The following is a 144,179-nucleotide window of genomic DNA, read 5'->3' as shown; positions in this document are numbered from 1 at the left end:
TGCAGGCTCCCTTTTGTCTTCTAAGAAACCACCTATCTCACCCTGTGATATCATTACCTTATCTATTTTTCTTTAGGTCTTCTTTCCTACATCCTGCTAATTATGAACCCTGGGCACCCAAATTCTTCACATCCAGATTATTTCCTTCCTTCTCATGGCAGACCTCTACCAGTATGAATCAGCTTTATTCATTTCCCCACTTTACTTGCAACCCCTATGATCATTTGGGAACTCAGATAATCTCTTGAAAACAAGTGGCTGGCAAGGTGTAGGAGGCACATGGAATGGTGCTGTAGGGGCACATCTTTCTGCCTACTCAAGGATGGGAGGAATGCATATTAGTGCAGTTGTCTGGAGGGGCCCTAAAAGAAGGATCTGGGGTGGCTCTCTCTTTCTTCATGCAGATTTGTTTTACTTTATTTCTAAAAATGTATTAGTCACTCTATAGCTTATGGTTTTCAGGGTGATAAACAACTAAAACAAATGAAATCCATATAAGAATGCAATGTGATAACATAAATAGTAAAACGGAACAGTGGTGGAAAGCAGCAGAAATAGTTCCTGGATTTAGTAGCTCAAATCTACATACTTGCCATATGTGGGAGAGCACAAGACTGTTGCAGGCTATCAATTTTTGACTGCAGCATAATTTATTTTATTTTATTTATTCAACTTTGTTACAGCCACCCAACTCCAATGAACTCTGGACAGCATACACAACCAAAAAATTCCATAAAAACAGATAAAACATAAAAACGTACAGACAGCCTGGACTACAATGATCTTAAAAGCAGCACAACTCAAACAAAACAGCCCCCCCTCCCCAATATAGTAATAAATTAACCCCAGGCGTGGGACCAAAGCAAGGTTTTAAGAGCTTTCTGGAACCCCAGGAGAGAGGGCACCATCCTCATCTCTGGGGGATGCTGTTCCAGAGGGTGGAAGCCATGACAGAATAGGCACACTTCCTCAGTCCCATTACTGCTTGCACTGCTCCATTTTGAACCAGCTATAGCTTCCGGGTGGTCTTCAAGGGCAGACCCATGTAGAGCGCATTGCAATAATCCAGTCATGAGGTGACCAGGGGATGGGTGACTGTCTGAAGGGCCTCCCAATTGAGGAAAGGGCACAACTGGCACACCAGATGAACCTGTGAAAAGGCCCTCCTGGCCACAGCTGTCACCTGCTCTTTGAGCAATAGCTGCGAGGCCCGAAGGACCACCAAGTTGCGCATCAGTCCTGAGTGGGGAAGTGCAGCCCCATCCAAGACCAACGGTGGTAACATCCACAACTCCAGGGGGCCAAACAGCCACAGCCACGCCGTCTTGTCAGAACTGAACTGAAGTCTGTTTCACCCCATCAGACCTGAACAGCCTCTAGATGCTGGGTCAATACATTGACAGCTTCACCTGTGCAGCTTCAGGTTGAGATGTAAAGCTGGATATCATCAGCATACTGATGATACCAAACCCCAAACTTGTGGATGACCTCACCCAAATGTTTCATATGGATGTTAAGCAGGAGAGAGGGGAGCATTGTGTTCTGAGGCACCCCACATGTGAGGGGCCACAGGCACGATCTCTCCACTCCCTGTCAACATCAACTAGAACTGATTGCTGAGGAAGGAGGTAAACCTCTGGAGCAGAGTGCCTCCCACTCCTGACGTAACTCCCTGCAGCCAGTCCAGAAAGATAGTGGTCAACAGTGTCGAAAGCCACTGAGAGATCAGGGAGCACTAGGATGGAGGCACCACCCCCATCCCAGCTCTGCCAAAGGTCATCAGCAAGTGCAACCAGCACTGTATCTGTATAGTATCCTGATCTGAAACCAGACTAAAATGTAGTCTGGGCACCTGTTCCCCAACCTTTCCCAAAAAAGCAAGATTGGAAGCTGGCTGATAATTATCTAATAGGGAGGGGGGTCCAGTGATGACTTTTTGAGCGGGAGGCATACTAACAACTCCTTCAAGGCTAGTAGGACCACCCCCTCTCTCAGAGAGCCTGAAACCATCACATGGACCCACCCTGTAGTCACCTCTTGGGCTACCTTAATAACCCAGGAGGGGGCAATATCTAATAAACAAGTGGACAAACTAACAGACAGAAGGAACCTACCCACTTCTTCAGGTGTAACAGAATCAAATTCAGTCCAGATAACATCACAAGACTGTGCCCCGGGCAACTCACTTGGACTTGCCCAGTCAGAATCCAACATCCCAATGAATCTGAGCGACTGTCTGCCAGATAGCATGAATATTCTTCATCACGGTCCTGCAGTGATCTTGAGCGCCCCCCTCCACAGTAGGGAGCAAGTTATTCTAAACAGGGCTGCTGAGCAGCTATCAGCAGATGCAATAAGGGCAGGGAAATAGCAATGTTTTGCCCCCTTTATCACCATGACGTAAGGCCAAATAAGGTCTCTTCCCCATGTTTGGTTGGATTTACTCAATGGCACTCTAGGTGTCACTTCTGACACTTCATCTCTCAGAGCTCTTCAGAAAACCAAGAGCATCCCAGGATTGGCACACAGAAAGAAGCCACATAAGAGCAATGTGGTCCAAGACTTAAATCAATCACATGCCTATTACAGGCTATAGCCCAGGCTTCAGCCAACTGCCTGACAGGTTCCATCCCAAGCTCCCTCTGAAACCCAACAGAGTCCATCAGTTGCCTAGGGCAGACTAACCTAACAGGCCCTTTCTCCCTGCAGAGGTGGATGGTCCCAGTGAGTACTTTATCATGGGATAAAGTATCCTTGTTGTAATTTGAGTCTGGTTGTATTGGAGAAGGTGTGGGGTTTGGGAATCTTATCTGTACTATATCTGTCTTTTCATCCCCAGATTCTGAAGTGGATAAAACAATTTGGTGGCATATGGTGACAATTGCTGTGCCCAAAGTGTATAAGAATGCACAGATGAAGAAATCATGTTTCCTTTGGCTTGAAGGTGGAGAAAATGACCATTCCAAAAGTTCTGCTGAATTCTCTGCTGATCAGATTAGAACTATAGCAGTCACAACTGGATCGTATGTAAACTTTTTTCTTAAAGAGGGGCTAATGACAGAAGTTCAACAACTTCTTAGGGAAAGTTTGCAATGGTTTCTACAGGTATCACCAATCCTACAGGAATTAAGAACCTGAAGGCAGTGAGATGTGTTGTAGAAAGCAACAACTGGATGTGTAGCTGTGCATCTATCTTCAGTAATTTTTACATTTTTTGTCACATATGCAATTAGAATTTAAAACCTAATAATATACAGTAGAAGGGGGAAAGTGGAATAGAAGTAGGATTAAAGAGGGATGTACCTCCATCTTCTTAGATTTAGAACTAATAAGGTAGGACATTGATCATTATCAGTATTTACTTGGACTTCTTCAAATATGCTCTTCCAGAAGCTTTGATCACAGTATTTTCTCCAACAAGACCCTCTTTCCTTTATTTCATCTGATTCACATACTGGTCCATCATACTTCTTTTTGCAGATTCTCCTGCAACTCTCCCAAAGGCCAGATGATAAACCATATAAAGGAAATAAGATAGATGGCTCAGCACAGAGGCCCCAGAGGGTAGTTTGAGATATTAAGGCAGCAAAGGAGAAAGAACGTTAATCTTTTGAGAGAGGTGGAAATCTTTGGAAGGCTGGCAGAAGTGGACCAGCAATAATTATAAACTTTATCAGAGCAGAAAGCAAAGCAATCAGATGGGGGAAGACTGAAGGAGGATTTCAGCCATTTCCATACTTGTGATTTATAGCATCATCATATATAGCTATGGAAATATAAAACGTCTTCATTGCTGTTATATCAGCATAGTGGTGTCTGGAGGATGCTTGAACGTACTATAAATCACCACTGTGGAAATAATTTTTTTTTGTGGGGGGAGCGGGGGAAGGAGAACAGAGTAGGTACCTCAAAGCACGCTTACCTTTGATAATATCCATAAGGATATTGCTTCAAATAAACTGTCTTTTCTGATATCTCCTGTAATCTTGCGACTTCCAGAGGGATAGTGGCATTTTATCCTGCACTTCTATGCTCCTGCTATTGCTCTTTTTCACACAGAAAGACATATTCTATGTTATCCTTGTAACTATTCTGTGAGGTAAATTGGCTAGTGACCTTCATGACTGAGTGAGATTTGAACTTTGGCATTTCAAGTCATTCTTTAAGCCCAAATCACAGTGACTCACAGTATCACAGAAGACATTTTCTCACTGGTTGCATTAAATACTTTGTTGTTCTTTGTGGGGCCAGGTCGTGTGTGTGTGGCTTAGTGTCTTGGTAATCTAGCAAATAGTAGGTTATTCAACAAACTATAGCTTAGGCTAACGTGTGAATGAGCTTTCTCTCTCAGGCACACATCAACTCATGCAGTCTTTCTACATAAGACGTTCCTCCTCATGCTAACTTCAGTATTATGTCATCTATAACTGTAGTTATTTGAAAACCAGACACAAAGTCCAACAAGGATACCTTGTCCCACAATGCTGCAGCCACATTCAGCCAATTAGTCAATGTATTTATTTTCTAAATATAGTTTAATACTTAATTATTCGAATATCCTCTCCAAGGCTACACAACCTATGTGCCATGAAGATCTTTTAAATGGAGTTTTTTTTTTTTTTTTAATCCAAGCGCAAGTCAAATCCACACTAATCTGTTATTTTCTTATATTGCAATACAGGTAGTCCCCAGTTCAAGGACAAGTTCCATTCCCAAGGTCTGCTCTTAAATCGAATTTGTATGTAAGCCGGAACAGTATTATTGTATAATACTGTATAATGCTGTATAATAATAACAGTATTATTGTATAATACTGTATAACTAGTATTGTGTAATGAACTCGAATCATTGTGTATTTAACTCAAACTTTGTTACAATAGGCTCTGTTCTTAACTGTGAGTCACCTGTAAGCCGGGCGTTCTTAACCTGGGACTACCTGTACTATATTAGAATTGGAACTAATGGAACAAGCCTGACATTATTCTTCTGAAAAGCAGAATTATTCTCAATGTCACAGAGCTAAAATTGGCCCCAGAGCAGATGAGCAAGGACCATAAATTTTAGGGCAAGCTCACTGCATTACAGAACAGCTAGCTAGCTATCAAACAGCGAACATACCCACTGTTCTCCGCCTCTCAGCCACATCTAAAAATTAGAGTTTCACTACAGTTGGTAAATATAAACTGGCTACTAAAGGAGTTGTTCATTCAACGCAACATAATCAATTCCCATTTATTTCAATTGTAGGTTGGGTCTCTGCTTGACATATATGGATTTGGGGGAGTGGGGGGTGGAGAGGGGGTGGTGGAATAATGCTCCCGCAGTTGCAGAGCTCAGATTTATTGTTTTTCTGATGAGTGGGTGGGATGATGAATGGATTTCTATGTACCTGTGGTTTGGCTTTCATTTTGCTGAAATGAAAAGCTTAGACCCCTTCGATTGTTACTTTCTGTTTGGAATAGGGGAAAATGTCGTCATGACGACTAGCCACAGATACTGACAGCCCTGTGACAGCTGGGGGTTCATGGGGCCATAAAAAGGAATTGACAGCTGAGTCCAGCCCACAAGCTGACTCACTCTAAAATGGCAGCTGCCTGGTGTTAAACTATTTTGTTTGAGTTTGCCTGTTATGGAGCGGGCTCTGCCAGAGTGGGGTGATGTTTTTCTTGTTGTTGTTGTTTCTTTTCTCCAAAACTGGGTTGGACTGACTGGTTTGTCTTGGCAGGGTTGCAGTTCTCCTGGATCAAATCCCCTTCCAGCCTCTCACTTTCTATGTAAGTACTTTGCCTGTTTTGAAGTTCCCCTCTAGCCTCTGAAAGAGAGGTGGCGAGGCAGGGCAATAATTTTGGATCCCAAAGAAGCTCCTGATGGAAGCCTTCTGTGCCTTGGCAACAGACCATAGGGCCCTGCAACACTCCAGTGGAGCAGGTTGTAACATTCAAAGGAAAACAAAATCAGCAGCCAGCATTTGTACTGGGTTGCACTGCAAGCAGTCCCGGGGCAAGAGGCATGAACTGAGTGGATTAGGAAATATAGCCACTTAGACATAACTTTTTTAAAAAATGAAGTCACTCATTTGCACACCATGTACATATACTCAAATACTTAATAGATGTAAATTTGGAAATAATGTGTGTGATTTAAATTACAAAATACAGTGGTACCTCGGTTCACGAACTTAATTCGTTCCGCGACTCTGTCGCGACCCGAATTGGTCACGACCCGAATCAAATTTTCCCATAAGGTTCAATGTAAATACGGTTAATCCGTTCTGACCCCTCCGAATTTGGTCGCCAGCCGATTTTGGTCACCAACCGAATCAAATTTTCCATAAGGTTCAATGTAAATACAGTTAATCCGTTCTGAACCATATGTATTTTTTTTAAAACCACAAAAATATGAAACAAAGTACAGTAGGAAGAGAGAGAAAGCTAACCTTGCTTGAGGCGACTTCTGGTGTGGAGGACAGGAAGGCGGGTGGGGAGGCGGTTATTGTTTGGAGGGAGAGTCCCCCTCCAAAAGGACATCGGGGAGATCTCCTTCAGGGGTTTCCTCTCTTCTTTGCCTCTTAGCTGCAGGCTCAGTTCTGGGGAAGAATCTGTCTAATGTCAGTTGTTTTTTCCTGCGCTGCATAACCCTCTGGAAATGAGAGACCACATTATCGTTCATCAGATTCAACACTCTGTTCATTACAGTTATGTTGGGGTGGTGCTTCTCAAAGAAATCCTGGCACTCATTCCATTTTTCCATAATGGATTTTATCACATCACTGCTAACCTCCTCCCTGTCTTCCTCTTCCTCAGTGGAATGCTCCTCACCAAGTGCTTTCTGCTGCTCACTCTGGAGTTCAGCAAGTTCTTCCATGGTCAGCTCCTCCTTATGGTCCTCAACAAGCTCCTCTATGTCTGCACCATCGACATCCAGACCCATACTCTTGCACATGGACACAATCTCCTTCACTACCTCTGCATCAGACCCTTCAAAGTCACGTTCAGTGACACATTCTGGCCACAGTTTCATCCAGGCTGAGTTTAAGGCCCGGTACGTGACATCTTCCCAGGCTTTGTCAATGAGGCTGATGCAGTGGAGGACATTGAAATGTTTCTTCCAGAATTCTTTCAGAGTCAAGGATGTCTCTTCAGTGACATTAAAACACCTGGTGAAGAGCGCCTTTGTGTACAGCTTCTTGAAGTTGCAGATAACTTGCTGGTCCATGGGCTGCAGAAGAGGTGTCGTGTTGGGGGGGGAGGAACTTGACCTTTATGAAGTCATACCTGGCGTCCATATCATCCACCAAGGCTGGAGGGTGTGCCGGGGCATTGTCCATCAGAAGAAGGTACCTTTCAGGCAGTTGGTTGTCAAAAAGATATTTTTTAACAGTGGGTGCGAACACCTCATGCAGCCATTCCATGAACAATTGCCTTGTGACCCAAGCTCTCGCATTGGCCCTCCACATGACAGGCAGTCTGGCCTTGTTCACATTGTGTTCCTTGAATGCATGAGGGGTCTGGGAATGGTATACCAGTAGTGGCTTAATCTTTAGCTCACCGCTTGTGTTCGCACACAGCAAAAAGGTCAATCTGTCCTTCATGGGCTTGTGCCCTAGCAGTGCCTTTTCCTCCTGCGTGATATAGGTTCTGTTTGGCATCTTCTTCCAGAAGAGCCCTGTTTCATTGCAGTTGAACACTTGTTGAGCGATGTATCCTTCCGCCTTCATGAATTCCACAAATTCTTTCTTGTAGGCTTCTGCAGCAGCCTTGTCAGAACTGGAAGCCTCACCATGTCTTGTCACACTGTGGATGCCACTTCTCTTGCGGAATTTATCAAACCAGCCTCTGCTGGCTTTAAATTCCTCACTTGCTGCGCTTGTAGAGGGTTTTTTTTGCAGTAAATCACTGTGCAATTTCCTGGCTTTTTCACAGATCATAGCTTCACTAACGCTATCACCTGCCAGCTGTTTCTCATTCAACCACACTAACAAAAGTTTTTCCACCTCTTCCAGCACTTGTGTCCTCTGCTTGGTTAACATCGTTACTCCTTTTGCCACATCAGCTCCTTTGATGGCATCTTTATTCTTCAAAATAGTCGAGATTGTCGACTTCGCCATCTTGTACTCCGAGGCCAGATCAGTCACACGAATACCACGCTCATGCTTTTCTACAATTTCCTTCTTCAATTCAATGGTTATTTTCTTCAAAACCTTATTCTTACCATGCTTGCTCTGCACTTTCTTTGGAGCCATGCTAAAAAGCACACCAAAAAGCTTCACAGGACGTCTGTCTGCTATCGCGATCTCGCCTACAGGAAGCCACGACCACATGTGTCAGCAGGGAAAATGGCCGCGGATCCTGTTCGTCACCCGATGCAGAGTTCGTGAACGGAAGCAAAATTTTGCGAACGGTGCTGTTCGTGAACCGAATTGTTCGTGAACAGAAGCGTTCATGAACCGAGGTACCACTGTACAATGGTAGCTTAGATGGATGAATGCACACACACACACGCACATGCACACGCACACATATGGCTGTTGGGTAGATGCTAAACGTTGGTCTGCAACTTCAGAGCTCTACCAATTCTCTCTTTTTCTGGTACTTTACTTTATATGGACTGAGCAGCCTTTCAAAACATGAGAAATAATACTGTAGTTCTATCATATTCTCCAACTCAAATATTGCATGGAGTTTTCACGGCAGCAGGAACAGATGCAGGAACAAAGGCATCAAGGGGATTGAAAATGCATTTCAGGAGAAGAGACTAAGGAAACAGGATCTCTTTAGCCTCAAAAGAGTTCAACAATGTATCTTCCTTCTTAATCTCATCTTACAGGTAGACCTTGCTTAACAAGTGCCCTGTTTAGTGACCGTTCAAAGTTATGATGGCACTGAAAAACTAACTTTACAACTAGTCCTCACACTTATGACTGTCGCAGTGTACCTGTGATCACATGATTGACATTTGGGCACTTGCAACCGGTGGGTATTTACAACCATTGCAGCGTCCTGCAGTCACATGATCACCATTTGCTCATTTCACAACCAGCTTCTGACAAGCAGAATCAACAGAGAAGCCAGCAGTAAAATTGCAAGTTGTGGTCATGTGATGGCTTGCTTAATGACTCACGGTGACTAGCTTAATGACTGAATGGGAAGTGAGTCTGTCGTGGTTATGTGATGTTTTGCTTAGCGACCATGTTGCTTAGTGATGGAGTTGTTGGTCCCAGTTGTGGCTGCTAAGCAAGGACTACCTGTACTTGCATCACTTTTATAAGAGCAATACACTCTAGTTACAGACATGCAATTATATCTCACATACTTTTCCTCTTTTTCTAGACTGCAGTTGAAGAGAAAAATACAAGTACGACTGTAAATTATTGGTTAAAATTCTTTTGCTGATCAAAGAGGCTGGGTTGGGTGCTAAGAAGTTTACAGGAGATGCTGGGAGGTAGACCAAAAGACAGTCCTTCCTTCATAGGAGCAAGTAGTAGTAACTGCCATTATTTTGTACAACAGAAAATGACCATTCTCTTCCTCCTCCTCCTCCTTCTCATTATTATTATTATTATTTCCAGAAACACCCTCTTGGGATAAAGGATATTACAGAAAATAGCTTATTTGCATATGTTTCATGGAGATTTATTAATGACCCAACCACTTCATTGGACTGGCTCATGCAATTCCCAATGGTCAAGGTAATTCTGAAATTTACATTCTTTACTATAGGGTTGTAGAGCTTGGGACCCTCCAGAAATTATTACATTCTAATACCCATCAACCTCAGCCAGCATGAACAGGAAAGACAGACTGGTAATCCAACAACATATAGAGGACCACAGATTTCCCATATTTACTGTACAGTGTGACTGTTGAACCCAGTGACAATTTTCTAGAGGACAGATGACTTTTGCAGCTATACATTCTCCTAATGCCTTTGTTTGTAGAGCAAATGTAATTATCCTGTGAGCTGTAGAAAACTCCTTTCTATTTAATGTCAGCAGTGCTTAATGCCAGTGAGAAGAAAGAAGAAAGAAAGCATTCTCAGACAAAGTGTTCACAAATGTGAACAATAAAAAGATCTCCAAAATAATGTTGTTCTCTTCCTAGGAAGACATAATCAAAAGTCATTAGCAAACAAATTGTACTTATCACACTTAGAAAAGAAGGACAGGACTTTTGAATACATGCACCTAAATAAACCTTTGTGGTCCATTTAAAATTAGCTTGGCATTGCCACCAAACACTTAGTTAACATAGAAGATGATGAGAAACCTTTCACGTTATGGGAAGTGAATAAAACTTACAATATTAGGAGCAGTGCTGCTTTGCTGTCTGACATGTTGAGCACTGCTTGTTCCGTTTTCCTCATTTCAGCAGAAAGATGTTGGTTTTAACCAGGAGCCTATTAAACATATATATTTAAACATGTTTATGCTGATGCTTTGAATGTACCGTGCCAGATCTGCATTGAAGCCAATATCTTTGCAGAAACTATAATCCTGCTGTCTTTCTATGCAGGCCACTGTGCGAGCCATAGACACGGTCACAGATTTCTTGCTGAAACAGACTGGTGAAGATGTTCAAATCACTGAATTTATGCTTGTGGGCTCATCTAAGGTATCTCAGAGGGCCAAGGCCTAAGTAAGATGGCTGGACAGTCTGGATTTTTTAAAAGTGTGCCCTCCATCCACCCTCTGGTGGATCCCCCTTTTATCCCCCCACCCTTTGTCTCCTCTGCTTCTATTTCCTCTTTTGTAGAGCTAGCATAACTTGGCTGCAAAACTTCAGATGAACTCTAGATGACAACAAAGAGTTTTCTGTGTCTCTTTGTTACCATCTAGTGGTCATCTGGACCTTTGCAGCCCAAGTATGATAATTGGTGCATGCTTGACTTGTCTGGCATCCAAGAGTCTACATGGTGGTGAAGTGGAAGGTGGGAAGGTGGGAAGAAAGCAAAGGAGGCAAAACAATCAGCTGAGCCCTGCGTTACATTTCCAAATCTTTCTTCATTCTCTGGTGGCTGCCAGCACAAATTTTAAAGTTTACTACCAGGACAGCTGATGCCACTTTGACCAGTATAAAAGCCAAAAATCCCACAGGCGTGTGTATGCATGTTATGAGAGAAATGTGTATAGATCTACAAATAGTGTTTAATGTGATAGGGTAGTGGTGTGGGTTTTTTTGTTGGAGGTCATGCAGTTGTAAAAAAAAAAAGTACTCCTCATCACTGTCTTTCTTCATTAAGGTATTTAAAAGGCCACCCATGCCTAAGCTGTAATAGTTCAGAAAGATTCTTGAGTTTATTTCCAGCAGCTCTTCTTCATCTTTCCATTTCTCCCCTTAGCGTGGATGGATCGCTTGGCTGACTGCAGCCATTGACAAGCGTGTGGTGTCATTTGTCTCAGTCGTTATGGACTTCCTGAATTTTGTTGAGGTGAGAGTTTTCAGCTGCACTCCTTAAGCACCTGTACTTTGTGCATACTGGATTGGCTCTCCTTGATGACTTGGACAAGGCTTGTGACAGAAGAAATCTTCTGTTTCTCCAGATTTTGCATATAGAGCTTTTTATCTTTCTGAAGGAGTTCCATAATTATAAAGCTGAGCAGCTTAGAATATATAATCAAAGCCTGCTGGTCCCAGACATTAAATGGATGATTTCAGCTGCTGGAATAAATAAATCTGGGTTATGGTGGAAGAGGGGTAAGCAACCTGTTTTAGGTGTTCTGGATTTGACCTCACAATGGTCCTTACCAGCACAGCCAGTGGGAAAGTACTGGGGAAGTTGTAGTCCAAAACAATGGAAGGCACCAAGCTGCCTACTGCTAATCCTTTTAAAAAATGTTGCTGGCTCTCATTTTAGTGGGGAAAATGTTATTTTGAAAGCTGGGTCCTGTCAAAGCTACTCTCAGATCAATGCCAATGCTTCCCTGTCTATGTGTCACATCTCCATTCAGTTCAAACTGAGTTGAGATATTAATCTAAATCTCTGCACTTGAACATATAGGCTTACAAATTATTGCAGAAACTAGAGGGGACGTTTTGTTTCAAGGTTTGATATTATTAAATGCAAGTTCACAAAGTTCTCAGGTCTCTTCCCCAAAAGAAGGCCACTTTGCAGATTTTTTCAACAATTTCTGTGGCAACTATCACCGACCACCTCCCAATATCCTAGAATAATAGTAAGGTGACGGCCTTATAGAAAATACAAAATGGCAGCCAGATAACGATAAATAAAACAAATTTTTCCGTTTGGTTTTTTTTTAAGGAGGACACCTAGACTGTCCTAAAAATCATTGGAAATTTCTCCTTTGTCCATGGAAAAGTTCGGTGAAATTATCATCTCAGTTTCTTCACTCAAAAATAGAATAAAAATTTTTGAAAATGGGCATTTGCTCCAAAGCAGAGAAAAGTTATCTGATGTGTCACTAAAAAGATAGATGCAGTTTCCAAAAATCCTAACTAAAACATCCCTTGAAGAAGATATCTCTTACTAGAGCTTTATGCTACCAGACTTCTCCTTTTGTGTAGCCTATCTAGCTCATAGCAAGGCCAAATGTCATGCTCTCTGAGAATTTCAGGGGGTTGCAGTTCTCACAGAGGGAGGGCACCAGGTTGGGAAAAGCTGACATTTATGCTACAATATGGGTTGAACCAGGATTGTTGACAGGACCCCAAGAGCTCAACAATGTCCAGTGCTTGCAGAATTGGCTTGCCCACCTGACTGAGGAGTCAGCTACTTAAAAAACTAGCGCCACTAATCTAGCTCTTTGTCAAGCTTCCCTTCACTGCATCAAAAGCTCATGGCTGTAACCTTTTGTAGAATTTCCATCACCAGTACAGATCATACTGTGGCTGGAGTTTTGCACTGGCACCTTTCTACCTGTTCAATGTGACTCGACAGATTGATGATCCCCGTTTTGAACTCATGGCTTCAAATGTGGACCCTTTGAGTAAGTAAGCACCACTAAAGATACAATTAATGGGAGGAGTTAATGAAGGTCTAGATTATAGGACTGTGGCATTCAGGAGGATACAAATGGATTTAGGAGGATGCAGAGTATGTAAAAGAAACTGAGACATACTGTGATGGGCCGTGAGAATGAATAACCTTGAGGAAGAGGAGGAAGAGCCACAACCAAGGCAACAGCCAGATAAGAGAAATCTGAGCCCAAATCAGGAATGGAATTTGAGAAAGCGTCTCCGGCCCTAGTTTCTCTCTAAGATAAAGGCAAGGAAGGGGGAGGCACCCTCAGAGATGCAAGATTCTGTTACTGTGATCCTCTAATAAAAGTAGCTTTAGCATTCATGACTTTGGTGTCCTGGTCTACCTTGAAGGGCTGACATACATAAGGCATGGATGGGTGGCCAAATGAAATAGATAAAACAGTTTTATTCTTTTTGCTTTGAACAACTAACCCTATCCCATTTTGCTCTCTGCTCATCTTAAGGCAAGGCTGAGACATACACCTTCCTTTATTTTCTTTTCCTGTTCCCAGAATACAATGAGCAGTATGCAAACAAAACAAAGTACCTACTTGTGGCATCAGGAGATGAAATCTGCCAGCCTGACAATTCCAATTATTATTTTAATCAGCTAAAAGGAAAGAAATATCTTCGGTGAGTTGAACCACAGAAACAAGTTCTCTCTTGTAGAGGAACTCGTGTTGTGTTTTTAGAAGAGTGGAGTGGAGGTGAGGAATACCCAGTGTTCAGCAAGGGTTTGAATTAATGACTTGCAAATAAATTGTACAAAAACAGTACATCTGAGGGATTTTATTTAACTCTTACAACAGCTATAACCATATTGGTAGCATAGGTTAGATAGTCACTTTTAATTTAAATGAGAAAGAAAATTTGTGCTTGGCAGAGTTCATACCCTCCTTCAGACATGGATCTCAATGAATGAGTTTGATTAGTAACTCTCAGGCTAATGCAACTCCCAGGATTGGTATGATGAGAGGCAGTGGAGAACAATCAGACTTACTATTCCTAAGTTCCTTGTAATAAGGACAGGATTGCCTTATTTGTAAATTGCCTCAAAATGCTTCTTGAATTCCATTTCTCTGTTTTTGGACTTAACGGAACATAATCACTGATATATGAGAAGCAGCAATCTTATATAACGTCCAAGGATTACTAAATACCACCCTTGGTCAAGGTAAAAGAGAAATCACATTTTGTTAGGGACAGAAAAATAATCCAGAACTGCAGCTTATTTCTACACCCTAGTAGACTTAAGGATCTCTTGCCTTGCCTTTCCCTTGCAGACGTGGTGGGGCCAATACAACATTAAATAGGCTACTGTACAAAGTTGCTTCAAAGCTAACTCTTACTATTCAAGCAACTCATACATTTCTCACCATTCCTTACAGAATCATCCCAAATGTAAACCATGCCTTTGCTTACGATAAAGACAGTATTGGAATTTCAACCACAACTTTTTACCTTATCGCCATACAGAATCAACAGTGTCCCCAGGTCCATTGGAACAGGACTTTGGTGAGAGACATATTATTGTACTACAGCCAAAAACAGTTGATCTGCTATGCTAAAATGAGAGCTCAACTTCCCCCAAAGGGCATTTTCAACAAACAATTTAGAATATTCCTTATTACCCTAGCATATCTAATATTATTGTGAATGAGAACACCATGGGATGTCCAACCTGGAACCCTCCAGATGCAATGGTTAGGAATTCTGAGAGTTTCAGTTGTATTACATCTGGTGGACACTTGTTGGGAAATGTTTGTTACATTAGTCAAAATTTTAAATACAGTGCTTAAATTAGCTATTTTTATATTTTGAGGAAACAGTAGTCACAGCTCCCCGATATAGAACATACTTCCAATAGAAGAGAATATGTGTAGCTTAGAGGTTAACCGTGGTGTTCTCTGAGCTTGGTTGTTTGCTAGCAGATCTTTCATTACCAGTTGACAGACTTAACTATAGTTTCAACTGGGAAACTGTGAGCATCCTAGACCAAGCTAAATCCAAAAACACTAGGGAATTCCTGGAAGCTTGGCACTCAGACAAATCAGCCATCAATAGACACATTGAGATAAACCACATTTACACACCATTCAAAAGAGAGAATAAAAAAGCTAAGAAGGAAATAAAAAGACCAGAACACATCCTCTCCAGCAGTCAACACCCAGATAAGCAGGGATTAACACCAGACAAACAATCAAGCAGAAAACAATACTCTAATCAAGGAACTACCAAGGAGAAAACCACTCCCCCACCAAAACTGACAGGACAAGCTACTGTATATAAACACCAGCACTGATGATGTTACCTAGTTGGGTAATGAAACGTTTGCTAGCAAACAACCAAGCTCAGAGAGCACCAAGGACTCTATAGAATGTACTCCCAATCCAATTCTTTGAAAAAACCTATCTCCCATTCTTTGTCCCCAGCAGTGCTACAGGGAACCAGGGTGATGGGGGTGGGTGGGAGAAGGAGGGGAGGGAGGGAGGACAGGGCAGGAGCAGGAGGACCACAGCCCTGAGGACCACATGCAATACCAGCTGTTGGGGTAGAGACCAGGGACCATACATTCACTTGCAATCCTGTCCACACAGATGCCACCCTCCCAATGACCTCACTGCAGCTGAGATAACTAAGGCAAAAAAGATCCACTTGCCTGTCTCCTTCCTGATGCCCCGGTGTTGCTTTTACTGCTGATTTTGTACAGAGGTCTCTATGGTTTGGCAACTATAGAATTCTCTCAGAACAGAGGCATCAGGCGAATAGGAGTGTAAGCCCTTAAACAAGCTTAACAGAAGGACCCCACCCCCTGAAAGAATTCCAGCCCCACCCATGTCCATGATGTGACCTGAATTTGCCTGTCTCTTACTGCATGTTTCCCACTACAGCCATCATCCCTCCAAATGTTAAATGCAGCCCCAAGCTACCAAAGTTTGCTCATTCCTGCCATAGACCAGGTGTATATAAAGCAACGTAACTGATGGCCCACCATATCTTGTCTTCATCAGGTAGTAATAGGGCAAGCATTAATGACATGGCCATCCAAGATTTGGCTTTCATACCAACAATGCTTTTTGTTTCCACATATGGAAAAGGAAAACGACACTCAGAAGAACACCTGCCTTCATTTCTTTCTCATTGATCCTTCCTCTTTTTCTAGACAAATACTGGAGGAACTATCTACTTTTTCACAGATTTGGAGCCTTCATCAATCTATGCTTACTATGCTACCACTAATGATGGAACAAGGTATTGGGGCCCCAACACATTTTTTTTCCACCCTCCATCCCTTTTTGAAAATTAATTTTGCAAAACAAAGTGAGATAAATTAAAATAAATGACATAAACTAAAAGAAATACAGAATTAAAAAGAAAAATAAACCAATTACAAAAAAGACAGAGAAAAAAGAATCTGAGGGTGTACAGCTTTCTTCTCTACTTTTAACATCCTTAGGATAGATTTCCGGATGCACGTGTTATCTGGACAAGAAGCTAAAAGGAATCCTATTAAATGGAATCGTGTTAAGGTGAACAAAGTGGTGAGTAGACATTCATTCATTCATTCATTCATTCATTCATTCATTCATTCATTCAGCTTTGAAGGAGAGAGGTAAAGCTGCCTAATTCATCGTAAGCACCCAGATGTATAGGACAGGGATGAGAAACCCATGGATATTTAGATATTGCTACTATACTACAGTTCCCGAAATATCTCATCGAGTGTCTAGCTGAGCTTCAGGAAGCTGTAGTTCAACAATAGTTGAAGGACTACAAATTCTGTATAATTAAGATATTGCAAAACAAAAGTAGTAGTTAAAAATATTTACCATTTTACACTTCTTTGTCTTCTCTTGAAAACAATTCTATAGCATACCATGTTAAAGCAGGAATAGGGATAGGGTTGCCATCAATGTTAGAGTTTGCCTTTGTTTAAGTAGTTAGTTTTAGGGAGACAAAATCTCATTGTTTTAATCTCATGTTTTAAGAATGTTGGTATTTCTTGTCTTTCTCCTCTTTGAGCAGTCATACACTCTGAATTGAAATTATTCTTTTCACCCCTAAAGAATGCCTTCTTCTTCTCCGGCAGATACTTTTGCAGAATTTTATTAGGGATTTCAGGCAAATCCAAACTACAGTTTCCCAAATAGGGAACTGTCTAACATAAGCCCATTGATGTTCTTTATTCTCAAATGTGAGAAAACACTAGCCTCTTTTATTTTTCCAGGCTAAAAACAAACCTAGTTAGACAACTTCTAATTAAATGACTTGTATCATTTCAATAAGGCTTTCTTCAGATGGGTGTTAATTCTATAAAGATTTGCTTTCTATAAAGATCTTCCTTTCCATGAATGGCTTACCTTTGTGTTGTGGATCTTGCTGAAAAATGAAGAAATGGAAAAAAACTAATTAAAGGTTTTTTTTGGTCTAGTTACCTTATAATATAGGAAAAACGTGCAATAGTTTCTCCCTTAGAAACAGCAACAAACAGCACTGCGGAGTTCCCCACCTCTTTGGATCAATTTTAGCTCCATTGATCTGTTGGATGCCAGCTTCTTGTTTATTTAATTTTCCTTCTATTGATGCCTCACTTGTACTGTTTTTCTTCCTTCTTCATCTGTCATATACCTTCCACACAATTGTTCCATTTGTGCCATCCACTGGCACACTTGATTGACCTTTCCTCAAGCCTACAGAACTTCCTTCCCTCATTCCCATCTGCTCCTTCCTTTTGCCAACCTCTTCTCCCTTGGCCAATTGCTAAAGTCCTATGGCCACATATTCTCTCCCTGCACCTACTCCCTTTGTACCTCTCACTCTTCTGTGGCAAACTCTTTTCTTTGTTCCCAACTTGAGATCCATCAATAATTCTCACTGAGCAGGCCCTTCATCTGTCATCTCTGCAGAAGCATTAGCATACAATAACTCATCCAACAGAATGGCTATCAAGATCTCACTGTGGGGCAGCTGCTGGTTGTCCTATCTGGCCATTTTCTATGTACCAAAGCATCCATTTTTATCTGCCTTGCCCTCATTTCTCAGTACATATGTCAGCCCCCTGGGCTGCATGTTCAGTCTCAATCTGGCACAAACTAACAAAAACTCAGAAAAGCCGTTATCAGTCTGTAAACAATACTTACTCAGATACATCAGTGGCTTGATGTCTTGTTTCCTCATGGATTTTTTAAACTTCCTAAACAGTAACGAGATATTTCTTGTCTTTTTCTTCTTTGGAAAGAGCACAAGTGTTTATAAGAAAGAAATGAAAAATCCAAACAAAGGATGGAAAGGATTCTTCATTGAGGTAAATCATGAGTTTTGCAGGCAACCTTTCCATGTGGATGCAGTCAAGGGATAAGGTTGGGTTTCCTCCACTTCTGAATACTCAAGACTTCTTACCTGAATAATCAGCTTTTATAAAGCCAGTTTGGGGTTGGGGGAAACCAAGGCTTTAAACTGGGCCACATCCCTGCTGCTGCATGCAAGAATTGTTTCACACTTGCAAAAGAGGCATGCCTTAATTAAGATCAGGTGTTGTATCATAATGTTTGAAAGGGGAGGGGCAAATGCACTTGAGGTCTGCAGGACCAAAGGGGGCAAATGATGAAATGGACATTGTGATGCAAGCTACGCCCCCTTTGTAGTTGCATCATGATGTGGCATGCCTATACATAGGGGGCAGAGCATCTACTGCAGAACTTGTTTCATCATTCTGATGAAGCTGTTAGATTCTGGAGATGCCTCTGGGTCTGCCTCTGTCTTTGTTGTTTCAAAGGAGGAATAAACAAGGGGAAATGAAGGACAGAACCAATGTGAGGAGAAGGCAAGAGCCACATTTTCAGGAAAAAAAAACCCTAGCAGAATTAGATGATAGCCCCATGCAGTGACACAGGGTCTATCCTCTGTCCGCACTTGATGTTTTGCCCTGAAAAAGCAGCTGTGTGCTCAGCTGTCTGTAGATGTTTCAACTTTAAATTAGCGCTTTCCCACTTCTGACACAATTTTTGCCACTGACATGATCTAGGATGTTTCACTGATGGTGTGGTTGATGGCAGGGTTAGAGGCTGGGAGTTACCTAGCTCCTATTGGCAACTTGGTTCTTTCAAACTGGGCTGTCCCCAAGGACCTTCCTGATGCAGATGGTGCAGTGATGTGGTAAGGGAGAGATGCACAGTGAAGCTGGAGAGAGAGAACTAGTACTTTTCATCTCTGCTGTTTCAGGGTGCAATCCCCCTCCATGCTTGTCAGCCATTCATTTTAATACAAATTATTATGTACTTGCCAGGGTTCAGATCACAGGAGACTCTGGGAGAGAGATTGCTCTTTACTGCCAAGTCTGATCACGTGGACCTGTTTTGGAGATCTGGCAGTAAAGATTTAGCTTCCTCCCCCTCTCTGCTTCTTCTGAGTTTGGAGACCTAGTTGGTAAAGATCTGCCTATTTTGAACCACCGGTATTTGTCAATCAGATACCCCCCCCCTCCCCCCACACACAAATCTCCCATTTAACCAAGCAATCCCTCTGTTCTTAAAGCTACTCTTTGGCTACTTCAGGCTCTTTCAGTAGTGTTAAACCTGTGTTTAAAAATAACTTGAAATACAGCTGACAGGCAGGGGGGGCGGGGGGAAGCAGAGATTATGAAGTGGGAGCAACCGGACCCTGCAGTCAGCTGTTAGTTGGGCTACTTTACTATGCACGCTTGATCTTAGCCAAAAGGCCAACAAGCAATTGGGGCTTCTTTAAAATCTTCTTCTGCAAGGATGCTAAATCCATATTCAAAAGCAGCCAGAACATGGGTGTAGCACTTGTTTAAAATAATGCTAAACTTGTATTTCACAGTAGACAGAAATCCAGCTGGCAGGCATTAGCAAGTTGACTCCTCACTTCTCCTGCCACACCTTGTAACCTTGGCTGACAGGGCTGGGAGGTGGCAGGAGAATCTGGAGTCTTGTCCTACCTCCCAGGAGTTTGACCTGTGGCTGACCCATGGAATCAGGAAGAGCTTCTCCTGCTTCACCAGGCGGCCCCTGCCCAGCCCATACATCAGCATTCTCAGTACCAGAATGTAGACACCTAGGTCTAGCCATCTATCACTTCCTGTCTTAGAGGCAACCCTCATTAGAGAGAACAATTGATTCCACTGAGCATTACCTGGAAGGTAATGCTCAATGGAAGAGGAAGCAAAGCCAATTTGCTTAACTTGTCCTGTGTTAAAACTATATGGGCAGCACTAGTTGCCAGCCAGAAGAACATATTTTATTGCAGCATCCTTCTCTGCTGGCTCAAAAACGGGCAAACTGCATGTTAATATGGCTAACCAGCTGTGCCCTTTCATACATCCCACCATCTTCATGAGCAATGTGAACTGAAGGAACCGTTCAGCACAGCATTCTTTCAGATCCTTTTCTGAGGCAGGGCTTTGAAGAATTTGATTCCATTACAGGCTACATATTCCAGCTTTGCGGATTCAGATGAAACATTTATGATAACATCTGAGCTTCACATAATCCCAGAAACATTTCCATGTGAGGACTGCGCTGGAGAAGCGTGCTATGGCAAACTGGTCTGAGAACTTTCAACTAAACTGGAAGATGCCTTTAATGATCAATAAGGAGCACTCAGAAAAGGGGCAGTAGAACCATTGCTGGAATAACCTAGTACAGAGAGTGGGCAGTGTAGCTTTTCAGATGTTGCTGGGGCTGCTGGAAGTTGTAGTTTAGCAATCTCTAGAAGACCACAGCCTCCCCATTCTTCGCTTAGGTGGTCTGATTCACATATTTTGCAATAAAATAAAGCAGGCTATTTTCTAGGAATATTCTGTGAATCATAGTAGTAACAAAAATGAATGGATATAGTTGCCTTCAAATGATTTGTCTTGTTATGATTTCTCCCCAATTTTCCACTCTTTTACTTAATAAAATCTTACTCTGCATCACATTTGGCTAATTGGAATTAATATGTGTTTAATATATAGTAGGGACTATAAGGGAGCTGTGGCTCAGCAAAATGTTTGGCAATATGGAAGTAAAGAGGTCGTGTTGATCTGATCTGCTGTATGTGTGAAGAATCTTTAAAGACAGGGCAGAATTGAGACATTTGTTACCCTTTGTTATATAACACAGAGGAACTGCAAAAAACTTACATTGCCGAAAACACTGACACACACACACACCCCAGCTACTCATTTGATGGTTTGTTAAAGATTCAGGTGACTCTTATCACACTTTATATACAGAGGGAGTGTGTAGCATTAATTTGTAAATCACAGTTAAGTGCAATTGGAGAAAAACAGACTCAGGAATATTCCCAACAGTCTTCAGAATGCATTTGCATTTATCAACAGCTTCTCCTAAAAATGTGGTCCAATATGTTGGTGCCACTACTAGCAATATGTCGTCTATTTATTAATTAGTAGTGGCACCAACATATTGGACCTGCAAACAATTCAAGGAGGTAGCAGATGTTTCTAGTTCCCAAATGCCAAAAATCTATCACCGTTCTTGCTGTTCTCTATAGACTCTTTAGAGGGCAGCTGGCACAGATCAAATGCAAGAATCTTCAAATAAAAATATAAAGGCAGGTTATAGCACTTTTATATTTACAAGGTGTTATAATATATCCCCAAACTTATTGGGGGAGAAGGAAGAATGCCTGCACGTTTTACAGAGACACAGTAGGGGAAAGTGACAGCATAAAGTCTCAGAAGCTTCCTGGATACCATCCTGTCAACCTTACCAGGTAGACCAGACAGGAAACACAACCAGATGAGCTAATTTTACTTTACTGTAAGGCTACATTAACAGAATCTTGCAAGTCTGAAAGTACAATTCTCTCTCTGTCTCCTTTACATCCTAATAAATTAGGGAGAGTCTCTTCTGAGCCTTTTGCCCCGGCCACTATCCAGCTGTGGGCTATGCTCTCTTATCTGATTATTCCCTAGGCAGCATCTCTGGGCCCATCTCCCAAGGTCATTCCCACATACCATTACACATCCCAACTTTAATTCTTCCCTTGCAAACTACTTATAAGCTGTCAGGTCTTTCTCTGCTCCATCCTCTGAGTTTCCATTGTGCCAGTTTATAAGCTTTGCAGCTTCGATTATACATTCACGCAATCTGCTCAGTGTTGGTTTACTTAGAAGTTTATTCTTGCAGATTAAACTTCAGCTCTGGATCTGTGGCAAGGAGAGCCCTCTTGTGATCAAACATCATCACTGAAGGATTTGCCATGATGGAAAGTTCCAATGAATCCTTTTGGGTTTTGGTGAAAAGTGAAAAATCACTTCCGAAACCACACAACGCTGTAGATTTATTTTTTTGCTTTGGTGAGTAATCTGTGCTCCCATTGAAAGGGATTCACATCATCCCCTCTCACTTCCTGTATTCTCAGTATGTTAGGTTATTAGATAAACAGAACTGTTGCCATGCCAGCATCAACAGTTTGGAAAGCAGTGGATTGCCATCATGGTGAGCACAGAAACAGAGAGCAAATCATTAATTTTTTTTATGGAGATGATGTGTTTTTCTGTTCATGGATAAGACTGGTTGGCAAGCAAGTGCAGACACCTCACTTTCTGTGCTCAGCTAACTGGCCATAAAGGTTGGTTTGCTGGCAGTTTTCTGTGAGTCTTTGGACTCACTAACATGTAAATATGCCCATCCTTGGAGCATTCTTGTGCCCAAATAGACTTGAAACGGTCAGAACAGCCAAAATTAATTTTGGGCAAGCTTTAAAAGAAATCCAGAAGGGTTAGAAAACCGAAATTCTTGTCATCTAAAGACAACCGTGGAGAATCAAAATACACCGATTTGCTTCTTAACTCTTTTTAACAAGGGAGTTTTCAATGGAAGCTGACATTGGCTGGATTTTGGAAACTTGAACCATGCAAAATTTCATTTACGAGCATATCTCTAGATACCCACCCTTCCCCTGTAATAGTTCAGTAAGCACTCTAAGCTTTACTTTTTAAAAATCTTCTAATTTAAAATTATGTAAGTTTTGACTGGGAAATATAGTCCCAACACATCGTGAGGGAATCAGGCTGGTGAAAGGCTGATGTGAGCCATTATTCTTTCTCTGCCCTGGACCCTTTTTCAAGTGATTGTCCTAAACAGCATCCAAATGAGGCTTTTAAAAATATTATTGGAATATTGGAATGCTATTAATGGAATTGTATGCGAGGGTCTAGATCAGCGTTTCTCAACCTTGCTGACTTTAAGATGTGTGGACTTCAACTCCCAGAATTCCCCAGCCAGCCAGGCTGGCTGGGGAATTCTGGGAGTTGAAGTCCACACATCTTAAAGTCAGCAAGGTTGAGAAACACTGGTCTAGATGTATAGTTATAGCCCCCTGAGCTTCTCCACTGCTTCTTCTATCACATATATACTCCTACCTCACACACACACTTCAATTAAGGAGAAAAAGACAAATGAAGTACACATCTTTTGATTGGAAGTGCTGGAAGTACCTTTAATTGAAGGGCCTGCATAATTTTTGGTAATGTTCAGGATGAATCTGTAAGAAACAGAGCTTTGGATGTAGAAGCATCTCCTCAATGTCATTCTTGGTCTGGGCCTTGACAAAAGCCCATATCCAGTGAGTACAGTATGTATCAAAACAACACTCCCCCTACCCCAGGTGTCCAACTGGCTCTTAACTGCACTTCCTAGACATGGTTTCCTTGTGAACATTAAAGGCCATTCAGTACAAAAATACTGAATTCCAGGTAGGCAACTTTGAAATACACAATTCTCATTCTAAACAGGGTCTGGAATAGTAGAGTGACAATTCAAAAATCATACTTTGCTGCCATCTTCAGGCAGCATGAGTTTCAAAAAGTAAATTTGAGGAAAACATAAATATATATACTCATTTCCTGAGTATCTTTAAGTAGAAATAAACAACTTGAATCAGGCTGCCTCAAAACTAAGCAAGTTCAAGTTCTGACTGGCAGAAACAGTAATGGTGAGCTAATCACCAACAGACATGCCTTTCCCATTTTGCCAGTGGAAATAATAAAGTGAATGTAATTTACCTATGTACTTACACACACCCTTGTATATATAGGCAATGAATGAGAGGTAAGAGCTTCTTCATTACTAAGCACAGGATTTGCACAGAGGGTGTCTGAGAATCCATCCTTGTCCACCTCCTGCACTGAAACCATGGACAGTGGCTGCCAGAACATGTTGATAGTTTTGGACTAGATGGACCAATGATATGTCCTTCCTTCCTTCCTTCCTTCCTTCCTTCCTTCCTTCCTTCCTTCCTTCCTTCCTTCCTTCCTTCCTTCCTCCCTCCCTCCCTCCCTCCCTCCCTCCCTCCCTCCCTGGTTTCCAGCCTTTGCACATTGTACACAAACTAGGAAACAATTTTGGTTCATCTTTTTTCCCCTTTTTAAATGATCTGGGAAGCTTGAGGGGGTGGAAGATATAATTTTAACCCTGAAGAGTCACCCCTACTCAGCACCCCCTGAAGCAAATTAATACTTGTATTTATTTCACTTGGTATGCCACTAACCACTCAACTTTCTAGCCAGTTTACAATAATCCTTCACAATTTATTCTTTAGAGCCCAACCATGTGTTCACCAGACATGCTGGACTGCAACTCCCAGCATTCCCAGACAGTATTTTTGACTCCCTGTCCTGACTCCCTATAGCACTTCAGCTGTTCTAAATGCTCATCTCATTTCACCATCCATTTTGAAAGGCATCCAGCGTGGACTAGACATGACATTGCTATGTCTACAGGCAGAAGCATCATCTACAGCCACTCAGCTGCATTTTTCTGGAAAGCAAGTCTTCTCTTTTGGTAGTCTGCTGTACATGGTGCCCCAGCTGAAAGTCCATGCCTTCTGCCTTTGGCTTGTGAAATCTACTTTTTTCCTCTTTATAACCTCAAGAGGTCAGCGAGAAGAATGTTGAACGTGGAAATAGGTTGTATCTGCCAGAGTTGAATGCAACTCAGAGCTTTTCCATACAAACATCCAGTCTTAGCTACCTGCCATCTACCCACCCATCTCGTTTCTTAATTTCAGCATCATAATTTAGTGGGCCACTGTGAAATGCTTGGGAGTCAGAAGCCCTTGCTGATTTACTTCCAATCACCCAAAGATGGTCTAGCAAATTAGAGTTTACTATCTGCCTGCTTCAGGGATAATAAACACTGCAATTGTTACCTCTAAATGGAGCTGGTTATTATATTTTATTGACTGAGTGGGAAAGATCTGCCCCCACCTTGCAACTGTGTATCTTATTTTGCTAAACTACATAGCACTGAAATGTTGTAAGACATTAAAAAATTATGTCAGTATTTATACACAAGATGGCAAGTGATGCATAAACCCCATCAGTGGACATGTCTGCACACAGCAATGTTGAAAAGCTCACCATTTAGCTCATCCATTAATGGGTACACCCATCCATATGGATACACCATATTATTAATTTCACATAATTACTTAAAGAAAGTAGACATCTATCACCATAGGGGTGCAAACTAGGAAGACTTACATCCAACTATGGACTCCAATTCATCCTGCCAACTTCCTCCAAAGCCACTAAGATCTGCTTAGACCCTCCTCAATGTACAATTTTCTTTCAACAACCGGCAACCCTAGAATTGGCTGGCAATAGCCTTGTGCAGAAGCATCTCTGCTGGGACTCCAGATTAATTCAATCTCATCATCACTGTTTACCCGGCTACAAGAATACCTCCCCCACTATGCTACTTCATATCATGATTTTGCGGATTCAAAGAGGCTGCCCAGGTTATCTGGCCCCCAACCAGCCAGAGCCTGGTTCTTTTTTGGTGCAAAACTATCTTCAGAACATGAAATTTGCTTAATTGTAGGCAGAAGAACAGAAGCAGCCAAAGATGAAAATAAGCCAGATGTGAGTTCAATGTTTATTTGCTGCAGGTGCTCTGTGCTAGATCACAAAGTTGTGGGGAAAAAAAAAAATCCCAAACCAGCCCTGATAAACAGATTCAAAACAAAATTGTAACCCAACTGTTTGACCTGGAGTATCTTCTACTCTCTCCCCATTTTCCCCTTGTGCTACAGCAATATGCAGGAATCCTGGCGTGTTTCACAAAAACAATCTTTTTTTAAAACAAATACAAAATAATCTCAAGGGGAGAGAAATCTGTACAGAGAGTATCTACATCTCAGATAAATAGACTGATACTGAGGTGGGGTTGGAGCTTGGAGAAGTGTGTGAGGAATCAAGAGCACCACAAAAGTTTGCAAGGCAAGGCAGCCTTCTTTGTGGCTCTCCTCCCGCCCAAACCTTGTTGCAAACATTAGCCAGCAAAGCCACCCCCTCCAAATCCCTAATCTCCAACCCCTTGCTTGTGCTTCACTCAGGGCCAAGGACGACTACTTCCAATGGTCCAGGGCAACCTCATTTGAACTCACCCAACCCCATCCCTGCCGAAAAGAACAACTGCAACAGGACTGGTCAGAAACACAACGCTCAGGGTGTGTGCCTTACCCTCCCTTACTACTGGAAGTCTTTTTGTCCCCCCTTAAATTCTGCTATTCTGGGCCATGATTCCAATGCTAAATAAAACAGAGGGTGGAGGTTTCATGGTCAGCAGCTGAGTGAGGTAGTCCCCACAAACTGTTGGCAAAATCTTCCTACAAAGCATCGATACAAATCATACAATCCACCTACCCATATCTACAAGCCTATTAACTGGCTCGCAGCAGCAACAAGAACAACCTAAGTAGGTGCCCTCTAGAACGAGGACAATGGAAATCTTGGGGATGGCAGCCTTGCCCTAGGCAACTAATCCAGGTGTTGGGCTGACATCTTGGTTGCTCATTACCCCTAATGGCTAATTTAAAAAAAATGTGAAAGAGGATCCCAGCTAATCATGCCTAACAGACCATATGGCTGAATCGCTCTGGGGACAGAAGCTATCAACCTTGCTTGACTAACAATAAGGAGTAAAGGCAATACGGGGTGCCTCTGGAATCTCTAGGCTTCACAGCTAGCATGTCCGCTCTACAGGTTGATGTATCCCTTTGAAAGTCCATGGTCCATTCCTGGTGCTGGGCCTTAGAGAGTAGCAACTGCAGCTTAAATAGAGTTATATCCCCTTAGGGGTGCATACTGCACAATGCTCTCTACCTCTCCATTAGCTCAGGCAATGAACAAATCAACTACGGTAGCCCAAAAGACTCCAACCGCTTTCTCTTCCTGTCACATGGACTGCAAAAGATGCAGTGGGTTTCAAGTTGCCAAGGTAAGGAGCTGGCATTCTTCCCAATAAAGAAGTTAGTGAGTTGGTGGCTGCCATCAACTTAGCACCCCCTTCCCTTCTTCCTGCTCCCCAACTGGAAAAGAATAGCAAAAGCTGAAGCTGGCCCCCTGAGGGTAGCAATAGAGAGCAGACAATCTGGTGCAGCCTCTCGTCCCCCACCCTCAGGAGATGGAGAGACATCGCTTGCCAATGTCACCACTGCAGAGTTAGACGAGGTGACTAATGCCGCTTGGTGGAGGAAACTTTCTTCTTGCGTGCAGCAAGCATCTCGTAGAAAGGGTCCCGGCTGATCGCAGCTCTGAAGGGAGAAAAACAGGGCAGGGGGAGAAGAGACAATTAAGCACTCTTAGGAAGAATCCTATACAGAGGCTTCCCTCTGTTAAGTCCAGCAGGACTTAAACCACAGGGGGTCAGAATAGTTCCAACTCCTTTCATAACTGTTTGAGGAAAGTCTTCCTTCACGGGGCATTCTCCCAGGTTTCCCACCTAACAAGGAGAGCACCAGATAACTTTTTTAGCTTACAAAAAGGCAAGCATTTTGTTATGATTTCATGAAAGTTTGCCCTACCTCTTTTCCTCCTAACTGGAACGTTATCCCCACAAGCCTCCTGACAAAGATGAGCAAAAAACTAACAATTCTTGCTGCTCCCCTCCCCCCAGTTTCAGGTTCTTCTTTGGCTAGAGATTTATGGGAGAGACAGAATACCTCCTCTTCCCGCTTCCCTATCCCAATGTGTATTACAGCAAAAGCTCTAGCAAATTCCCCATATGGCTTCAAATATACTGGCCATTCCCTTCTTCCATCTCACTTGATGCATTTGATCCATTCTTCCTTCTCCTCCGTAGTAGGTGCTGAGATGCGGTACACAGTGTGGTTTCCTTCTACCACACGTCCGTCTGCCTCCGTCTTGCATGCTTTGATGACCTGGTCCTTGTTGTCAGGGATATACAGCTCAAAGCAGTTCTGCAACATGTCAAAAAGTATTGCTGTCACTTCATTACTGTAAAAATGACGCCAGAGGTGTCAACACACAGAATTCAGTTGCCAGAAAAGTCACAAGTTTTCTGCAGCAAGTACTCAGTTCCATAAATCACTTTCTTTAACATTCAAAATAGGAAACTACTAATTCAACATCGTTTCCAATGTAATCCAAAAGGAGAAACTATGACCAATTAAACCATCAATATTAAACTTGAATTAATCATCATCATCAAGTGGCTTGCTCCAAAGCTGATAATATTAATTTCCAAATTTAGCTGAAACAGGACACTATAGTTAAGAAGCTTCTCAATTTAATTGTTCCTCCATTGGAGGCCTGAACAAAAAAAAACAAAACTGTAGGTGTGGACAAAAAGTGTACTCATCTCTCCTTTTATTAAGTCAAAGAAAGATTACAGCATTTTATAGAAATGCTAATGTGGCATCTATACTAGCTCAGATACTACAAAGTTCATCTTCACTGTGCAACCTCTTCAGGATAGTGCATATTAGAGTTATCCATGCTTCAGAAACGACTTGGAATGTTTGGGAATATGAGCAGAGCACCTCCTTAAAGCAACTGAATCTTTTTTTCAAGCCACTGTGCACACCTGAAAAAGATACAGCTACCTTAAAGAAGTGCTGCTCCCACATGGTCCAAAACACCTCTTCCAAATCACTTCTGAAACATGCACAGCTTTAGTCAATGTTTTGTACTTATGCACTAAAGTAAAATATTCTGAAAAACTCAACATTGCCTTGAGAAACTCAAGATCTAGTGTAAAATAAGTCAAGTTCTTAGGCAGCAAAGGTAGGCTTGAAAATGTTGTGGCTAAAACCTGGCCAATTCTCAGAAGTCTATTTTTTCCTCAGTAGGACTTTCCTGTGCTCAGTGCTTTGGGGTATCATGCATAGTTTTCTTTCTCTTTTTGAGTAATAGAACCAGTTCTACAATGTGAATAAACCTGCTTAATTACTCATATTTCAGCTTTTCTACCACTACTTTTAAATTCCTCTCATTTTCTTTTAAAGCATGAAGAAGGGCAGCAAATGATTGTTTGGGGACAGCTTCCTGGAGGATTATTTTTGGGTTTGAATAATGATATCCTACCTTTGTGCATATACTACAACATTTATTTGTTTCCTACCAGAAACGGTGCTTTCAACTTTTAGTAACTATAGTAAAAAAAAAAAAAAAAAAAAAAGGACCTAAAGGCTGTAAAAAGATGACCTCACCCTATCTCCGAATAGTCTTCAGACTTAGTATTACTCACCGGCTTCTTAGAATCTTCTACCTCACGGATACTTAGATTCTCCAATGGAATAATGCCTCGTGGTTCCTTGTCCTGCAAGATGGTCATATTTGAATCCAGAAATGAATTCTCAGTTGTAACAGATGTTAAAAATGTTCATTCATCCCAAAGCTAAGTGGGAAAACCTCCTCTCTCAGACAAATATATCCCCAAGGATAATTTCAGACAATAGTTTCAGTGATGATGCCAAAGGCATATACAGTGCCGTAGTAAAACAAGGAGGAAATGGGATTTAAAAGGCCGGCAGACTTATTGTGGCACAAACTTTTATGGTTTTCATGGCAGAATTTGTGCAGTCTCCCATTCCAATAATAAAGCGTTCAGCACATCAACTTATTCCAAAAACTCCAACTTTATGTTAACATAAGACTTCGCACTGAGGTCCACATTTTAGAATAGCACCATTAGGGACTCTGGGTTGTGATTGGGTGCACCTGCCCCAATGACACTCACCGTGGTGTATTCAAAGTAGTAAAGGCAGTTGTCTGTCAAGATGAACCAGCGCCGCTTCCACGTCTTCACTCGGCCACCTGCACAAGGAAGAAGCAAGCTTGACAATGCTTGCCCGGGGCAAAAAGCCAGCTCTGGGCGTGAGAGCAGCTAAGGCAGAGGCACAGCTACAGCCTACGGGCACAACAGACAGCAGCCGAGCACATGGCGTCAAGAGCGCAAGCAGAGCCAGCCCCACACCAGAACAGCAGGTGGCTTCCAGCTGAGCACCACAGCTTGGGGAAATGGAAAAGGTTGCATTGGTCAAAGGTGTTGCCCTACTATATGCTACTGAACAGACCTGCATCTGCTCTGCACAACAAGGATGGAGAAGAGGCATGATTTCCACTAGGATAGATGCATGCCTAGACTTACTATGAGAAAAGCCTACACTTTAGCCAGAGCCTCAGATGAATGTGCTCTCTAGAGGACTCCACCTGACTCTAGGAAGCCCACACCACACCACACCACACCCTCACACTGTACTTCATAAACAACCCTTTTCATTATAAGTGAAAGAAGAGGGAATTATTTACCCTAACAAGAGCCTCCATAATAATTTGGTAGCCAGGAAACAGCCTTTTTGATCTTCATGCTCTCAGCCCTACCTGTCCCACAGCACACAATTTTAAGCTAGGCTAAGAAAAAAGTCCTTGATTAAAATGGATGACAGGAATACCCCGCCCCCTTTGCCTTCAAGGTGCAATAGGGCCTTTAGACAAACTAGCTTCTCCAGTTGCTAAACACCCTCTTTTATTCCCAGTGTTTCAGATATTTGTCCTTTGCCAAGGAACACTCCAAAACAGAAACTCAGTGGAAAAGAAATAAGTCCTCTCAGCTTTTTTCATAGCAATGCACTGGTCCTTTCTGGGTTTTTTGTTTTTTCCTTTTCCCCAGCTAAACTGTGCCCACAATTAGCCAATGGCTTTATCCTGAAAGTCAAGATAATGTCAATAGGAAGATTCAAATTCAGGGAAGCATATTAATTTTGGCAAAAAGTGGCAAACATTAAAAAAAAACTGATCTCAGGTTTCAGCAGATAAGAGATTTAGAGGCTGTGAAGAAATCAGTGTAACAGGTACTATTCTGAACAGTTACTTCCCGGAGAGACCACCAAGGTAACTTCCATCCAAAGCTGTCTGACTTCATTCATTAAAACCCAGAAGACAGAATTTTGCAGTCCCCTTGGGCTGGTCTATCCAACTCAAGGAAGGATGCAAAAAGGCTCCTGTGGTTCCAAGAGGCAGAGCAAAGTTGAGAAGGGGGGAGGCAAAACAGTTTTAAGTAACCTCAGTCAGCACTGGCTACTCTGCCAAGCCCAGAGTAGCAGAGTTGAGCCAACCAGAGATGACCAGGAGCAGAAGTATAAAGACCCACTCAGGGAGGTCCTGACCGCCACATATAGGCACAGACAACAATAAGGCCTCATTCAAGCAACATAAGAACAAAAACAGAAAGAGAAGGACAATGGGGGGTAGGGGAAGCCAATTGCTCCAGATAATGCCTGCTACAGTCCCCACGGAACCTGGAAACCCTCAGCTGTTGCGAGTCCCTCTTATCATGGAATGACCTAGTTCATCACAAGTCAATACATTAAATAAAGACAAAGAAAACAAGACCTCCTCAGGAGACCCAACTGGTAACCTCAGCAGTAGAACACAAGTTCTCCAGCGGAATCCTTGCAATCGCCAATTAGAAGGCCAATTAGGCAATAGCATTTTGCCCATTTCCTGTCACTGTAGACAAAACTCAGCTAGGTGGACAAACAACCTGTGCCAGCAGAAGACAACTTCCAGAAGAGCCTACCAGAAGACAGTATGGTGAGATAATTTCCAAGGAACAATAGGTCAGCCATCTTAAACTAAGGATTTCATCAAACAAGAAGAGTAGTGAATTGTCCAAAATGATGGTAAATCCAAGACCAACAACTGAGGAAAGGGGCCTTTGATTATTATTATTGTTAAGGGCTTTTTATGTATTTGAACTGTGAACTGAGAAGCAAAATGTGAAAAGATCTGCCATTTCACTATCCCCCATTTTTTTCTTAAAGTCCACCGAAGTGAAGTTCTTGTTTGGGGATAATAGACCTACATTGATCGATTTCAAAACACCCTTGGACTTGGGTGAACTTGTAAATAAGCTCTAGAGATCCAGCGTGTAATTAGAGGGATGCAAATCACCAGCAGGTTCCAGTCATCTTTTTCCAAAGGCACTGTTATCCCTTGAACAATTGAGCAACTGTAAGTATAAAACATTCAAGTCAAGAAACACTCTCACTTGATAGAATTCCAATTTGCTGCCATGTTTACAGCTGAGAAACGTCGAGGGGGGCAGCATTAGATATGAATGTTACAAGCCAAGAACATAAGGATAATAACTGGTAGGGCTACAAAAATCCCAAAGAGCTCTTTGCTGCCAACTAGTGGTCATCCTGATCTTCAGTTCAGACATGGCAACTCTAATAGTTGGGGTATATTTTTAGTGCCCTAGGGAGACTCCTACAGTAAAAGAGCCACCTGAATTTCTTTTAGTTACATGTTGTTTTAAGCCTTTCAGGTTATGAAGAAGCTCTTTAATACTACAGTTATGGTTAATGCTAATATTACATGATTAATAAATGATGGATTCCATAGAATCACATAGATCCTTTCAGCTACAAATTCATTGGGTGGCATTAGTCAAGCCTCTGCCTTCATCAGCCAGGCATCTCCAGGTATGCTGACACTCCAACAACTGAAAATTACAGAAAATTACTCCAATAGCTGAAAATTACAGGAGCTACAGTCTTGACTCATTTGGCAGACTCCTGTTTGGGGAAGACTGGTCAAGACCCTGTTCCATAAAATGGAAAGGATAACCTATTTACAGGTTTATTGTAAAGATCAAAAGAATAAGGATTGTAAAAGAAATTGCACCTATAAATTAATTAGTAAGTCAGTTAATTGAAAAGAAGAGCCTTAATTATGCATGAAGTGAATTCTAGTCAATTGGGGTGGCACTGAATCAAAAAGTCCAAGAGATAGGATCATGGTCTTCCCTCCTCTTATCCAGTTGGACGTTTTGATTCAGTGCCACCCCAACTAACCAGAAACTACTTCATGAATAATTAAGGGTCTTCTCTGTTCCAAACAGGACCAGAGCATGGCAAAATCATTGCCACAATCAATTAAACAACTAATACTTTATTATTCTGTTTCACACCAGCAGCATTTTTGTTTTGCTTAGTACCCTTGGGAGAAAGTTGTATATTACTAATAGGGATTCTGCATTTTAAACTTGCTTTCTTTGATTAATCGTTTCAATCCTTTGCTTCTTTTTTTTTTTTAACAACAAGCGGGACGTATGTATTGATTCCTCTTAGTGACACTTTTCCTTTCTAAAAGTAATGGGGGGATAGTCAATTGGAGATACTTTAGATTTAAAAAAGATGCACTAAACTGTGGGGGGGGGGTGTGGGGGAGAAGTGGAGAACACCACTTCTGAAGGAAAAAACACACACATGCAGATTGGTAGGAAGTTATGTGGTAAACGGGAAAGGGATTTGTGAAGCATCTTGCCGTGATTTGAGTTCACCAGCTGCACGATGCAGGGCTGATAAACAGCTGTTGGCTCTTGAAAGAAACAGGCAATGTCACCTAGAAGGTGCAGTGATGGCAGTGCAATTATGAAGGCTGAACTACAGTATCTGGCAAAAGCCACTTGAAGCCCATAGCCTGTGACTGGGGTGGCATAAAAGTTTTGGGAAAAACATGATTAATCTGTGGTACACCAAGCGTAGCTGAACCACAATGCCTAGCATCCTTCATACTGAATGAGAATTGCTTTTCAGCAATATCTATCCCAGAACAGGTCACACATTTTTGGGTTGGAAGTCATACTTTATTTTTAATTATTTTTTCAGCCTGTGAGCACCATAGGGAAAGTTTTCAATAATACGGAGGGGGGGGGAGCAGAGAAGCTGACCATTTTGAGCTCTCCCCACTCTTTTTTGGGGTGGGTGGGGTGGGGTGGGGTTGAAGATATTTAAAATACACAATGCGTCCGAATTGCACTGAGCTCTGTAAGACTTAACTTACTGATTTTGAATCCTTTTGTGGGCAAAGCAAAGCAAAGCAGAAAATGGCTGTATTCTGTCAAAAATCAGCATGTTCTGAGGCACAATCTGGAGTCACTGTTCCAGAATAGCAAAGAATGCTTACTTTGTATTTCTTGACTGCAGCTAAAAAACCCCCCACACATAATTGTGCACCTTCTCTATCGTCCAGCTGTAACCCTGAATACTCCAAGGGGATGTGGGCTTTCTCAAGCAAGGGCACCCTACCTGATTGCAAGCTGCCACAAGAGGGTCAGATTCTTTCTAGCTCTTCATGGCCTTCCTAGTTCCTGCTCCCCTGGAAGCCCAAACCGAGATCCAGACCTAGTTCTTGGAACAGGAAGTCCCTCAGGACTGTACCTCTTGCCATACCTCATGGAAGACATCCAGCCAGGTCAGGTCAGTGTGGATTTTAGAAAAGCAGGGTGATGAGGACAACTACCTGATTTGTGGTTTGGGAAAGTCACTGCTCTCTCTTCTCTCTCCTTCTGGTGCCCAGCAGAACACAAGCTCTTCCTCTCCCCACCTCTGCCCTCCACCATCCCGCTTCTCTCCCCCCTCCCAAGTTCCCCAGGGACTGTGCAGCCAATTAGCAATGGTGGCAACAGCAGCAATACGAGTAACATCACCAGCAAGTAAAAATAAAGAGAACAGAAAAACAAACAAGCACTGCAGCACGGCCTCGGCCCCAGCAAAGCTAGCAAGGAGATATGGGGGTACGTACCTCCTGAAGTTTGGGGGCAGGGAAAGGCAGAGCCAAAATCATGGAAACATACAAATGAGGGAAAAAGAAAATTAAAAAACAAAGGACTAAAGTTTGCCCTTCGTGCACAATTCAATTGCAGTCAGCAGTGGGCACCGCCCAAGCTAAACCTTTTTGAGCCAACGGGAAAAGGGGGGAGGAAGAGCTCTCCTCAAAGGGAGGCCGACAAATCTCCTACCTTAACACAAAAAACGGGCTGTGACATTTCTGGGGTTATCAGCATGCCAAGGCCAGGAATGCAGCAGCCACTGAATACTTGCTAGAAAGGTTCCCCTCTCCTGATTAAGGGATTCTTGGCATTGGCCATATCGTGAATGTGTTTGCCACACAAACAGCTGACTGAGGAGTTAGTGATTTTAGTGCCAAGGCAGGTGGTGGGTGTTAAAATGGCCTGGAGCCAAGAGACCTCTGTGGGTGGACAGGGAGGGCAGCATGCATCATCAAGGGCCAAAAGGTTCAGCCAAAGAACAGCCATATGTGGAGAAACCCAGGGTTATGTCCCACATATTCAATGCCAGTGGTCCTACCTGCTGCACCTTTGTTCTAACGTTACCACCACCTCCTTCAACCCTCCCCTCCCCCTGCTCTCCATCTCTGCAGAGCAAGCCTCAGTTAGGTTTCCCCTTCTTTGCTGTGCTCTTAGCCACATTTTCTTGAATTGCCTCCCACATTAGTGGGAGCAGATTCCAGAACACAATGATGTAGTTCTTTTTTAAATGATGTCACTGAGAATACTGAAAAGATTTGGCATATAACTGGTGTTGGGGATCTTCCCCAGTGTGGTTGTCTCTTGGAACCTGTGACCTCGCTATCTGGGTAAGACTTCAGGCTTGGAAGTTTACTCCACCCAGACAATAATTCATATCTTCTAGAGAAATAAATTAGACCCATTTGCTCCACTCCCTTTTGTTGCCCCTGAGAAAAGTTAACAGAGGAAATGCCCAAACCAGGAGGTCTTGCAGAATTGGGTTATAAGTGCAATGTCGGGGCTCTTGGCATTAGTACCATGATAATTTTGAAACAGTTGCCACAGAAGTTGAAATGCAAAGAACAAAACATTCTGTCTTTGAACTGAAGTAAAATTTGGAGGTTGTTTCCTGAAATGGGACATGAGATGTTGGAGCTTGCATCTCACTTCTAGATCCTCATTTCTTTTGTTTCAATCAAGGTCTCTTTTGCCAGACAACAAGGATCTATCCTAAACCAAGGTGACTTCCACATCTAAAGAGAGGCCAACGAACAACAACAGTAATAATGGACATTACCCTATTTTGATAGACAATTTGGCTATAGAATGTTTGTCCTCTCTCAGTTACCTCTACCTGCTTAATCTCTTCAATGTGAAGAATCTCTTCAGAACTGGGTCCAGCACGTAGGCCAACCAAGAAGCCTTCTTTGGTCTTTCAATTTTCACCCTAAGCCATATCAAAAAGTCCAGCTTCTACTGTATGCACAGCTTAATAATTCTGCCCAAATACCGCAGAATTGCCTAACAAGCTAAATCTCTGCTTGCTCAGAAGGCATTTAAATTCCTTTTATGTAGCTACTCAAGACCTGGCAAACTGCTTTTCAATAAATTTTTAGGAATTGCAAAATTGAAAATGGAAGGCATTTCAATGTTTGTTGTATAATTGAAATCAGCCATCAGATTTTCAACCATGTAATTTTTTAAACTGAGTGCCTTTCTACTACTCATTGAGAAGGCATGGTATTGATAGACTACAGCTCTATCATCTCATGGTTGGCCAGGCTAGCTAGGGATAAAGAAATTTGGAATCTAACTCCTAAAGCACCACAGCTTTCCTATTCCCGTCACAGAGAACGGAAAGTTTGGACAGTTTTCCACCAAGCTAAAAGAAACTTTGCTACTGGTAACTGTAATAATATGTATTAATGTTGTATTATGATTACATAGCCAAATGTGATTATTATACGCACTTGCTGTAGTACATAGCTGTATTACTATTGTACAACGATGCATTTACTGATGTACTGTATCAGCCTGCCCTCAAGTCTATGTGTGGGCAAAAGGAGGTCCAGGTTCCACTGTAGCATTAGAAAACCTACATTATTTCTCTCATAAGACAAGGTATAGTGATCCTTGGTCATTTTTTTGCATGCCTTGGTTGAAAGAAACAGAAGAGGAGGGATAGAAAAGATGAGGATTTAGGATTGAGTCTTATCTTGGATTTTAAAGCTAGATGAGTCTATGTCTTCCCTCTGGCTCAAAGCAAAGTATGAAAAGTTACGTACATGGAATAATTTCACTAGTTGAATTTAATTAAGATTCAGCAACTTCAACTCTGAATATTTAGGAGGTTTCTGTTTTCAAATTTGAGTTTCAGATTTCAGGTGATTTAAGACCCCTATAAGAAGAAAAACTAAACCACCACCCATTCCCTGAACAAACTAGGAAGACTTTTCAAGCCAAATTCTGGCAACTGAATAAGCAGCTTTGAGTGAACATGAAGAGGGAGCCATGAGCTGCACAAGGAGCGCTGGTGAATGCATCAGAGATGCCTTGTCTGTGTGCGCAGAGCTGATATGCATGAGGTGATGCCAGAGACTAGTCTGGAAAATGCAAGTGAAAAGCAGGGGACCATAGACAAGTCTTCAGCTTCTCTGCAGGCAGCTGCAGGTGAGTATTTTGGAACCTGCCATTCCTGGGACCCAACCAAGTAACCTGCCTTTCCTTCCTAAGTATTTCCTTTGCCCAATTTCAGTAAGAATTGGCTGGCCAAATCCAGGTTAAGAGAGCCATAGGAAGTTACTGAGCATTGCAACCAAGACCCTCCTCACTGGATACGCTGTTCAAGCAAAGATAATGAGAAGCTTTCAAGTTGTTTAGCTGGTTCTTTGTGCTGGACTGTGGCCACCGGGCCCCATGCAAAGAGACTCCTGCTGAGCTCCATGCTCCCTGCAGCCCATGCCACAGCATCAGCAGCCCTGTTCCTTGTTGGTCAGGCTTTGCCTCGTGCAGACACACACACTCACCAAGCTTCAGAAGCCAGCCTTCACGGTCCGGATTAAAGAAGGTATGCGTCAAGTCATTGCCATCATCCTCAGGTATTTTGAAGGGCTCATTTTTTATGCTCTCATAGAGATTCTGGTGTGGGGGAGGAGAAACATGTGTGGATCACTTCCACAGAAAGGTTCTGCACAACCTTTTCAATATGTACTAGTGCAGTTCCTACTTCCCAAAAAATATGACTGAGTTTGGAAGCTCAGTATTAGAGCGTGAGATACTGGGAAGACCAGGAGAGGTTTAACCCCTGACCTAATGCCTGGGACCTTGGTGAGCCTACCAGGCAGGCAGACAGACAGTAAGCTCTCTGTTCCAGTGATTCACCGCTCCCACCTAGTTCTCCATTATGGCCCTATTCACAGAATTCCAGTCTGTTCTCTTCCCACAAAACTTACCCTGAGTAATTCCTCAGGCAGATCCCCACCATCATTGATGCCACGGTTCATAGCAATGAAGCGCTCCACAGTTGGCTTGTCCTTCACATTGGGATTATGCAAACTGGTGTTCAGCATGATGATGGCAAAGGAGAGCACGTAACAGGTATCTGGGACAGGTAAGGATAAGGAAAAGGGAACAGAAGATTCAAGCACAACGTGGGAGCACAGTTTGGATTATACAATATCAAGGCATAAGGCCAAAACCACACTATTAGCCTACTTTGGAGCCCAATTTGACCTTTGAAGCTCTAAGTCAATTGGGGTCACTTTACCTGAAATACCGCCTTGTAGCATATATGCCTACTCATTCAGAGGCTGGGCATGCCCACAGAACAAGTAAGTAGCTAGTAAGGGAGAGGGTTGTTTAGTAATGGTACTCTTAAGGAATAGCTTTCCCAGAAATATGCATCAGTACCATCTTTATGGTCCTTCTAATAGTAGTGAAGACTGGGGTGGTAGTGATGGTGTCCACCTAGGTCTTTTAAATAACCCAGCATTAAGATCTGTTTTTATTTAACGTTAAGAGTTTTGTCTTCTTTTGTCTACATCATATATAATGTTTTTAATTTTTATGATTTCATGCTTTATTTTTGTATTTAAGTTAGTTGTTATAAATTGCTCTGAGATCCTATGTTACAGGATAGCATGCAAACAAAAACATCAATAGCAAATTAAGAAGCATAACAGAGCCCTACGTTTTAAATTCTGGATTTCCTGGATCATTCACAAGTATTACCACTACTTTTTTTTTTTAAAGGGGGCATTACTACCCCATTTCAGTTAGAACAGAAACAAAGATAAAATATTTTTAGGTCTTTGGTTCAATCTTCATGCAGCTCAGTGTTAAGCCTTCTCCACTTTCATCACTGAACCTGAAGATTCAGCACTGTAAACTAGAAGGCAGTTTTTCTAGAAATCTCAGTAATTTCACCTTGCACATACTGCACAACTTAGGGTGACAATACACTTACCTGTTGATTGGAACACACCAGGGTTGCATTGACAGTAGCGTTGTGCAAATGCTTCCATCATCCGGTCAATTTTCTGTGCTTCACCTGGCAACCGAAAGCTCCAAAGGAACTGCCTGCGAGGGCAACAAAAATTAAGCCTATCTCCATTTGTGCGCTGTACGGTTGTGAGCAAAGATATGGCAGAAATAAGATGCCATATAAAGATGCCATAAGGTGCATCTTTCCCCAATTTGGGGCCCTGCCAATGTGTTGGAAATACAACTCTTAGAATTCCTTGCCTACATGAGCAACCAGCTGGGAATTCCACAAGTTGCAAACCCAGCATATCTGGATGATGCTAGATTGACAAAGGGAGTGTTGTGCAAAATAAGGCCATTTCAAGGCAGGAATGCTTCCAGAATTGTCAACAAAGCATTGGAGCACTTCTGGTAAGATCAGAAAAACCTGTTTTGAAGCTGAAATAGAATTCAAAACTTTTTCCACACCTCTACCTATAGGCCACATCAGGAACAGAGCAGATCTGGACTTTCAAATGCTATTGGACCCCCAGTAACTCCCATAGTCCCAGCCAGCATGTTCTATAGTCATGGATTGTGATTTGTGTGTGTATGCCTTTGAGTCAGTTTTTTACTCCTGCTGACTGCCTGGACTAGTCCCTTCAGTTTTCTTGGCAAGGTTTTTTGGAAGTGGTTTGCCCTTGCCTCCTTCCTAGGGCTGGAGAGGGTGACAGGCCCAAAGTCACCCAGCTGGCTTTGTGCCTAAGGCAGGACAAGAACTCATGGTCTCCCAGTCTCTAGCCTGGTGCCTTTAACCACTACACCAAACTGGCTCTCTATAACCATGGAAGACGCTACTTAATCCAAAACCATGGGAAACAAAACATCATCTACAGACAACATCTACAGAAAGACATCCATCTGTCTAATATTATAATCAAATCCTGCTGTCACTCACCGCAACGCCTGTACGAGGTTGAGATCTGTAAACTCATGCAGCTCCACAAATGAATGTAATACTTGGATATTGAACTCATCTCTGAGGGAAGGAAACAGCACACACTGAGATTCCGGGCTGAGCAATTTATTACTCGTATACAGATTACCTATCATATACAGGTGCCAGAGCTTGACTACTGTTAAGGATTGTGCTCCTCCCTCTTGCTTGGTCATAGGAACCCATCCATATAGCTCAGAGTTGCTACTCCGATGGACACTGAACCTCCAGAATCTGATTCAGGGATCTTCCTATCTCCTCCTCTCTGAGTGCAGACTATATACTCTACTGCTGAGCTATGGTCCCTTCTCTAATGCTAACAACAGGAACAATGTGTGAAGATTAACATCCGTTCCACTCTCAAATATGGCCTGATTAATTACCTTTCACCCAGGTAGTCACCAATGGCAGTCTTGTTGAGTCCTTCCCCCTTGTAGAGGAACTGGGCAATGTCTTCACAGGTATTCTTCAAGAGGTCATTCTCTATAAGGAACTGAATTCCCTGCAAGCACAGGAAAGAAAAAAGGAGGATTCTTCAAATTTTTGCTATGCAAGGGCACAGAAAAAAGAACTTGAAACATCTGCCATACTATTCAACATGGATTTCAAATTATCCTAATTGATCACATCCATTTCAAGCACAAGGGACTGCGGGGAGTTGGAGGGGTCTGCAATCAATATAACAGTTACTTGCTTAAACTCACTTAATGAATTCTCCAGCTGAACTTAGGCTGAAATGATTTCCTGATTCACGATACATGATTTAGCCCAAATGCTACACTTTCTCCATGAACATGATGAGCCATCAGAAGACCTAAGAAACTGAAACCCCAGAGCCCTCAAGCCATGTTAAAGTGAGTCCTGCTTTTAAGAAACAGCCTCACCCTGGATGGAGAAGGGAAATTACAGATCTTATTGTTTATTTCCAAAGAATCCTTGGGGGAGGAATTGTTCAAAGGGGTTTAGCAGATAATTTGGGGAAAGAAGAAAAAAATAGACAGACACGAATATAAGTAAGGCCCAAATTGATAGCAACCAGTTTGGGATCACACCCTTCAGCCCTGTTGATAATACAGGATTTTGCCTGGTGCATGGTTGCTTTTAACATCACAGCAAGGAAGCAGCATCATTTACCTTCTTAGGATCCATGTTGAATTTCTTTCTGCCCATTGCCACCTGCTTGTTTCTTTGCATGTTTTTCCTAGGAAACACAAAAAGGTTGCTCAGACTCCTTTGCTACAAACCGGTCTGTGGATGCTACTTCTGTAATTATCTCTGCCTGTAATACAGTTAGCCTTTTCCCCATCATTTCCATCATGCCACTTCTATCTGCAAGCTTAAGAGTTGAAACACAGAGGGCTATTTTCCCCATTTCAGGCAGTAACGACATGTCACCCCAGCTGAGGATGGTGGTTCTTAAATGCTCCCAGCATGAAAACAGAGTTGAGACAGGGAAATGGTATTCCCAGTAGACTGATCTTCCAGAATTTGGCTAGACCACGGAATAGGAGGGCAAGCTTCATATGGCAAGCTGCTGGCCTCTGTGAGGATGGGCAAAGTACCCCATGCAGACCAAAGAGATGGAAGTGATGTCATATTATCAGTTCCCACTGACATTTCAGGTCCCCTAATCTACTGGTGACTCCATCAGCTGCAGTTCAGAATAGTGGCCTCAGACACAGAACCTGGCGCCACAGGAGGAAACAAGACTAACCCTAAAATGTTTGTGTGTGTGAATGAAATGACATTTGGAGAAGAGAGCAGACCACGGATGCTTTGATGATATTAAGGACGGGAAGAAGTCTGAGCATCTTTGTAATGTTGTTACACAAAAAACTGAGCATTGGGGCTGGCCACCTGGGGGCACACAAACACATTCTCCCCCCATACTTTTCAACAACAGTTGATACTGTGACCCTAAAGCTCCTGAAAGGCCTAAGACCCAACCTAGAATCTCTAAACACAAGCAAACTTCTGATTTCTATAACAAGATGAACATTTCACTCTCAAACACACATAAGGGAATCTAGGTGACAAGGGACTCATTTCTCAGACAACTGAAGTCAGCAGAACTCTCAAAAATATGTCACTGAATATTTGCATGAGAAAGTCTCCAACAAGATATTGGTTTTTTAAATAATATCAACACTAATGTGCTGCATATACAGAATGGCATATATGTTATTTGGACTAAAAATCAGATGCTTAGTTCCTAGAAAAAGGTATGTTTTTATTTAGTAGGCAAAACACTTTTGGTTTGATTTATGAAGGCTTTATTATGTTGTTCTAGTTGATTGTTTTAGCCACCCAAGTTCTTATGTAAGATGGGCAGCCATATAAATTTTCTAAATCAATCAATCAATGGTCCTGAATACCCACTAACATCAGGATTTATTTTCAACTCAGATTAGGGATTTTGGTAGAGTGATTACTTCATTCTTTCCAATATTCATTCCAAAAAAAGTGAAATGCCCCCAAATTTCATCTTCCCACCTCTCCAATAGAAGAAACACTCACCTCTCTTCTGTGGAGCCCAGATTCTCAATTTCATTAGTGACTTCTGCTATCTCATCTTTCAGACGCTGTAAAGAAAAACAAGGGGGGAAAGTCATGGAAGAAGTGATGAAGTGAGGCTTTAGGTCAACCTGAAGCAGGGAGGAAGCTGTGTTTATTTTAACCTCAGAATGGAGAACAATCTTTACTTTACCGGCCTTGGGTGAATGCTTTATTTTATACCAGCTTCACCTTTTTCAAACCTCATTAATTCAGATCTGAGAATGTTCAGTGGAGGGTGCAGGAGGAGAGAAGAAAAGGCACACTTACAGAATATAGAAAAGAGCAACCAAATTCACACCACCACCAAAACTCAAGCATACAATATTCCAGTTGCAACTACAGATCGAACAATCCGACCTCTGTGGCTCCTCTGAAGCCAAGAAACGCTGTTCCTCTTTTCAGAGGTTCACTATCCATCTTTTGCAGCCAAAGCTTAGGCTAGGGCAGCCGAAATGAAGCAAGACTCTCTGTCTTGGCTCTGAGACCAACTGAGCCACCAGCACACTGACCTCCTCTCAACGGAAGGAAGAAAAGGAACCCCCAGGGCTAACACAATTACTGGACTAATCCCATTAGGACGTGTCCAGCACATGGCAGTGATTAGCCCCTGCTGTTCTTTTATTCATTGCTGATGGGCTTGATGAACTTCCCTGCCAAGCGCAGCACCAGGGAGCGAGTTGCTGCAGGGAGCAGGCAGCCTCTGCCAGAGCCAAAAGCGGATCTAGCTGGCTAATAGATAATGCAATGAGTGGGAAGGGATGTAATAAAGCCACATTTTAAAATGTACAATCTCTTCTTGAAAGAAAAATGCAAATCAGAAATGGCTCTATCTTGCCTGTTAGGGAAAGAAGAGAGGGCTGAAGGACAGGAGAGAAGGGAGATCATAAAATCAGATAACTCAACATCCTCTCCACTTCTTTGATCCATCTCACAGGCCAGAATGGAGATTGGCGGGGGGCGAGGGGGAGAGAAATAGGTTTTCCCACCAGCTTAAAGCTTGGACTTGGGAGCTGAGTTGTGCAACTGGATCTCCTTGCCATTTCTCATCTCCCTATCCTGACCACAGTGCTCAGAACCATGCTCCTCATTCATCTGTAGTAATGTAGCTCAAGGCCCCACTATACAAACTCTCAAGACCACCTAGAGAAAATTCTTTGGGAAACTGAAGACTCTAATTTTTAATTTTTTAAAAAGAGAACATACACATGGATATACTCACTGGCTGCTAACCTACGATGTCTGAGAGACTGGCTATGGTTACTCAGGGGCAAGGTAAAGAAAGAGGCATGGGACAGGAAGCCTGCACATCTTCAAATTTAGTTCACCTTAGGACTGAGTCATAACACAGCAAACAGTTAAGTCCCAAAAAGAGCAGGGAGGAACAGCCAGAACAAATAAGTGCCAGGTATTCAAAGTGAGAGAGCTGTATCCCAAAGCAGCTATTAACTCATCTTGGAAGAGGAATGTGAACATAGTAAAAAAAAAAGTTACCTTATGTCAGAAATGGGACACACTAAAACCTATTAATTTGACAACTGCTTGGTCTCTTCTGTAGGAAGCTATTTATACAGCCAAACCACTGCCACCGTCCATACCATTTTCATTGGCAGCAACTCTTCAAGATTTCAGGCAGTGCCCTTCTGTATGCTTCCAAGACATGAACTATATAACCTGAGCGACGGCCTGTCTGAATTGCACCTCTATTCCCCTGCCCTTCCCACACGCACCTGTATGTCTGCCAGCAGCTCCTGCTTGCGCCGACGGATATTCTCAAGTTCTTGACACTCCTCAGGGGTCAGGTCGTTTGGCACTGCCACGAAAAACAGAAAGAGTTATGCTCTAGGTTTGGGTTTGGTCTGGATACTCCTATAGGGTCCCTCACAACTGTAATACCTGGGGCGAAGACTTCTGTGAATTCAGCTTTAGCTTGGGTACCATAAAGATGTAGAAAAGAGAGGACTGAAAGGTACAAAGACAATCAAGAAGGCGTTAAGTGAAGGGTGGAGATTGCTCAGTTTTTTCTCTCACTAGATCAAGGACAGGTGTGTGTGGTATATACACACACTTTCTGTCCCAGAAATGTTCTCCCATGGCCTCTTTCTAGGGTTACTAAATTCTCAGTTAAACCTTGGCTCCCCTAAAACTTCTCATTTGAAAGACATACCCTTAACATTGTCAGAGGTTCAGTGAGAGAGCACACATGTCACAGTTAGAGGATCTATATTAGAGGTCAGCAAACTGACATCCCAGGGCTGGTGACAGCCTCCCAAAACCTTGGATGCAATCACGCAACCCCAGAGAGCCCCTCCAAAGCGTCCCACCAAATGGAAAAATTCTTAAATACTGTACATGGAGATTTCTTACGTGAATTATATTTAATAAATGTAATTTAAAGTAAAAGAAAAGTATATTTATTTTTTATACTGGCCCCATTCCTAGGTTGAGTGGGACCTTCTGCATGTCCCTTAAAGGTCTAAGGTAGAACTCTGTCCATAAAGGATTTCAGTGCATGAAATGTCTTCCCTTAAGACAGGGCAATGGCAGAAGAAACAACACTCCCTGAAATTATGCTACACTTTTTTACAAACTGCATGAGCCTCTCTTAGTTCTAATGCCTTGATGAAGCATGTCAGCCTAATTAGCTTCTGCATCAAACGCTCTCCTTTCACAAATCTAGATTTACACCATTCTTGATCTAAGTAATGACCCAATCTGTTCTTTGAGAAATGACAAGTCTCTGATACAACAACTGCCATTATAGGCAGCACAGCTTTCTATAACCAGATTGTGCAATAAAATTTTGCGGTATACAGCATATGCTCTATTGCACACATTCAAATCATTTAACTTATCTTTCAGCCTTGAGCTTGCAAGTTTCCCAGACACATCTGGCTGGTCCTACTAAATGCAAAAACGTGGACTAGAGAGACTCTTTATCTGATCAAGCAAAATAATACTTTTGGAAATTGAGAAGTGGGTCCTGGACTTATATCACAAAATGCCAAGAAGATTTATTGTGTATCTGATTTCTTCCTGCTCAACATGCTTCCTTACTGTATTACCTTCTGAGTGTAATTTGTTCCTAACATTAAAATAAAGATTCTTAAGACTTCTACTCAGCACTACAGCATATATTTGCCCTTTGGGAGAAATGTTTCAATGTGTGTGTTTTTTCTTTTGGGGGAGGGGGAACAATCTTACTCAATGGCAATTTATCATGTAAGGAAAATGTTATTTAGTTTTACCAGCAAGCAGCATCAAACTCTCTTTAGGCCATAATTTTTCTTCTCCTTGCAAACATAACATGGCTACACAACATTTTGCAGATTAGGTTAGAGAAGCCTGTATTAGATCACAAATTCTAAATGCACACCTTGAACACAGCACAAATGCTACAAATCTGATCTTCCTTGGGACAAGAATTAGAAGGCATTACTGTATTTTCTAAGAAGGGAAAACCATATAAAAACCATGTCACATTCACTGAAATTGTGGAATTCTCAAGATACATTCAACACCCCTAAGAGAACAAGACCTGCTCAAGATTCTGAATGAGAACAATTTTTTTATATAGCATTGTACAGAAAGGATGATTTCACCACTTCACAAACTGGAGAATTTCAGTGCATGAAACTTCTTCCTTTAAGACAGGGCAGTGGCAGAAGAAACGGCACTCCCTGAAATTATGCTGTTCTTTTTCACAAAGTGCACAAGCCTCTCTCAGTTCTAATTCCTTGATGAAGCATGTCAGCCTAACATTAGCTTCTGCATCAAACTCTCCTTTCACAAATCTAGATTTACATCAACAGGTTTAGAAAGCTAATCCCAGGAAGGATGGCTGATGGATCTATCTAACTCAAATCAAGTTGTAGGCAATGGATTGGTATTGCAAATGACCCAAGGTCTGCTCCTATTATAAGCCATAAATATTATACAATCCCATTCTTCAGAAGAATCCTAGAACAGCTTCAATTTTCCAGAGTGAATTAGGACAACAGATGTGCATCAGGTGGTGATGGTGAACTGCAATCATATGCACACAGCAGTGTCCTATCTTCAGAATTAGTTTGATGAGCCCCACTGCAATCCTTTGACAGTTAATCTGGTTGTAGCCTCCCACAAAATGTACCCCAGAGGCAGTACTAGAGTACACCCAATGACTCTGCGTAGAAATGCTTTGCATCTATTGGCTTTATGCCTACTGCAAGTCCCAGAAGAAAGGACTTGTAAAAGGGATAATTTTCCTTTCTTATATGCACGAGTCCAGCAAATGGAGGAGTTATGGTGCCTCAGGATTTTTTAGCAAAAATCAGAACTTTGTTGAGCATCCTATCTATCAAAGATACCCCATGGAAGAGGCAGGACGTGTTAGCTGGAAGAGCCAGTTCATTCCAGAACTCTGACCTACATCTGTGCAGTGGCATACACAGACTTTCATATATGCAGCCAGCATCAGAAGACAGCCTGCAAATGCCACTGGAGAAGTTCAAGCACATTCTCATCATTGCAGGTGTGAGACTGCCTTGATTTGACCCTGCCAGGATTTTTGCTGATTAAGGTGGCTTGACAGGAGAGTCAAGATGGAACCCCAAGGTCAATATTGGAACCGGAATATCGGATGGGAAGGATCAACATCAGTGGGTACAGCCAATCAGGAGAGATACTGTTGGTTTACTGCTCTACATGGCAAAATGCTCTGGTCTTATTGGGGGGAGTATGGAGAGCAATGGGGTCCATGTCCTAATGGGAGTACAGATTTCCAATTAGAGTGGGAAGTCAAATCTCTGTAGTCAAAGCCAATTTCAGAGAGAGCAGAGTTCCTGACACAACAAGGCTCCATTGTGTGACTGCTGGAACAGAAAGGCCAAACGAGGAAAGCGCCTCTTCTCTGCTTTGCAGTTGGACACGAGGACAGGAGCCTAAAGCCAAGCTCCCCGCAGCCGCAAAATACAAAGGAGGATGGTCTTAAAGAGGCAGTGCCTCCCCCTTCCATCACACAGGGCAGGTGGACAATGCAGGAGTTCATACTGCCTCAAGCTAGAGCCCTGGCGTTTGATTTAAGTAACGTCATATACTTAAGATATGATTATAAAACTGACAATTTTCGTTTTCAGAATTGTTTGGGAGTTTTATAAAATTAAATGAGAAATTATGTGAAGGCCCCTCTTCCCTCTAACTTTGATTGATCTCATTCCTGGACATTACATCCACCCTTTTACAATAGTTTCTAAACGAGTTTCTAAACCCCCAGAAGAAAGGCAATGTGTCCCCAAGAACATGGAAAACACTTTTCTTTTGTGAAAAGAATATTTCCTTTGCAATCTGGAGAGTGTGAAACTGAGTTCTACACCTTGCTTCATCTTGTCCTTCTAGGATGTCAGTGTTTTCTACTGCCAAGCTGTACTGCCAAAGAGAGGTGATCATCAGGTCAACCGAGAGGGAAAAGTTCAGGGTCTGCTCTGAACTTAATAACTGGTTTGCATGACATTTAGACCAACACACAAGCATGATGAATGTGCCCTATAAAAGTAAAGCCAGATGTTTCCATGGTCCTCTTATTAGAGGGCATAACAGGATAATTGTGCACACATCTGATTCATAGTATTATAAATGCAGCTGTCTCCTCCAGGTCAAATGGGCAATCCTAGACCAATAATAGTACAATGACTCCAATGCCTCAAAACAGGTTCCTTATAAAGACAAGGTAGAACTATGAAGGGATATTATAATCTTGGAGGGCGCTTTGGAGTTTATCTTGTCCAACCTGCTGCCCAATGCAAGAATCCTCTACTGTAGCATCCCTGAGAGAAGACCATCTGGCCTCTGTTTAACTGCCTCCAGCAAAGGGAGACCACTGTGTCCTGAGGCAGTCAATATCATTGTTGGACAGCCCTTAATTTTTCCTGATTCCAACCAAAATCTGCTTCCTATAATTCCTCTCTCCAAGTATTTTGGGAGTGAGAGGGCAAACCAAGCAAATTTGAAATCTCTGATTTCCATATTCTATTCTATACTGACACATATACTCACATGTATGTATACAGCTCCACTAGTCTAGAAACAGCAAATGAGTCAAGACATTCTGTATAGAGCAAGCTCAGCAAAGTATATATACAGAAACTTTCCAATCAGCTGAAGCTTGGAGAGTGGATTATATTATTTCTCAAGAAGTAGCAGCTTTTCCAAAATTCTTTAGCAGCACAAACTCTCAGCATCTCATTCTCTTCTCTTTCAGTACCTCGCTAGTACAGTAAAATCACACATTTCTAGAAGTATTCATTTTGTCCTTCCAAACAATTTGCCTCTCACCCAATATAGAATAATGCATCTGTGTCCAGTTCAAATGGAGGTGTCCTATGGGTACCCTTTTCTGCTTTATTTCATGCCAGTATTAAACAAGTCCCTTTTACAGAAGTGCAATCTGGGATGCAAGAATGGAGCAATCAACTTCCCATAGATCACAGCAGCTATATTGGGACTCCTACTCCAATCAGTTTGTCCTTTACACTAAGTCACATAAGGGTTTGTGTGGAATGCTCCATTTCAAGTTTGAAGTAGTTCCTTGATAATCTAAACAGTCCACAAGGGGGTGGGGGCAATCATTTTGGACTTATAGCAGCAACTTTGTGTTCAAAACAGAGGGGTTGAATTCAAAATGGTATAAATTTCCAACATCTTGCACACCTCTAGTTGGTTCCAACCTTTGACTCAAAAAAGGAAATTCCTTTGCTCTTGGTGACATAATGTCCCTCACCCCAGAAATTTAAACTCTTGTCAAGCAGTAACACTCCTATAAACTATTCATTAACCATTGCGTCTTTAAAAAATCTTCCCCAAGTTTCTATCTGTTCTTCAGACAGAATAGCAGTTGTAGCCTGTAACTCAGGTATCTCCCCCTGTAATTCCAAACCAGTACTATTTACCCAGAGTACATCCTGGACATAAACTCTACCATTTTCACTTTGGGGACAGCCCCACAGAAAAAATCAATGGCCTGAGGCTCATCTAGGGACACTCTCTTCTATTCACATCAGGGAAAATCCAGTTCCTGAGCGTACATTTGACAGAATGATGAACTGCTGAGATCAGAAGACAAGAGAGATCCCCATAAATAAGCCTGCAGATTCCTAGAACTACATCTATACTTCCCCTCCTGGCCCACTCCATCCACTCCTTCGAAGGAGCTGTTTCTTCCGCCCCCAACACTACGAAAAACAACATCAGGACAATGCCTCCATGCCAAAAATAAGCTACTGGGAAACTACAGTTATCGACAGCAGGCTGATTTGGAAAGCAAAGCTTGTGGACGGCAGGACAGAAAGATGTGCCACACCAAGCATGGCTATGACAGAAAGGACAAGCACATGGGGCTCACATGAATAAGACACAGACACAGCATACTAAATCCAACTGTGACAGAAGGACCAGCACACAGAAGGGGTGCCAAGCAAGAGCAGCTTTTCCCGAAAGCAGAGACCATTTCCCGTTTGCACACACATGCACAAGCTTACCCCAGTCGGCTGCCTTGCTTTTTCTGCCTGCTATCGATGCAAGTCCTGTGACGCAGCATCAGTGCGCTGGTAGTCCATGTGCTGGGGAGCCCAGCCTTGTCAAGGCGAAGGGGCTGTGCCTCATTGGACCCCTCATTCTACTCCGCTGAGCCTCCCAGCCCGCCTTCCAGAGAGGCTGTCAGCTCTGGGACTGCCCACCTGCCGCTACACAGAGCCCAGGCGTTAACTCCTGCCTGCCTGAACGGCAGCTAGGGCTACAGCAGTGTTTCTCAACCTCGGCCGCTTGAAGATGTGTGGACTCCCAGAATTCCCCAGCCGCACACCTTCGAGTGGCCGAGGTTGAGCTACAGCATGCAAAATGTAGAGAACAGAGCAGCAAAGAAAAGAAAAGAAGAGGCTCTTTGCAGGCAATCTCGCTCTTTCAGAAACAGCCCCGGCCGCATCTAAGCCTCAGATCAGGAATACAGTACAGGCCCCCTCTGCAAAAAAAGATTCCTCTTCTCTGCTGCTTGCTATCTCCACATCAGTAAAATCTTTCCAGAATGCTGAAAAAGCTGAGCTACATTATTTTATCGAATTGTACGCTATTCAGCAAACACTATCTTGTTAAATCTGTTTAAGGCAAACACCGCAGATTTCTGTTTTTACCCACATGGACTGGTGACATTTCCACATAGCTATAAAACCACACATGAACTTTTGTTCTTGTTAAGCAAACTCACACTTGCGATTCTTGTTCTTTTTATTCCTAACTCACATCAATTTGGCCAGTGCTGGTTTCTCCTCTATTTTCTGACAGCTCATGGAGATGCCCCAGCATTATCCATCATACAGCTAACAGAACTATCTTTTTCCCCCTTTACCTTTGAGTTAAGCTGTATGCTCTCATACAACATAAAGATTTTCTTCCTCTGTATGTTTCCTCTTCAGCGGAAGACTTTTTAAAATATTTTGGAAAGCTTTCTCTTTTCTTTTTTGGCTTCATGGGCCTAAAAGCAGTCACACTGAGTGATCAATATTCACTATTGTGATTTGCTATAAATGCTGGTACTTAAAAAGACATGCCTTTTTTTGTTTTTGGCACTCCTGAAAGGCTTACTGACCAGTAATTCACTAATAGTACCATGGTTATTTTTCTTTTCAAGGCCAAACCTGCACAATATCAGGAAAGAATTGTGTACCATCATCATCCCTTGCAGCAAAGAAAGGCATTTTCCACAACAGGCTTAAGACCTATGTGCCCAATAATACTACATGTCCCATGCATCTACCTTGCTTCTTAGGGAAACTTCATGGACAAGAGTCAAAAGGAACATCTGTGGCATGCAGGGCCAGGGGGTGGGGGAATATAAAATCTAAGAGGGAAGATCCTTCTGCTTTGGCAAATGCAGGATAAAGCAAAACAGTACTCCGGGTAAAACGTTTTATAACATTTTTTTATGAATAGGACAATTCCATTAGATTTTAATCTAACATTACATTTAAATCCTACTTATTTTAACCCGTAGCCTGCTAACTAGCTATTAAAATGCAATACTGTACAATTCTTCTGTGTCTGACAGTTCTGGGCCTTCTATCAATATACTTATTGGCTCCTTCACATGAAGAAAGTAAAAGTCTGAAATCCTGTTTAATGCTAAGAAAGATGCTATGGAATTCCTTTGTTTGGAAGTACATTCCACTAGAGATGAATTTTTGCACTCATTCAAGAAACAGGGTTTTTGATCTGATCAAAATTAATTTAAAACAGGGACTTGATAACATTGCAGTTCTGACAAATCAGGTGTAAAAAACTTCACACTCCAAGAAGGTTTTTATTCTATGCTGTAGGTTTTTTATGTGATATTTGCTCATATGTTTTTAGCTTCAGTATTCTTATGCTTCACGGATTAAAAATCCTAGAGACTCCCATGTCCTTCTCACATGATTTCTATTATGGGAAAATCCCACTATAATAAGTATCCTCCAGTCCAAATCATATTAATTGTATTTCATGTTTCCATTTCCTTAACAATTTTGAACCATGCTCTCTACACCAGCCTTTCTAAATAAGTTTTGTAAATTTCAGGCCCTTTTTACATCAGATTTTTATATATATTTTTCTTTGGCCTTGTTTGAAACCAGATCTAAAAGTCCATTATATTCAAATCCACTGTAACAGCACAAACCTATACAGGATTACTCAGAAATAATATCCACTGATATTACAGAGGACTACTGTCAGGTAATTAGATATAGAGGATGGAAACCTAAAAACATCTCAGTAAAGTTACATCAGAAGTGATCTCTCCTCCCATGTGCTTTAAGCAAACTCCACATTGCAGGGCATCCAGGAGATACTGTCTTCCACCAAGGTTGACATCAGGTTTGTTTGTACACAGACTGGCTGTTTCTGCCTTAGATCTCACTGAATTTCCTTCTAATCCTAATTGCAGATTCAGGTTCAACACTATCATACATTTTTACTTTTTTACTCTTACCCAAGCAACACAACAAATACAGCTTAACCCAGGGTATTTTAAATAGAGAGCTACCACCATCATCTCTTCATAATGAGTGTTTTACAGCATGCCTAATAAACAAATGCCTCACTTCATTTTCTCACAGTAAAAGATGATAACAAATAATTGGATGCCACCTACTCTTAAATCAGGGCTACCTTAACACATCTTGACTAACACAGCCCAGCTGTATCTTCAAAAGCCAGAATCCTTGTCAGGGTTACTTCTGTCATGGTAACAGCCACAAGGCAGAAGATAACAGTAGTTGTTGCAAGCAAGCAACAGGAACCAACTATCAACATGAATGATCAGTGAACTTTGGGACATCCTGTGTTTTGGCTGCCGTGCAGAGCTTCCTTTAAACAGCTCCCTCCAACATGATAACCACCTGATCTGTTGAAAGACAATTCATCAGAAGGGCCCCAGTCAGGAGAAGCTGATTTAAACACACTCCATATGATGGCCTTCTACCTAAAAACACCTGTTCTTGCCTGCAAGCTGTACGGCTCAAGATTCATCTTATCCCTGTGTTGACCTGCTGAACTCAGACAATCCAGTAGAAGGAGCAACCATCATAGCAAACCTAGTTAAAGCGTCCTCCAGCAAAGCATTTCTGCCAGCCTTTCAAGATCATCTGGAATCACTTCCTCTTTGCCAAGAGTCCCCTATGGCAGTTAACATCTAAGACCAGATTCTTTTCAAGTTCATTTCTGATTTGTTACTTGCCATCAGGTGGCATCTATCATTTCTGCATGGCATGTATTACTCCTTTGTGAATCCTTATATGATTCACCAGGGGTACCATAATTCTGTATTGCACTGATTTTCAGGATATGAACAATTTTAGACATAGCCATGTAGGGAAGCACTTAGAAGGAACATTCACCTGATAAAGTGCTTCATGGGGAGGTTAAGAGAACAAAAATATGAAATATGAAGAAATATGAAAAATATGAAGAGCTGCCTTTGGTATATTAACAGGTTGCAAAAGAAAGACTACGTACTCACAGGACTTGTTGAAGGTTTTGTTGCCGCCAGCACACACAATGGTTCTTAAATGGTTAGAGCAAGGGAGGAGAATTTCACAAGGGAAAGGGAAAGGCAAAATAAAAGAAGAATACACCTATACGCCTATGGTCAAGGCTGCTTAGGGAGTGCCATTATGCTTAGCGATGGTGGCACATGAGATATAGCCATTACATTCCTTCAAATATTTCCTCTATTTGAGACTTTGAGAGCCAGTTTGGTGTAGTGGTTAAAGGCACCAGGCTAGAGACTGGGAGACCGTGAGTTCTAGTCCTGCTTTAGGCACAAAGCCAGCTGGGCGACCTTGGGCCAGTCACTCACTCTCAGCCCTAGGAAGGAGGCAAGGGCAAACCACTTCTGAAAATGCTGCCAAGACAACTGCAGGGACTTGTCCAGGCAGTCGCCGGGAGTCAACACTGATTCGAAGGCATAAATAAATGAATGAATAAATAAAATTGGAGACTTCAGGTTCAACCATGTCTGATCACGCCAAAGAATGTAATAAAGTCTTAAACATAATTAGCCTTTCCCTATTATTTCTGCCTCCCTTTCCACTGTTTCCTCTAAATCAAATTATAGGTTGAAAATTTCATCTGGGTAGGCACTGCTTTTCTTGCCCTCTGTAAAGCAGCATGCATGTTCATAGCGCTCTTACCAACAATAGATAATATACTGTGTACATGCACTATCAACTCTCCTGACTGACCTAGGCAAGATGAGAGGAGGTGTTGCCATACAGATGAGAGGGGAAAACAGTTCTACCACAAGACTTCTACATATTAAGTATTCGAACCCAAGCAGTAGCAGTGATTGAAGTTAAGAAAGCAACGGGGAAGATAAATTTCAGATATACTCAGCTTCCTGTGTACGTGCACAAGGAATATAAGCGCGGTAGACGGCCTAATTATGAAATCACAGGGCTGCTGATCACCTTCTTTCTCTTCCCTTCCCTTTACTCTGGTTCCCTCAAAAGAATGAATTGCCTTTAACATGATAGGATTCCACAGAGTTAAGGTAATTATTCTCATATCACAATTGCAGACAATGGCAGGGTGGCAGGAAAAGAAACTTTTTTGCACATTACCTCACCCCACACCCAATATTCATTGCAAGGATGAAGGCCTGTAACTTCCTTAAATCTGAATTCTCTTTTTTGCAAAATTTTGAGATGGTATAAGAACTGCACGCCATGAGCCTTGGAGACAAACTCTTCTGACAGTCCCAAGGGATATACTTGCTATGTCAATAGTTTGACTTCAAAGCACATTCTTGGTGCACGTTCTACATCCAGATATTATATTATCAAGATCATTAATTATAGTGGGATTTCCATACTTACAATGCTTGAGGAGCAGAGCACATAACACATTTTTATTTCTACAGAGTGGGACAGTCTCTAACTTCTGCCAGTACATTTGTTCACAAGCCAACTACTTATTCATTAACAATTCTCACACAATTTTCCTGATGCAACTGGCATCAGAAAGAGGAAAGAGGAGGAAGGATAATTTATTAGAAAATGAAGGAGGGTGTTATGTACACTTAACACCACCATACATACCAAAATCTAGGGCACCGTAAGTAAACAGTATGCTTCATTTTCCTTCTGGCTTTCAATATTGATAAATGGCTGACAGATTCCACCCAAAGAAACCCCATCACTGGAGAGGGAAATTTAGATTGTTTCAGTTACCATTCAGCCCCAGGTCTTCAGTTTTATAATACATTGCTCCCATACCATCCAAGACCTCAGCTATCCATTTTATCTCTTAGTGACAGAGATAAAAGGAAAGCTCTGAAGAGGAAGAAAGAGGAGCAGGCCTTGCCCATCATCACTTTGATGCAACAGAATATTCCAGCTACTAAGGAGTCAGTCCTATACCCGGAGGCAAGAAGATTGTCCTCTATATCATATGGGGTCTTCAGATGGCTTCAGTGCAATGCAGTGCTCATTCCCAAATTCTCCTAAAATCACACTGCCACAAGCTTATGGCTCAGTTGCCTGTTGGGCTAGGGGAAGCATGAGTTTGTAGAAGCAACTATTCGGGGGGGGGGCAGGCGGGGGTAGGGATAGAACTATTGAAACAGAAGGGAAATGTCCTTCCTTTTACGGGTGTTACCCACCAGCGCCCGTAACATTCACTGTAGCCCTAAAGAACAAAGAGTCCTGTCTACCCCACTCCTTGTGACTGATAGTTGGCAAAATCAGATGCGTCCACTATGGAATGATCAAGTATTGTCAATGAACGTTGTAAATAAGAGGTTTTTTTGTACCAGCTGAGGATCCCTACGGACACGTGAATCTACTCAGCCAAGCAAAGGCCATTCCCAAGATACAGATGTCAGTGTGAGTGCTAATTAGAAGTCTTTTCACCTCTACCCTTGAATAAGAATCTTCCATCATATTGTTGCCTGCCCATATTTGCATAATAAAATAAGAGAACACGTAGCTGCCTTCCCTCACTTATTCTAGATTGAACTAAATCAACCTTCCCTCCTCTGGTGGCCTTCAGAAGTATTGTGAATATAACTCCTGGAATAGTCCAATACATCTGGATGGCATTAAATTAAAGAAAAAGCTGCAGTACATATCAGAAATTCCAAAGGCAGATGTGGGGTTTCTCCTTCACAAAAAAGTCTAAGCAAGCCAATTCACATTACACTGTGTTTATTAAAGACAACTGATGCAAGTTGTTCTCTTAAATAATAGCTGTCACTAGCTCACACTTCGTGATAGCAAAACGTTGGCATTAAGATGTGCCAGATAAGTAACTTTTTTTGCTCCAGGCTTTCAACACACTTTGTGGCCAGAGCAGAGGCCCTTTCAATGATCTTTGTTTGCTAGACTATGATTTCTACTGTGCCTGTTGTTTCAAGGCAAATGCCTTGAACAAAAAGTAGAGCCTTGATTCCACAGAACCATAAATCCCAATATATCTTTGGGAAATCCTTAAGCATCTAGCTATTAAATGCAGTCTTCAATACAAAGGAATCAAAATCAGTGCTGATGGTAACTCAAGAGCCTATACAGTCTTAGACCACAGATTGCTCCTGATTATGTCTAATTCTAGAGTGTCTGGGCAGGGCACTCGCAGGATGGAACATAAATTCCAAGAGGAGACAGCAGCTAAGATGGGCCATGCTCTGTGAGTGCAAACAGTAAAGAGAGAGTCTAAGCTTTAGTGAGAAAAACCCAGCACTGTGTACAGAGGCAGGAAGAAAAACCTTGCCATCACTAAGTAAACAGCAAGGTGAAAAATGTATGCAAATACTGAGGACTGACGTTAGGAAACAAAACTTCCAGAACACGGCCACACAGCCCGGAAGACCCACACCAGCCACTGAGGACTGACTTGGTAAAATAAGTCAATGTCCTGGTTATTTCATCTGTATGCTTAGACTGTGATACAGCTGGCACAGTGCAGTGGAGAAGCAGCTCTTCAGGTAGACCAGTGTTGTCCAAACTTGGCCACTTTAAGATGAGTGGATTTCAACTCCCAGAATTCCCCAGCCAGCATCGGGGAAGCATGGGAGTTGAAGTCCACTCATCTTAAAGTGGCCAAGTTTGGACAACACTGAGGTAGACTAAGAAATGGAGCCATACAGCGCTAAATTGCCTTCTGGATCCCACTCCTCTACCAATTAATGGCCTAACTTTATAGCAAAATGATAAAAAAAAAAGGTCTCATTGTTTAAAATGACACGATTTTCCAGAAATGGCTGCTAATTTATCTATAGGCTGTTGAATCTGGGGGCCCCAATGGCCCACAAAAGATAAATGCTTTTAAAAGCCCAATACTGTTAAAATCAGATAATCAAACCAATTAATTAGATACAAAAACAGAAGAAAAGGAATACCATATAATAACCACAGGCGCCCGCCACATGTGCATTAAAATTCAAAAAGAGCTGCAGAAAAGCTCTGTTTTAATAGCTTTGCAGAAAGATGCCAAGGTCAGTGCTAATCGGGGGGGGGGGGGGAGGGAATTGTTTAGAGTGAATTGCTCAGAAGATATGTTCAGGATGGGAAGGAAACCACAAGGCTGTGAAACACAGATAGTTTTGCAGTAAGGGCGAAGGGGGTGGCCCAGGGCTAGAAAGCAGTTGCTTCTTTGAACTTGCCTTGTGTTGGAGCTCACTGTTATGAAGGGCTCCAAACTGGGAAGGGAGGTACAGTATCTCTTCCCGGGCTCACAGTATCAAGTTTAGCATGCCAGTCAATTACCCAACCAAAAACCAATGATGAGTCCACTGGCAGCCTATTGAAGCCACAAGCAACAGAACAGTAAGTCAAGGCATTGGCCTACCCATCTCAATTATGTTTACACTGAGGGAAAACAGAAGAGAAATTGGCATAGGCTGCTAGGTCTGGGAAGACCTGTAATAGCTCTCCAAGAGTTTCTAAGTCCCCAAACCAGAAAGAAATGAAACATGTTTTTCCTGTACTTTCCTGAAAATTTTAAAGAAATACAACAACAAAAAAGGAAAATTTTCGGGAACATTTAGTCCTATGGAGTTTTTTCTGGAATGAGTGAAATGCTTTTAAGATAAGGTTTTACTCTCTCAAAATTAGTGGATAATTCTCTAGCCACCTGAGCAGTACTTCTGCCCTAAAATGCAGCCTAGGGATAAATAAATTAGAGGGTATCATGTACATTTCCACTGTTACAGGTATATACAATTTAATGTCAGAACTGGTCCTTAATACTACAGCTAAATGAGGTTTTCCTTAAATACCTGCATTAGATTGTTCCAATAAAGAGAGACTGGAGGAAACGAAGAGTCAATTGTTATAAACGAACTAAAGCTGTGATCTTAATGCAGCTATTGAAAACACCTTTATGGGCTCAGCATGGTGCTTAGGTAAGACACCTGGCTTCTTAATTCTATATGCACAGAACCCCACCAAGCCACCATTTTGGGGCCCTTAAAAAGAGAGAGAGAGAGAGAGAGAGAGAGATCCATCAAACCTAAAGACAGCCCATTCCCATTTACAAGGACAAACAACATCTTCTCCCAACCTTACAGGGAAGTTCCTCAGATCTTGCTGGAACTGAACTTCTGCAGGCAAAAGAAGTCTTCTGCTGAAGTTCCAGCCATCTCCAATGAATATGAATACTGTCAAGTATTCCAGAAAAATCATGCTATTCAACAAAATTGCCTGCTGATAACTTGAACGGCATCTTTTGAAAACGAGCTTTCATGAACTACATTCTGAATCATTAGATGCTTCTGTTCATCTAAGCTGCTTATATGCATAATAGTGTTTGTTGCAAAAGACTAATTCACCTAACCCTCAGAAATGATTTAGTAACTAGTCCTTACAAGTTAGCCAATAAATTCGATGGGCTACACTTTTAAAATGCTGCACTGACAAACAGCCATTGCGTGCAAGGGGAGCACAATAAGTATCACAGAGAGGGCTTCCCCTCCCCACCATGACCATAAAATAATCACATTTTACAGCAGACCACAGAAGGGAGTGGGGGACATTTACTGGGTCAAGCGTGCAGGGAACAGAATTAAAAAGGCAGCAATACATTGATGGATACATTGATTGTGACACCTTTGGGCTTGCTGTTTAACACATATACACAAAACCAGACATGTTTGACCTTTATAACTTGCTAGAATTTTTAGATAACTAATTTTCATACTTGATTTGTACTCAATCAATTAACCCTTTAAAAGCCCCTTCAAGTACTGTAACAATATTTTAAATGGTCTACTGAAATGTATTTGTTGACAAATCAAGTGCCCACCCACGTTTTCCCCCCTCTGCTAATAGGTCTGGGAAACAGTGACTATTGTATTCGCTGGCTTACAAAGTTTCTCCCAACTACCAATTCATCTGGATACATGTGTACTCAGGGAAAATTACACCAGTCAATGTGCATCTAAAGAAAAGAGAAACCTGCCCCAAATTTGGTTTCACCAAACCCACATGCTCTCTTCCCTACAGCCTCCTCAGTGCCCAAGGGCCAAGGTGGAACAGGCAGGAGAGATCTTGTATCCAAGACATGCTGCAGCGTGTAACTCCACAGCTGCCAACAGAAACTCTCCTTTTTGAAGTACAGAAAGCCTTAGCTCCTCCTACAGAAAAAGAAAAAATAGGGTGCTTTCACTCTCACAAGAGCTCCTCAGATCTTTAGAGCCCAGCAATGTCACTAGGCACTACTGTTTTTTATATGGATCCCCCACCCCACCACACCACACCCTACCCTATATATTCCAGTGTAACTGCCAGGGCTACCTCCAACATCAGACATATAAGTCATGACCAGGAACCCAAGGTATACTTCCACTCAATGCTGGAGCTGAGAATTCGGTAGAAGCCCTGACCACAGAAACGTATCAGGTCACCTTTGGAAAAAATCATCTCATATTCTCCTAAGTTGTAACAGGTAGCCCAAGATTTCCTTACCATATTCAGTCAAACTGACCCTAGGAGGAGGTCCCTCAAACTAAGTGATTTGGCTCAGCCAGCCAAATGAGCTGAGAACTCCCCACCATATATGCTCACCACTCTCCATCCTGAGCACCATGCTGCTGGCAGCAGAGAAAGACTAGAGACCACGGCTGGTGTTCAGTCCAAGATGGGTGCAGCTCAGCAGTTCAACTGGGTTGATACCTGCAGCTGACTTGCTGTCTGCCTGCTGCTTCCTAGAATGAGTCAAATCTTGTTCCAGCTAATGGGCGGTTCCTACTTCGGACGGAATAGGCGTCATTGCCGTTCTGTCTGCAACGGAGATAACCAGTAACGCCCTGTTCCTGTGCTGATCCCTCAAGCTTCAGAGAACCATTAACCCCTCATGCTCTGGAGGTCAGGCAGAAACTTCAGCCTGATAGATAGAAGTGTACTATTAAAAGAGGTTCTCCAGGAACATATAGACCCCATATGGAAATAAATCTCATAACAAAAGTATGGGGTCTCTCAAGTTCAATGCTGAACATTTTTATGCATGTTAACAATAAACTGAGAGCCAATGGTGTATAGAGTTTGGGGTGTTGGAATTAGGAATGAAGGAAGCCAAGCAATTGTGGTCAGCTCTGAAGCTTAGTGAGCAATCTTGGACAATCACTATCTCTGAAAGTTGCAGTATCTTCAAAACAACCCTGTGAAAGGATTAAAATGGGAGAGGAAAGAATGATGGACATGTGGATAAATGTAATAAACATATAAACAATAAATATCTTAAGCCATCAGGATAGAGGTTATAAATATTCAGTAGGGACAAGCATTTCCTGAAATCAGAATGTTATATATAGTCTACCTTCCTTTAAGCTCTCAGGGTGGGGTGGGGGGGAGGGAGAGAGATGTTACATTATGTCAAATCACTGCGTATGATGTTTTACATGACTTTCATCACCATCCCTTCTTTCTTAAAACTGCTGCTTAGTCAAGGAAGCTCTAGAATGGTGTGTTTCTCAGAAAGGATTTCATGCACACCATGGAACATTTGCTAAAACAAATGGAGCTGAATGTTCTAAAGGAATTACTGAATTTCTAGATGCAATTGGCTAGAAGTACCAAATTTGAGATGCAAAGTGTGGATAGCCACTAGAGAGCAGCAGCAGAGAGAGTCTTCTGCATCTGTATGCTTTCATCTTTTGGCTATCAAGATTTCTGCAACCCAGATCTGGCAGCCTTAAGTCCACCCTTCTGCCCATTCATTCACAAGTCATGAAGCAGTGTCTCTATTTACTGGAGTCTTTTGCAAACACAACACTCTGGAGGAGGAGAAGAAACAGTTAATCCCAGATTTCATCTTACTTCTCTCTTTATTCCAAATACTACTGTAGGCCCTTTCTGGAAACTCATCCTCCTAGTATTTTCAGGAATTGCTAAAGAGCAAGAGGAACAAAGGCAAAGAATTCTCTCCTTTCTAATGTGAGAAGTCTAAAAAAGCAGACCAGTCATCCATTCTAACTCAATATTTTTTGTTTTGCTTCTTTGCTTCTTCCAACCAAATGCCTCTTTGTTCCACTTTCCTGTCTTGTGGATTCAAGGCATTCATGTAAGCAAATGTACTTGCTTCATCTCAGAACGGGAGGATGGGACTTTTTCTGCAGGATCTAGCTCTCAAGAGCCCTCAACATCCTGGAAAGAAACTCCTGGGATGACCAAAACATAGGGAGAATTGGTTTCCTATAACTTTAAAAGCTCTGTAGGAAAAAGAATACCAACAAATGCAGTTTTCCTTATTTCAGCATGATGGGAAGCCCTGTCATTTGTTCTGCCATCAAATTATTAAAGTTCCTGTCTACCTTTGCACTTCTACCTTCTAGCAAATATACTCAGAATACCATGAACCATCAAAGAAGGAGTAGCAGCTGTTAATCGGCACCATTTCTACTAGTGAAAGGAAAAGGGTAAAAGCTCAGCTCCCTAATCACAAGGAAGGACACAACTCAGGAAGGAGCTGGCACAAACTACAGCTAAGGAACAATTATTTTATTTGTTCTATTACTAGCACTGCCAATCATTTAGGGCAGTGAAGTGTCCCCAGATATGTAGCAGGTTTACGATAGCTTAGGGTTTTCTTTTTTTTAAGAAGGACAATCCTTTACATCATTCAAGACCAAGCCAAAAGTAGCCTAGTTGAAAAGTTGGGTCTGCACTGCCCTCTGCTGACTGGAGAAAGGCATTGGCTTTGACCCAGAAAACCAGGGGAGGACACCACAGAAAAGAAATGACACTTGTGGAACAGTCTTTTACACTGGTACAAATCATCTTCCTGTCATCACTTCTATCTCAGCTTATTATATGCAGACTATAAAAAGGAATCACACACATTGATGTGCCAGTAGCTATTTGTACAAGGCAATAATTATTTCTTCTTGCCCCCAGCAACAGGACTTCTAGGAAGAAATGTTGGAGTACTATCAATCTATAATTGCTCCACAACTCTTGCAATCTAACATTTGATTTTTCTGTATACATCACAGCCTAATAGCTACATGACAAGCAAGTCCTCCAACAGGAAAATAAGTGCATCTCTGTGTCTGTTCCACACCTTCCCCACATATGTACCGACTGGTTCTATTAAATTCATCTCTTTTTTCTCTTCCCACAATGCATTCGAGCCCTTACTACATGAGGCTGGTGAGTTTGTAGAAAAGCCATCTCTCAAAACTATACAGCAATCCCACCACTGATCAAATTGTATTAGGAAAATAATTGGCTGCTCTTGAGCCATTCAAATTCTGCTCCTAGGAAGAACAAGAAATGCAACAAAAGTTAATAAATAAACCTTTAATGCACCCAAGCACTAAGGACATAACACAGATTTGCCTCTGGTCTTTCCATTTCCTAGGCTCATATGATGACTGAGGGAGATAGGGGAAAAATACCCTAAATCAGTGTTATCTAAAATGCCCTTAAGCAAGAAATCCATTTGGGTGACAAGCCAACTTTGAAAGATAGGGCAACCTGTTTTGATTTAACAAAGGGTCCCTTCTGGTTTAAATAATGCCAGTCGCGTGCTGGGGATCCTACCTGCTGATTTTACCAGGCAATGCAGAACTTCCTGCCTTCAGCTGCTGATGCCACCACATCCTGTTTTCCTGATGACAAATACCTACTGCTTTAGCATCAGAGCAAGCAAATGTTAACAGTGACAGAGAAAGGTCCCAACTTCAAGCCTGCGAGGCCTGTTTCTCAATCTTTAAGCTAAAATGAAGCCCACACTATAAATCCACTCCTTTCATTCGTACCTGAAAAGGAACAACCCCAGCCACGCACTGTCTGGGATCTCTTGGTTTTCAGAGTAGAGGCCAGGTTTCCATGGACACCTCCTGGCTCCCACTTCCCCCAGCTCCCACCACAGCAGATCCTCTTCTGTCTGACTTTAACAGTTGGATCTAACAGCCATCTGGGAAACAGCTGTCCCCAACATCTGCGAAGGCAGAAAGAACCACACAGCCAGCCTCCCTCTCTTCTCTGAGAAACAGAGCAGTTGTGTTCTTTGTTCAAGCCACTGGGTTACAAAGGATGTCTTCTCCCAATCTCCCTCTCTCCCAATCTCCCTCTCTCCCTCTCCCTCTCTAGCAGAAACAGTTTGATGATCCTTTGGAGTTCACAGAATATTTCCAAAGGAGACAACCCTAGTCCCAAGCATCAGAAAGGCACCAGGTTATTTTATGATGCATTCCAGGAGAAAAGAATGTGAAAAGGAAATAGCTAGGACTCAAATTCTCTGGGCTTTGCCTCACTTGCAGTTAACCAAAGCGCAAACTTGATTTAAAATTTCTCTGTTGGCTAAGGATGTGCATTTCACAATGACTTTCTAAACAATCAAGTGTTAACTTTATTAAAATAAAGGAAGAGTCAATCAGGTTTGAAACTTGCTGAACTAATTATAAGAACAAATTAGTTTACTAGTAGCATAAAACAATGAAATTAACTTTTAAGAATAATAATGAAGTAATCATGGTGGATAAGTTTCTATAAATATTTTATATATGTGTGTGTGTGTATGTATGTATGTGTATGTATGTGTGTATGTATGTGTGTGTGTGTGTGTGTATGTGTATATATATATATATGTGTGTGTGTGTGTGTATATATATATATATATGTGTGTGTGTGTGTGTGTGTATGTATATATATATATATATATATATATATATATATATATATAATATGGAAATTAAAATAATGGTCTTTACTTGTGATGGCTGTTTGTCTTCCTGTTTGGAGATACTGCCAATTACACCAGGCATGAATTTATGAAAATAATTAACTCTGATCAAATGATAGGCAACTGGTATGGCAACCTTCCATCAGACTGAACAAGTAACTACCAGATTTACTGACATAGCAGGTCATGGCAGAATGCATTCATATAGTCACATTCTTTTTTAAAAAATAATTACTTTGGGTTTATATCCTGGTTTGCTTTAGCTTTTTAATGATAGGACTATCACATTCTAAGGATTTAGGGAATGGCTATCAAATTCTACATTAAGTGACCTATCTAGCTGTAACTGTTAGGATATCTGTTGTGTAGACTCCTTAATTCCTTGGCCAGGATAGTATTCAAGAAATACAAATATGTGATATTCTCATGCAGCTTTGCACCATCCCTGCCTCATAACATTCTATAATATAGTAGAAGGCAGAGAACACAGTAACTGAACTTGGCACTTTGTCAGAAAACCAGATAACTTGATATTACAATAGTAGAGAAAACTTTCTTTGTACCTGAACAGCTTCTCATTTTTGGAAGACAGTAGATCAGCCTACCTCATCTACTGCCATCCCAATAGTCACAAACGTGTTAAATTAGAACAATCTACCTATCTGGTTGTTATATGGCAAGAAAGTAGTTTTAGAAAAGAACCCCACCCTCACATACTAGAGATGACACTTTTGTATTGCAATGATTCTAGCAAGCAACAACAATCACTAAGTGAAGATCTGTCCAATGGCAATTCTCCATGCTGGGATAAGACAGTTACAGATGACAACATCATCAGAAAAGAAAGGTGGAAACATCTCCCACTCCGACCCCATGCTTGTAATCTAGCCAGGGTCACCAGACTTTGACATCTGTTGATTCATTCGCTGTTCTAAGTATATATTATTATTTTGTTATAAATTCTTGGCCGGTCTTCAGTGGTGAGGATCAAGGATTCAGAAAGAGGACAATGTTTAAATATAATCCTTTTCACCCTTCATACCCCCCAAGGTAAATTCCAAATTGGTTGGTAAAACTTGTGACTACTCAATAGCACATGTTCTTGTTCAGGAAGATCAAACAAAAGATCCTAGCCACAATGCACTACTAATAGCCATCCTGCTCAGGACCAGGATGATCCATTATTGGGAAGATATAATTAGCAGTCAAACAGTTATTTCCAAAGTCACTCAGACTTTATATCTGGTTTCTGTCTCCTTGCACAAAGATTCTCCCAGAGGTCCAAAACCAGAAATTGTTTCTATCCACTGAAATCAAACCAGAAGTCAGCTCTCCTTCCACCCAATCACTGAAACTTATACTGGTTTCTGAACCAAGAAATCAATGAAACCTATCAGTAAGAAACTGAATTAACTTTGAATGCACAAGTGCCAAGAAAAAAGGTTACACTTAAGCCAAACATTAACATAACGGTTCTCAGTAAAAGAAAAGCTACAACAGAAACACTGAAGCTACAGTGTACAGCCTTCAGACTGGGTGGTAGAGAGAGGGATCCCAACAAACAACTCTATCTACCAGCCACAGAGGGATAACCTATGCCCTCTCCATACACTCTGTCTTCTGCTTCCTGCTTATCATGACATCAGCAAGATACTCCACGGCAGAAAAAGTTAAAAGACCTACCTGGCTTGGTGGCCAAGATGGAAGGGCAGAGGAAGGCTTGGAAACTGGAAGCACAGAGCTCACTGACTGTGCCCATAGTGGCAGCACAAGATTATGCCCTCCCAAGACTGGGTGGGAAAAGCTGCCCTTGGACAGAGAGCAACAGCCTAGCAGGTCGGCGCGAGCAAGGAGACGGCGGAGAGCAGAGGTTAGAACTTATGGAAGTCCGGCTTCATGGCATCAAATGTTCGGCTGCACCTGCCGCCCTTTCTTCCACCAACAGGGCCAAGGAGGAGAGAGAAACACAAAGCGAGGGATCCCCAGTCCGGCTGGAGCAGAAGGAACAGCAGAGGCTCCCACGCACTGAGCCTAGCCAATCCCAGCTCCCTGCCAGGAAACTATTCCTAGTGCTGCAGTGTGCAGCTGACAAGACACACAAAGCCATTTGGAGGGCAGTCCAGTTCTGGAATTTTTTCCAGATGCCCCTCTGCTGGCTCCACCTCAGCCGCTCCCTCTGACTGGCCTGGGGAGGTTTGGGCGAAGAGTATTTTTAGGTTGGTTTTATCCAGTTTCATCTTTTGAGTTTTAAGCATCTAGCGAGCTGGGCTGTTGCATAGCAACTGTCACTGCATAAAGGAAAGGTGCATGAAAATATAGTGTATATGGACACCAAAGATTGGCAAGTACATATGTGTAGATGGAAAGAGCAACATAGCAACTGGGTAGGAGTTGTAAAGCAAGGAAACTGGCAGAGTTTTTGCTTCCATCCATGCAACACTACAAAGAAGAATCAGGAATAATCCCATGTGGATATTTCTGGTAGTTCAAACCTTTGTCAGAAGTAAAAGCCTTTTCCAAACAAGTTGAGAGTGGAGCCTGGCCAGCATTACTCTAATTGCTGAAGTTTCAGAATGTATAAAACTGCAGTTGCACGCTGCAGTAAAGACCAAGCAACTAGGGATGATTTTTCACTTGTTTTCTTAAAAGGTCATTAATCTTCACGAAGAGAGAAATGCCAGCTAAGGGACTGGACCGACTGGCTAGCACTTCCTTTGCCACAGCTTGTATTCGGTTGAGAAGCATAGCAGGCCTGATGGTTACCTCTGTCCCTAGGCAGTGCACCAGCCTCTCCTGTATGCCAACTGCTGCTCTTAAAAAGACAGGTTCCTATAAACAGGAAACCAACATCCGGCAAAATGAGCCATGCAAAATATATGAACTAGACATGTATTGGGCAGCAGCAGGACAGTGGTCCTGCAAGAAAACTGACCTGCATTGTACAGATGCTGTAGGTCTGGCCATATGGGATGATGGCTGTTTTAGCCATCATCTTCCCTGTACAACATGACCTCAAGACTGAGGGGAGCTGGAGTCTGCCTGAAAATATAGGGCAGCCTTGGTGTTCTTTTCATTTTATCTCTGAAGGACTACATGGTGAATAGGATTGGATTGGACTAACAATTTCTGTACTGGAGGTTTTGGGGAGAAGGCATGAGCGGGCTGAAACTGTTTACTCCTTTTCAGATGAGAAATGGAGGGGTGCTCTGTCTCATACTATGGTGCGAGCGTGATATATATCGGGTAGGGTGGTAGATAGGTCGGCTGACTTGTGTTTGAGGGGTGAATGCTTGCAGAAATGCATTGGTACCCTGGTCAGTCAGTATTTTGGTGGTGTGTGTCATTCTGGAGTCAGGTGATACCTGAACCAAATGTTGTTGTTTTCTAGAGTGTGATGGGTCCCTTTGACCTGGGGGAGGAGACTAAGGTCACAGGAAATGGGTGTTGGGAAGGGGAAGAGGGCAGGCAGTGACAAAGGGGAGGCAAGAGACAGGGGTGGGGCAATCTTGGGGAAGGCAGTCTCAATATTTGGCACCAATGCCCCCTCCCTTGTGCTTGGCCCTGAGATCTGCTCATTGGAGCATTGGTGCCCCAGTCTCCTGCTGATACTTAATGCAAGGTTGGTCTATAATAAGGCTTGCCTCACCCATGATCTAATCATAGAGTAGGGCTGACCTGATATGCATTACTGAAACCTGGTTGGGCATGGGGGGGTCCTCTCTGAAATGTGCCCACCTCAGTTTTGGATGTGGCACTAGCTGTGGCTTCACGGCAGGGGTAGGAGTGTGGCTACTGTCATCCAAGAAATTCTGGTGGCTGCCAGGGTGCTGTTCCACAGATAACCAGATTAAGACCCTGTTTGTGATGTTGGGTCTTAGGGATTAGATGGAGTTGATGCTAGCAGACCAACCTTCCTGCTGCACAGCTGCTTCCATCCTGAGCTGCTGAATGCTACGGTCAAGTTGGGGCAGTAGCAACATGATCTGAAATTGGGGGATGTTCTCATCTATCCCTTGCTATGTAGGGATAACTCCCTGCTAGCTTCAGAGAACTCCCTAGCCCAGTAGCTGTAAGGAGGTAGGACCTACAGTATTTGATTGGTCTGCCCCAAGAGCCTGATGGACCAGGTGGAGTTCTGGAGAACTTGGGATAGTCCCTGAAGCTCTATTGCATGGGTCAAGTAATGCCTTAGTCACTGCTTGCAATGAGTGGGTGACAGTTGCCTAGGATCAGATCACACCTGTGCAGACTCTCTGTGCACGCAGATCTCAGATAACCCCTTGGTTTTCAAAGGAGCTCCACATGATGAAATGACACAAAGATAGAGTTTTGCTGGAGGATGGCAAAGAGCAAATCTGACCAAACACAGGTAAGAGCCTTTATTAAGAATTATCTTGTGGTGTTAAGAGTGGCAAAACACTCTTATTTCTCCTCTTTTATTGCATCTGCAGATAGTCAGCCAGTGACCCTATTCCGAGTGACTTGGTCCCTATTGAGCAAGGAGAAGCTGGGAACCACTGCAAGGTCACTATGAGGACTATTCTAGGCATTTGTTGGATTAAGTTGCTCAGATTTGCTTGGAACTGGATTCTGCCTGTACAGGTAATATGGAAATGACAAAGGCAGGGTCCTGCTTGGTTATCTGGGGAGAGTTTGAATGTGTCAATCCTGAGGAAGTAGACAATCCTGGGGGCTCTGAATTCCACCACCTATGTTTTTGAGCCATATTCCTTCTGAGGTCAAGACCTCACAGAAAGTGAAATGTTGTTGGATCCAAGTGGTAGTGAATGCTTTTTTGCAGGAAGGAAGAGACCATTCTACCTGCTTTAAAGGAGGCAGTGGTTCATCCTCTCCTTAAAAAGCCATCACTGGATCCAACAGTACTGGACAATTTTCATTCAGTTTCCAGCTTGAAAGGGCCCTGGAGAAAATATATTATTTAGAACCTTTTCAGTCAGGTTTCAGGCTTCAACCTGGGCATCTCTGGTTCTAGTTTAGCACCTTAGCAAGAGTAAAAAAATAGGAGTGTGGCAGTAGGTACTCCTCCCATAACATGCAAACTAGAGTAGTCCTACCTTCAGAATATAAAGAAGCAATCCTTTCCAAGTTTAAACCTTCCAGATGTGTTTACTACAACTTCCATGATTCCTAGCCAACATACAGTATATGTAGAGGGAACCAAGTCAGAGACATGTGTGTTAAGCATATGAGCATGGGACATGTGCCTGCTGGATATGCATAATGACCAATTGGACAAATCATAGACTTGCTTATCAAGATGATCCATGGCAAATAACTTGCTTGCAAGATAGCTCAGCAAAAAGAATTCATCATGACACCCCCATGTCTCCAATTCCAATCCACACCAGGCTCTTCCTAAGAGGCTACTAAAGAGGTTAAGAGAAAAAGGGTAGAGAACTGCAGTTCCTAACCCAGACGTTTTCCAAATATGACCTAACTTTACTATTCTGTGCCAGTTTCTTCTGTGTAGTCGGTCTTCACATCTGTGGAATATTTAATGTAATATTCCTACTAGCAGTTAAAAGCCAAATGGCTGGAAAAAGGAGGTCTGAGGAAATCCTTTCAATTTTGTAATTTGATAAACCATGGGGTATGTTGAGCAGGAGAGGGAGAGTGCTCACTAAGTAAGATAAGCAAAAGAACAAGCCAAGCCAGATCATTTTTATTTGGCTGTAATCTTGTTGCTTCTCAATTAAAAAAAAAAGAACAAAGTAATCAGTCCACACATTAATTTTGTTCGGTACGCAAACCATAGACGAACACAGATAATCATCAAGCAATACTTTCTGTAATTTTTCATACTTATTACATAATCTATAGGTTCCTGAACAGAAATAAAATGATTTGGGAAGCTGACAGGAAATCATGCCACTCAATTCAATAGCAAATATAAAAAAATAATTTGCCAGAAACAGATTTTGCTGCAAGAGGGAGAACAGGAGGAACAGAAAGAAGAGGGAGAGGAATACACAGACAATTTAAGAGGTGAAAAAGTCCAGAGGGGGACTGTGAAAGAAGTGTGGGGGGACTCTTTTCTTATACACGCACATGCACACATATAGAGGCTGCCACTTCATTGGGCACTTCACAGAAACTCACCGTAGAGGTTCAAATTCTCTTGAGCATCAGTTTAAGTCTTTACAATACTAGTCCATCAGTTGCTTTTGAATCTTTCTTAGGGATGCCCGTATATTCATTTCTAACCACCTTCCCAGCAGCTGAAATCTCCCAGCAATCTCATCTATAGATTCAATTCCTCTTTCGAGAACGGAGTTGCAACAGCCCTGAAAAGCCGGTGCTATCCATGGTTTTTATTTTTTTTTCTGGTATCACAAAACCTCTTTTTTTTTTTGCATCAGAGCCCATGACTGTAATTGCTGAATCACATCAGCTAGCCACAAGCTGTCTGGCAAAAGCGGCTCAGCACTGATATCTTCACTGTAAACAACAATCTTCACTGTTATTTCACACAGGATGGGTCAAAGTGCCCAGGGGATCTTACTTTTTGTGAGTGTGAGTCTTTGAGTCAGGGTTGACTCTTGGTGGCTGCCTGGACTAGTCCCTACAATTTCCTTGGCAAGGATTTTCAGAAGTGGTTTGCCCTGGCCTCCTTCCTAGGGCTGAGAGAGAGGGACTGTCCCAAAGTCACCCAGATGGCTTTGTGCCTAAGACCGGACTAGAACTCACAATCTCCCAGTACCTAGCCTGGTGCCTTAATCACTGCACCAAACTGGCTCTTGGATCTTACTAGAAAAGGGGGGGGAAACTGCATTGTCCTGGTTTCCTATGCTATTTCCTTATAGTGAACAGATCACCACAAGAGATGTAAACAATGATAGTATCCCACCTACTCAACAAATACTTAGAGGCGTCTACATTAAACCCAATTGTTGAGGATTCTTAAGAACATCAGAAAACAATGGTTCTGTTCAGATTCTTGACAAGCACCTAAACAGGTAGCCCCAGGCCTTGGAACAGTTTAGCATTCCTGGAATCCTTGCAGTGTCTCTTTCTTGACCTGGCCTACCTTAAGGGGCTGGAATTGGCCTGCCCAGGTACTTTTAGGCTGGAGGGTAGCAACATTATTATTGTGAGCCGCCCAGAGTCACCCGTTGGGGGAGATGGGCAGCATACAAGTTTGATAATACATAAATAAATAAATAAACAAACAAACAAACAAACAGCCTAGCAAGAAGTTGGCAATTGCTGTTTGTAAAAGCTGCAAAGAAGATCCGAAGTCACTTCTTTAGATATCTTCCTTTTTCTTTCTTTTTTTGTTATTCTTCACGTTTCCTTTCACCCTTTTATAACTTCTTTCTTTTTCTAGAGCAAGCATTAATGAAGGACATCTTTCACATTGTAAGTAGCTGGCAGAATATTTATTGCATTTTAGAACACATTTTGGGGCTCTTAGTCTCATATTTCTATTACAGTGGTACTAGGTAGGTTTGGGGAGAAAGTATTCCCAGGTAGAATCACTGGACAGAAGTGTACATAGCTGATTTTTTCCCCTCCTTTCCCAGCTCTCCTGGGTAGAGTTATCACTTAGGCCATTCTTAAATGCTTTTTGCAGCTGAGCTCGGAAACTAGAAGTAATCTGGGGTGTGGGGTGCAGAAAAATGAAAGTATTTGCAGTATTAGCTGTTGTGGGAAGGTTGAACTTTCTTCTTCTCACTGCTTACTCTGTTTTGCAAATTGGTTCCAGTTTCAGTTCCTGAGTTCATGTTATCTCACCAAAGATGGTTTTTGGGGACTTGCCAATTAGTTCCCATGTTCTAGTGTAATTGTTTATGGCCCTCATCTCACTTCCAGTCAGCCTGTTGAACTATAGGTCAGGTTAGGGATATCTAAATCAGATATCTAACTTATCACTTCATTGAATGCCCATTCTCAATGCTCCTTAGGCTACAAGGCACTCCTTTTAAATAGGTATGGAATCAGTTTTCATGTCCCATATAGGCATGCTCCAGTGTTAGTATCACGCTTCTAGGATTAGTGATTGTGAAGTCTGGTTTGGCTTTCCCCTTTGTGGAATATTGTGTGGCTTTGGAGGCTTTAATAAATTACCTAGCTTGCAGGGATATTGTGAGGTAGCCAAACATGTAGGCATTGAAAGCATTTCAGATATAAATTGTGTTTGGAACTGGTGCTACCGTTTTATTTCCCCATAATGCTTCTTAGTAAGAAAGAGAAGGAGTAGACTAGGTTTCCAGCCTTAGTCTTACCCATGTCATCTGCAATATGGGGTAAGGACAGGACCAATTGGTTTGGGCATATTTTGTCCATATAGCATAGGCACAATCAAACCCTGTTTTAACTCAAGTGTGCTCATGCTATTCTGTGCCAGCTAGGATCTCTAATCTCGAAATTGCATTGCACATTATCACTTGCCTCCCACCAGCGAGGAGACATGCCATGTGCTGATTCATATATGGACCGAATAAAAAAATATGTTACCAGTATAAAGAAGAAGGTTGAGATGACTGGTGGGACTTACAAAAAAAATGACGACTGAATCTCAAAACAAATATATGAAGAAAGAGTGAATGGATTGTTAATCATTTGCTATTACTATTTGAAGAATATTACATTAACTCCAGCCCTGGGACCAAAGCCAGATTTTAAGAGCTTACCGGAACCCTAGGAGAGAGGGTGCAGTTCCTGTCTCTGGGGGGATGATGTTTCAGAAGGTGGGAGCTACAACACAGAAGGCACACTTCCTCTGTCCCACAAGATGACAACGCTAATAGATGGGACCTGGAGCACACCCACTCTGCAGGAACATACCAGGTGGGCAGAAATTATTGGAGATAAACAGTCTCTCAGATATCCAGGCTCTATGCCACACAGGTCATTAGAAGTAATAACCAACGCCTAGAATTGCACTCGGAAGCTGACCCACCAGCTAGGAGACATGTCATGTGCTGACTCATATATGGACCAAATAAAAAAAAATGAGTGACCAGTATGAAAGAAGTATGTTGAGATGGTTGGTGGGACTTACCAAAAAAAATGAAGACTGAATCTCAAAACAAATATATGAAGAAAGAGTGAATGGATTTTTAATCATCTGCTATTACTGTTTGAAGAACAGCTACTTTCCTCATTTTCTAGGACTGTGATTGCTCTCTATCCAGTTAGTAAATTCCCAACTGAGAAGAAGCCCAATGATGTTGCTGCTATGTTGCCCAGGAAAACTGGGACTTGCAATCTCCACAAAAACTTAGATTGCTGTAAAAACCTAGTGCCTCTGGGAACTAAGTAGAGGTCAACACAGATCATTCATGACCAAAGGAACATTGGCTGAGTTTACATCAGAGACCTAGTCAATGTTTGTGGCTTTGCACATTGAGTGAACCCAGCTTGTTTGGCTAATTTAAGTATATTGTGCAAATCCAAAAAATGGGGTATCAGTAATCAGAATGAGTATGTCATGTAAGTGCATTTATTAAGATCATACAAAGTTCTTATTCCATTGAGCCCATGACCACTGTAAGGTACTGTGTTGTCAGCAGCTCTCAAGCAGGAGTGGAGCCTTTTGCATTTCTGCAGTGGAGGTATTTTTATCTGGAGATGCTGAGCATGAACCCAGAAACATGCTGTGAAGATGCCAGAAAGAACTAGGAGGGAAGAAAAGCAGGTTCAAAAGGCTGGCTGTGTTGGGGAAGAACAGGAATCACTCTTTAAAGCTCTCCTACCTCTGCTTGACTCCTCACAGGGCAGAAGAGAAGTAGACAGGAAGTCTGGATCACATAGCTTGGGAAAGGGGGAAGGAAGGAAGGAAGGATTTCCATGTCAACAAAGTCTTATTTTTTTGGACAGTTGGACTCCAGATGTTTCTGCACTGCCTTCTTCAGCACTTCAAATAAACTGTGAGGGACTGAGCTTCTGTTCCAGTCTACTCTTCCCTGAACTCAGCATCCCCCCTTCTGGGTGCACACACTCTTACCAGCCCGAAAACACACAACTGGATCTTCTCCTTCAGAACAGGGAACTCCAAAGCTCCATGCACCGGTCTTGGGGCCCTCGGAGAACTCTACCCTGCCCTGCTTAGTCAAGCTGGCAGTGGAACCACGTCCTGGCAGGAAGATGCCTAAAGGGGATGAAGAGTGGGATAAGGGTGCTAACCTGATAAGGGCACACTCACTATTGTCAAGGAGCAGCTCACTTGTCTTATTCACATGGGCCAAACAAATTCATGTATCTTCCTTTCTCAGGCGACAACACCACAACCTTTGAGAACCCCCAGGCAATACAGCATAGCTAGTGCTAGAGCCAACCCGCTTTAGGAAGAGATGCAAAGCTCAAGCATGCCATCCTACCTACTTAGGAAAACACATGGCAAACAGATGTAAGTGCTCTAGGAAGCTAGAAGGTGACAAACCAGGCAAGTAGAAAGCACAAATGCAGGACTCTTCCCAGGCCAATTAAACCAGCAGCTTGAACTATACAGAGCCCAAATTTATCCTGCAAACATCAAGCAGCTACAGTGCAGGCAGGGGGAGTAGAAAAGTTGCCACAGGGATGAACCTTTCTTCATTTGCACCTAACAGCAACATAAATATGTCCCAGCCACCTCTTTTTTTTTTGCTATGTTCTCATGATGTCACCTTTATCTGGTCCCCAGCTCATATCAGAGGCAGCCTTTAATTGTCTTTAGCTGTACTGGTTTTACTGTAGTGTTTTCCCTCTTATCCCAAGGAAATGTTTGCTTTGGATACAATCTGGCACTCTTCACTGACTATTCTGCTGCTGATGTGGTCAAGTGACTTCTACAGGTTGGGATCAGCCCAGCTGCACTGGCCACATTACACAGAGCAGGCAAGCCACCTCCTTGTCCTAGATGCTGTCCTTCAGGGCCATTTTTATTAAGGCAGCAAGGGAACCCTGTTCTTTCAAGCAGGGCTCTCTCTCTGTACCCAGTTCAGGGTCTGGATCAGCCCAAACAGCAGCTGAACACAACTGGTGGGGGTTGGAATGGGAAAGAAGCAGAAAAGAGAAAGTCATGGCACTCGGTCCCACTTCATGATGCATCCCCCCTTTTTCATCTGCTTCTGAACATGAGTTTAGTATTCTTCTGACATAGGGACACAAATGCTAGTAGAAAGATAGTGGATGGCAGATGGTCTGTTGTGAGGACTGGTACCGGGAACGATCCTCCCAGTCACTGGAAGATGGGTTTGACAGGAAAGCCAAGTGGTTAATCAGAAGTGTTGATTCATGAAGGAACCTATGCTCAAAAGGTGTCCAAGTATCAGCTGATATTTGGGCTCCCTCTGAATGTACCTATACAAAACACTTATACAAAACCAGAGAGAATCCAACAAATGCCTAAATCTACAGATCTAGGCTTTTGACAAAAATCACCTCTTTCCCAGCCTCATCCTACATTAAGAAGAGAGGGTGGTGGATGATTTCCTGCTGGCTGATTACTTTTGGGCGGGGGGTGTGTGTGTGGAGGGTGACATTGAAGGAAACAAAGCCAGGGGAATCCACCATTCTCGGTCTCCAATGTACCTGCCCACCCTAAATAAGATCAGCACCATTTGCCAGCACTGACCCAGTGGCAGCACAGAGACTGTCAATAAGGGCAGCCAATTTGATGCCAGAATAGTTTTCTGCTGTCTCAGAAAGCACATTAGGTCAGCTATGAAGAAGAGCCCTGAGTGAGGGAAGCCAAGAGAAAGAAAGCACATTTGAAATACAAATGTGTGTTACATAAACATGATGGTTGTGCAGTCCTTTGGATTGTTTCTCTTTCAGAGGTGCACTGAAGTGCGAGGGTAGCACACACACCTGCCTGAAACCTCCTAAAGAAGCTGAGCCTTTTCCTGGAACCGCACAGCAGCAGAGTTAGTAGCTTGAGCCCAGGAGAAGGCGCGGCGGCTTTAAGGTGCTGCAGGCAGAGGTGATATTCACAGTCCTGTGCGCCCCAAAACATGTTTTGGAGACAGAATCTGAAGAACTGCACAGCCCTACATCACAGTTCCTTTGATTTTGTTTCACTTGCAATACCTGGGATTCCTGGGTGAAAACTACTGGCAGCTGGATGGGTTAGGACAGTGGGGAAACAATAAATGGCTTTGGGATACACTAGGAAGGAACTCACACAGAAGGAAAGAGTAAAGCTCCTTTTTAGTAAAATCCTCTCAGCCTCCCACATACCAAATTGAGGTTGGGATTTTAACAGACCCAGTTTTTCCAGTATCAAAATAATGCTTCATTAAAACACATGTTTTAGCAATGTCTTATTATGTTTTGGGAAGAAGTAATTACATATACATTTGACTTTGAGGCAAGTTTTAATATTCTTGGACATCCATATTCTTTTGAGCTATATCCCAATTACATGGAAATTGATGGCTAGAAAGCAGGAACAGATTCTCTGCCCCCTTCTTATTGCTAAGTGACTAGTCCTTCAACACTGGAAAGATAAATTTATGGCTCCATTTACTCAAGGATAGAAGACCCGCTTTTTATTTATTTATTTATCTAAATTTGTTACAGCCATCCAACTCCAATGGACTCTGGGTGGCATACAAAACCAAAAAATCCATAAAAACAGATAAAACATAAACCACACAGACAGCCTGGACTAAAACAACCATAAAAGCAAAACCAATCAAACAAAACAGGGTCCCCAAAATATAACACATCAACCCCAGGCCAGGGACCAAAGCCAGGTTTTCAGAGCTTTCCAGAACCCCAGGAGAGAGGGTGCTGTCCTCATCTCTGGGGGATGCTGTTCCAGAGGGGGGGGGGCTGCGACAGAGAAGGCACACTTCCTCAGTCCTACAATGCTTAATAGGTGGGACCTGGAGTGCACCCACTCTGCCAGAACATAATGGGTGGGCAGAAATGACTGGAGATAAGCAGTCCCTCAGATATCCTGGCCCTGTGCCATATAGGGCTTTATCGGTAATAACCAGTACCTAGAATTGCACTCGGAAGCTGACTGGCAACCAATGCAGCTCATGTAGCAGCAGTGACCCACGGGCATACTGAAAGGCACCCATTACTGCTTGCGCTGCTGCATTTTGAACCAGCTGTAGCTTCTGGGTGGTCTTCAAGGGCAGACCCATGTAGAGTGCATTGCAATAATCCAGTTGTGCGGTGACCAGGGCATGGCTGACTGTCTGAAGGGCCTCCCAATTGAGGAAAGGGCACAACTGGCACACCAGATGAACCTGTGGAAAGGCCCTCCTGGCCACAGCTGCCACCTGCTCTTTGAGCAATAGCTGCGAGGCCAGAAGGACCGCCAAGATGCGCACCAGTCCTGAGTGGGGAAGTGCAGCCCCATCCAAGACCAACGGTGGTAACATCCCCAACTCCAGGGGGCCAAACAGCCACAGCCACGCCGTCTTGTCAGAACTGAACCGAAGTCTGTTTCACCCCATCAGACCTGAACAGCCTCCAGATGCTGGTCAATACATCAACATAAAAACCAAAGAGTCCCACCTGAGTGCCACCCATCCTCCGATTCCTTGCAAGTTACTTGCAACTTACAAACAAGTTACTTACAGATGTAGAGTATGTATGGACAATTATAATGAAATATGGTCGGTCATCCTTTATGGAAACTTGTGAAAAACTTAATATACATATAATCTGTATGAGGGGTGTGTGTGTGTGTGTGTGTAATCTTCTTGTTTTACTTTTTTTCTTTCTCTTGTTTGTTTTTCCCCTTTGTTTTGTTTAAAGTCTCCCCCCCAATTAAGAACAAAAGAGACACTGCTCTTCCAAATCATTTAACTATTCACTGTCAAGTAAGGACTAGAGCATGTTTGTTAAAACAAACAATTTTGCTTGATGAAGTCAGTTAGGTCTGGACAACACTTCTCTTGGACTTACTTCCCCATTTACATTTTGGCGTATTTCCCAATACCTTAACAGTGGCTAGGAGGAAGAAACCGAATTTCTTCAGCTTCCTCAGAAATAAGGCATATACGTAAGCAACACTCTACTGGAACTGCAATCATCAACCAAATGTGAATGTAAATGAGCTGCTCCCAAAGCACTGTTTTTCAAAGAAATGGAAGAGACATAGTTAACCCCCAGCAAATCTGCATTTATCTTGTTATCTCTGGCAAAGCAGAATACACAGCACAAAGTCAATTCAGTTCCTCAATTCCTTTTTCCTACCACTGGAACCAGGAGACATTAGATAGAATTTGCGTTCTCAGCAACATTCCTACACATGAAAACAGACCAAAGCGTATGCACATCTACAGCAAGGCCCTCTGGAACAGTGCTGACTAAACAAACTGTCATGCTTCTGAAGCGACTTCTTACCACAAACCACTGCTTCATTGCAAGCCACCCTTTTCCCAAATGCCCCAGGTTGCCAAAGAGTGCAAGACAATTGGTCCACTGCAAGCTTTTCGCAGAAATTAATGAAACCAAGGCCAGAAATACCACACCACCAGTCTGAAATAAGGGTCTGGGTTTTGTAAAAAATCCATTTTCTAACTCCAATACATTCATGGCCTATCAATAAAGGATTCAGGATCAGAAATTCTGCAATCCAACCCAATTCAGTACTTTGTTTTTTTACCTGTACACAGAATGTAACATTAGCACAGTGTTGTCTCTTACCTAGCTGTAAGCCATCAATCCCTCTAACACTATCTCTGTTTTGATCAAAGAAAAATCAAGACCCACCAACCATTGGCACCACAAGCGCTCCTCATCCCCACCCTTGAAGATGCTAATTCTCTCCCAGAAAAGGCCTTTTTCATATCATGGTCTCAGCAATGTACATTTAACCATTTTACTAGATGAAACACACACACACACACACATACACAGATATGCTTGTGCTCTGAATCACAATACCCCATGGAATAAAGCCTAGGGTTGGTATTCCCTAGCACTGGGATTCAGTGAGGCATTCATGTCAACTTAGCAGTAGGAGATTTCTGGAAAAGGGCCCCACCTACTGGTTGTAAAGATTCATTTCAGAATTTGTTGGACATTCATTAAAGTGAGTGAGCCCTTAAAAAAAAAAAACTGGGTTTCAAATATGTAAATAAGTCTTCTCCAACTTGATGCCATCCAAATGGGCTGTATATTCCACAATCCCTCACTGAATGGTATCACAGCAAGTCAATGAACTAGACAACGTAATCCCTGATGCAGCCCAAAGCCATTCAGGATGTCAGCAAGTAAGAGCCACTGGATTTCCAGAGCACCTGTGGAACTACTGTAAGGACTCTCCCATTTAAAAGGGGCACTTCAAACCCTGAAGAGGTGCAGCAATGTCCCTGCCTGCAGGCAGTTGCCAGTTGTTCCGACACACAGCAGCTGCCGATCGATGTAAGCACATTTCTATAACAATTTAATGAAACATGAGACCATCTCCTATTCTGTTTGTATCCAGGGTTTACACATTTTATTAGCTAGCCATCAGAACAGACGCGGAAATGCTACTAAATACAAGCCACAAAACTTAATGGCCACATTCTAACAAAGCAGACAGCCAGGGACATGCGACTGCAGATAACCAACTCCAGGAAACTCTGCAATAAAAAAGAAATAATGTGTAAAGAGATACATGTGGATGCACAGTGAATAAAACCTGCCCTATCCCACCACAAACACCAAGAATAGGACGCACAATGAGATAACAAAGGATCCTCTGAATAGATGACAAGTCACTTTCAGAAAAGAACAGAACCAGAAAGAGATTAATCAAATTTGCAAGAAACGGAACTGAGATGTGGGGCAACTAACCAGTTAGGAGAAACAATGTGCTACAGAGGATGTGGCATTCATTTCATGATTGCACACACAGCAATTTTTCTCCCTGTTCTCAAACTTAAATAGGATAGGACAAAAACCTCACTAAGACTTTCAGGTCCCCTGCACTGGGACTTCAAAACAAATAGCACTTCTATGGTGGCCTAATGGGTCCCAATTCCCTGTATGCCCAAATTCCTTTTTCTTAGAATTAATTCAATGCAGTGTTAACTGAAAATCCCATATTGCCAAGATGCCTCTATTTTTCTGGAGATGCTTACCATCACAATTACAAAAGAACTGCATTCATTTGAAGAGTGCCCCCACTTCCTCTTTGGCTGAAACAACCTGACAACTCCCATGCAAATCTGGTTAAATTTAGCTTCCCCATAAACAAAATAGGCCAGCAGAGCTGAACCAATGGCTGATTTCAGAAATGACAGTGACCCACACTATACTGTAAGTGCTCAAGCAGAGACACAGCAAGCCTGTTCTGAATTCCTCCCTCAAAATAACACTCACAGTATTCCCTAGAAACACACACTAATCCATGTGCTCAGATTAAAAGTGATTTCCAGATGGGAAGTAAGGAAAGTAACTAGTTTTTTGCTCTGCAATCTAATCCTAGCCAAGCAACAACAAGACTCCTTTCCTCATCTCGCTTAATTTTTCTAGGTCAGCGTTCCTCAACCTCAGCAACTTTAAGATGTGTAGACTTCAATTCCCACAACCCTCTAAGAAACACTGCTCTAGGTGAACAATGCAAGTGATAAACCTTCTTTAGGTCATTAAGCAGGAAATTTCTGAGCTGCACTATTTTAACCTCCCTCCTCCCCAGCCCTGTTTGCTGCACTATTTAAATGGAAAGTAAATTAAGTAAAATTATACCCAAGCTAGGAAAATCCCTACTAGCTGATGCAGATGAAACACTTTAAAAATGATACTGGCATTCTAGAGTTGGAATTCTTTTGCTGTTCTTATCTGTTTGATTTTCAGAAAAAAAAATAATAGAAGTAATTTCAGAAACAGTAAATAATCTAAATATGTCCAATTGCAGTGCCAATCAAGCCTCAGCTCAAATTCAGTCTTTTATCATATAGCCCATCATTTAGCCTTTTATCATATAGTGAACATCTACCCTGGAGCTGCCATTGCCCCTAAGTTACCTTTGTGGATGAACATACAGGATCCCTCCACATGACTGGGCAGCACATCCAGGTTGAAAATATAGCAGGTTTGAGTGACATGGTGAGCAGAACTGGGCAGCCTGCCATTTGCCCAAAAGGGAGATTATCTATTGCTGAACATCTAATCCAGCACTTGCAATGCATGCTAGATGAGAAAGCAGCTGCATATGCTGTTTTACCATTACAGTATTTCTCTCTTCCCCGACATGCTCCCTAGGATCACAGCATGACGTGAGCAACACAGCTGGAATGTTCATGTACAAATCAATCAAGAACAAGTGTGCGGATGGCAGGGGCATATGTGCACACAGCTTGCCTCTCTAGTACCAGATACACCTCCCCTGTCTTTCATCTTCAGTCTAGATCTCTGGAATTAAATGATGTGTCCAAGCTGCCCTAATCAAAGCCACCCACAGTTCAAAGCTGATTTGTGCTGAAACCACAGATTAATTCAGCCCATCCACATTAAAAGGACTTCTGATGTGAGCACCCACCATGTTAACGGGCGGGTTAAAGAAATCCCAGGGGTTGTTTCTGTGACAGGATATGCCAAGTAAATGGAGCAGGCCTCTATCACTTCAGCAATGCAGAAATCTGCACGCCCAACTCCACTGGGGAAATTTGTAAGTCAGCTACTCACCCATAACTGGGTCATATACACTGATTGGTGCAACAACACTGCAGAGATGCTATCAACATTCAGAATGTCAGTGAATTTAGAGCCAACATGAATGAAATTCATTATAAAGACAGCACTGAGACAGTCCCCCCATTGCACTGTTGCACACACCAAGTTGAGTAAGCAAAGGATCACAGCCTCCTTGAAGTGGGCTCTACAACTGGGCTCATGCCTCCCTTAGGAGCACACATATTTTCCCTGCAAGATCTAAACCCCTATTTGCCTTGTGCAGACTGCCTATTCCAATCTGAAGCTCTCTGGATGCACTGGATTGCAACTTCCATCTTCCTAGCCGACATAAGATGCTGGAAATTTTAGGACAATACATCTGGACAACACCAAAACTAGAAAGGCAGATATAGCAGGTAAATTACAGTTATTCCCACCATTTTTACAAGATATATTCTGGACCATATGTGAACTGCACACCTCTTTCCTAAGGCTAAGCACACTTCTGTTATGAATGAGAAAGACTAACATGCTAACTTGGATGCCAGTTGTTGGACAGTGGCAATGAAAGATTTACACTGTAAATATAGAAGATCTTGCTTGTTTCTTTAAGGCTTGCTTCTCAAAATAAGACAGCTTTGCAGAAAACACATATACTGAAGTTTTAGCAACGTCTCCAAATTTGTCACAGCATTTCTGAATTGATTCCAGTTCCTTATTTCTGACAGCATAGCCAGGAAATGAGTCTATCCATCTCTTTCTTATGCAAAGCACGCAAGACTTTTGCTCTGACAAAAGCTTCAGATCCTTCAGGCCTGGGTATGTTGCTCCTTTGCCAGGGTGAATCCAGGAAAGCAGATTAGGGAGAAAAAGTACACTGCTGCACACTCTCTGAACACTGCCAAGCTGTGAGCATGACACTCACGCTCACTCTCACTGCGGTTTCAGAGTACCTATACATACTTAAAGCTTAGTTCGAGCTCAGTAACGAACAGGCTTGGCTATGGTCCAGGGCCTCCCAGAAATCCCACAAGAGGCTGAACAGCCAGAACCAAGCCACGGGGCTCGCACCACCTCCACTCGGTGCTCAGTCCGCTGGCAGCCCAGAGGAGCGGCATGGCAGGACACGGCAGGCAGGTGGGCACACCAGCCAAGCCGCGCCAGCAAGGCCCAAAGACGACGACGACCTCCTCCTCCTCCTCTGCCCAGCTCAGCCTCGGAGAGACGCACGTTTCCTCACCCGCAGTCTGAGGGGTGCTTGGCGTAAGCGAGCAAGGCCGGCAGCGGAGGCAAGCAGCTGCCACCCACCGCAGCTGCTGCTGCTGCTCCCCCGCTGCCATCCCCACCGCCCCCCTTCGCGATCCAGTTAAAACCTCTCCGCTCAGCTCGTGTCCCCACAAGCAGCCCCGCGGATAAATGCCCGCATCCCTAAGTTGCGGCGCTGCCCAGGACCGAAGGGAGCTGCGCGCCATCTCCCCAACCCCGCCGCCGCCAGCCAACTCCGCGCCGAACTTCTCGTCCCCGAGAAAGAGCAGCTGTCCTCGCCCGGGAACGACCGGGGACAACAGCTGTCCGTCGCGATCGGAAAGCCTCTTCCCAGCCCCCGGCAGCTGCTCCGGACTATTCGCCACCACCTAAGAAATTCAGGTAACCGCCACGCCGCCCCCAGCAGCGGAGCAGCCTTGAGGCCCCCACCTCGTCCCCGGCCCCTCTCAGCACGTTTCCGACGCCCGAGGTGGTGGGGCTGATCTTGCCACCGACCCCCCCCGCCTGCCAATTCCTTCGCCCTTTGGGCAGTCAGCCCCGTAGCCTTCCCCTCTTCCCTGCCCAACTGCTTCGCCCCCAGACTGGACTCAGAACGCAAGACGCGATCCCTCAACCCTCCGCAAGCCAGGAGAGGCAGGGGCGCGCGCGGGGAGCAGGGGCGGGGGGGGATCACCGGATCGCGGCACGGCGGATCCCAAGGACAGTTGGCTGTGCGTGTAAGGGCCACTCCCCCTTACTGCCACCCGCGAGATAAATGCTTCATTTTCCCCGCCGCGATGCAGGCACGGCGATCCTCAGCCAGGGACGCTCCTCGCCCGCAATTCATTCACCCGCTCACCGTAACCAGCGGTCTCGTCTTCCTCCTCCATGTTACCAAGCGGAGTTGGGCAGCTGCCGAACAGGCAATACGAGCAGCCGCCGCTGCCGTGCGAGTTCCTTCTCAGCCACCCGAAAAGAGGCGCGGCTTTTGTGCCACGTGACAGAGGACGCGCTTCGGGGCTCGTAATGCCGCCAAGCCCCACCCAAGCGGGGTCGGTGGTTTCTGCTGGGTCGGAGCGCGGCCGGGGTGCGCCTGCTGGAGGAAGTGAGGCTACCGCATCTCGGCAAGCCATTAGGCCGCGAGAGGATGAGGGAGCGCGGGTTAAACGCCTTGGCTGCCGGAGGGCAGGGCGGACGGCGCCCGCGGGGCTGATGTTGTCCCAAGGCGACTAGAGATAGGCGGAGCCTCTTGCGCCCACGTTACTCGCTGTGGTGTTATTAACTGTAATTACTAATTCGCCTCTGTCATAGCGTGTCACTAATAGCGATTCAGAGAGTTGGGAGCTAGCAAAACTTGCTTCTGCTTTGGAGCGGGGTGCGTGGCTCTCTTTGCCCCCCTCGAAGCCAGGCACTCCGGCCTTTGGTTCTCCGTATCGTCCTTCGATGAAACGCTTGAATCCAGAATTTTCCTAAGAATAGCTTTAAAAGACTGACTGTCAGTATAAAAAAGGTTGCTCGCCTCCTGTCGCTCCGAACTGTTTCTGTGCGGCGGGTGTTTTAGATTGTAAACAGGAATGCAGAAACTGATCATGTAAATTGTCACAGAAGGCTGTTTTACCAGCTGAGTAATTTTTTAAACTGCTACAAAACCAGAATCGAGTAAAACTGCCTGAGAAAGCGGGGGGGGGGGGGGAAAGATCAGGATTTGGTAGAGGGAAGAAGAAAATTATCCTGCAACATGAAGCAGGGAAACCACCCATTGCACAGAAGGTGCTCATTTGAGGAAATCACCCCTCATCATATAAGGATACCCTGTCATTTTTTAAATATCTAGCAGCTAAACAACATAAACCCTGTTGTGTTGGAAAATCAAGAAAATAATGGGAAGGAATAATCAATTATTGTGCTTCCATTTTTCTGCAAAACCTTTCCAAGAAATGCATCTTAGGAATTCAGAAACCACGCTGTGGCTTGGAATCACAGTATATTTTTTTCCAGTTTGTTTCCTCACTCCCACCTAAAGAGACCATCTTCCAATTATTCCCTTTTTCAGTTAAAAGAATATGTAAATGTCAGGTACTATCCAGTCATATTCAGGTGTCTAGATGTGCTCTAGGGACAAATTGGGCATGCTGCTGATGTATTGTCTACCCAACTGACCAGATTTATCTCTTCCTGAATTTTTTGATCTGGTCTCCAAGGCTGGTGATTGAATTCCCCAGAAATATGTTACTTCCATGTTCTGGGGATCAGGTTGGGAGTAGCTTAGGAATTTTTGTCCTGCATAACAGCCATAGGTTTGTCTTAGGTCACTATCAACTTATACAGCTGGCCATACATTAGGTACAATTTTTTACCTCAGAACAGTTGATTCATGATTGGGAAGTGGAGGATGTTTCTGTTAATCTTTTATACCAGATCACTTTCACTGGTACTATTGATTTCTTTAAGTGCGGAGGACCAATTAAAATATCCACTCCAGGTGCTTTATTAAACCTTTTGGTTTGTGGCAGGAGCTAGGAGAATTTTCCATATACAGTATCTCACCATGCACTGAGTTGATCTCTGGAATACAGAATGAATGAGGGGATTGGACAAACTTGCTCCTGATCAGTCTATCTCCATTCACTGATCTAGGGGTGTTCTTTCGGCTCCAGGAACTGAAGTAATTAAAGACTAGAGTGTTGATGCTGAAAACAAAGAGCAAAAATGATTGTCATGGGTATAAGTCCAAATTTGGACCTGCACTGATAATAAGGGAGGCAAACTATAGATTCTTCTCTGCCCTTCTTGGCATCCATAAAATCTCATCTTACTTCTTTGCTTCTTAAAAAAAGTGGATTTCCTTATCCTACACAGTGGCTCAGAGTTTAATTTGTAAACCAAATTAATTCTTTTTCTTGATCCCAATTCATTGCATAAGAACAGGAATTTATTAGATACTGGAGCTAGACTTGTGAAATCTAAATAATTGAAGATGTTCAGAATATAGGGGTTCTTTCTGAATCAAGGACCAGATTAGGGAAAGATTGTAATGGAGAAAATCAATCTATGTGGTCACCAAAAGTTGACACCAACTTGATGGCACATAATCAATTCTGAATCATGAAAGGGTCTCACGTGACCATGAGGAATACATTGATGTTTGTCCTGGCCAACCTGTCTTCCCAGTAAATCACACGTGCCCGTGACCCTGTATCTGCCCCACTAGGTAGACCAGAGCAGAAAATCAACTCCACAGGAAGGCTAAAACTACTTTTATTGGGATTAGCTGTAATAACAGAACCTGGAAAGTCTCATTGTGCTGTACATCCTTCTCCTTGTACTTCAGTGAATTAAGGAGGTGTTTGTCTGAGCCACTTCCAAATGATTTCTGGATGTTTTGGACTTAAAAAATGTTTTAGTCCCTATGGTTTAGGCAACAGCTTCTTCATATCTCTGCCATGGTTGTCTTCTTTACCTTCTGTACCTTATTATGGGTATACTGCAATAATATTTCAAAGTGTGAGAAGGCTTTTGTAACGATGTATAAATTGTTGCCAAATATTCTCCCAACTTTTCCTGACTAACATCAGCAGGCAAAATGCCAACTTTCTAATCTGTGCAATGTAGGAACCTGTAAGATATCCTTTTCTAATGATGGACCATTAAGGCAAATGGTCTACTGGATTGTTATAAGCCTTAATGGCACTTCTTAAACCACATATGCTTTTTCGTTGAGAGCCTTTAGCTCTGCACAATATTTTATTTTTTGACATAGCATACACTGCGTTCCTAGTTGAATTGTAGTTGCTATTGGAACTACAAGTACCTCTATTATTGAGCAATAGATTAATCAGAAATAGCAATAGTTCAACCATATATTGCATTTAAACATCTTTGGCTAAATAATTCTGATCTCCTAAGGACCATTACTACATGAACACTAGGTAGCTAGAGGACATGAGTACCTTCTGCTCTCCAAGTGTGTCTTCTATAGAAAACAAAACATATTTGTCATCCTTATTTAACTTCAAATGTTTGTTGTTGTGAAAAACACTTTTAAAAGACAGTGTAACAATTTCATGCTTAAGACCAAACAGATTAAAAATATTTGAGTAACCAGTTATGAATTTTACCACCACCATTATATTGTGTAATGGAATCCAAAATATTGCCTGCTGGTAAAATGTACATAGGGAGTTGCATAACAAATCAGACCATTATTCCATCAAAACCAGTATTGTTGACAGTCTAGATACTGCATAAAGTGCTTATGTTAATAGATTTATATACCTCTTTCCGTTAAAAACTGAAGTGACATACACCTTCCTTCAGTGGGGCAGGGTACTCTGAGAAAGGGGGACTGGATGGAAATAATCCAGTGAGCTTCCATGGCTGGGGGTGAACTTGAACCTTGGTTTCCTGGCCCTAGTGCAGCATCGGAACTATCTGACACTGGCAGAATCTAAAGAGCCAACACTAAGCTAATGTATAACACTGACAAAAAAACATGGTTTATTAAATATGCGTGATCCCAGAACTGACTGGCTCTCTAGGGTTTATGCTGGAGCTTTTTCTATCCGTAAGAAGATGCCAGGGGGCCAAATATGTGCCCTACCCAAGCCACCCTTTCCACTGAAGCAGGCTGAAGTAATCAAACTTCTCCTGAATTGTATCATAGTTCTGCTGAATCTAATTCAAAGGTTGATTCCAAACCTTCATTTTCTTCCATGTCTTTGATGGCATGTTTTTTTTTTAATTAATTACATACAATGTCTATATTTCTCCAAAAGTATCTATCACAATCAAGCATTAGGCAAGTAGAGGGTGGGATATATTCACATATTAGAAGGAGCAAGGTATTACATAAATCGGATTAATTGGGTGGAATGGGAGTAACTCTCAGCTAGTGCTTCATGCTAATCTCTCCTTGGAGGGGGTGGTGGTCATTGTGGAATTTCAGCACAATAGGCATCCCTGAGACACATGTGAAATCAGCTTTTTTTTTTTTTAAAGCATGTGTTGGATGCAGCTACCAACCCAGCTAAACATATTTTAAGCTTTTTTTTACAGTACAAAATGGTTGTGTTTCTCTCTTTCGCTAATACAGTTGGCAAGACCTCTGAAAACTGGGTGTCTGAGATCATCTCCTTAGACCATCAAAAAGTCACCTCTCTCATTCACCAGACTTGTTAGAAAAAAAATCACAAGAGACTGACTGACAGACTGAATAAACAGGACACATACACAAAACATTCCTTTATTGCACCATGAACCGTTGCTACAATGTGGGCTGTTGCATTAAACCCCAGTATGAGGTGCAAAATGTGCCCATGTTCAGGGTATCTACATATTGGCAGAAGACTGTAAAACAGAAGATCCTGCTCCCCTCAGAGAGATAAGAGGCTCAGAGTCTCCCTCATCAAAGAAGAAAATTCTAATCATCAGCCCAAAAGAGATGCAAGGGCCAAATTGGTAACAGTTTTTATGTGTTATGCAGTGGGAAGAATTAAGAGTTTTCAAGCTTCACACCCCATCTGTGAATAAAGAAAATGAGTGCCAATGCTGAAAAGGCAAATGGACGGACAACGGAGAGATGCAAGAATAGATGGAGTGCACATGGACTGCCCCTCAAAAGTGATCATGCAGTACTGGGATAGGACAGATGAAAGATGTCTGCCTTAGGGAGAGCCACCAATTTCATTGGTAGACAACAACAGATGGAAAGGAATCCTTTTTCCCACTTGCCGTAATATCCCATTAAAAAGTTTCTCGCAGGCAACTAGTGTTTCTTTCCAACTGGGCAAGAAACACATTCTGCCTTACTGCTAAAGTAGCAAAGATTCAGTCAGCATCTTTCTAACACTAAATCTGTTGTGAGAATCAGATCTTCTAGGAGACTCAGTTTCTGCCTATCAAATTGTGCAATAATGCCCACCAGAAATTAATTAGCACAAGGGCAGAAGGATGAGAAAAGAGCAAAGAATATTGTACGTGAATATTCAAATGCTCCACTTCAAGAGTTCCCAGTTTAGGATATGCAAGAATTTTTTTTTAATGTAAAAGGACCCTCAAGTGTTCAGTTTTCAGTTGATACATCTAAAATTGTAAGATTCCAGCAATAAATAAATTGCTTCCAAGGTCCCTGACAATGTGCATTTGATGAAATCATGTTTATTAAGGGCAGGCCAATCTGACCACCAGGTTCTCTTGCTGTACAGAACTCAGTTCCAAGGCTTCTCTGCAGCAAGAATAGATTGTGGCAAACTCCTGAGGAAAACATGTTTGTGGTGATGAGAATTTATGATCATCTGAAAGGCTGAAACAAGGGACAGGTCATGCACGAGTAAAGAAAAGTCATACTAATTACACTCATAATGACAGGGCTGGTAAGTGGGGAAAGGACACGTGCCAATTCAGGCAATACTCTCAGAAACCAGGCAGAGTTCTCCGTTTTCTTCAGGTTCTCCTGGCAGGAAAGGCTGTGGAGGACAGCTCGCTGAGCCTAGATTTCTGGATGTGGAGCAGCAGAGGGCTTCATTTCCAAGGGCTGATTGCCCTGCCCCCACTCTCGATCCACATCCACAGTTACCCTGGGACAGTGCCTTTCACAGGCATGGCGTCCTGCAGAACCGCTGATGTAGTAAGGTCAAGAGCCTGCTTTCTCCAGAGGCTGCAGAGAAGCGATGCAACATCCCAGCCCTCTGAACGGCAGCACCCTACTCAAGGCAAGAAGAGAACCTTCTCCCCAGAAGTGGCAACTGGTGACTGTTGACAATACGATTCTGGTCACTTGAAGCTCCACAGTGCAGAAGTTGGCCACAGCACTTCTTCAGCCAAGACTTATCTGTTAGGTTGAAATGGAAACAAAATCAATGATGCAGAAAAATCTTCATCCTTGCAGAATCAAGATGACACAACTACCACTTTAAACCAAGGAGAGGAAAGAATGGCAGGATTAGCATGAAGAGATTTCCCATCCTCACATTCTCTAATTTCACAGAGCCAAAATGTAGCTTCAATATCCAGGATAATGCAGGAAAAAAGTGTCACATTTGACAACTGCAGTTCATCTATATTTTATATATAGTATGTATTTTATATATATTTATAGTTTTAATGTCTTTGTAAGCTGCCCAGAGTCCCCTATTGTGGGGGAGATGGGCGGGAGAGAAATCCAATAAATAAAATAAATATATCCAATCGTATACATGTAAAGGCCAAAGGGAAAAGCCCAGGACGTTTACACTATACAGCAAGTACTTCTGCTTGGACAATTTATTAGTGCTGTGCAGAGACCCCCATCTGAAGTGGACATGGGTATGCATGTAACACCTGTCAGGAAAGCCTTAAACTAAATGCTTATTTTCCCAGAATCATTTGTCAGTTGTGAAGCATGGCTAAACAGGCTTGTGCATTCATGCATGCTCCAAATCATATTCTGTCCTTTGAATACAAATTTCTGCACAACCCAACAATATAAGCACTGGTTTGAAGAACACATAGCATTTTTATCCACCGTGAACACAAGCTACCCTTCCTCCCTTAATAACTGCCCATTTGCCTACTCCGTCTTAGCAATTCTACAGTATATAAAATAACTATCATCATCATCATCACCACCACCACCACCATCATCCCATCTTTCTGCCAATAGGGTGCTCAATTTATTTACCTTTCAAAGCCGGTAGCTCAGGCTAGCTACTTTGGCTGGATGTGTCACAGCCCAGAAGTTACGCCTGCTTTGCAATTTTTGGAAGACATTGTAGTTTCTCCTCCGCTCACGCTTGAACTTCTTACTTTTTTTCACCTATCAATAAGAAGAACATGCATGTATCCACAGGCTCTATAGTTTTATCTTCCACTCTTTCCCTGCATTCACCAACTATCTGAACTCTGTAATATGCCCGGTCAAAATTATGCTTACTTTTCCACTGGAGGCAGAAATGCTTATTTCTAGACTAAATAACAACTTCTGCTCTGGAAAGTGTGGACACTTAAAGCCTGATCTTCCCACCTCTCAGTTTAAATTCTGTTCAACGAAACTTAATCCTAAACAAATGCCCACAGGATGGAAACCATCAAATAAATGATCTTGCCAGCCTGGCTTGGGCAGAGGCAGAGTAAAATAAACTGTCTCCCCTATTAAAGCAGAATGTAACTTTGTACACACATGGGCTGGCTGCATGATCAAAAGTCTGGATTATGTTCTTGGTATTATATTATTGCTTTGTTTATTTCTTAACCAAAATATATTGCAATAACAATTCTCCATATTTGCCAAAAGCATGAATTTCAAAATGGGAAATGTTGAAACTCAATCCAAACTGAGGAGTTGGGGTATTGATTAGGCTCACACGAAGTGGCTCCATACCTTTCCGCTGTCAAATTCCTCATCCCAGTCATCAAGGACGGTCTGCTTCTGGGACCATACAGCATCATACACGGCATCCTGACTGATAGCAGATGCTTCACCATCCCATGTTAAAACTGTGGATTAAAGAGCAGAGCTGAGAGTGGCAGCACCCAACCTCGTTATTTCAGCTTACAATGGATTCCTTATTTTTGCCCTGAAGAATCAAGCAAGCATCTACTTTCAGAAGTACAGGTGGGAAAATAGGAACACCTTACAGTCAGATGTCTCCACCATAAACCTCAGGAGGCCTTCATAGAATAACAGATCTATTTTTGCTTTCTTTCATTACAGAAATATCAGTCCTTGATGGTTTAAGATGGCAAGAACCATTCCAAACTTACACATTTCCAGCAGTTGAAGAAACAGAAACCAGATAGGAATTTTGCATGATCATTCTCATACATCCTAAATCCTATTTCAAAGCCTTTTCTTAGCTCTCTAAGATTCTACAATATAATTCTGATAGAATAAGTTAGAAAGCTGAATTCGATGTAAGGTAATAGATTTTCAGATGTTATATTTTACTGCTTAATATCTAATTTTGGTAGAGAATTCAGAGCCTCCAAGGCCAAGCGCTAGATTGATCATATTACATTTTCCAAATTGTAACTTTCCTTATTTATACAGGTGGTCCTCATTCAATGACCACTTGTTCAGCAACTGTTCAAATTTATGACAGTGCTGAACAAGTGGTAGTTATGACTGGTCCTCATACTTAGGTCAGTCACAGTGTTCCCATGGTCACATGATCGCCATTTGTGACCTTCTTTGCTGGCTTCCAACAAGGAAAGTCAATGGGGAAGCCAGCAGGAGGCCACAAATAGCGACCATGTGACATCCTCGCTTAACAACCCATGGTGATTCACTTAACAATGGCAACTGGAAGTGCCAGAATTTCCATCACTAAGTGGTGCAGTCATGTGACATTGTGCTTCACGACCATGTCACTTAACGACAGAAATTCTGGTCCCAATTGTCATCATTAACTGAGGGCTACCTGTAAATGTGTAACCCACTTTTTTCCATTACCTTAATCGGAAAATAAAGTGCAAGACATACAATAAAAAACTGTACAGCAACAAGCATGCAGCAATACACACTCGGTAAAAGCTTGGGAGAACATGCATGTTTCCAGCGAGAAAGGCTTCCAAATCCTGGTGAAAGCTACAACTGGAGAGGGAGGGAATTTTAGATGTACTGAGTATACCTTGCTTTCCATAAGCTTTATCCAAAGAATCCTTCAGTAGCTCCTGAACTACATCAGCTGATCCACATTCATGCTGCATAATTTCCTTCTTTGGGCTCAGGATATTGGGGGACAGCCTGTCCTTATGTCTGAGCTGGCTGCCCCAAGCCAATGCTGTTGTGAGAAGAGAAAGGTGAGTAGCATATTGATGTAAGAGATATATGTGCAAACCTGGTCTTTCCTGCAGGGTGAGTAAAGCAAGTAGGACATCCATAAATGTTCCTCTAGGGCAGCGCATTCTTAATGCACTGGAATGACAGGTGAATTCCTCACTTGAGATTTCAAGGTGAGCACATTATAAGACATTACTGAAGTATTTCAGTTCTGCCAATTATTCTTCATTGCACTAAATGCCTCATGAAAAAGTAACTTGTAATTCAAGCAGTTACAGCCAGAATCTATCACCAAAATCCATTCCTTCTCAGAATATCTGTGCATGTCTGTGTGTAGGGAGGGGAGGGGCTCTTTGCTTATTTGAATCAAGGCAGATGAAAAACTAGCAACGTGGCTTAGCCAGGAACAGATGCCTGATCTGTTAAATCCCCAAATGAGGTTTGGTTATAAACACTGTGGACACAAGCAGATCTGGGTGAAAATATCTCAGTGCTAATACAATGCACTGTAATACAGTGGTGCTAATACAGGTAGTCCTTCTTAACGACCATTCATTTAACCACAGTTCGAAATTACAATGGGCCGTAAAGCACTTCCAGCCACTGTAAAACGTCACGCACCCCCCTCCGTGGTCACATGGCCGCATTTCGGGCGCTTGGCAACTGGTTCACATTTACGACCGGTTGCCAAGCGCCCCATGATCATGTGATCGCCATCTGCAATCTTCTCTGCCAGCAGGAAAAGTTTCAAGCAGAGGGGATGTGGCGGTGGGCGGTTTCGGAGCTCAAATCTTCAGGATTTGAGGTCCCTGATCTCACACCGCTGTGCAGTTTCCCTTCCCCCTTCAGCCTTGCGAAGGCAGACAGCTGAAATCCTGGCGAATTTAGCTCACTGCTGAGAGAGGGGAGGGGAAAGAGGATGGAGCAAAAGAGCTAAAATCCTTCAACAGACAGCTGTTTTGCTCTGTCCGCTTAACTTAACAACCGCAACCAGGAGTGCCCAGATTGCAGTCACTGAGGGAAGCAGTCACCTGGGCCTTTCAGTCAATGACTGAGTTTCCAGTCCCAATTGTGGTTGTTAGGCAAGGACTACCTGTAGATGCTTCTATTTTAATCTGGATGTACAGACATCACTTCAGCTATTGTTTCTGGGACTCACAGCTAATGCAATAGATTTTATTTACAATCCAGTGAGTGCAGCATATGACAGGTCATCTACACCGTATCAAAGAAGCAAGACTACTTCAGGTGGGGATATGAGATGAACATGCCCCTCCACTATCCAGATTCTGCCCTCCTGTCCTTCCCCCCACCCAGTCAACCTTGATGCAGATGTATTGCCAACCTGGGGGGCTGTCTCTGGCTGAAGAAAGGCCATTCTCATTTAGTTCTTGCGGGCTACTGACTTCAGCCATCGGACAATGCAGTTTTTCTCTTTGCTTATGTCTGTGGTGCTCACTCTCTCCAGAAGAAGTGCTCCTGTCTGAACTGGGTGAAGGCAATTCTTTCTTCTTTTTCCTCTTCTTCTTTGTTCTACAGGATCTTATTTCAGGCGAAGGAGGGCAGCTGCACATAACAAATAAAAGTAAGTGATTTGTTTAAATCGGAAAAGTTGGGGGAAGGCTAAAAGGCCCAAAACTCTTTAAACCAGCGTTAAAAGGGAGGCATACTTTTCTTTTAATCTGGATATGCAAGCAATGTGGGAAAAGGGAAGAAAATACTTACCTCTTTGTGAGAGTCTTCCTGGGTGTCCCTCTCAGAGGAAAAGCAAAGTTATGCTGTTGCAGTGAGAAGAAAAGACCATGCTCCACTATTGTGGCAACCACCTTTTCTTAAGAAATTGGCAAGCAGCACAACTGTTACTCCTGTTTATTGGTCAGGTAAAACCTTGACTTGAGACAACCAGCCAAGCAAATGCTTACCGGTTCACAGGAGACAACAAAGATGAGCAGTCTTCCTCACTCTGCTGCAGCCTTTTCTTCTTCTTCTTTTTCTTCTTCTTCTTCTTCTGGATGGAACTACTTTGACTAGTAGCTAACGCCCTGTAGTCTCCAGCCCTTCTGTCCTCCTCTCCCTTCCTAGTCATCATCACGTTGGCTTCCTGTGCAGGGGAGGTCACAATGCTGCCATTATCCTCCAGTTGCCTCCTCTTGCTAGGAGGACTGGAGAGCCAAGTCCCCTCACCATTGAAGTCTTTCATATCTTGGCTACCGTGGTCATCCTGCTCTTCTACTGGGGAGCTATGCTTCCTTTTCTTCTTCTTACTGCTGACGACAAATAGCTCTTTGCTGTTGTCTGGATAATAGAGGTGTGGTACCACTGTGGGCACAACAGGTGGTGGAAGAGGGGTGGCAGCAGAGAGGCAGCATGATTTGAAGCTGGATGAGGGCGTGAAGTCGACAAAGGTACTGTCAGCTATTTGTGGAGGTGCTGAAGATTTGGAAGCAGGTGAGAGCACCCTAGAGAACCACATAAACATAAAGTTAAGGCGCAGCAGATTCTGAAATTCTGGAAATCTTTAGAGAAGATCATTGCTGTCTCAGTTCTCTAAAGGTCAGTGCCAACAATCCCACTAATTTAATGTACAAACATTCCTTACATCGCCTAGACAGATCAGCATACAGTTGCTTCCAGGTGCAGACTGGAATTATGTTTTCCCTTTTTCCAAAAGATACAAGTATCAGCTTGGATAACAATTATCCCAATTCCAGAACTGGATGTATCAAAGAATTCACACCACTTCAGTTCCCATCCAAAGAAAATCATACAACTGGGCACAGATGCAGGACTGTCAGCTAACATACTTCCAAGCACAGAGATTTCCCAATTACAGAATTTCTATTTCACTGCCAAATCTGAAGACACTATGTTATGTGACAATGGCTGGGTTCACACATCATGCTGGATCTTAAAGTAGCTTGCATGGTTGTGACTTAAGTGTGATCTGTGAACTATGTAACTGTGGCTTATTTCCCAAATCATTATAACAAACCAAGGTTTATGTGAATACTAATTTATTTTTCTCATGATTGTGGCGATACATTTGAAGGTATTACACAGTCCACAAGAATAGTGGAGTTCTGAGGTAGGATGGGAATAAAATGTTGCTCTCCTGCATGACTTCTTGTTTATGTCCTAGATGAATGAAAGGCATTTCTCCACAATATTTGCTATCATTCTGTTAATCCCTTTGTGCCTGTTGTCCTAGAACTCTGCTTTTTTTGTGGTGAACATCCACCTAAGCTGCATCAGTTCTTAAACAAAACATGCAAATTCTGCTACCTTTTGCTAATAAGCTGATCTACACCCTTTGCTAACAGTTTACTTGAAAAAAAATGTTATAGCATGGGAAGCATTTACTAATGAGCAACACAACTGCATTTTCTTTCCAGAGGCTGAACTATCCCTAAAAAGTATCTTTATCTCTAGAAAGCTTAGATCATGTGTTGATCAGTTCACAGGTCACTTACTGGACATTAATAAAAGCTTTCTGGGGGGGGGGGGAGACAGAGCTTATCAGTGTTAGGTTATCCAACTAGAAACCATTCTCAGGCATCCTCTCTTAGCTATGCCAATGACACTTCACCTCCCTGGACACAATTTTCAGTCCCAGAACATGGATCCAAAAGCACCTGAACCAATCAGGTTCCTCTGAGCTTATAGGCTTTAGCCTAGAAATCCTCAGGCAAAGCACCGGAGGGATTCCAGCAAAGACCTTAACTAGCAAAAGGCCTTATTGAGGAGAAGGATTAAACACTGCAGGTATCACTATTCCAATGGTACATGGACCACTTATGCAGGTTGTCCTGCCCAGAAGCCCAACTGGGCATAGCTTACCTGCGTTGGAGGAGTGCAGCAGCGCAGACGAATTGGGTGGTATATGTGGCAGCTGGGGGGGAATGGGGCGGTGCCTGATGCTCACTGCCGCTCACTTTCCGCAGGGTGTTGCTGCCCTGTAGTTATCGACATAAATAAAAACTTGGTGGTCTAAAAGGAGGTTTCCATGACCCCAGGGACAGCGGGTGGCATAAGAAGAGAGGGTGGGGACAAAACAAAGAGAGGGAGGGGTGGGAGAGGGAGGGGAAGAAGAATCAGAAAAGTGTTTGTGGTTAGAAACAGAGGGAAAACAAGGAAGGACATGTCAAAAGACAGAAGACGTGTTAGAATAAAAAATGGGCCACTGACACCTTCCCATTTCCCAGGGCATGCTAGGCCTCACTCCCAAAGGTCCCACCCCTGCCAAGCTGCCCTGCTCTGCCCCGTGCAGCAAAAGGGTGCCTCTTCCCAACCAGCCTCATTTACTTCCAGACCCAGCAGGGGTGGACAGACTGAGGATCAGGGCCACAGGCAGCTCACAGAGCCAAGAGGGCCTTCCTCAAAACCCCGCCCCAAGAAAGTTACCACTGCATGGTAATTCTCACCATGACCAAAGGGGGAATCTGTTACATTTGTATCATCTGTATTTCAGTTATTATCATCTAAACTGTTCAATTAAATCCATTTTAGATTTTTGTCCTGGTCCTGCCCACTTCTTGGAATGCAGCCCTCAGCATGCCATTCAAATGGCCTGGTGCAGCTCTTGGCCCCCAAAAAGGTTCTACATCTTACTCTTAATAGCCAAGGGGACTTGAAGGAGGAGGAGGAGGAGGAGGGGAAGCCAACTCAACTCAAGGTTCACCCCAAGGCCATGGGAAAGCAGGTCTTGCTACAGAGACTTCAAGTACAAAGCATACAATTTACTTCCAGCAAATGCTGTCTTGCATACTGGGGCACTGCAAGTTGGCTAGATGAGGTGTCATTCTGAGGTATGCTCAGGGGCAGCTACTGCCTGCATATAGATGCCCCTGAGCATACAACACCTCTGCTAGATGGAAAGGTCATCTGGCTTTCCTTCATCAAGCTTCCACCTTTCTCACCACCATTTCCCCCCAACCTGGAGAACTGTGAGATCAATCCCTTCCCCCAAACGCACCTTCCTGGCAGAAAGTGCCAGCTTCTTTGCAGGTGGGGGCGACATGGTACTTCCCAACTCCAGATTGGTCAAATTAGCCAACAATGGAGATTTTAGCTTGGCAAACTTGGAGTCCTCAGAAGCATGTTTCCCAGACACACAGTCCGTTTCCTGAGAGGAAGAGTAGCCATCAGCTCCTACTGTGGCCTGAGAAAGTCCCTTAATTGGCTTATGAGCTGGACTGGAGGAGGAGGAGCTGCTAGAAGATGAAGAAGATATCAAGGATGAGTCCTTGCTTGGTAGCTCTGTACCTTCCTCGTGCGTTCTGGCTTCAGAGGGTCCTCCAGAGCTGCCCGACAGCTGCAAAGATGCTGCCAAGTTCTTATCTCCCCAGGAGCTCTGCTTGGCCATCTCCAGTTTACCACTGTCAGCCTGACCAAAGTCCTGAGAAGTTTTAAGAGACAAGGAAGGCTGCTTCTTGGATCTCTTGCTTAAGTCATCCAAGAAAGCGGGCTTACTGGGGAGTTTAGGAGATGAGAACCCAATGGCAGGTATGAGCTTGGGAAGAGGAGGAGGAAGTATCCCATTCTGAGATTTGTTGTTGGAAACAAAGGTGTTGCGGGAAACAGGAACACCAGACTCCTCAGTCTCTGAAGACTTCTTAACCTGAGTTGCATCTTGTCTCTATGGAGAAGACAGACAGAAATGCTGGATCAATATAGTTATCCACCGCATTTGCACTGCTACTTGCATAATAGGCTATCCACATACACACATACCTGGAAGATGAAAAGCCGACTATAACTCTGGGTGTCTGGCCAAATGAAGTAAGACTGCTATTGTATACATTTTATCCTAGCTATTGTAAGATTTCCCCCCACCTGATCTACTGAAAAGGAGCTAAATGGAACTACTGCATATTACAATGCAAGCCTGCTGTCTCGGCACAAGTTCTCACAACAATAAACCTGTGCAGCCAGCAGCCACGTTTGAGAAGTTAAAGGCAGAACAAGGCTTTTACTGTCTGGGGGCAGAGCTCCAGCATTCTTATGCAATTAACTTAATAGCTATGCTCTAGGTTCCTTTTCATGGGCCCAGAAACTGACCGCTTGGAGGCAAATTTTCTCACCCATTTTTTCTCTCTTAAGTTCACACAGCCACATTAGACCAATTTTGGAGTGTGGCTGTGGTGTGGCACTCACTTTGCTTATCAGTGGCGATGCAAGGGTACCATTGGTTACACTTTTCTTCAAGTGATCAGAGGCGATGTTTGCTCGGTTGGGCACTGAGCAATTGCTTTTAGAGACAAGTCCTTCAGGATTCTTCCTGGTGCTCGGGATCCTTAAAGAAAATTATATTATTTCATTAATTTATTCATACATTTGCTTGGTCCTATGCTTTTCTGCTTTAAACATTAACATTTTTCTGAAGCAAGTCCAAAAGTTAACTAGGAATGAGGGTAACTATTTAGAGATTGGCCCAAGTAAGCGTTTAGTTGCTGTGTATGTTGTACACAGTATTCTATGTAGTAGAGTTCTGAAAACTATTAAATTCAGGAGGACCTGGGACTGAGGATGTCCACAAAAACACAGGAAGCCGCCTTACTCCAAGTCAACCCAGTGATGCAATCTGACTCTGTACTGTCTGCATCAACTGGCAGCAAATCAGAACTGGAGTCTTTTCCATCTCCGCCTGAAAATGCTGGGGACTGAATCCAGAACTTCCTTTTCACAGCAAGCACGTGCACTAACAGTGAGTTATGGCCCTTCCCCAACAGAAAGGATGGCTGTATGCCATAATACAGTGAACATATTTCCCAATGATTAACTAGGTCAATTCAGGTCATGAGCAGTACAAGGAGATGCTTGCCACTCAGGCTTCCTACCCAGCCACCCAGACTTGCAATGGCACCCAGTAGGTCATCCCCAGTATTAATGCTATCACATTTGTTACCTGCTTTTTGTACCTAATAATCCTGAGGTAGGACACAACACAGTATCAAATTTCACCAGCTTTTAAAAGGGCATAAAACAAGAAAGCACAAAACAAGAAGGGCCCAGAAGGCAGCAGCTCAGATTCAACTTAAATCTTTGGTAAACAATTTCATTATCATTCATTGCTTACAAGACTCAGGGAGGGAAGCCCATGATTAGGTGGTACGTATCACAAATGTGCTCCCTTGGTTTGCTGTATGATCTAGCAGACACATCCCATCCAAGAGGGCACCAACAACTCCATTTTCAAAAATGGATTTCTGCTCCTTGCTGCCCACTTGATCAGCAAAAGTATCAGGAAAGACAGCAAGAATACCCAAAGGGAAAGCAGGAGAACTGTGTTGGCAATAGTCACTACAAGAATCTCACTTACCTAAGATAGAAGAGTACATAGGCCTGTTGGTTGAGAACAACCTTGATGTTGCTTGAATGTACCAGAGAATCATTCATCTGGTACCACTGCCCATTACTAGCCTAAATATATGAAGCAGAAAGAATAATTGGTCACTGTCCCCTAGCACAGATAGTAGGTGGTGATGTCATCATTATGTGTGTCAAAATATGATTACATACATGTATTCATTTATTAGTAACAGCAAGCCATGAAAGTCAGCCTAAGTACAGCAATGTCTAAACAGCAATACTGGAGATTAGTCCAAATTGGTGGATAATGTCACACCTAATCCTAATATTCTTTGCCTCTGGCATCTAGCTGATTAATATTATTAAACTTAAGACATTAGGGCAATCACTGTCTGGATTGAACTCAACCATTCTTATGATGTCACATCACTTCCAGTAATCTGTAGTTTGGACATCTCAGAGAATCCCTGAATCACAGATTCTGCAATAACTGAGAAAGTTCACAGATGGATCACGAAACACAGAAATATTCTGTGTGGACATTAAGAATATCAGCAAGGAAATGAAGTAAGGCAGTTCTGTTGGTACAGGGCAATTTTGTGAACTTCTCAAAAGGCACTGTTCACAAGGCATGGATATAAGGCCTCTCCCCCAAGGCTAAAGCACACTGCTCCACTGTCACCCACTGCCCAGCATGTCACTGAAGACCTACCTTGACATAGCAATAGTAATGCCCTGCATGGCAGCTGTATCCTGAATGCACAAGCACAGCATAGAGGCTATACATGACAGGGTCACCATTGCTCTGAGACATGTAGGGGCGAATATTCAGGGATTCAGGGTAACCTACGTCCTACAATGGAAAGAGAAAGAGTTCATAAGAATTTGTTCCACCTTCTTAGGTGAACCTACAGGGCTAAAGAGCATCAGCCTTACCAGGCACAAGTCAGTGGCCTACAAATTGAACTAGAACACCATCCAATAGATTGACACCCACTTTTAAGAAGGTCAGATACTGGCCACTTGGACTCACCCAAGCCCTCTTTCTGAGAAGGGACCACCCTCCCCTGTTTCTGATCACCTTGGTAATCTTGCCCCCACTGAAGTTGGCAAAGCGCTTGAGTGAGATGGTAAGGACATTGGAGGCCCGGTGGACAGTGAAACGCTTGGTGGCTGGAACTTTCTTCTTGCATCTGCATGGAAAAGAAATGAGGTGAGTTCTATAGCTGCTCAAAATATGGAGTACTTGTTGCAGGATTTGGAGGGAAACACAAAGTCATTCCCTAAATGCCCATCCTCAATAGAGGGTGCAGCCCTGCCAAATGATTACTTTATAAATGATTAGGTGACCTTGCTCTTCCCATTTCTTTACAGCCTCATCAGGAATTGCAGAGACATGGCTGACCTCGTTAAGTCCCTCCCTCCCTCCATTCTTGCTTGCTTGCTTCCTTTCCATATGTATGTATGTACAGGTAGTCCTCGGTTAATGACCATTTGTTCAGCGACCATTTGAAGTTCTGACGGTGCTGAATGAGGAGTCTTACAGCCAGTCCTTGAAGTTGCAGCTGTTGCAGGGTCCCCACGTTCAGGTGATGATGATTCAGGTGCTTGGCAACTGGCTCACAATTACAAGAGTCTCAACGTCCCACAATCACGATTGCCATTTGCGACCTTCACTGCTGGCTTCTGACAAGCAAAGTCAATGGGAAAACAGGCGGGAGGTCGCAAATAGTAATCATGTGACTGCGAGACATTGAGACCACGTGGGATTTACCTAATGACTGCAACTGGAACTGCTGGCCTAAGTCGGTGCAGTCATGTGACACTGTGCTTTATGACTGTGTCACTTAGCGACAGAGTTCCTGGTCCCAATAACCGTCATTAAATGAAGACTACCTGTATGCGTAATTATGTGAGGGGAAATGGTTTATACACAGAACAGAGAAATCAAGAGGGAAGCCAAGGCAAAAAAAATTACTCACTTGGCACACATATAGGCATTCTCCCCACTCAAGACGTCGGCCTTTACAAATAATTCTAATGCCCGTACAATGTTGGCTGCCTGCTGTAATAAAGAGAGAGAAGAGGGAAATTCAGAGAAGCTTCTGCTTGAGCCACAAAGAGGTTTAGATCAGAGGGAAACAACCCTTTTCTCCCTGAGGGCCATCTCTAGTGCTGGGGCCCAAAGATATGTCTATGAACATAAACATTCATACGCAGAGGCACACACAGACACACCAACTTACCCCCCAGCAAGCTCTTTCCTCATTTGTCTGCCCCCTCTTACTTATCCATGTTGCAACCACTACTGAGTAAAAGCATCCTTTATGGGTATTCCAGATCTAAGTGAGGGGAATAAGCCTGAAAAGCAAGCTGGGCAGAAGGATTAGACTCTTCCAAAAGTGGCTCTGTCCTAGCCACTTCCTCCTGCTAGTATTTTAGTGGCTTTTACTTCTTTTTAGACAGAACAGCCGCCCCCCTTCTAAAAAGGCCATGAGCTTTAAGAAGTGGTATGCTTGGAACAGCTTCCTATGACATATCTACCCCATGGTCTAAAACAATTCAGAAGGTGGCCTTCAATACTTTATTATTATTAGAACTGATCACTAGATGATACCTTCCTTTAAGATGGATTTTTGAAAAAGAAAATAACAGAAGTAAGTAATGCTGGCATACCCTGATTTCCAAAGCCACATCCAGGTATGGGTCATAAGTGTCTGAAACACTCTTGCACATGGAGCACTTCACTGCAAAGAAAGCAGAAGAGCTGCTTGCCTGTTCTTCATGGTCACAGCTACCTGCCAATGTCATGTTTCATACTGGGATAGACGAGGCAATGATGCTTCAGTCTCTGCGTTTAGCAAAACCAGCACTGAAATCAACTAAGCACCCAGATGTCTAATATCCCCTTCGTAGCCTTGACAGAGGCCAAAAGCTAGAAGGAAATGTCTATGCTGTCTGGAGAACAGCCATAAGTCAGTTGGACCTATAGAGGTATAATTGGGCAATGAAGGGAACTTTGGAGTTGCCATATTAGGAACAGACTTAGCCAAAATTTAAAGCTGCAGTAACATGGCAAGGGAACCTCCCAGCACATCCTCATCTGGGGCTCTGCTAAGCCGCGCTCACCACGAGATCGGAGGTAGCCGCCAAAGATCTGGTGCACCAACGTGGTAGCCTGCGTCTGACGATCCAACCTGAAAAGACAAGCAACAGAGTGACTAGCTTTCACAAATGCTTTCATTTAAACCAGGGGTCCCCAAACTCTTCAACTCATCGACCCCTTCATGAAGTTTCAGACGGTTCACTGACCCCCAAACATTTATTATAAAAAAATAATTTAATGAATACTACTTTAATAAACAGTACTACAAATAATAATGACAACAACGACAATAATGGATAGTCCTATCGATCCTTGGGAGTCAATACTGATCACTTTGGAGAACGCTGATTTAAACAGAATGGCCTAAACAAGGGCAGGGAATGTTGCTAGAGTTCCCAGCAACTCTAACTAGCATGGCCTATAATGAGGTACGATGGGAGCTGTAGCTCAACAATATCTGATAAAATGCAGATTCTCCACCTATGAGTTAAACACAAGCAATCAAAACCACCAGGCATGAATTTTCTCCTTTCAGCAGTAAAGAATACATGCAACCCCAGGTTAAACTGATGGGTTTTTGGTGTTCTCCGAGCTTGGTTGTTCTCCTCAGATATTTTTGTTACCAGTACACTGATGATGTTACCCAGCTTGATAATGAAACATCTTCAGGAAAACAACCAGGCTCAGAGAACACCAAGAATCCAGCATTTCTTCCTTTGATAGGATTACTTGCTTTAATACTTACATCCATGGTAAGGAAAGGCAAACCTATTAACTGCTGCTCATGTAGTATGCATTTTCCCCCTTGCTCATATTTGTGAAAGCTCATGCTTCACTAAGCAAATGTAACGAGAGGACAAGATTGCAAGATCAGTTCAACCCAGCATTCTCTCCCAAGCGCACAGCAAGGGAGCTAGTTGTTCATACTTAGTATAACCGTTGAGGCAGGCCTTTTGCATGGCATCAATGGTGTAGCGCAAGAACTCATGAGCATCCTCCTGACTACCGAAACGGAAGTGCCGTGCAATCTCTGCCAAAGGAGATAAAAAAGAACATCTTACATCCCTCAGAACAGTGACAGAAACAGATGTCATTACTGACCCAGCATGGAAGCTTAGAAGTTGTTCCACATAAAATGACCACCACAAAAACCAAATTCTCCACTTAGTATACCTAAGAAAAATGTTGATGAGTAAAACAATGTTTTTAAGTTTCACCCTTACAACTTTTAAGATGTGTGCAGTTATATCTTGAAAAATCCAGGAAAAGAGCATCTCTGGACCACGACTTTTAGATTGATGACTTCCATGTCTTAAAGCTCCTCCATGCAATCATGAGATCTAGAAATCTTGCTTTTTTAAAAAGCCAGCACTCACACAGGCAAGCACTCTGGCTATGGTCAACATCTCAAAAGGATCACTGGTCCCTTGCCCTGTATGAACTGGTTAGGTAGACCATTATTTTATGTCAGTATTCTAACTTACTTTTAAGATCTCTGATGAAGGAGACTGGTTTGATAGCATTGCCACTATTGGCAAAAGCCTGGATCATGTGATTCTGCATTATGCACATCATGCAGAAGCCTCCCTGGTGACCTGGAAGAAAAGAAATCACAATTAGCTATTTTCATCAGTAGCTGCACAGGTGTGCGTGTGTGCGCGCACACACACACACACACTACAACTTCCATTGTATCACCTTCTTCTGCTAGAAGCAAAGCAGGATAGAACTTGCACTTATCTTTAGGAAGTTCTCTATAGTTTACACCAAGAAACGCTTGCTTTACCGAAACAGCTTGCCCGTTCAATTGTGATCAAATCTATATGGTCAGTCAATCAATTTATTTTGACTCTCTTTTTTTCCTTTTTATTTCTCTTTTATTTGCTGGCTAAAGGCCGTAATAAATAAAATTGATTGATTACATGGGCAGTTTCATAACTTTCCAACCCTCTCTGACTCCATGACAAGCTTCTCTGCCACATTCCTGTAAAACTCCTCACTGCAACACTTCCTGCTGGACAGCTCAGATGGGCAAACACTACCTGAACAATGGGAAAAATTTCTAAAGCACGTCCATTAAGCTGCTGGGCACTTTCTGAGTGCAAAATGTTCCTCGTTGCTATCCAAATAGCTAATTTGATTTAAAAAAAAAAACACCTAAGCTGCCACCTACCTATCCCTATCTGGTCATATACATACACTCTCCCAAGTAAGAGTCAGTACCACTAGTAAGGATGGAATGGTGGAGTGGAAAAAGCAATTCTTAGGTAACCCAACAGCTGGCTCAGGACCTTCAGAGCTATCAGCATAGCCTGCCAGACTCCCATCACAAGGATTTATAAGTGAAAAGCAGCTGCTGGCTGGAAGGCAATACAGTACCGCATGTGGGCTAACCCTGGATTTACCATGCTTACCCTTCCCCCACCCGCACGTGCCAAGAAAAACCCACCCATTAAGCTCACACAGCACTGCAACCCCATTATTGCAATTGGGTTCAAGGTAACTCTTCGTCACAACAAGCATTGCTCCTAAATTTCAGTCTAGGAACCCAAGGGCCCAAAAATGGGACATATCCAAGTTCTAAGCAAAAAGACTGAAATGCAACAGTATCTAATGCCACAGCTTAACTTCACTGTAAAACCTTTTCTTAAGAGAAAACTACTTAAGACAAATATACTATCAGAACAGAGGAATCAGAAATGTGTGATGATAAATAAATTATAGCACAATTAGAAAAGCAAGCACCGTTTGAGGGGGGGATAAGGATTTCCACATAAACTGGGCAGAATTATAGTAAAATAGAAAGGTTCTATTTGAAAGATCCTTATATAAGATTTTGGAGTGAATAATAATAATAATAATAATAATAATATCATCATCTGAACAGCACTTCTGAATGTACAAATACATTCAAATACATGCAGGATCTTCCTGTGATCCTTATCACAATCCTGTAAGGTGAAAGGGCATGACCTCTTCCCACACTGCATGGAAGGCTAACCCCAACTGGGGATAATTTTCCCATGGGATTGATGAGATCATGGCAGAAACAAAATTTGGTCCAGAAAATCTCCTAGCTTTGGGAACTGTAACTCTGCCAGCATCAATGCTCTAAAAGTAATAATGGGGATGGAGAAGGAGTAGCTTACCAGAAGCAGCCTTGAATCCATCTGACCCCCTCCAATTTCCCCAACACACACCAGAAAATATATGCCAACAATGTTATAGACATTTACCCTCCAGATGCCTCACTCCCCAACCCTTCACCTTTCCTGGGCTGCTCTGCCAGCCATAATGCTTATCTTTTTAAGAACTCCATCCTTCACAGGCCTTGGAAAGTGAAACCGATAGTGCCTATAGCCTTTGCTCTAAGGAGAAAAAAGAGGCATGACCGAGTGGAGGCATACAGCACCGCAAAACCTCAGCCACGCACTTACAATTGCGGCTGTGCTCCTTGGAAAGCAGGTAGTTCGCTAAAGGTGGGGTGTACGTCAGACACTGCAGAGTGGAGTTGAGGAAACAGGTGTTGCCCAGGTTGTGGAGACCAGCTCCAACCCGGTATACCCGCTCCCATTTTAGAGAGAGCCGGTCCAGAGGGAAGAGGATCTTCTGTGGAGCTGGCACCCCATCACTTCCGGGCACATGCTCGCTACCTGCCCGAAGAAAAAGGAGAAGTCAGCAAGTCAAAAATAAAACAAAAACTCATTCTCCAAAAGACAAGTACAACAAATGAGGCACCTTGCTTTCGGATGGGTCCCTCTTCAGAGCTCCTGTGCCGGCTGCAGCTGTCTGCCTTCGGGTTCAACAGAACGTACTTGCTCTTGAGGCTCTCCAGCTGGTAGGAGAAGTTCTTGGAGGCTGGCTCAAACTCAATCTTTTGCAGCAAAATCTTCTTGGCAGAAGCTGCCAACAGTTTGCCCAGCTCAACATCGTCAGCAGAGTCTTTCCGCCCAGGCTTTAGGGCTTCTTTTAACTTGTCCACTATTGGCATGGCGCATCACTTGGTAGAGACAAAAGCTGCCATCCTAGCAAGGGAACCGCACTCTGCAGAACTGCAAAAAAGGTTATTCAGCCCCAAAAACAAATGCCTCCAGTACAGCCCTCTTTTCTCTGTACTGTAGCAAAATCTGCCCTAAGATTACGTGATTGCAGCAATCAGCTAGTCTGTCTTTCTGTACTCCTACCTCTATTTTGCTTCCCTTATCTCCCATCTTCCCGTGCTGAGTATAGATTATAAGTACCAGGCAGGTACCTTTTTAAAGTGCCATGAACTTTATGATGCTTTAGAAATCACGATCGCCATGAATTTAGTTTCCACAACATAGCTTCTGTTAAAAAAATCTAACACCAGCCTATCTTTAGATAAATTATCTAATTAATCTTTATTAATAATCAGGCAAATTCAAAGCATGTCCATAAATTCAGATTTTCCAACTAGGATTTCAACTAGAAATTTGTGGGAGCAATAAATATATCCTATCTCCTAACATACAGGACTAATGCTCTCATGACAAAGACTAGAAATACACTTATTTGAAAGGCAGGATGGGATAAAAACTACAAAGTAAAATACTTTTCACATTTCTGAAAAGCCTAACATTTTAAGTACATTCTTAAGCATTTTAATGTATCTTTAGCATCCCATATCTCCTGGATCCAAAATTCTCTACTCCTCAATAAATAGAATTTATAAATAGAAACCAAACAGAGGACTAGACTATATAATAGTTTTTGCTATATATGAGGGCTCTAGATGTTCTCTCATGTTGCTTTGCAACTAACTGGAAATTAGCTTGTAAATGATGCATTTCTGTTTTCTGAAGTGACCATGCTCTGGAACGTACAATTCACATTACAGCCTTTAATGAGGTTTGAAATTTGCCTAGTCCTTAGATGGACAAATTAGCAGCCACAGCAAGAAATATAAATATCATAAATAAATAAAAAGGCTCATACTATTATCTGATTACTTCCTGGATTGCCTTGAAATTTGACTGGCAACAGTTTAACATCCCATTAAGAAATCCCCCAAGGGTCTCTACTTGTAGAAGATTAAAACACTGCTGCCAGGCTGAATAGAAGCATCTTCCTTGTAAATGTTACAGACCTTGCTGAAGGATAAACTCATGTCTCTCTTTTTTCAGGAACCAAATATTCTTCCAAAAGCTATATATTAAGGTGGCTATATGCATGGAATGCTATCACACACACATTCAAGCACACTATTATTTGGACATAAGCACCCCCCTAAAGTAAACAGCTTCAGGAAAGTTTCCTCAGTCTATCCTGCTAGCAAATTTGCCACTCACACTTTTTTTTCTATATTCCCAATAGAACACGGAGTGATCACACTTATCTAACAAGAATCTTCCACACTTGGGGGTCTAGTGTCAGATTAAGTCACATAATTCCTGGCTAATGGAGAACTGAGGTTCAGCACACCTGGAGGGCACGGGGTTGGAGAGGTCTGCACTTCATATGCAAAACAAATCTCACCCACGTGCCAGGTAGCAGCATTTAAACGGGCAACCAAGGACACACAAGGTGCGATGCTAAGGAAACAGCCTGGGGAGTTGGGGGGCAGTGCTGCTGGTGCATTCTTGAACCTGAGTGTATGTCAGCAGAACTGAATCATCTGGAGAAGAGACCGTCACTGGGTGCCTGAAAGCTTCTCAGGTGCAGACTCCCAAAGGTATTGCAGATGAAGAATGCTGCGGGGGGGGGGCGGGGCGGGGGAGGCTGTTCTGGGAGATAACAGGCCAAAAGGAACCCAGCGTTTAACAAGACATCACGGCAGGGGGGTCAAGAGGCTTACAGACCAGACGGGAAACAGCAGAAATACCACAGGTCTAAGGGGAAAATATTTCCGCTACCTTCCGATTTGTTTATCAAGGCAGGACCGAAGAGAAACCTTTCCTCCGCTCGCCCTCTCTTCTCCTCCTCTTCCCTTTCTTTGCAAAGAGCGCGCGCGCGCCAGCAGCTACGTTCCTACAGTCTGGGGTGAGCGCGGTCCCCAGCCATACACCCCAGAAACCCTCGGCCGAGGCTGATCTGGCAGCCCCGGTAGGGTCCGAGGCGCTCCAGAGCCTCCGGCGTTCGCGCAAGGACACCTACGTGCGTCGCCTTCCCGCGACGGTCCAGGCAGGGCCTGCGCTCACAGCGGAGTCTCCTCCTCGGCATGGCCCCGATTCCCCGGGTGTGCCACGGCAATCCGACCAGAGGTCGCTCGCCCTGGCGCTGGGGCCATCTGTCCAAGCAGCCGCGGCCAAGAGGCAGCCGAACAAGGGCGGCACGAAGTAACCGCGATGCCGAAAGGGGGAGAAGGGAACCGGGGGAAGAGTCAGCCAGCCAGGCGCCCGGGCTCCGATCGATCACTCGCCGCGAGCAGCCAACACCCCGTGGTCCAAGCCGCCTCCATTGCACTGGTCCCCTCGCGAGCCCCGCGCTCCTCCTCCGTTCTCACCCCGGCCTTTCACTCACCATCCGGGGCCGCTCACCAGGTCCCTGCGCTCCTACCGCGTGTGCGCATATACAACACGTGTCCAACGCCGCGCAAAGGAAAGGGGAGAGCGCAGCTGCTAGGCCGCGAGGCCGGGCGCAATCCGCCTCCTGACAGGGCGGGGAAACCAAGGAGTCCAGCCCGTCCTGCTCTGACGCAAGGCAGCGCGTCCGCCCGTTCGCCCGTTTCCGGAAGGCAGCGCCGCCTGGCTCCGTCTGTTTTGGCCGAAGCGAGCCGCGAAGCGCTCGGCTCGCTGGTAGGCGGCAGAGGCCGCTCTGTCCCCGCATCCCCTCGTTTGGCTGCTCTGCGGAATGGAAGCTGCCGCTTGGGCGACCGACTGGCTCTCCTGAGCGAAGCTGGCGCGTGCCGGCCACTCCCGAGGCGGCCTGGGGATCCAGAAGCCGTGGTCCCGCGCAGACCGGATCGCGGCCCCTGCCACGACGCCCCCGCTTAAGGGACCGCGCGAGGCAGTGCTCGGAGGGTCCGTCATCAGGATTTCAGGCGACACACGGCGGATGGTTGCGCTTTGAAGCCAACGTTTATTCTTTGTGCAATTTTATTCCCAGATACTCAGATCGGGAGGGCTGACGAGGTGGGGGTGGGCTGAATCGGCGTCTAAAAATGTATGCTGGGGAGGGGAGTTGCTACTCGAGAAGGTAAATTTAGACTTGGGGGAGTTAAATTTAGACTTGTGAATGAGGGAAGTGAACTCTCAAACCTTCTTAGTGTTCCAATGGACTTTTTTCCAACTCCGTATGATATGTAGAGAGCTTCGACTGGAAATAAGCATCGTTGGTTAGGGCTACCGCACCTGAACTGCGAGAATCCGGACGACTCCTACACTACAAAGCAAATGATTTTTTTCCCCGTCTGTCTCTCTGCTGCCATCTAGTGGTCATTCCAGTAACAGCTCTATGAACCTTGGGATTTTTTTAAAAAAGTTTTTGGGCGCCATCGAGTCAGTGTTGACTCCTGGCGACTGCCTGGACAAGCCCCTGCGGTTTTCCTGGCAAGATTTCAGAAGTAGTTTGCCGTTGCCTCCTTCCTAGGGCTGAGAGTGAGTGATTGGCCCAAGGTCACCCAGCTGGCTTTGTGCCTAAGACCGGACTAGGATTCATGGTCTCCCAGTTTCTAGCCTGGTGCCATAACCACACCACCAAACGAGATCTGTTGGAAATACGGCACATTATATTGCACTGATTTCAAGTCACTCTAGAACAAAGAAGTGGAATTCCTGGAGATCCCTTCTGTAATGTTGTAGTCCTGTTAAACTCCTGAGAGAAGGACAAGTGCATGTTGTCCACAGCGTGGAGTCTGATGTACTATTAAACAGTGTTGCTGGATTAATTAATTGGCATCACTTAGATATCTGGTAACTTAGATAGGGGAGGGAACATCAAGGACATGGGAGAAATACTGGAAATAGGTGGAGGGGGAAATTTAAGGCAATTGATGCTGGGGCTGGGGAGAGGAAGAGGGCCTCCATTGGTTTGCCTGCATTCTTCCATTCTGATATTCTGGAACTATTCAGTGGTTAAGAGGCCCTGGAGGAATTTTGGCTGCCCTTTGGCAGAAACAAAAGTGTACTCCACACACAAAGAGACTGTTCCCTTTTTCTTTGATAATACTGTTTATTGTCCGGAGACTCAAGTGTCCACATACGAATTATACAAAGCGTCAGAGACATGCACAGTCTGCTTGTCTATTCAACAACTTTCATGTGTTCCCAGCACAAGAAAATCTCAGCTTTCAGAATCCAACAACAACAAAAACAGCCCACCCCATATTATTCTACCCACCAAACAATCTTCCCACCCCAGCTGCTCCCCAAAAAGCTTTAAATTACGGTAGCAAGTTACTTATTTTTTTCATACTCACTAAGCAAAGATTTGAAAATAATGTAAACTCTTTATTATTATTTTTTAAATATTTTGAATTGCTGGCGTGGAGGGGAAACAGTTCTGTTATGGGTGCTTCAGGGAAGGTTCAGTGTGACACTAAAACCCACAGCTATAAATTAAGCCAATTGAGGAGTCTTTTATACTGTTTTTCCATAAATAGGTCTTTTGCAGGGGTTGCTTTTCTCACTGCTACTTGAATGGCCAACTTTGCTTGCTTGCTGGCAGGCTGAGAGCTGCAGTTTGGCTAGCAAGAAGTAGTCACGTGTTGCCGCCACCTCCAGCCTCTGGAAAAGACTTATGCATGCTGCAGGAGAGACCGGAGGAGGAAGAATGCTGGGACCGAATACTGCTTCCGCTGGCATTCCGGAATAAGGGGAGGAACGTTGTCCTCCGCGCATCTTGACATTCTTCCCACTGTATGTTAAAAGCTTCCAATGCAGAACCCCTTTACAAAGTAATAAGTGCAAATCTAACAGCTAAACAAGGACATTAAAAAAAAAAACATAATAGAGGAATGATACAACTGATTGCTGAAACAAATTGAAAAAATTAAAAATCAAAAAGTATCAACAGAAAGAAAAAGGTAAATGTCACATAGGATATAACCGTACAGGAAGCAAAACAGGAGTCTTATACTGGACTGAACAGATTCTTTTTCCTTTTCCTTTTTTAAAAAATATATTGAAATCAACAGACTGGCCCAGTATGACATCTTTAAATTCTACCTTGACGAACAGCATGAAAAGGCCACGGGGCAGGCCTAGCTAAGAATAAGTCTGAGTATCCTTCAGATCAATGTCTGAGAACTGCAAAGAGGGGTGGCACGCAGAGCTTGGGGAGCCCCAGGAAAGAGAGGACTGGCTCAGAAGGGGGCGGGGAAGGCTAGAGACAGAAGAGCTGAGTAATACTCCTTTTCAGACAGTGGAGGGCTTTGTCAGTACTCCAAAGGAGCATTTATCATCACAGTTTACAAAGGTATACCACTGGCCAGCTCTTCTAATCACATATTTGGGAAGAGAATATAAATGTTTGCCTTCTGGGGAATTCTTGTTACAATAATTAGTTTCTGCATAGAGCAGATGGCAGGGCTTGGAGTTTTGTGGGTCTGATTAAAAATCATTTTGTACCAGGAAGTTTGAAGCAGGAGGAGGCGGAGGATGACAACTCCTTTGGTCCACAAAGTACTAAAATCCTAATAGAATAGCAAACCTTACAACTGGCTAAGAGAGGCGGTAAAATCAGAATTACATTAATGGCACAAGTATGCAAAAGAAGGTGGATAAAGTATATGGACTAAGTCCATATCTTGGAACGCTTTTTTTTCTTTTTTTTACTGAAATCTGACAACTCAGGATGCAGAGCTAGAAGCTGCATATACCTCTTGTATGTCTTCCAAGTTATACATGTTACCTGTTAACTAACTTTTTAACCTGATTAGCCTCCCCACTTCCAAATGTTGCCTGTGAAAGGGGACACTGTCTCCCTCTGATAGTCAATTCTCAAAGGGTTGCTTAGTCCTTAGAAAATAATGCAGCTCTCTTTGCCAGTGCCAAAGGATGCCATGACTGATGACAAAACCACCAGCTTTCATGGAGCCCAAGATGCATGTTTAATCTCAGCCCACCACATGGGTCTGTGTTTATGTGGCTAAGAGAAAAGAATGACTCTAAAGCAGTAAGTGTGGAATCAATTCATATGTGGAAGGAAGAAGGGTTTTGACACAAGCAGAAGGCGGGAGAGTGGGAAAGAGAAGGGTAAGGAGCTGTCTTCACTATGAGGGATGTCCTCTCAAGACAATAAGAACCTGGTAGGCCTGCTACCCAGAACCAGAGACAACACCTCTCAGCCAATCATACTGTTGATACTGGCTTCCTCCATTATACCTTGGCACATTGCTGCTGAAATCCACAGAGTAAGAAGACGCTCGCTGGAACGGCACAGGAGAGGAAGCAGAATAAGCAACATATGAATGGCCTCAACATCCCCTTCCTTAGCACTCTCCACCCACCACTATTGGCCTGCCCATGAGATTTTATTTTCATGCTGTTTCCAGGAAGCGATGTCAAATGTGGACCAATCTAGTTCCTTGCAAGCCATGCTGCTGGTGCCCTAGGGACTCAAGGATCCTCAATGTCAAGGAACTCCTGTTTAGGGGGAGCCACTCCACGGTACCACGCACAGGAACCATCACTCCGCTTGATGCAGGCATAGTGTTTTGCCTGCCGCCCGTTGATGTTCTTCTCTGTCACCCAGTCAGTCCACAGACACTCATCCTGAGCAGAGACATAGCAGGGGATGGAGGGGCAGCGGGAAATCTGCAGAGAAAAAGTACCAGTAGCTTCATGATTTCCTACCACTATGATCAAAGATCTGATCAGCTCTGCTGGCATTAGATTCAGGTTCCATCTGTTGCAGCATTTTGGACCAAACATTGGAGCAATCCAGCAGGTTAGTGTGCAAGACTACTGGCAGGACAACACCATCAATATGGAATTATGCAAATTTTAAAGACCTTGCATTCTGGGTCCAGTTCAAGTATGTTAAAGCCCTGAATGACCCAGCTCTGGGGAGGGGGTTGGATTAGAAGACCTCCAAGGTCCCTTCCAACCCTGAGTCTATGACAGTGTTTCTCAACCTTGCCATGTGGACTTCAACTCCCAGAATTCCCCAGCCAGCATGCTGGCTGGGGAATTCTGGGAGTTGAAGTCTACATATCTTAAAAGTTGCCAAGTTTGAAAAAACACTGGTCTACGATACCAGGCAATACCTTGCCAGAATGGAGTCTGCCTATCTGGTGTGGATGAGAGAGCAGGAATTCTCTCTAGTAGCCTGCACTTTGTGGAATGCTCTCCCAGCAGACGTATGGACAACCCAACCTGTTTGCAGTTCTGGAAGCAAGTTACATCTATTTCATGTCAGCCTGCCTTCTGATTTTGATTCTGATTTTTGGTACTGATTACCATGGCTTTTTATTTTGTTTTGAGGCTGTATACCACCCAGAGTCCTTGGGGATTGGTGTGGGTTGGAAGTTCTTCAGCTAAACAAATAAATACTCCACTCTGCCAGTGCCTCCAAGAAGGTCAGCAAAAAAGCACACAGGAGCCACTGATTAAAAGAACACACTTCTTCTGCTCTTCACAAGAGGTCCCAAAGTTGAAAGGGTCTCATTTGGATTTACCTTGCATTCACAGCCCATCTGATACCGCTGGTTGAGACTCTTCTTCTGGGTGGCACTGAGGGAATCCCAAGGAACAATGAAGTCACACAGGGTGATGTGCATCCTGCCATTGCCCTCCGATTTCCCTGGGAGAACAAAGCAATTATGAATAGCAGCCTGCAGGCCAGAGGGCATTTTCCTGGTTATTCCCAGAGTCAACTTTTGCACTAGCCACCCTCTTAATTTGATCAGAAAATCTCAGTGGTAAATAAAGCAAGAGTTAAAATGGATTTTGACCTATAAAGTAATCGCACTCTCCTGACACAGCTTCCAGTCAGTTGGGGATGGGGGTGGGAAGGTGGCTGGTGGGCACATCTGGAATTTCCAGATCATACTATAGACTCCCAAAATGGCTGCCCTTGTGGGGAAGCTGGAACATTCACAAAATGGCTGCCACAATGGGCATCATCTATCATAACTATTTACTGAAGGTACTTTGGTAAAATGGTTCTCCACAATCAATCCCTGTTACTCCTCTCTTGCCCCCCACCCAGGCTAAGTTATCACCCCTAACTTATTGCAGTCAGCCACTTTTTTTCTTCTAAGCCCTCCTAAAAGGACCAAAATATATTCATGGAAATAAATATGAAGTTGACACCTCGGGCTTTAATGTGTAGCATGCCCATTTCACATTCATTTTTTCAAAAACAAACGTATAAAAATAATAGCTATACTCTATTCCATGTTAGGCTGCAGATGAAATACCGTTCTCCATTTCTGGGCACCTCATTCTAAGGCGACTGAAAAACTGAACTATGCCCAGAGAAGAACAAGCTGGATGGTGAGGGAACTGGAAAGCAAATCTCATTAAGAACATTTCAAAGAAATGAATTTGTTTAGCCTGTAAACGCAGGCATATGTGGCAAACTGAGATTGTGTCAAAATGATGAGCCATGTGGAATGTGGTTGCAACATAAATTCCACCCCTACATTTTGCTGTCCCAACAAGCACATACCTCACAGGTTTTACATCATGACATGAGGATATGTGTTGCATCACTCCCCCACCCCTTGCTGCCCTCACCAATGGCTATATCTGGAAAAGAAGACATTATGGGCAACTGACAGCAAACATCACATGTCTGAAGAGCCATCATGAGGAAGGTGAAACAGAATTCTTCTATTTGGAAGTTGGTGGAAGTTGCTAGGGAAGTGGATTTCAGCTAATTTTTCAGGGACATTTTCCAACTTGAAGGGATTTAAGATGAACCTGGACAGCCCCCTGTTGTGGATGTATTATAAGATCCTGCATTATGGATCTTGCATTGAGCAGGAAGCTGGACTAGATGAGCCTGTTCAATGATCTTGTTTGTTCATTACTTTATTTTCCAAGAAACAGCCAAACACCTCAGTAAAGTTCTAGTACCAAGTTCCTAAAGGTACATGATCACCAAATGTGAGGTTGCATTTCTTGCTATACAGCTAATTGCAAGAATTATTTTGGGTGTTTTTCTCTCTTAAAAATCATGGAAGCTAAAGTCAACAAAAATTCTTGCTGCGACAGATTTCATGAGTACATTTTAGCTTGTTAATTGCTATCTATGTACTTAAACTGTCCCACAGCTTTCTCTTTTGGGAGCCTGAAAACCTTTCCCCATTTTCCCCTCTTTACTCCCCCTTACACTACTCATATTTTTCAATATGTCTGTCTTGCCTCCACTCAATCACTTTTACCTAAGCTGAAAACCCCAAGGATTTAAAAACTTAATTAGGCATGGATTCCAAAGAACCCTCAATTTTATCAAAGTAGTATATCGCAGCTTGCACAGGGTGGACCTACATATCATTTTTTTAAAAAAAACCACACTAGATTTATCATCCTTTTCTGGAATGCTGCAACAGGACTGGGGAAAAAACAGACAACAATACACACCAGCAAGAAAAAAGTACAGAAGGGCCCCTAGCAAGCACACTCCTAAGCAACAGTTACTCTCAAATCAAATCCACACCCACTCTGTGTGCATGACAGTCCCATCAACATTGGCACCCCAATCATTAAAATACTAACTTGGTTAATATTGTCCTTTGTGCACAGTGGCAGATTCCAACAGTGCTAAGCCAGGATTTTGATAAAACTGTGGTTGAACAAGTCATAGTGTCCATAAGATTTGGCCATCATGGGTGGGTTCACCAAGCCAGGACAGCCAGACATGTGGCCCAGGGGCTGCATAACGCCTGCCAGCACCTCTGCTGTGGTTCTCAGAGCCTCCTCAGAATAAGCATTCACTAATTGGTCGTTAGTGAGTACCTTCATATACAGGCAGAATGGTATAGAAGGAACCATTATGTAGGGAAATGAGTCCCAACAGGTTTAAATTTTATCAGTAGGCAGCAACACTTTGAACTGAGTTCAGAAACAAATCCCAATGTAGTTCTTTGAGAACTGGGTCCATATTGCTCCACTTGTGAAAGCTGTCTGCTGAATCCTGATAGATTCCAAGCTATCTTCATGGGCAGTCCCATGAAGAAACCATTACAGTAATCTAACCCAAAGGAAATTCTGTATACCACCCTTCCTCCAAAAATGGAGGATGTATTCACTTTACAGCTGCCTGGTAAGATAATTCAGAACAGCTTGAGCCATGCTGGCTAGGAATTCCAGCAGATACCATTGTAACATGTCTAAATGGCACCTAGTTATGGATAGTTGCTTTAGGCTGAAAGAGTGACTCATTCAAGGACTTGAGCTTCCAGACTGGAGCAAAGATCCAAACCTGGATTTCTGGCAACTAATTTAGCAATCTCATGTTCTGCATGTTCTTGATTTCCTCACTCCATAACAGTATCTAGCCAATGGAGTAATGGCATCCCTTTTCCACTTTTCTGAACTTCTGACAACAGTCCAAGGCAATATATGAAGCAATGTATGGACATGATAGAAGTAAGGATGGTTTCCAAGGACAGAAATATAGGGAGAGGTATACTGAATGGTGGTGGTAAAAACTAGATTTAGATTTCCTTCTCTTTTTCTTTGTCTTTCATGCCTTTCATTTCTTTGACTTACTATTTCTTCCTGCTTTTCTGGGCTATGCAAGAGTTATTGTTTACCTGCAATGAGATATTCCTTCTTGCCACCAACATCCAGTGTCACTCCACACACTGCTGAGGAGGGAGCTGTGAAGATGAATTCAATGTCCTGTTCCGGCCCTTTAAACATCTGGAAAGGGAAGAAGCGGATGAGGCCAAGAGTAGAGGTTAGTGATGATGCCAGTTATGATTTTAGAAAAATAAGATGGACCACACTCTTTAGAGATCTTTATATGCACAAGCCTTTCCTCATGCTAATCATAATGTCAGGCATGTTTCTGGTACAGTATTTTCCAAACTGGTCCAGATGTGCTGGTGTCATTCCAGAAATCATGGCTAGGAACTGTGGGAGTTGTCGTCTAGCAGATTTGGAGAGCATCAAGTTGGGGAAGACAATTCTAGTGTTTCCAGTATTATCCCAAGTTCTTTCTCAAAAGACAGTGACCAATGATTTCACAATTTTCTTTCATCTTTTGACAGTCATATTTCTCCCTATCTATTTTTCCTCTTTGAGAAATCAATCAATATGCCAATAAAATGTTGCCACCTATTCAATTTAAAAATGCCACCTATTAACCATTATTAAAATGATGGGATTCAGATTGTGTCAAGCCATAAACTGAGATTTAGAAACCTAAATTGCTAAACCAAAACCAAAGAAACTACATGATAGGTTAATATGGTATGTGAATCCCATCATTCAGCATGTGATCTTATATCCAACTGATTTCCGTTTGACAAATACTAACTTTATGGTTAGGGATATTTCAAAAATCATAAAATTGAATCTGGGTGAATGGGATGTTGCACTGAGACCCAAGATCAAGTTATTTTAGAGTAGAAGCTTGACATATGGAAAAGGGACATTATTTCCAACAGCTTCTCCAGCAGAGGGACAAACTTTTATAGATGAAATGCAGGGAAACCAAATGGCCCATTAAGGGACCAATTCCAAAGAAGTTCTGGAAACTGGAAGCCAATACTGCTGTTTCCGCCATACCGGTTCCAGCATGTCTCTAGGATACAGACTGATAGCTCTTCTGCATTTCTCTCTTTAAATCAGGGCAGGAATGGAACGCCAATTGGATCTAACTCCAGGATATACCAAGCCCTTGATTTATTTGCTTTTGAGGGGTCTTTCAATGTTTTCACACAACCAGCTAGGATCAGAAGGCTTTTCTTCCCCCACCTTTTTCTTATCCTTTTGTTAGCCTAAGGTATTCCTGTTTGGGAATTTAGGGATATTCTAATAGTTCTAAACAGGGCAGCTGAGAATCTGAAATGGAAAAAAAAACCTTCATTATAGAAAATGTCCAGGCGGCATAAACAGCTCCAGTTAGCACTCTTCCACCTTTTTAGCTAATTATATTACACTAGCTAGATAGCACTAGCATAAGAGGTTTATAGATCCTCTGCTGTTTCACTCTGAACTGTGCCGTGCTTCTCTTCTTTGTGTGTATGCATAAGGCACAGATACATGCACATACCCAAAGCTGTGGTTCTCATGTAGCTGTTGGTTACCTTTATCTGTTTGATCTCATACTGGATGCGTTTGATGGGGTTTCCATAGATGTCATTCCCAGAGTCCACCTCTTTTTCAGAGACAGCCTTTGCTCTGATCACTGAAATACAAAGAGGGAAAAGAAGTGGAAAGATGCAGTGCCGGTGAGGAATTCAACTATTCCAAAGCAAACCACAAATGAAACAACCGTGAATCTCACTCTTCTTCCTTCTCCGGCTGTTCTCAGAAGCAAAACCTGGAGTTATTAATCCTGGGGGCAGTTTATGTTGCATGCTGCCAACAATAGAGTCTTTTGCCCTTTTCTGCTGTTTCCGTCCTGCAGTTCTATGATTATAGACTCCTTCAAGCTTGCAACAATATTTGAAATGCCACCTTGTTCTATTTATTTCAGAGATAAGGATAATGTCTGCATTATCTGCAAGCAGCCTCCAGGACAAAGAAGATTACTTTAACTAAAACGTGCTGCTGTAAGAATACTGATACAAGAAATAGAGGTTAATAGCTTTTCTTGTCAAATGGATTTGCTATTAAAATTCAGGACTCTTCATCCATAATGAAGTTAAACACACTGAGACTTGATTCAGATAAAAATATTTTACTTTCAGCCTCTTTGTACATAAAATCTTCATGCAATTGTGGGTTTTGGGGTGGGAGGAAGGAGAGGGTTTGGTTTCAGCAAAAGGAAGAAATAAAAAGCAGGAGAGAAGATACTTTTATTTAAAGACAATCAAGATATTCATGCTGGGCTCAGGCCAAGCAAGACAGCACCCAGTCCCAAACTCAGACTGGATTTAACATGGCTTATTTAACTATGGTTTGTTAACCATAGTTGCTTAAAAACCACAATTTGCTGAGTTTGCACAAGAAACTAACCCATTAACAATCTAAGCTGCGCCTAGCAGGCACAGACTGAAATCAGATTGGGATCTCCTGGTACATTTCTGAGTAATTCCTGATTTGAAATTGCTTGACAGTTCCAACAACTAAGCCAGCTTGTTGCTGTTAGTTTCATCTAGATTATCCAATTGAGAAAGCTCGAGTCAACAAGAAATGCGCTTTTTGTGTGAAAGGATTGTGATCTCAGTTCAGCTCGGCTGCTGAAAACCAATTGTTAGGCTCAGAATTCACTCAAGGACATTTATTTATTTATTCTAAGCTAATTTTTGTATCTGGCTACAGTGGACCTTAGAGCTAAGCAAAACTCCAGTGAGATTTATGGCTGCAAACTGTCTCAGCCCACCTTTAATATAAACAAATATAAATGTATAAACCTCTAATATAAACATAAACTGCCTGCCAACATAAACAGATGAAACCAAATCTTTCCCAGAAGGAATGGACTTCAGTTTCATCAGTTCTGCCATGTGGCTGTGCTCTTCTCTGGCCCCAGAGCTGAGAGGAAATTGTGACAGCATAAATCATGCTCTCCCCATAGATTGCCCTTCACCTGCCCATGCCTCATGCAACACTGTAAGGGCAGCGATTGGTGGATTTCCCTGGCTGAAATCTGAATGCCACCAACCGCGGGAAAAGCCACCACCAATCGCCATCCAGAATGTATTCCAGGTGATGCCTGGAAGGTGCTCCAGCTAATCATTTTTTCCCCTAATTGTTTCCCGAAGGACTGCTGACCTATCATCCTAACAGCTAAACTGAAACAAATAGTTTCCCTGTTAACTGCAAAGTTGTGGCCGCCAGGATTTGCAAAGCTGAGAGGCACCCTCTGCATAAGGGTTCTTGCAGCTGGAGTTCAAAATAGGAGTTAGGCATGAGTGAGAGTGTTCGAGCTGTGAAATGCTGTTAGGTACTTCCACCTAACTGCTTCAAAATTACTGACGGGCTACTCTATTGACCACTAGGTGGCACCAAATATCTAGAGTTTGCTGTATCTCCTGGGTGCAGGGATGCTGAATCAGTGTGTTTGAACAGCTCTATGCTGCGGCCCAGGAAATGCTCTATGATGGAATGGAGTTTTTTAGAAGAACATTCTGTGAGCAGCAGAACTGAGAAGCCAGGGCTATTGGGAAGGGAATTCCACCATCCTTTCAGTTACATACATTAAATTAGGGATAGGCTGGACTTTACACCCTCTAAATAGAGTTTCTCAAACCTGGCAACTTAAAGATGTCTGGACTTCAACCAGAATTCCCCAATCAGCATGGATTCTAAGAGTTGAAATCCACACATCTTAAGTGTTTGAGAAACACTGCTCTAAATCAAGCAACTGATCACCTGCTCCAAAGGTGTGGGGGGGGGGAGAAGCAGCTGCAGTTTGGGGCTCCCTGGCAAGCCAAAACTGCACTGCAGGACATCGGGCCCAGCAACCTGACTGAAAGGACTGGTCCACAGCAGACCCAGTGGGCCAACAGCAGCCAAGCAGATCACTGGCCCCAACCATGCCATCGCAAGCCATGGATTGTCCAGACAAATTTGGTTCCGTTCTGGCTTGCCTCAACAGCGGACTGTTTGAAAGATGGACATGTCCTCAGCAGATGGTAAGTGGGGCATCTTTGCACCACAGTAAGGCGGTTATGTGGATCAGCCTTTCCACATATTAACCTCCAACAGACTAACCACAGACTGAAAACCATATAAGTAGAAACTAATCAGATATACCACACCTAATCCATAAAGAGCACTATAATTCATAACCAGAAACCGCAACAAACAATCCAATCACAGGGTATAAGACGTGTCAGTATAGATATGCTGTGTATTGCATAATACTTAGATTTGTTTGAGATAAAAGCTTTTTCCCTTACTTCTCTGCCATAAATGAAGGTAACAGTTGAGGCTCCTTCTTTAATGCCTCTGGCTGACCTTTTTTGGGGGGGGGCTTAATTTGCCAAAGCAGTCCTCTTTTTTCTACAATTTCTCTTGCAATTATAATAGAGACGGATTTTAAAATGAAATCATAGGTGTCAGAAACTGAACTGCAGATCACTGTAGTAAGTGCTTTATGGGGAAAAAACGGGTAGTATTATAAATTCTCGGTTTCATCAGCAGGAACTCACAGAATCCTATAGTGACAAATTCCACTGTTAAACTGTTCAAAAACAAATACTAAGCTTTGTTTTTTCATACACATGTTGCCAATCAGTTTAATTGGGCCTACATTCCAGAAGAGCAAGTAAGTTAGCTTCTTGCAGGCAGCAAAAACAACAGAGACTCTTGGCATCACAAACACCGTTACAGTTTCAGCTTTCATGAACTCAGATCCTGCTTTGTCAAATATGCTGCCACAATATATTGGTTAGTCTTCAATATACCACAGAACTCTGCTGTTTTTGCTGGATATAGAGTTTTTCTGGGTTGAGCCTGACAAATTTTCCATGTGCAGTTAAAAACAGTACAAAACTGACTCAGCATTCCTGCTTAGAAACAGATTTCCCATATACAGCTGTTTCACTGAAAACCGAACCTTTGGCCAAGCTAGGTTAGTAATGATTCAATTCACACGTTCCACCCAGCCAAAAGGTGGTTTGGTTTTGGCTTAGTGTTACGTGAACACAGCCTTCTGACTTGTCAACCATGGTTATGGTGATTTAATATAATACGTGAACCCCAACAAATTATTGTTGAAACCCAACCATAGTTTAACACACAATGTGAACTCAACCACTATCTACTTTAACTGACAGTGACTCTCCAGAGCAGTGTTTCTCAACCCTGGCAACTTTAAGATATGTAGACTTCAATTCCCAGAATTCCCCATGCTGGCTGGGGAATTCTGGGAGTTGAAGTTCACATATCTTAAAGTTGCTAAGGTTGAGAAACACTGCTCCAGAGCTTTAGGCAGGGATCATTTCCAGCCCCCTCATCCAAGACAGGAAATATCAGGGATTGAATGTGGGCTCACATACATGCAAAATATTTACCTACAACTGAGCAATAGCTCATTTTCACTGCAGTTGCCCAAAAGGTTCTAACGTAGTTTCTAATTAGGTGATTTGCAATTTCCAAAATTTACCCTTAGTGTTATGCTCGGGCTACCAGATCTGGGCTGCAAATGTCCAGACTTTTGTATTTTTTAGCTTCCATTTAGTGGTCAGCTGGCTGTTTGAAGATCAGATTTGGTGGCTCTAAGTTAGCCTTCATGGTAGACTACTACTTGGGGCCTGCACCATTATCAGGAGAGGACTAAGGAAAAGGCAGTATGTTTATCTTCCTGTCCTGAAATGAGTTCCAGTCAGCTGTGTGGAGTTTTACCTAATCACGCCTCAAGTCTGATTCTGTATACGATGCAATGCTACAGCAATTGCACATACAATAGATACCCTCCTGTATTTTTTTAGGGGTCTTACTAAGCAGATTGCTCTCATTGTATTGCAAGAAACCATACCCTTATCATTGAAAATCAGATGTCTGAAGATGCTAGTTTGTAATCTAAATAAAAAGAATTTCTATGCAATGACATAGGATAAGGATGTTTAATTCGGTTAATATACAATATTTTAAACTATAGGACTGCAGAAACAGCAACAAAACCACAAACAAATGTGGAAAAACCAGTAGACAGACTTGTTTGTGTCCCTAAGCTGAACTGCACTGGTTGGAACATACTGGCTGCTATTTTGGCTTTAGAGTGGCTTATCCTTGGCCAGTCAGTCTTACCTGCCAATATAAAACTTGGCTCTTCTTTCAAACTTAATCTTACTATGAAGTTTTTGGTGGTGAGGTTAGTTGTTCACTTGCAGACATTTCTTTACCCAACTAGGTAACACGATCAGTGTGAGTGTGGGGTTTGCTGCTTGTTTTATGCAGCAGTTTGCCCTGCCAGTGTTGGGTGTGTGTGTGTGGTTTCCTCCTTAGAGATTCCCCTAATTAGAATATTATTTTCTGCCTGATTGTTTGTCTGATGTTAATCTGGTTATCTGAGTGCTGGCTGCTGGAGGGAATGTGTTCTAATCTTTTTATTTCCTTTAGTTTTTTTTTATTGTCTCTTGAATGGTATGTAAATGTGATTTATCTCTGTGTGTCTATTGATGGCTTACTAACTTAATCCTGCTAGCTCTTGGCATCCCAAGTTGCTCCTGTGTATTGCCAAGGATGTTTAGTATAGTTGCCAACATTCAGAAATACCTGCTGTCCTCTCCCTTGCTGGTAGACTGGTGAGAAAGTGGTGTCCAAAGTGGGGAAAGATGATAGGTATATAAGGAACTCAGGAAATGAAGTGGTTACGCAGAGGGCACAAAACAGAAGACGAAGGGCTGCCTCAGAGGCTGACTAATGACCAGAGTAGGGATCATGTGAATACTTCCCAACATTCCCCACACTTCTGGGCACACCACAGCTGGTCACCTGAAGTTGCTTCTAAGGAAACACGATAGATGACAAAGCACTACAGATTTTATACACTTTGGTATGGGACAGGGTTGATTTAAGGAGGAAAAGACTACTTTAAAACCAGCACACCTAATTCTTTGAGGCTAAATCTAACCCCGTCTAGGTTAGTTACACAAGCTATTTTTGTGGGTTAGTGAGTCTGTATGACACAGTCCACCCTCCATCCCCATGATCCAGTTAGGTATATATCATGGAAAAAAGCAACTGAGTTTATAATCTACAGTGCTATAAAGATGCAAAACTGAGATAAGGAATATTTCACAGCTTTTGAAAACAATTTTTCAAGTGTAAGTAGAATAAGGGCAATTTTTTTTAAACCCACAGTTTGCTTTAGATTTAGTAAAATCCTTGGTGACTAGCTGGAATCTATTTGTGGTCTAAAATGCAGCTTGTGGGCTTCCTGTTGGTCACTCAATGAATCACATCCACTGGATACTTTCCGTACTAAAGGCAGTTATAAATAAGCTAGTACTTTGCTCCAAAGAATTTGTTCAACAAGTTGTTGAAGAAATTATATTGGCAGCTCTCCAGTGATGGGCTGTGAGAGCTTCAAAGTGGGTCTCTCAGTTACTAGCTGATTTTGAATGATGTAAAAGGATAATCAGAACGGATTGCGGTTGAACCAGCAAGGAGATTGCAAACAGAGAAAATATATATCTTTTGTAATAGAAAACTTAGGAAATATTATTTGAGGCTAGGGACATCAGGGAGGAACTGTACAAATGGTTTGATAATGAAAATAATTGTCTTTTCATGCAATACAGGGGTTTGCAAACTACCTTACATGCATTGCATCGTCCTATTGAAAGTATTATTTTATTAAACTGCTGAATTTGGAAGCAAATTATTCCTTATAGCAGGATCTTGAAAATCAGTTCCAGGTTGATGGTTCTCAGTGATTCCTTCTGCGTTTATTTCTAATTAGGTGTTTCAAGCATACCTGTAAACAGTAAGGAAGATGACCTTGATGGAGATATGTATAATCCATTACCAAAGCAACAAAGCAGTAAAACAAATCTCAAGTCCGCAACAAAAACAAAATATGCAAGAGGCTTAGATAGACACATCTCTAATTTACAGGAGTATAAGAAGGGGGAGCAGGTATGGTACAATTAGGCTTGCAAGATTCTGTTATTATAGCCGCTCTCAATAAAAGTAGTTTTAGCCTTCCTGTGGAGTTGATTTCCTGGCTGGTCAACCTGGTGGGACTGACGTTACCCGAGAAAAACAAAGATGCCTCCCAGTTTCAGGGCTCTGGAGCAGCACTATACATCTGGTACAGCCATCATCAACTCTGGTTCAGAGACTTTTTTCGCTTTCTGATTCTTGAAAACTGCCTGTGGCCTGACTTGGATGCCTTTGGCCTGGCTTAGACAACTGTGTGACAACAGCTGAGTTTTTAGGCCTAGCTAATAGTTATGGCTCCAGGCTTTTCCACTCACGTGCCGCTGAATCACTGGCAAAAAATGCAACCTCGTAGAAAGAAGATTTCTGTGCTGAACAGAGTGGCTTTGTAGAAGGGAATTTGCTGCTTTGGATTTTCTTAGCCAAGTTCTGGGGGAGGGGGTTGGGAGAAAGGAGAGAGAATGAAAGAGAGAAAAAGCAAGGATAGAAAAGCATATATATCTGAATCCCACATATACATTTCAATTTTCCTTTTATGCCACCATGAGAAAAGGAGATTCTTGGTTTTAAAGGGGTGGAGGTCAATGTCTGACTAAGAAGGCCTCTGTTTTATCCTCATCCTATGGCTCATTGTCTGCCAGCAACATCATTAACATAACCACCCAGTATGCTTTGGACCTAACAGCTGTAATGGTAATTGTCATATTTCACTTGCAAGAAGCTGCAATAAAGTCTTGCATATCTGGCTCGACCGAGACTCTTCACCAAATGACCTGGGAATCCCAGGGGGCATTCCACCAACTCAGAGGCCCACAAAAGTCAACCCTGCTTTTAGCACCTTGTGAAGATGGATCCTACTGTTCTGCAGATCACATGTCAGTCATCATGGCAGTAAAAGCAAATGGATTGCCTCTGTGCAGCTTTTGCTTGGTTTTAAGTAGGTCTGTGTCTTGAATAAGAAAGAAATGAATTTAGCCCACTGGGGATTGGAATTACTTTGCAGCTACAGTTTTTGTCACAACAGATAACCTGTGGATATGTGAGGTTGCAGGTCAAATTATGTGAATGCAGCAGCCAGCAGACTACCCAATTCCAATCTTAGGGAGTCCTTCATCACTTAGCAAAAGTAACCCTTTCTTTCCTCATTGATAATCTATCTTCCACTTTGACACAGATATAAAGGGACTAAGGCACTAGAACAGAGAGATCTACTAAAGCAAGGGATAAATTTAGCATGATAATCCACATACTGTATTATGAGGCAGCATGGATTTTTCTGCCTTCTATCTCAGATTTATCAAATGGTCACCTTTAAGAGCTATGAGGAACACCTTAGCCTACACAAATGCATCATTGTGACATACTGCTATATACAACTATCTGAATAACAGTGCTATCAATGAAAAATAGGCAAACAAATCAAAGCCAGCTTTAAACACTATTATGTTTACAAATGGGAAAAGCCAGCAGCGCTTTTCAAAACTGTAAGATATTTGTAAATATAAAGACAGGAAGCCTACAAAGTACACATTAGGAACATGATCTCAGTTATAATCCACAGATCTGAAGCAATGGCACTGCAACATATAATAATGATTAAGTTTAAAGAAATTCCGTGGCAGATGTTCCAGATAGATTCCTGCAGGAAAAGTACCAGAATGAAGTGATATATGCTAGTATAAGGCACACCAACCACAGTTTTGTACAGTAATGAGGCAGCCATCCTGTGGGATTCTGATTGTCCATTAGCTATCAGTTCTCTCCACTTAAATCTGCTCATACATCTAGCTATAATCTTCTTTTCATGCAGTGATATACTGGCCTTTCCTATCCCGTCATCTTGGGTGTTACTATCAACCCAACTGCCTGATTTTATTCACCAATTCCTGTAATAAGTTGCCAAGAAAATCAAGTTGCAGCAAGCAGATTTATTACTTAGTGAAGAATTTTGGCATTGCCTTAGACACTGCATGTGATCAATATAATTGGCCTTGAAAACATTAAAAGTGCTCAACATCCCCTCCAGCTCACAACTTACTTTATGAGAGTCCAGCTGCATTCTTGCTCCCATAAACCAGACTTTAATACAATTTCTATCACTCAAGAAAAATTGTCTCTTTGGGGGCAGAAAAATAACCCACCCATGTTAGCAGAGTTCAGCTTTCTGCCACCAATATACCGTTCCCCCTTTTCAGCCAGCTGTACCCTGTTTTATACACAACAATGGACGTAAACAGGTGTGTCACCTTCATGCCCCATCTGAGGCAAATATATTAAAGAACAATTACAGTTGCAGGAGACACTGGAGAGAGATAAAGGGAAATTTAACAGGAGGCTTTCTTGTGTTCCTTTTAAACTAACACAAAAGGCAGTGTATGAATCAGTGCATGGATGTGATGGATGCAAGGATGGCTTGACTGGATAGAAAGATACGTAGAGGTATTTTGAATGGCATTGGTTAAAGGAAATTTAGCTGAATTTCCTGTTCTTATCCCATCTCTTTAATTTATTTGGCTTGCTAGTTCTCATACTTTTTCTGTATTATCCCCAAAGTTACTTTTTGTATACTATCCTCAGCTGATGTGCGTCATTTATACTATCCTCAAACAAGGGCAACTGGAGTCTGAGGCTGATTTCCCAGAAGAGCTGTGAAATGGAGGCCAGAACCTTCTAAATATGCCTCACCAAATTATTCACAGATACAGCAGTTCAGCTGGTAACACCACTATGTCATCCTTCCAATGTAGAGATACCACACTGGCAATTTAGGTCTTCCATCTGTTTCCTGTAGCTCCTCACACCTCTCATTACTCATCTCATCAGTTTCTCCTATATTATACACATGCATATGGCTTTACTCTAGAATGAGTGGCAGCCAAAAAGGGCTTCCTCATGGATATCTCTTCAGTCCTTCTGCAAGTCCAATGATAGCCCCTCTCAAAAATTAATTTCACATCAGAATTCTGGCAGAGACTAATGGTGACCAACGTTTGTGTTCTTATAGATTTGTTTAATGTCCCTGTTCACCACAGAAGCATGACTAAAATCAGGACCAGAGCAACTGTAGCTCCAACGGTCTCTGCTTTGTCCATTCCTGCTTGTTGTTCATTGTCAGCTAATTTGGACATTTCTCTACAGCACATTCATCCACAGAAATGTGATTAAGCCTGAAATGATGCAACTCACATTCTTAGCAGTTACCATAGCAAGGGACCTAATGACCCTCTGCTTGTTTCTTTGGAGAAGCCTGATGCTTTAACCTAAACCACTTACAAAGGCTAAATAGGCAGCTTAAGTAGTCAGGGTGGAGGAACATCAGTCAGGTGCTTTTCTTGGATTAAAAACAACGGAGCTACAATTCAGTACAATCCAAATTAGCAACACTGGCTACTCCTAGTGCTTGTGGCAATCCTACCAGTCTCTGAAATTTTCAAAAACAAGAAATTTTTCTATTTTCCAGCTGCAAACAGAACCAGAAATACAGAGTAGCTCTAAATGTATAGCTAACCAAGCTGTTTGCATTCAAGATTGTTTTCTAAGGATAATTGTTTTTTAAAATAAAAATTCCCTCTCACAAGAGTACTCTCGATATCATTTTCTTCCAGATTACAATAGACGATTTTCTAGAGGAAGAAGCTGAGACAATTAAGCAAGCATAAAACTAACATATAAATTTAAAGCACACAAATGGCCATTTTGTAGGATAACCCATGCCAAGAACAGTGTCTCTATGAGAACCCCTTTAGACTTCTGAGAAATCAGAAGACCATACCAGAAAGTGAGAGGGAGCATCAGAGAGAGTCCCTCCCACTTTTGACCCCAGCCCCACCCATTACTTTCTTCAATCCAACATCAAGATGCCCTCAACAGAACAGAAAAGAAGATGCTGTATTTTTGCTTCATACTACAATCCAACCTTACTTCTCACAGGAGCAACTTACTTCAAACAAACTTCAGCCCTTCTCACTCATTGATCCACATTTGAGAACCAACCACCTTCCTTACATAGGCATGCCTGAACTAAAAAGTGAATTAAATGAACCCCCAAATACTCCAACTTAATCTTAGCATTCTCAGCCAAAGAATAAGTGATGCTGGTTCAAATAACACATCCTACACACTGTCTGGTTTTGGTTTAACATGCTTGAGTGCAGTCCCTGTTTTAAGAAGTATTAGGATATACTATACAAATCAGTCTTCAAATCCCCTCTCCTTACTTCCAGCACCCACCTTCTTCAGCTGCTGCTAATCCAGCCACCGTTACCAGGAAATCAAATCCAAGCTAGCTTGGCTGTTCAGTCTTACCTCTCTCCTCTGCACACATTTGAGCATGTTTGCCTTTTCCATTTTGCAAGCATTATGTGTGTGTATTCATTCCTTATCTAATTACTTTAAAAACATCAAAAGAAACATTATTTTAAAAGGGAAAGCAGCTCTTTGACAAAAGGCAACATTTGCAGCAAGAACATGAGGCCAGCCCATTAGTGGTGGCCAAGATAGCTTTGGCTTCAAGTTTTTAAACAGGTGGAAAGGGAGAGGGATGAAGGAATTAGGGCATGATCCTACAAAGGAAAAGGAGCATTGGAATTAACAGTGTGAGGTTTCTGTACCATGTCTCATCATCTTAATGGGATGCTTCAGTCCTGAATGTATACTACCAAAATCACGTGCATTATCAATTTATAAGTAATGTTGTGACTCAGGCAGGATCTGGATTCCTTATGTCGCATACTGATCTGATGTGACAGGCATGGGTTGGCGGGGGGTTTCCTATGTGACACTCAGAAGAGTCAGGAGGAAAGAGGCTATCATCTAAGAGTCACCAGGTATCCAACACTATTCACAGCAAGCTGCTGCTACAGACCCAAGATTTGTAGGACAGGTCAATGGGATGGACTGATTACAGTGCACAAAAGTTCTCATGGACTGTGCTGTGGCTGATGGCGCAAAACAATGCAAACAAAAACAGCACACTGTTGTGGCCACTGCAGTATATTCTGCCAACTCTAGTATAATTCCATGCAATGAAATGTGAGTAGAGTAAACAGGGCCATGTCAGCCAAGACAGCTTCCCAAGGGAAGCTGCTGGTAAGTCCTTCAGGTTCGAAGAAGACATGCTGTTGTGCAGTTCTTCTGTGGACACAGAGGTGGCTCTACAATCCATCTGGAAGCAGTCTAGCACCATGGGGGTGCTGGAAGTCCGTTGTTGTAATAACTGTGGGTATTATTCTGTGACGCTGCTCATGGTTTTCTATCAGTTTTTGGTGGCGCCCGTCTTCAAAGCCAGTGGAAGCTTCATAGCACAGGGCTTGCTAGCAGGTTCTGTCAGCAGTTGCAGCTTCTAGTTCCCTTGGCTGGATGTCACAGTGGCATAGGGTTCCTTTCACAGCGTCTTTATAGTACTTGCATGGTCGACCTCAAAGTCTCTTCCCAGACTCCAGTGACACTATAGAGTAACTGGTGAGGCATACGGTGGTCATCCATTCTGATGACGTGTCCCACCCACTGCATCTGGGCTCTGATAATCAGGGACACAACACTGGGGACTCCCTGCAAGCCAAGACCTCCAGGTTGGAGACACAATCTTGCCAACGAATGCTGAGGATGGAGTGGAGAGCACACATGTGAAATTTCTCCAGTTGTTTGATGTGCCTTTGGTACAGAGTCCAAGACTCACATCCATGTAGGAGAGAAGGGATAACCACAGCTCTGTGGACTTTCAGCTTTGTAGAGATATGGATGTTGTGTTGATTGAGCACTCTAGTACGCAGCCACCCCAGTGCCTGGCTGGCCTTGCTGATCCTGAAGTCAATTTCTTTGTCCAAAGACCCATCACTCACGATGTTTCCCAAGTATTTGAAGCTGTTTACATTTGTCAGCTGGGTGTCATCAACAGTGATTTTTGGTTCTATGGGGTTGGTATTTGGCACGGGATGGTAAAGTACTTCAATTTGTTCAGGCTGATAGTCAGGCCAAAAAGCATAGCAGCATCTGAGAATTAGTTCAGCATCAACTGTAGATCACTGCCTTTATGCACCAGGAGCACACAGCCATCAGCAAAGAGGGTTTCTTGAATGACGGTATGGAAGCACTTCATCCATACGTTCAAGTGGCAAAGGTCAAAAAGAGAGCCGTCCAATCAATACCTGACATACAATCCCTCCTTCAGACCCTGGACAGCATGTGACAACATGCAAGCGAAGAACAGATTGAACACAACTGGGGCTAGCGCACAACCCTGTTTTACCCCATTGGAAATGGCAAATATAGCTGATGTATCACTGTCCTTCCGTTGTGGAGTAGCTGAATCAACTTCACAAACTTCCTTGGGCATCAATAATATCTCTGGATGATCCAGAGAGCCTCCCTGTTTACAGAGTCAAATGCCTTTATCCGGTCAACGAAGACAGAGTAAAGAGGCTTGTTCTGCTCTATGCACTTCTCCTGGACTTGCCTCATGCCAAATATCATATCTGCTGTACTCCATTCTGGGCGAAAGCCACACTGCACCTCTGGGAGGTTCCTTTCCAAGACAGTGACAAGTCTGTTCAGGAGAATGCAGGCAAAGATCTTGTCTGTGATAGACAGCAGTGAGATACCTCTGTAGTTCCCGCAAGCTAATTTGCTTCCCTTATTTTTATAGAGAACCACAATGAAGGCATCAGGAAGTTGTCAGGCATCTCCTCTGATGTTCTGGAACACCTGTACGGTGTTTGGGTCTAGTGGTTTGTAGATTTCAGCAGGAATGCCATCCTGCCCTGTTGCTTTGAGTTCATCTGCGAGATCACTTTCTTGATCTCATCAGTAGAGGGAGGCAGGTCTAGGGCATCCAAGACTGGCAGCTGAGGAATCTGCTGTAAAACATCATGATCAGCTGTGGACGGCCTATTGAGCAGGCTGGAAAAGTGTCCAGCCCAGCAGTTCTTCAGTCCTTCCTGGTTTTTGATCAGGCTCGACCCATCAGATGACAGCAAGGGGGAATATCCTGATTTAGGACCATAAACTGACTTTATGGCGCTGAAGAACTCTCACGTATCATGCATGTCTGCCTAGGTTTCCTCCTGCTCACCCTTTCTCTGTCACCATTCATCCTGCATTTCTCACAGTTCCGTCTCTACTTTAGACTGCAGGTGCTTAAACTTGTCTTTGAGACAGATGATGGATCATTCTGCCAGCATGCATAGGCCTTGTTCTGGCCTGGAGAGTTGCTGAAATGCTCTCATGGTTTTCATCAAAGCAGTCTTGATGCGCCCAGATTTTCAGTCTGAGTACAGTTGTTGCAAACTGTGTGATGACATCTTTAAATTGTGTCCACTTTTCAGAACAGGTTCCTACATGTGGTAAATTGCCAGAGTTTTTCAAGAAATACATCTTGGAAGTGTTGGATTTGGCCTGGGTCTTGCAGTCTGCTGATGGTGAATGACTTTGACAGTCCTTGGTTGCTTACGATATAAAGGGGTTATGTGCAGGTTGAGGACCAACAGGACCAGCCTGTGATCTGCCCAGCACTCAGCACCTGACATGGTGCGGATGATGTCTTTAAGGTCGCGCTGATGTACTATGACAGAGTCAAGTAGGCGCCAGTGTTTGGACCTGGGGTGCATCCAAGTAGTTTTGTACTTGTTTGTAAGTCTGAACATCATGTTAGTGATGCACAGGTTGTGCTTGGCACATTTGCTCAGAAGCAGCAAGCCACTGCTATTTAGTTTTCCTGCTCCATGTCTCCCAAGGACTCCATCCCAGTTGTTGCTGTCTCTCCCCACCCTAGCGTTGAAGTCACCCAGAATGACGAGTTTGTCACTGGTAGGAGTTGTTCAAATAATCTGGTCCAGGTCCTCATAGAAATCTTCCTTGTCTTCATCTGGACTCATGAGAGCTGGGTGCATACACACTGACAATGGTGATATATGGGGACTTGCTGAGAGGAAAGCAGAACTTCATAATGTGTTCATTTATTCCAGTGGGTAGAGTAAAGTAAAGTAAGGAAAGTAAAAATAACACAAGTGTGCATGTATCTGCATACAGGTATGTGCCTACGTAAGTGAGGGAAAATGGCATAACAACATTAAAAAACCCCTCTGGCTTTGATTTTTTTCCCCTCTGCCTCTAGGAAGCTCCCAAGCAGGGGACAAACTGTCTCCAGCAAGGACTTACATGATTTCATAACTGTTCAAATCCATCACCAGGACTCGTTCTAACATTATGGCAGAATGAAGTCATCATTTCAGGCCGCAGATAATGGTGAAGGGAGCAGCAAGCCCCCCATTCCCTGTGGGTTCCCAAAGTAAGATTTTCTGGCATTCCTCTCCCCCTCGTAGTCTGCTGCCCTTAGGCCCTGTGTTGCTAATATGAAATAAATTCAGCTGCCTATCCAGTTGCAATCTGTTTGTGGAAGACAAAGTATTTTTTTTAACATGGGGCAGTAAAATGTTTTGATCTGGATTGACTTTTTAAATATAATCCTTTTTTAAAAGTTAAAAACCCAAGGTGTAAGAGAGTATGGTGTGTCTTATCTTAGCCATCTTGGTATCCAAAACTTGATACCAGCTATGCTTTTCTCACCCAAGATAAACTCCTGCTTCAATATCTTTCTGCTGAAATAGGAAAAACATACTAGAAGAAGGCAGCAGAGACCGGGAAGTAATTTATATTTACAATTAGCTCATTTATTTTTCTCTTCAGTCTTTGGGGAAAGGCTGCAGCTCAGTGGTAGTACACTGCATTCAAAAGGCCCTAATATCTCCGGGTTGTGTTGGGAAAGGACTCTGTTTATAACCCCCAAAATGCCACACAATGTAAAGAATACTGGATTTGATGGACCAGCAGCCTGATCTGATACAGCTGTGTTTCCTCTTCTAAAACTGCAAAAAGATTTGCAGAAAATCCCAAGCGTACCCAGGAGAAAAACATAACCAAAAATCATCTCTACCTTGCCTGCAAAGGCTGTGGGCTGAGGGTTCATTTTTCCTTACAGTGGAAATGATTAATCAGAAGCCCTTCAGATATTTTGAACTTTAATTCCATCAGTCCTAGCTATCAGAGGGAATTGTGGAGATTATAGCCCCAATCATTATAAACACAGGCATCTAAGGGGCAAGAGGGAGGCAAGTGATGAAATATACATTATGATGTCATGATACAAGCCTCATGATGTCATACTTGTGTCCAACATCAGGAGGCAAGTACCCAAGGGCAAGCTTTGCACTATGAACTTGCCACATGTGTGTCATTCTTCCACTATTGTGGCTAGCTGTGGACACCAAAGATTGTAAAGTTACCAGTTGTCTACCCTCAGTGGATTAAAACTTCAAAAGCAGTGCACACTCAGGGAGAGAACCTAATTAGAGCTCTGTACGGACTATTGCCTGGATGGAGGCAAGAAACTTTGCCGAACTTTTTGTGGGAAGAAAGTAATATTGTACAGGTCTTTGGTGTATGTTTGTTCCTCCAAACCTGTCCTACTCTGCTTGTTATACTACCAGAAAACTTTGTTTTGAAGTGCTGTGTTCATTGCTTTATAATTAACTAAGTCTGTTCCACTTGTAGTATGTAAAGCTTGTCATGTTTTTAATTCAGTGGATTCTTTCTCCTCATTCAGACCCTCTGCTAATACAAAGGCTACATACCAATACACCAACATCCCACTGAGAACGTTTTTTCCCCCACTCTTCTTTATTCTGAAACATGACCAGTCCTTCTCTTTTTCCACGGAGCACCTAAGTTTAGTTCTCAGATGTCTGTCAGATGTCCATTGTTTCTGTTGCTACAGACAACTGCCACAGCTCTGGGAAATCAGCATATTATATAACCTACTGCCAAGTAGTTTTCTCCGAATCATCCCTCATATGGAATCTCCTATTATGGCTTACATTTTCCTGTCTGGCTTCACATTGAGTAATTTCCCTCTGTAACACCTAAAGGATCCAGAATAATTATACTCCGTTCTGAGCTCAGGGAACTGATCTTCTGGAACACTGATGAATTTTGGAAAGAAACAAAGGAGGTTCATGTACTTTTCCTGTGACTATTACTAATAAACATTTCATGAAAATTATTATTTTACACCTTAGATTCCAGCTGTTAAAATTAAAATCGAAAAATACATTATTTAAAATAAAACAAGTAATCAGTATGGATTCTCTCATATCTTGACAACATTGCTATCAGGCTGTTAACTTTCCTTCACAAAACTTGTTCTTGGCTGAAGAAAAGCTGGACTGTGGTAGCCAATTTAAGAGATACTAAAAATAAGTGAACAAGGCACCTGCAAAAACAATAGAGTCATGTGGCACATTAAATACTAACAAGATTATTATCACATCAGCAATCATACTTCTTGAATTTGATGAAGTAGGCAGGGATCCACAAAGGCTTATGAAATAAAAGTTTGCTAGTGTTTAAGAGCCTGTAAGACCTTGAAATTGTGTATGTGTGTGAGTGTATGTGTGTGTCTGTGCTGCTATAAAAGATTAACATAGGTGCCTCCCTGGAAAATTAAAATATGTAGCATGGTTGATGGCAACCCAAGAGAACCCCTTCTAGAAGAGTTGTCTCAATACCCAAGAAAGCGAAAACAAGGACTTCAGCTAGTTCCAAGGAACAGAAGGACTTCTGGGGGGTTGAAGAAGTCACAAGATCCCCATTGCACAAATTCCTCTCTTCAGAAATGTCTATTCTCATGGAAGGAAGAGATACTGGAGAGCAAAATGAAACCGCAGACAGCTGCTGCTGACAGCAGCCACTCAGTTCCTGGAGACATTACAAAATCAGGGAAGGCAGCTTGGGGCACACCAATTCTGGAAATGCTAACAGTCAGAATTAGTGTAGCAGATAAGCTGCTCCGTCAAAATATTTCAAAATCCCAACTGGACAAGGTCCAGAAACTGGGGCCTTAATTGTTTGCTTGATATGTTAAGATTTAATAAGAGGAATATTCACAGGGAAAAAAAGATAGAATTGAGGCCCAGCCCTGCCAGACCCAGTGTTTCAATAGCTTCTAAGCTCAGCAGATTGGGAAAATGTCTAAAAAGAAAAGCAGCTAGTGAATGATGCAACACAGTGTGCCTAGTTTAAAAGGGTAAAACAGAGTCTGCCGTTCTTGTCATTCAATCTTTCTTTCCAACTGCCAAACAAAAGGGATATATGGTGATATCACAAAAAGGAAGGCCTTGATTAAATCAACATGGAAAAAAGGAGTGTGTTTTTTCTCATGAGGGCCTCAGCCATGCTGGGAAGGAGGCCACGGTGCAGACATTTTTCCGCTCACACAGAAAGTGAGTACCCACAATGCACAACTCGGGATGGAAAGAAATGAGAGGAGGGCTTATGAAGGGCCTCCAGAATCTTATATTCCAAAGGTAGCAGGTGAAACAGAAAGAATTAAATGGATGCCAGTTCTTTAATCTCAGGTGCTTGGGAGCCTTCTGTAATTGCTCAGTAGCTAGGACAAGGCGTATGCTCAGAAATGCTCTCCCCCTTTATACCCCTCCATATATTCAGGTTATACCTTCACCTTAAAAACAGTTTCTGTGGGGTTGGTTTCAAATTATATCTTGACTGTCCTTGGACGACTGGATCAGAATCCAGAGGTCAGGAAGGTAAGAGACAGCTCTTAATTTTCTGATCTCAGGCCATAGAAATTATCTCCAAACCAATTATATCTGCTCTTAAGCAGCTCTCTCTGCTGCTGGGCAGGCAGAATCTGTCAAGGTCTGGGGATAAATTTTGGCATAAAATTAGTTCTTGAGCAAGAATAAGGGAGGGGGTCCTTTAAGGTGCTTTTACATCTGTCCTCAAATATTGCTACATTAGTCTGTGAACAATTGTTCTTAGGTTGATTCCCCCCCCCAAAAAAAACCAACCAAACAAAAAAAACTCACTTGGGTCTCTGGCTTGATTACTACATAGGAAGGAACACTACGTCGATGGTGATGGAGCAACCAAAAAGCCCGCAGCTAAGGGAACAGTGTTTCCTGGAGGGCTGCTCAAAGCACTCATTAATGGGGAAAAAAGCTTTAATGACATACAACTAAAATCAAAAACATAGCAGCATGAACATAGCAACAGCTAAAACAGACTCCAGCTTCTATGAGAGGCAACCCAAAAATGTTCTATCCCCTGAGTCAGGAGCTTAAGAGACTCTGAAGAGATTTGTATACACAGTAGATGGAAATCTGGTTTCTGCTTTGGGCAGACCCAGTCATCTTCCCTGCCATTTCACAGCTCTGGAGCCTTTTATCCTTCTTTGCCTCCCTCCCTCCATCTGCATTTCTGGTTTCCTTCATTCTGTAGGTGGAAAATAAAACCCAGGTCATTTGAGCCCCTGTAATTCTGCTTTGCCAGCCCAGCAATGGTGAAGTAGCCCTGCATTCTGGAGATTCTAGGAAAATCCCCAGGACACAATAGTAGCATATCTGCCCTTGGAGTTCAAGGCAGGGACAGGAGAACTTCATGTAAACTCAAACTTAAAGTAGAACTGTCCAGCAAGTAGTTGGGGTCTATCTCTTTTGCCAAATGATTTATGGGCTGGGGAAGCTTGGTTGCAACCTCTCCTCATTCTAAAAACTGAGTTTTGCTCCTTCAAAGCTGCACGTATCTAAATAAATTCACTCCTGCACACATAAAGGGGCGCTCATTCTTTCCCCTTCTGGGTCAGAGAAGATGGCCCTATATGGTTTAAGCTTGCCTTTGTGAAGTTTTCGTTCTGCGGTCGTTTCTCTTCCAATTTCCACATACTTCCTCCCCTCCCCTCCCCTCCCTCCCCTCCTCTCCCCTCCCCATTTCGAAGCTGTTCCACCAGAGTCTGGCAGCAGCCTACATTTTGCAGGCAGAAAGCCATCGCCAGAAATTAGGAATTTCGGTCCGCGGTTGTCTTTGTGCTTTCAAATGAATTCCTGCGGATCAGGTCAGAGCGAGCGCGCTAGAGCGAAAGGCGGGGAGGGAGAGAGAAAGGAAGCGAAATGCAAGGCGAAGCGGGCCGGCACTTCGCCTTTTAATCCTGGGTAAGGTGGTGGTTATTTTTTAACCGAAGAAGTCTGCAGAACGGGCCCAGGAGCATTCAGACGCCCGCGCTAACGACGGAAACTGCTAGTCGGTGCCCAGGCAGGGGCCAAGGGGGAATCAGTGTGCGGGCTCCCTTCCAGCTCTCTCCCAACGCGGCTCTTTCCTTGCAGGATAAAGGGGTGGGGTTGTTTTGGCTGCTAACAAGTGAGTTTGCAGTAGGGGAGAAAAGGGAGCTCCCCGCGATAAGAGAAATGCGGGGTCGATCAAGCCACGAGAAGAGCCGCTAGGGGAGCCGCAGAGAAGGGGAGGGCGGCTAGCCGTCTTTTTCTTACCTACATCTGCATTGCAAAACGCCTGTTGCGGATGCACCGGGGAGCAGCTGCAGGCGTCGGCAAGGCGGTCCATCCTCCCCAGGAGCAAGACGGCCAGCGAGGCCAGGAGGCTCGGGAGCGTAGCACTCATCTTGTGGAGCGGGTGGGAGGGAAGGCGGGCTGGCGAGGGGGTGGCCGAGGCTTGAGTGCTCACGGTTCCTGCCGCCTCATCCAGACACGCGCGCGCGCGCGCCCCCGCTCAGTCCTCTGAGCTCTGTATCGGTGGCGATCCCGGAGGGACGCGTGCCGCTTCCGCAGGAGGCTGTCCTCAAAGTTTGGCTTGCAGTCGGCCTCCCTCGGGATGCGGTGGAGGGCCTGGAAAAGGTTCCCGCTGCTGGAAGAAGAGCCGCCTCGCCGATCGCTGCCGCTGCCTTCTGGAGATGTTTTCTTCTCCTGGTTCCAGCCTAAGCCTGGCTTTTTAATGGGCTCCAGGGAATAGCAGCCCCTCCTCCTGGTGGCACCGGGCCAAAACGGGCGGTTGGCCTGCTCCGGTCAGAGTTTCTGTGCTGCTTTCCCTTCCCTCGCCTCCGGCCCTGGGAGATTCGGCCTCTGCAGCCCTGCCTTTGCTTGACAGCTAGCTGCCTCCCTCCCTCCCTCCCTCCCTCCTTCCTTCCTCAGGCTGGAATTCCCCACCTAAGAGTAGCCAGCCTACATGGTCCGGGCAGCATCCGGACTCTTTCGGTCAGAACTGTGAAGACAGTCGACCGTAGGAGGAACGCGATTAAAGGAGGCACCCTGAGCACGAGATCTCCTGCCACGAAATCAAGATTAGAGCCGGGCCTCTCCCCACGGAGCCGAAGGCCCGGGGTTCCGTTGCTATCCCGGTCCGAGCCCTTCGGAGGGACCTGCCTCCACCCAGGCTTCGCCGCTGTGTGAGAAGGCCAGCCTTGGGTGCAAGGGGCTAAAGAAGGCCCAGCTGCTACCGGCAAAGCAGCCAATGTTACCCAGGTCTCCAGAAGTAAACGATGAACAGCTCCTGAAGAAAATTGACGTCACTGTGAAGACAGTGTACCAACCGGCTGTGCTTGGCTTACTGTGAAATGTGGTTAATGCCAGCCTGCTGGTTCCAGGTCTTGGAAAAGGCATCATGATCTTTCTCCCTGTATTAAAGTTAAGTTAGAAGATGGCGTTTCTAGGCAACCTGGAGTTTCGGCATCCGTGAGAAATCTGATTTTCAATAAGTATGAAATAAATAACCTGAAGCTCAGTACCAATGCATTCTTTCTTAGTAGTCTTCTGACCCAAAATTTGGGCAACTCTGTTTTTGACTCTGGTGAAGGAGATTTTTCTTCCATGTTTACAGACATTCAATGTTATGAGTTTATTGGTTGAGTGCCATCTCAGCCAGGTTCCTAAAGAAAAAGGTAGAAGTGTGCTCTCCTGAACGTTCTTGAATATTTTAGAGGCACAATATGGGTGTTAAGGGCTAAGTTTGGCACATATTCTAAGACATTCATGCTTGAGCATTTTTGTTCTTTTGGAAATAATTTCCAGGAAATAATCATGGGTATGCAGGTTGACATATATTTTCCCCACAGATACCATGGATACCATCTTGATGGGAAACCTGGGCTGGTAAGATTGGCACATATTTGTGATGAGAGCAGCCCATTTTACAAAAGTTGGAGAATTGGGAAGGCTTGCCCTCTCCACTCCAAACTCTTCCCTTTTTCAGGTAACCTTGGTTTATCTCATTGGAAATGTCCTAAACAACATTCTGTCTCTTCCTTTGAAAATGGTCATTGATCAAATTTTCCACATGGTAAGCTTCATGGAACTTCATGTAGGCATTAAACCCTGACTTTTGCTACTCCAGTGCCCCACATGATCTCAGTGAGGGTGCCTCCATTTATTTTAAATGCAGACCAGAATATATTGAGGAGAAGGATGTTTGCTTATTGTAAAATAGCCCCAGAATGTCCCAGGGGCACATACACAAATTTATAATAGGCACTGAAAGAGTCTGCATGAGTGTTTTGACAATGCTAGGGTCAGGAAGCCAGGCTGGAGGCGGGTCTTGCTGACGACCAAGGAGTGGAGCCGGCTGAGCGCCCAGCAGTGAGTCATGGCTGCTGGGAGATAAATGGAAACACATGTGCAACCATTTGCAGGCTTTATTACTCACAGTAGAGAAAGTGTGGACACTTCGTAAACACAGGCCAAAAGCTGGTCTGATGCTTGCATTCAGACATCCACAGTTCCCACACCCACTGTTGCAGGATCTCATTCATGGAGGGTGAGATCTTCTAACTAAATTCTCAGTGTTGGCCCAAGATATTCACTGTGCAAATTGAAGCCTCAATTCTCCCCCCTCGCTCCCACACATCCTGCTAGGAGGAATGCTTTAAGAAGTTCTGCTGCAGTGTTCAGAAATTCAGTTGTGTCTTCATCAATTCCCTTTCTTGCCCCTTGGGGCCATCTGAAGCCAACCACCCTGCTGCATGGCGTAATTAATCCTGCAAACTCAGGAAATGGTTTCACAGATTGTCAATCTAGTTTGCAACTATTTGTACATACAGTATTAATAATACAAATCTTGAATTTCTACTTTGGTCAGAAAAATAGCAATCCATACTGAACAGCAGTAAGAGACCAGCTCTAAATCATGCCAGTTTGTTATTAAAGACTCTAGGAAGTTGTTGTTTTTCTCTCTGATGATGGATAAACTTGTCCATATCTACATTGGTTTTTCTTTTTTTCTTTTACTTGCTAAATATTGACTATCACTGTGTCTTCCATTTTATTTATGTCCCATGGATATTCAGAATGTGTGAGGTAGGGTAGCTTTTATCATAGATGTTGCTTTGGGAAACCAATAGCAGGAAACAAAAATTGAAGCTGTTCCTTATCTCCTGAAGAGATGCTATTGAAATGATCCCCTTCTATAAAAGTGAGTTTTAGTCCTCATAGCTCTTTCCTTGATTCCATGTTGGGGGACTTTGAATCATTAAAACGATACAGAGCATCCTCACCAAGCTAAATTTATCATGGTTCTTTGGGAAAAGCCATAACAGTTTAGTGGGTACTATGACCCATATATGTAGCTGGCAGTACCCATATGCTAGCAGCAGAAGCTTGATACAAGTAGGAGAGAAGACAAGTTTAGATTAATCTTGAGGGAGGCTGGATTAGCATGGTTTTAAAACTGAAGGAAGAAACAATATCCAACTTTATGCTGAGAACAAATGAACTGCAAGCTGTAGTAATGAACATCTAGGAATCCAATGAAAAATCGGACTAACTATAAAGAAGACCAAACTAATTATAACAAGTATGGCAACTAGCCTTAGAACTCACAATCAGGATATCAAAGTGGTGGATAGCTTCTGCTTTTTAGAATCAACTATTAATAGTAAAGGAACAAGCAGTCAAGAAATACGCCAGAGAGTAGCACTTGGTAGGCTAGCAATTAAAGCCTTGGAAAAGATATTCAGATGCGGTGATGTGTCTATACCTGCAAAGATCAGAATCATGCAGGCAATGGTTTTCTCTATGATGCTCTATGGAAGTGAAAGTTGGACTTTGAAAAAGCAGGATACAAACAGTATTAATGTTTTTGTACTTTTGTGTTGAAGAAGGCTCCTGAGAATCTCATGATAGCCAAGAAATCAAACAAATGGATCATCAGATAAATCAACCCAGAGTTCTCACACAAGGCACAAATGACCAGGCTGAAATTACCATATTTTGGACATATTATGCAAAGATCTAGCTCTCTTGAGAAATCTATAATGCTGGGAAAGGCAGAACGAAAGAGAAGAGAATGACCAGCAACCAGGTGGATAGCCTTGATTACAGCGCTGATGGGTGGAAGACCTGAAGGGAAAGGTTGAGGGTAGGTCATCCTAGAGAAGGTCTATCTATGTGGTTGCTAAAAGTTGACACTGACTGATGGTCCAAAATCAATCAATTAGTATGACACAGAGGCACAAGTTAGACTATTTAGTTGCAATAATGATCCAACATTTGTAGCAATTAATATGTTCATAGCCAATGTTTGTACAAAATGGTTACCTATGTTAACTGAACCATGGTTATTCCATTCACCCAATTTTCATCACCCCTTCATGGATCACTGCCTTGTTGTGGTGAAGGGGCTTGTGTAATTTAGTGAAGCCATGAGCTATACCGTGCAGGGCCACCCAAGACGGACAGGTCATGACAGAGAGTTCTGACAAAATATGGTCCACTGGAGAAGGAAATGGCAACCCACTCCAGTATCCTTGCCAAGAAAACCCCATGGACAATGTCAAAAGGCTAAAAGATATGATGCTGGAAGATGAGCCCCTCAGGTCGGAAGGTGTCCAATATGCTACTGGGAAAGAGTGGAGGGCAATTCCAAGTAGCTCCAGAAAGAGTGAAGCGGCTGGGCCAAAGCCAAAAGGACGTTCAGCTGTGGATGTATCTGGAAGCGAAAAGAAGGTCCGATGCTGTAAAGAACAATATTGTATAGGTACCTGGAATGTAAGATCTATGAACCAAGGCAAGCTGGATGTGGTCAAACATGAGATGACAAGATTGAATATCGACCTTGGGAATCAACAAATTGAAATGGACAGGAATGGGTAAATTTAATTCAGGTGACCATTATATCTACTACTGTGGGCAAGAAACCCTTAGAAGAAATGGAGC

At 43.0% G+C, this 144,179-nt stretch overlaps 3 protein-coding genes across 8 annotated transcripts; all 3 read right to left on the bottom strand.

The window, feature by feature from the left end:
- Window positions 1-25,871: 25,871 nt before the first annotated feature.
- Window positions 25,872-84,381, bottom strand: CYTH1 (cytohesin 1). Of its 4 annotated transcripts, none has more exons than XM_088138408.1 (13): window positions 84,226-84,381; window positions 44,594-44,676; window positions 42,828-42,892; window positions 41,445-41,511; window positions 40,694-40,812; window positions 40,272-40,352; window positions 39,318-39,430; window positions 38,305-38,453; window positions 37,879-37,990; window positions 29,993-30,069; window positions 29,501-29,572; window positions 28,057-28,211; window positions 25,872-27,545 (listed from the first exon to the last, which is right to left on the bottom strand). In XM_088138408.1, exons 1-13 carry the CDS (start codon window positions 84,254-84,256, stop codon window positions 27,467-27,469), a joined length of 1,203 nt encoding a protein of 400 aa, XP_087994534.1. In that variant the 5' UTR covers window positions 84,257-84,381; the 3' UTR covers window positions 25,872-27,466. The 4 variants fall into 4 exon arrangements, with proteins under 4 accessions (XP_087994534.1, XP_025024165.1, XP_007431031.1 ...); XM_025168397.2 differs by lacking the exon at window positions 84,226-84,381 and adding an exon at window positions 66,231-66,626; XM_007430969.4 differs by lacking the exon at window positions 84,226-84,381 and adding an exon at window positions 60,428-60,581 and having other exon boundaries at window positions 29,993-30,071; window positions 37,878-37,990.
- A 2,308-nt stretch (window positions 84,382-86,689) lies between these two features.
- Window positions 86,690-110,225, bottom strand: USP36 (ubiquitin specific peptidase 36). Of its 3 annotated transcripts, none has more exons than XM_025168396.2 (20): window positions 109,652-110,011; window positions 107,276-107,589; window positions 106,975-107,190; window positions 105,022-105,132; window positions 104,465-104,567; window positions 103,561-103,628; window positions 103,108-103,178; window positions 102,414-102,496; window positions 101,513-101,624; window positions 101,144-101,284; window positions 100,442-100,542; window positions 99,277-99,415; window positions 98,096-98,758; window positions 96,961-97,076; window positions 95,046-95,582; window positions 94,469-94,689; window positions 92,972-93,124; window positions 91,723-91,838; window positions 91,024-91,158; window positions 86,690-90,195 (listed from the first exon to the last, which is right to left on the bottom strand). In XM_025168396.2, the coding sequence occupies exons 2-19, from the start codon at window positions 107,526-107,528 to the stop codon at window positions 91,027-91,029; spliced, it is 3,336 nt and encodes a 1,111-aa protein (XP_025024164.1). In that variant the 5' UTR covers window positions 107,529-107,589; window positions 109,652-110,011; the 3' UTR covers window positions 86,690-90,195; window positions 91,024-91,026. The 3 variants fall into 3 exon arrangements, with proteins under 3 accessions (XP_025024164.1, XP_087994533.1, XP_007431029.1); XM_088138407.1 differs by lacking the exon at window positions 109,652-110,011 and adding an exon at window positions 109,411-109,629; XM_007430967.4 differs by lacking the exon at window positions 109,652-110,011 and adding an exon at window positions 110,018-110,225 and having other exon boundaries at window positions 86,691-90,195.
- A 1,412-nt stretch (window positions 110,226-111,637) lies between these two features.
- TIMP2 (TIMP metallopeptidase inhibitor 2) lies at window positions 111,638-140,089 on the bottom strand. Its single transcript, XM_007430966.4, has 5 exons — window positions 139,509-140,089; window positions 119,703-119,803; window positions 118,203-118,311; window positions 115,116-115,240; window positions 111,638-114,252 (listed from the first exon to the last, which is right to left on the bottom strand). Exons 1-5 carry the CDS (start codon window positions 139,636-139,638, stop codon window positions 114,055-114,057), a joined length of 663 nt encoding a protein of 220 aa, XP_007431028.1. The 5' UTR covers window positions 139,639-140,089; the 3' UTR covers window positions 111,638-114,054.
- Between the last annotated feature and the right edge of the window lie 4,090 nt (window positions 140,090-144,179).

This window comes from Python bivittatus, unplaced genomic scaffold, assembly GCF_059951505.1.
Source record: "Python bivittatus isolate LINGU-HERP-01145 unplaced genomic scaffold, Pbiv_v1 ctg000220_np1212, whole genome shotgun sequence".
NCBI lineage: Eukaryota > Metazoa > Chordata > Lepidosauria > Squamata > Pythonidae > Python > Python bivittatus.
Note: the sequence above shows the minus strand (reverse complement) of the source record. Positions and strands in the feature narration are given on the sequence as shown.

Excerpts from the sequence above, each read along its gene's own strand:
- CYTH1 (XM_025168397.2), bottom strand. The coding sequence starts at position 66,306 with ATGGGCACAGTCAGTGAGCTCTGTGCTTCCAGTTTCCAAGCCTTCCTC. Across the intron at positions 41,512-42,827 it reads CTGGGCTCCACAGAAGAGAG|GAAAAACATGCAAAGAAACA; the intron begins GTGAGTGTTTCT and ends TGTGTTTCCTAG. Across the intron at positions 38,454-39,317 it reads TGGTGTGTTCCAATCAACAG|ATACCTGTTACGTGCTCTCC; the intron begins GTAAGTGTATTG and ends TACCTGTCCCAG.
- USP36 (XM_007430967.4), bottom strand. The coding sequence starts at position 107,528 with ATGCCAATAGTGGACAAGTTAAAAGAAGCCCTAAAGCCTGGGCGGAAA. Across the intron at positions 103,629-104,464 it reads TGCCTCAACGGTTATACTAA|GTTGGATCGTCAGACGCAGG; the intron begins GTATGAACAACT and ends TTGTCTTTTCAG. Across the intron at positions 98,759-99,276 it reads CATCGCCACTGATAAGCAAA|AGACAAGATGCAACTCAGGT; the intron begins GTGAGTGCCACA and ends TCTTCTCCATAG.
- TIMP2 (XM_007430966.4), bottom strand. The coding sequence starts at position 139,638 with ATGAGTGCTACGCTCCCGAGCCTCCTGGCCTCGCTGGCCGTCTTGCTC. Across the intron at positions 119,804-139,508 it reads GTTTTGCAATGCAGATGTAG|TGATCAGAGCAAAGGCTGTC; the intron begins GTAAGAAAAAGA and ends TTTGTATTTCAG. Across the intron at positions 118,312-119,702 it reads ATGAGATCAAACAGATAAAG|ATGTTTAAAGGGCCGGAACA; the intron begins GTAACCAACAGC and ends TTCCCTTTCCAG.